This window comes from Ovis aries, chromosome 15 (genome assembly GCF_016772045.2).
Source record: "Ovis aries strain OAR_USU_Benz2616 breed Rambouillet chromosome 15, ARS-UI_Ramb_v3.0, whole genome shotgun sequence".
Classification (NCBI taxonomy): Eukaryota; Metazoa; Chordata; class Mammalia; order Artiodactyla; family Bovidae; genus Ovis; species Ovis aries.
The window spans coordinates 48,045,008-48,189,186 of record NC_056068.1 but is presented as its reverse complement, the minus strand read 5'-3'; the positions used below and the strand labels follow the sequence as shown (position 1 = coordinate 48,189,186).

General features: G+C 38.6%; 7 protein-coding genes and 4 pseudogenes across 7 annotated transcripts; all 11 read right to left on the bottom strand.

The window, feature by feature from the left end:
• Positions 1 to 15,156: 15,156 nt before the first annotated feature.
• On the bottom strand, positions 15,157 to 16,107 carry LOC101104933 (olfactory receptor 52A1-like). The gene has a single exon (XM_004016658.3). It carries the CDS (start codon positions 16,105 to 16,107, stop codon positions 15,157 to 15,159), a length of 951 nt encoding a protein of 316 aa, XP_004016707.1.
• Positions 16,108 to 27,471: 11,364 nt separating this feature from the next.
• On the bottom strand, positions 27,472 to 32,372 carry LOC101104685 (olfactory receptor 52A1-like; annotated as a pseudogene).
• A 2,151-nt stretch (positions 32,373 to 34,523) lies between these two features.
• Positions 34,524 to 80,313, bottom strand: LOC101104426 (olfactory receptor 52A5-like). The gene is made up of 2 exons (XM_042232791.2): positions 80,135 to 80,313; positions 34,524 to 38,146 (listed from the first exon to the last, which is right to left on the bottom strand). Exons 1-2 carry the CDS (start codon positions 80,162 to 80,164, stop codon positions 37,127 to 37,129), a joined length of 1,050 nt encoding a protein of 349 aa, XP_042088725.2. The 5' UTR covers positions 80,165 to 80,313; the 3' UTR covers positions 34,524 to 37,126.
• LOC101104177 (olfactory receptor 52A1-like) lies at positions 40,253 to 64,023 on the bottom strand (annotated as a pseudogene).
• Positions 64,596 to 80,248, bottom strand: LOC132657878 (olfactory receptor 52A1-like; annotated as a pseudogene).
• Positions 72,742 to 79,308, bottom strand: LOC101103670 (olfactory receptor 51I2-like; annotated as a pseudogene).
• Positions 80,314 to 81,054: 741 nt separating the features above from the next.
• On the bottom strand, positions 81,055 to 87,681 carry LOC101103422 (olfactory receptor 52Z1P). The gene has a single exon (XM_060399985.1). The coding sequence runs from the start codon at positions 84,217 to 84,219 to the stop codon at positions 83,260 to 83,262; it is 960 nt and encodes a 319-aa protein (XP_060255968.1). The 5' UTR covers positions 84,220 to 87,681; the 3' UTR covers positions 81,055 to 83,259.
• A 4,657-nt stretch (positions 87,682 to 92,338) lies between these two features.
• Positions 92,339 to 104,975, bottom strand: LOC121816646 (olfactory receptor 51V1). The gene is made up of 2 exons (XM_060399986.1): positions 102,426 to 104,975; positions 92,339 to 100,770 (listed from the first exon to the last, which is right to left on the bottom strand). Exon 2 carries the CDS (start codon positions 96,781 to 96,783, stop codon positions 95,839 to 95,841), a length of 945 nt encoding a protein of 314 aa, XP_060255969.1. The 5' UTR covers positions 96,784 to 100,770; positions 102,426 to 104,975; the 3' UTR covers positions 92,339 to 95,838.
• Positions 104,852 to 106,434, bottom strand: LOC101106199 (hemoglobin fetal subunit beta). Its single transcript, XM_004016241.4, has 3 exons — positions 106,297 to 106,434; positions 105,945 to 106,167; positions 104,852 to 105,105 (listed from the first exon to the last, which is right to left on the bottom strand). Exons 1-3 carry the CDS (start codon positions 106,380 to 106,382, stop codon positions 104,977 to 104,979), a joined length of 438 nt encoding a protein of 145 aa, XP_004016290.1. The 5' UTR covers positions 106,383 to 106,434; the 3' UTR covers positions 104,852 to 104,976.
• A 19,880-nt stretch (positions 106,435 to 126,314) lies between these two features.
• LOC101105945 (hemoglobin subunit epsilon-2) lies at positions 126,315 to 128,314 on the bottom strand. Its single transcript, XM_012095922.5, is given in 4 exon segments — positions 126,315 to 126,470; positions 127,871 to 127,997; positions 127,999 to 128,079; positions 128,205 to 128,314. Coding segments are annotated over 4 exon segments (429 nt in total). The 5' UTR covers positions 128,297 to 128,314; the 3' UTR covers positions 126,315 to 126,341.
• A 7,958-nt stretch (positions 128,315 to 136,272) lies between these two features.
• On the bottom strand, positions 136,273 to 137,898 carry LOC101102671 (hemoglobin subunit epsilon-1). The gene is given in 4 exon segments (XM_027979451.3): positions 136,273 to 136,308; positions 136,311 to 136,377; positions 137,391 to 137,636; positions 137,752 to 137,898. Coding segments are annotated over 4 exon segments (441 nt in total). The 5' UTR covers positions 137,844 to 137,898.
• Positions 137,899 to 144,179: the final 6,281 nt, after the last annotated feature.

Here is a 144,179-nt window from a genome sequence, read left to right as displayed (position 1 = left end):
GGTCGAACAGAGTCAGACACGACTGAAGTGACTAAGCAGCAGCAGACTTCATAAAAATCAAAAATATCTGTTAACTGAATATGCTATTCAGTTCAGTTCAGTTCAATTGCTCAGTCGTGTCTGACTCTCTGCGACCCCATGAATTGCAGCACGCCAGGCCTCCCTGTCCATCACCAACTCCCAGAGTTCACTAGAACTCACGTCCATCGAGTCGGTGATGCCATCCAGCCATCTCATCCTCGGTCGTCCCCTTCTCCTCCTGCCCCCAATCCCTCCCAGCATCAGAGTCTTTTCCAATGAGTCAACTCTTCGCATGAGGTGGCCAAAGTACTGGAGTTTCAGCTTAACCATCATTCCTTCCAAAGAAATCCCAGGGCTGATCTCCTTCAGAATGGACAGGTTGGATCTCCTTGCAGTCCAAGGGACTCTCAAGAGTCTTCTCCAACACCACAGTTCAAAAGCAAAAATTCTTCAGCGCTCAGCCTTCTTCACAGTCCAACTCTCGCATCCATACAAGACCACAGGAGAAACCATAGCCTTGACTAGATGGACCTTAGTCGGCAAAGTAATGTCTCTGCTTTTGAATATGCCATCTAGGTTGGTCATAACTTTTCTTCCAAGGAGTAAGTGTCTTTTAATTTCATGGCTGCAGTCACCATCTGCAGTGATTTTGGAGCCCCAAAAAATAAAGTCTGACACTGTTTCCACTCTTTCCCCATGAAGTGATGGGACCAGATGCCATGATCTTCGTTTTCTGAATGTTGAGCTTTAAGCAAAGTTTTTCACTCTCCTCTTTCACTTTCATCAAGAGGCTCCTTAGCTCCTCTTCACTTTCTGCCATAAGGGTGGTGTATCTGCACATTTGAGGTTATTGATATTAGATTAAGTTAAAACCAGCTACTGGGAGGAAATATTTGCAAAATACATAGCCAGAATTTTTTTTATTTAGGAAATGCACAAACATTCACAACAATAAAAAACTCATTAAAAATAATTCTTTTTAGTAACTCTTAAAGGTTTTGCCCTTCGTGAGATGATAGCAGCAGCACAGAAGACAGTGGAGTGTAAAGTTATAATCATTATCTGATAGAAAACTAACTAAAATACATATAGACTCAGAAATATTAGTACATTAAGAAATATTGGGGAATATTTCTAAAAATATGTTACAGAGATTTTTAAGTTACTTCACATAAACACACAAAAAGTTATATATAGCACATGCTGCTGCTGCTGCTGCTAAGTCACTTCAGTCATGTCCGACTCTGTGCAACCCCATAGATGGCAGCCCACCACGCTCCCCCATCCCTGGGATTCTTCAGGCAAGAACACTGGAGTGGGTTGCCATTTGCTTCTCCAATGCATGAAGGTGAAAAGTGAAAGTGAAGTCGCTCTGTTGTATCCGACCCTTCATGACCCCATGGACTGAAGCCTACCAGGCTCCTCCATCCATGGGATTTTCCAGGCAAGAGTATTGGAGTGGGGTGCCATTGCTTTCTCCGGACATATGCACTACCATGAGTAAATTAGATAGCTAGAGGGAAGCTGCTATATAACCCAGGGAGCTCAGATCCACCTTTCCTTAGTTTTCCTGTAGCTTATTTTTGTTTCATATAATTATGGTGAGAAAAGATGCTTGATATGGTTGGTTTAAATCTTCATGAAATTATGGAGCCTTATTTTGCATCTCAAATTATGTTCTATGCTTGAGAAAATTGCTCATGCACTTGAGGAGAGTGTGTTCTGTTACTTTTGGAGAGCATAATTTGCTCAAACCTAATAAATCCATCTGGTCTAAACTTTTATTTAAGGCCATTATTTCCTGTCTTTGTGATTCTCTGTCAGTGTGACATATCCATTGCTCTAAGTGATAAAGACCTCTACTATTATGTGGTGATATTGTTTTTTCTCTTTTGGTCTTTTAATAATTCCTTTATATATTTTGGTGCTCCCACATTAGGTATTATTAACCCATGTTATTATGGTGAATTTTACCCTGTATATAATATCTATCTTTTGCTCTTGTTATCTTTTTTGGTTTGAAGTCTATTTTGTCTGATGTCAGTGTAATAAAAGCTGTTTTCTTTAGACTGCCATTTCTTTGGAATATCATCTTCCAACCCTTCACTTTAGCCAACTTCTGTCTTTAGAGCTAAGTTTCCTGTCAAAAATATATAATTCTGTGCTATTTTTAGTCCATCCAACCAGGCTGCATCTCTTGATTGAATTCAATCCACTTTTATTTATGGTGAAAATTGACAAATGAGGACTTAGTACTGCCGTTTTATCATTTTTGTTTCCTGGTTGCTATAGATCTACATTTTTTTCCCTTGTTTTTCTCTCTGCCACTACAGATTCATGGTTTTCTTTAATGTTTCTCTGTTTCTTTTCTTTCTTTCTTTCTTTTCAATTTTGTGTCTCTTTTCTAGATTTGTAATTTGTTTAAACCATGAGATTTGTATAAAATGTCTCTTTGGTAAAATAGTATTATTTTCTGCAAAAGCATCTTATCTTCATTAGCCTGCATGATTTCCATCCTTTTCCTCTTCCAATTTTGTTTTTTTTTTTGTTTCTGATCATGTATTCTACTGTGAATTTTTTATTAAAATGTAGCAATTTTTAAATTTTTACTTTAACCTTTCTGGTTTCTCTTCTCACGATGTCACTAATTCTGTCATGCAGACCTCACCTTTATGACATCAACTAAACCTAATTAATTATCAAAGGTCCCGTCTCCAATGACCATCATATTGGGAGGTAAGGCTTCTATATATGACTTATGAGGAGACACAGTTTGGTCACAGAATGTGTCACTCGTAGTTTGAGAAGAGTTTTATTATGGTTGTATACTGTGGTGATTTTTTTTTTAATGTGTCAGTTGTGAAAAATTTGTGTATATTGCTTCATCCCTGTCAGTATGTCTGAGTCTCGTGTTACTGCCCTTTACTGTTACTAGAGTCATTGGCTTCAGTATGATTGCTCTGGGAATTGAAAAATAAAATGGGTTAAATCATATTTAGCAGAAAACAGCAAGGCCTGGAAAACTCCAGTGTTCATTTGGTGTTTGATCACAGACTATCACATGTTAGACTAGGAATGGACTTTCCAATTAGCAAGGCTAGTCTATGCTTAAAATTGAGATAACTGGGCCTTTTTGTTTGAATCTAGAAGAGGTTTATAAAGCAGGAAGAATATGGAAGGAGGGGGTCAGGCAACAAAGAGACATGACAGACTGTCGGCCATTATGAAAGGAGCAGCCGTAGTGTTGGAAGGATGGGGCCTCAGAAATTAGGAAGAAATTAGTCTCCTCCACCCCTTCATTCAAAGGATCAGGTGGACCTGTATGGAGAACATACAGATTCTTAATGGCCTTTTCATTATGCATGGCACATACCTAATTTTTTCACATTTATTCATAATTATTGTCCTCTTTACAAGTGATTAAATTCGAATTAAAGTCATTTGGGCTATTTGGGCCAAAAAAAAAGCTATTTGAAAAAAAGCTATTTGAAAGCTATTTGGGCTTCCCAGGTGGCTTAGTGGTAAAGAACCCATCTGCAATACAAGAGGCACAAAAGACAAGGGTTTAATTCCTGGGTTACGAAGATCCCCTGGAGAAGGAAATGGTGGCACCTCCAGTATTCTTGCCTGGAGAAATTTCATGGACAGAGGAACCTGGCAGGTTACCATCCATGGAGTCACAAGGAATTGGACATGGCTGAGCACAGCACAGCATGGATCCTAATGCTATTAATAGTAGAATGTAATGTAAATATCAATGGTAATCTTTTAAAAAAGGCAAGAAGTGCATTTGTACTGTAATATATTACCCTCATAATTATCAGGAGACACTGTTTAAGGAATGATTTCACAAAGGCTCTGAAAGTCCTGCTTCTTCCTTAAATTCACAGAGTTGATATGGGATTGAGATGGACTATTAACTCGGACTTTGACTCTGAACAAAATAAATTCTCTCAGTATATAAGATTTTATTTATTCAGATAAAATATTTATTATTCAGGGGCAGCACTCAGATAATCAGGTAGAATGTGATTTACTTTGATCTCTGTTCCTGTGTGTATTGACTACTCTCATTCTTCAGCATTGACTGATTCCATCTCATAGAGCCTGATCAAAAAAGTTTCTCTCAATATAAGCAGGCATAAATTGATTGCAGTGTTTCTTATGCAGATAAGTCAGACTTGCTCCCCTCTGCGATTGTTGACAAGTAGCAAATTCGAAACCATAAAACATCACATGCATGAGTATCTGTGCTTTGTGACCCTATAGACTATAATCTACCGGGCTCCTCTGTCCATTGGATTCTCCAGGCAAGAATAAGGGAGTGGGTTGCCATTTCTTTCCCCAAGGGATCTACCTTCCCAAGGGATCCCTGTGTCTCTTATGTTTCCTGAATTGGCAAGTGACTTCTTTGCCACTAGCACCACCTAGGAAGCCCCAAAATAATATATATATATAAAGGCAAAACCTTAACATATTTTTAGACATGTTATAAATTTTTATTATGTGCCAGACACAACGTATTTTTATGTTCAGTCCCTACAAATATCCAATGTGGTAGGGTGATATTGTCATCCATATGTTACAACCATTTTTGCTTACTCTCTACACAATATTCCAATATCCTTCTTCTTCTTAACAATATCATGGCACATTGTCCCAGGTTGTGAAAATCTCTAGGATGCTTAACAAAGGCACAATTCATGAACATGGGTCTCTTCTCTGATGGCAAGATTAGGAAAAAGATGGTAGAAAGTGTTGGGCTTTCAGCAAAGCTCTGCTCATAAACTAATATCCTGCTTGACTTATTTCTCTTTCCCTAACTTATAACCCTCATTTCTCTCTTCTTCTTGCATTCCTTATTTCTATCTAAGAATTAAAAGTGGACATAGAAAGAGAAAGAGAAAGATAAATATTGTATACTAATGCATATATACCTATAATGTAAACCACAATCACAGAAGACTAAACAATCTAATCACAGGGATCACAGCCTTGTCTAACTCAATGAAACTATGAGCTATGCTGTGTAGGGCCACCCAAGATGGATGGGTAATGGTGAAGAGTTCTGACAAAATGTGGCCTACTAGAGAAGGGAATGGCAAACAACTTCAGTATTCTTGCATTGAGAACCCCATGAACAGTATGAAAAGGCAAAAAGAGGAGACACTGAGAGAAGAATTCCACAGGTCAGTAGGTGCCCAATATGGTACTGGAGATCAGTGGAGAAATAACTCCAGAAAGAATGAGAGATGGAGCCAAAGCAAAAACAACACCCAGTTGTGGATGTGACTGGTGATGGAAGTGAAGCCCGATGCTGTAAAGAACAATATTTCATACGAACCTGGAATGTTAGGTCCATGAATCAAGGAAAATTGGAAGTGGTCAAACGAGAGATGGCAAGAGTGAACATCGACATTCTAGGAATGAGTGAACTAAAATGGACTGGAATGGGTGAATTTAAATCAGATGACCAATATATCTACTCCTGTGGGAAAGAATCCCTTAGAAGAAATAGAGTAGCCATCATAGTCAACAAAAGAGTCCAAGATGCAGTACTTGGATGCAGTCTCAGAAATGACAGAATGATCTCTGTTCATTTCCAAGGCAAAACATTCAATATCATGATAATCCAAGTCTATGCCCCAATAATTCTGAAGAAGTTGAAGTTGAACGGTTCTATGAAGACCTACAAGACCTTCTAGAACTAACACCCCCAAAAGATGTCCTTTTTATTATAGGGGGCTGGAATGCAAAAGTAGGAAGTCAGGAAATACCAAGAGTAACAGGCAAATTTGGCCTTGGAGTACAGAATGAAGCAGGGTATAGGCTAATAGAGTTTTGCCAGGAGAACACACTGGTCATAGCAAACACCCTCTTCCAACAACACAAGAGAAAACTCTACACGTGGACATCACCAGATGATCAACACCAAAATCAGATTGATTATATTCTTTGCAGCCAAAGATGGAGAAACTATACAGTCAGCAAAAACAAGACCAAGAGCTGACTGTGGCTCAGATCATGAACTCCTTGTTACCAAATTCAGAACTAAATTGAAGAAACTAGGGAGAATCACTAAACAATTCAGGTATGACTTAAATCAAATCCCTTGTGATTATGTAATAGAAGTGAGAAATAGATTTAAGTGACTAGATCTGATAGAGTGTCTGATGAACTATGGATGGATATTCATGACATTGTATAGGAGATAGGGATCAAGAGTATCCCCAAGAAAAAGAAATCCAAAAAAGCAAAATGGCTGCCCAGGGACGCCTTACAAGTAGCTGTGAAAAGAAGAGAAGCAAAATGCAAAGGGGAAAAGGAAAGATATACCAATTTGAATGCAGAGTTCCAAAGAACAGAAAAGAGAGATAAGAAAGCTTTCCTCAGTGATCAGTGCAAATAAATAGAGGAAAAAAGAGAATGGGAAAGACTGGAAATCTCCCCAAGAAAATAAGAGATACCAAGGGAATACTTCATGCAAAGATGGGCTCAATAAAGGACAGAAATGGTATGGACCTAACAGAAGCAGAAGATATTAAGAAGAGGTGGCATGAATAGACAGAAGAACTTTACAAAATAAGATCTTCACGATCCAGATAATCATGCTGGTGTAATCACTTACCTAGAGCCAGACATCCTGGAATACAAAGTCAAGTGGAATTTAGGAAGCATCACTATGAACAAAGCCAGTGGAGGTAATGGAATTCCAGTTGAGCTGTTTCAAATCCTGAAAGATGATGCTGTGAAAGTGCTGCACTTAATATGCCAGCAAATTTGGAAAACTCAACAGTGGCCATGGGATGGGAAAAGGTCAGTTTTCATTCCAATCCCAAAGAAAGGCAATGTCAAAGAAGGCTCAAACTACCATACAATTGCACTCATCTCACACACTAGTAAAGTAATGCTCAAAATTCTCCAAGCCAAGCTTCAGCAATACGTGAACCATGAAATTCCAGATGTTCAATCTGGTTTTAGAAAAGGCAGAGGAACCAGAGATCTAATTGCCAACATCCACTGAATCATCGAAAAAGCAAGAGAGTTTCAGAAAAATATCATTTATTTCTGCTTTATTGACTATGCCAAAGCCTTTGACTGTGTGGATCACAATAAACTGAGGAAAATTCTGAAAGAGATGGGAATACCAGACCACCTGACCTGCCTCCTGAGAAATCTGTGCGCAGGTCAGGAAGCAACAGTTAGAACTGGACATGGAATAACAGACTGGTTCCAAATAGGAAAAGGTGTATGTCAAGGCTGTATATTGTCACTCTGCTTATTTAACTTATATGCAGAATACATTATGAGAAACACTGGGCTGGAGGAACCACAAGCTGGAATCAAGATTGGCGGGAAATCTCAATAACCTCAGATATGCAGATGACACCACCCTTATGGCAGAAACTGAAGAACTAAAAAGCCTCTTAATGAAAGTGAAAGAGAAGAGTGAAAAAGTTGGCTTAAAGCTCAACATTCAGAAAACAAAGGTCATGGCATCTGGTCCCAACACTTCATGGGAAATAGATGGAGAAACAGTGGAAACAGTGTCAGACTATATTTCTGGGCTCCAAAACCACTGCAGATGGTGATTACAGCCATGAAATTAAAAGACACTTACTCCTTGGAAGGAAAGTTATGACCAACTCAGATAGCATATTCAAAAGCAGAGACATTACTTTGCCGTCTAAGGTCCGTCTAGTCAATGCTATGGTTTTTCCTGTGGTCACGTATGGATGTGAGAGTTGGACTGTGAAGAAAGCTGAGCGCTGAAGAATTGATGCTTTTGAGCTATGATGTTGGAGAAGACTATTGAGAGTCCCTTGGACTGCAAGGAGATCCAACCAGTCCATTCTAAAGGAGATCAACTCTGGGATTTCTTTGGGAGGACTGATGCTAAAGCTGAAACTCCAGTACTTTGGCCACCTCATGAGAAGAGTTGATTCATTGGAAAAGACCCTGATGCTGGGAGGGATTGGAGGCAGGAGGAAAAGGGGACAACAGAGGAAGAGATGGCTGGATGGCATCACCAACTCGATGGATGTGAGTTTTAGTGAACTCTGGGAGATGGTGATGGACAGGGAAGCCTGGCATGTTGCAATTCATGTGGTTTCAAAGAGTCAGACACGACTGAGTGACTGAACTGAACTGAACTGATGTAAAACAGATTCAATACAGTTCAGGTAAGTCACCTAGTCGTGTCTGACCCTTTTTGACTCCATGAACTGCAGCACAACGGACCTCCCTGTCCATCACCAACTCCTGGAGCTTGCTCAAACTCAATGTGCATCAAGTCAGTGATGCCATCCAACCATCTCATCCTTTTTGGCCCCTCTCCTCCTGCCCTCAATCTTTGCCAGCATAAGGGTCTTTTCAAATGAGTCAGTTCTTCACATCAGGTGGCCAAAGAATTGGAGCTTTAGCTTCAGGATCAGTCCTTCCAATGAATATTCAGACCTGATTACCTTTAGGATAGCCAATGGGAATTTGCTATATGTCTCAGGGAATTCAAACAGGGGCTCTTTACCAACCTGGAGTGGGATGGGGAGGGAGATGGGAGGGAGCTTCAAGAGGAAGAGGACATATGTTGATAGAAAACAGCAAAATTCTGTAAAGCAATTATCTTTCAAATAAAAAATAAAAAAAATTATAAAGTGGTCATAAATCTTGAGGGCATATCAACATGTTTGACTTAAAGAATAAATTCAGACTTTTTCTGACAATGTCAATCTGGTTTCTACAATGAGAACTAAATGCTGTAAAATGGGTATGCATTTAGCATTTTTCCACTGCAGATCCAAAGATTTAGCAGAAATATATTTAAATCACATATGCAATAAAATATTACAAAATAATATATTTTATATCCATTTAGATGTGCAATGAAAAATATAAATGACAACATAAAATATAAATAATACAAAGCTGATTTCAAAAATTTTAGGGAGTATTAGAGCCAAAATGATTGAAGACTACTGCTTTATAACTCCCACTTTTAATTACCCCCTATTATATTGCCCAGTCAGAAGAAGGCAGTGTCACCCCACTCCAGTACGCTTACCTGGAAAATCCCATGGATGAAGGAGCCTGGTAAGCTGCAGTCCATGCTGAGTCGGACATGACTGAGCGACTTCACTTTCACTTTTCACTTTTCACTTTCATGCATTGGAGAAGGAAATGGCAACCCACTCCAGTGTTCTTGCCTGGAGAATCCCAGGGATGGGGGAGCCTGGTGGGCTGCCGTCTATGGGGTCGCACAGAGTCGGACACGACTGAAGTGACTTAGCATCATATTGCCCAGTCAGTACATAGCAAATGTGTCCAACCTTGTTAATAAGGGAATAAAATTTTAATCAACAATGATATCTCAACTTTTCATCCCTCAGACTGTTAAAGATTTAAAGTCTGATAAAATCAAGCAGTTGTGACACCTTGAGGAAATGGTTTATAAGTATGTATATTTGGGGAGAATGTATATTCAAGAGATTCATAATTACTTGGTTTGGATGAAACCAAAGGCAATTATGAATTGCTGATGAAGTATATATTATCTGGCATCAAAGAATCATTTCTTAATTCTCAAAGTAGTACAATTTAGGGTTGAAAACAATATTATGTCTGTTGTTCTAATCTCTTATTGCTTAAAGTTGCTCTTACTATCCCAGAAAATGTCACCTCATTTTCAATTTGGACATCATGATACTCATCTTTAGTTCAGTTCAGTTCAGTCGCTCAGTCGTGTCTGACTCTTTGTGACCCCATGAATTGCAGCATGCCAGGCCTCCCTGTCCATCACCAACTCCCAGAGTTCACTCAGACTCATGTCCGTCGAGTCAGTGATGCCATCCAGCCATCTCATCCTCGGTTGTCCCCTTCTCCTTCTGCCCCCAATCCCTCCCAGCATCAGAGTCTTTTCCAATGAGTCAACTCTTCGCATGAGGTGGCCCAAGTGCTGGAGTTTCAGCTTTAGCATCATTCCTTCCAAAGAAATCCCAGGGTTGATCTCCTTCAGAATGGACTGGTTGGATCTCCTTGCAGTCCAAGGGACTCCAAGAGTCTTCTCCAACAAGGTCTATGCATTTTTTTTTCTTGTACCCTATATTAAAACTATAAGAATTACTGAGACACTAACATAAAAATGGTCAGTTTTTCCACACCTCAGTCTTTTAGTTGTAACAAGTCTTAGCAGTTTGATTTGTAGTCTTCCAAGTTTCCTAGCAAAGGCAAACCACTTTATACTCTTGCCTTGAGAACCCCATGAATATTATGAAAAGTCAAAAAGATAAGACACTGAAAGATGAACTCTCCAGGTTGGTAGATGCCTAATATGCTACTAGAGAAGAGTGGGGAAATAACTCCAGAAAGAATGAAGAGACGGAGCCAGACCAAAACAGCACCCAGCTGTGGATGTGACTGGTGATGGAAGTAAGTCCGATGCTATAAAGAACAATATTACATAGGAACCTGGAACCTTAGATGCATGAATCAAGGTGAATTGAAAGTGGTGAAACAGGAAATGGCAAGAATAAACATCGACATTTTAAGAATCAGTGAACTAAATTGGACCTGATGGGTGAATTTAATTCAGAGGACCATTATATATACTATGGTGGGCAATAATCCCATAAAAGAAATGGAGTAACCCTCACAATCAACAAAAGAGTCTGAATTCAGTTCGGTTAAGTCATGCAGTCGTGTCTGACTCTTTGCGACCCCATGAATCGCAGCATGCCAGGCCTCCCTGTTCATCACCAACTCTCGGAGTCCACCCAAACCCATGTCCATTGAGTCGGTGATGCCATCCAGCCCTCTCATCCTCTGTCGTCCCCTTCTCCTCCTGTCTCCAGTCCTTCCTAGCATCAGGGTCTTTTCAAAAGAGTCAGTTCTTCGCATCAGGTGGCCAAAGGGTTGGAGTTTCAGCTTCAACATCGGTCCTATCAATGAACACCCAGGACTGATTTCCTTTAAGATGGATTGGTTGGATCTCCTTGCAGTCCAAGGGACTCTCAAAAGTCTTCTCCAACACCACAGTTCAAAATCATCAATTCTTCTGCCTTGAGCTTTCTTTACAGTCCAACTCTCAAGTCCATACATGACCACTGGAAAAACCATAGCCTTGACTAGATAGACCTTTGTTGACAAAGTAATGTCTCTGCTTTCTAATATGCTGTCTAGGTTGGTCATAAATTTCCATCCAAGGAGTAAGTGTCTTTTAATGTCATGGCTGTAATCACCATCTGCAGTGATTTTGGAGCCCAAAAAAACAAAGTCTGACACTGTTTCCACTGTTTCCCCATCTATTTACCACGAAGTGATGGGACCGGATGCCATGATTTTCGTTTTCTGAATGTTGAGCTTTAAGCCAACTTTTTCACTCTCCTCTTTCACTTTCATCAGAGGCTGTTTAGTTCTTCTTCACTTTCTGCCATAAGGGTGGTGGCATCTACATATCTGAGGTTTTTGATAATTCTCCCAGCAATCTTGATTCCAGCTTGTGCTTCCTCCAGCCCAGCATTTCTCATGATGTACTCTGAATATAATTTAAACAAGCAGAGTGACAATATGCAACCTTGATGTACTCCTTTTCCTATTTGGAACCAGTCTGTTGTTCCATGTGCCATTCTAACTGTTGCTTCCTGACCTGCATACAGGTTTCTCAAGAGACAGGTCAGGTGGTCTAGTATTCCTATCTCTTTCAGAATTTTCCATAGTTTATTGTGATCCACACAGTCAAAGGCTTTGGCATAGTCAATAAAGAAGAAATAGATGTTTTTCTGGAACTCTCTTACTCTTTAGATGATCCAGTGGATGTTGGCAATTTGATCTCTTGTTCCACTGCCTTTTCTAAAACCAGCCTGAACATCTGGAAGTTCATGGTTCACACAATGCTGAAGCCTGGCTTGGAGAATTTTGAGCATTCCTTTACTAGCGTGGGAGATGAGTGCAATTGTGCAGTAGTTTTAACCTTCTTTGGCATTACCTTTCTCTGGGTTTGGAGTGAAAACTGACCTTTTCCAGTGCTGTGGCCACTAAATGTAATACTTGGGTGCAATCTCAACAATGGCAAAATGATCTCTGTTCATTTCCATTCAATATCACAGTAATCCAAGTCTATGCCCCAGCTAGAAATGTCAAAGAAGCTGAAGTTGAACAGTTATATGATGACCTACAAGACCTTCTAGAACTAACACCAAGAAAAGATATCCTTTTCATCATAGAGGACTGGCATGCAAAAGTAGGAGTCAAGATATACCTGGAATAACAGGCAAATTTGGCCTTGGAGTACAAAATGAAGTAGGGCAAAGGATAACATGGTTTTACCAAGAGAATGCACTGTTCATGGAAAACACTATCTTCCAGCAACACAACGGATGACTTGACGTGGACATCACCAGATGGTCAATACTAAAATCAGATTGATTATATACTTTGCAGCCAAAGATGGAGAAGCCCTATACTGTCAGCAAAAACAAGACCAGGAGTTGACGTGGCTCACATCATGATGTGCTCTGCATGCCAGGCTGGAGGAAGCACAATCTGGAATCAAGATTGCTGGGAGAAATATCATCAGAAGTGCAGATAATACATACCACCCATATGGCAAAAAGCAAAAGGGAACTAAAGAGCCTCTTGATGAAAGTAAAAAAGGAGAGTGAAAAAACTGACTTAAAAGAAATATCATCAGAAATGCAGATAATACCACCCATATGGCAAAAAGCAAAAGGGAACTAAAGAGCCTCTTGGTGAAAGTAAAAGAAGAGAGTGAAAAAGCTGGCTTAAACTTCAAAAAACAAAGATCATGATATACGGTCCCATCACTTCATGACATGTAGAAACAATGGAAACTATGACAAACTTTATTTTCTTGGCCTCCAAATCACTGCAGATAGTGACTGCAGCTCTGAAATTAAAAGACACTGGCTCCTTGGAAGAAAAGTTAAGACATACCTAGACAGCATATTAAAAAGCAGAGACATTACTTTGCTGACAAAGGTCTGTCTAGTCAAAGCTATGGTTTTTCCAATAGTCATGTATGAATGTGAGAGTTGGATCATAAAGAATGTTGAGTGCAGAAGAATTGATGCTTTTGGACTGTGGTGTTGGAGAAGACTCTTGAGAGTCCCTTGGACTGCAAGGAGATCCAACCAGTCCATCCTAAAGGAAAACAGTCCTGACTATTCATTGAAAGGACAAATGCTGAAGCTGAAACCAATACTTGTGGCCACCTGATGCAAAGAACTGACTCATTGGAAAAGACCCTGATTCTGGGAAAGACTGGGGACAGAAGAAGGGAATGACAGAGGATGTGATGGTTGGATGGCACCACCCATTCAATGGACATGAGTTGGAGCAAGCCCCGGGAGTTGATGATCAACAGGGAAGCCTGGCCTGATGACGTCCATGGGGTCACAAAGTCTGACATGACTGAGAGCTGAACTGAACTAAACTGAGGTTTCCTGGCACTGAAGATTGTACACATTTTAAATTTTAATTAGTGTTGTCAAATTGCTTGTCCTAATGTACACCTTTACTTATTGTTAACTGAAAACTGTTCTGGAATAGTTTCCCAAATTGCTAAAATCTCCTTTGCTATGATAGGATAAATACTTTAGGCTATAAATTAAAGGTTGAATTTTAGTATTCATTTCATAGAGAAGATAATATAGAATTAATTTTTTGTTTGTTTTGCTTTCTCAGAATTGTAGCTACAACCTAAAGTGAAGAAAAATTCACTAAGTTACTAATAGTTGCCAGGCTCACTTAAGTTGTACTTGTCTCTGCTGCTGCTGCTGCTAAGTCACTTCAGTCGTGTCCGACTCTGTGTGACCCCATAGACGGCAGCCCACCAGGCTCCCCCATCCCTGGGATTCTCCAGGCAAGAACACTGGAGTGGGTTGCCATTTCCTTCTGCAATGCAGGAGAGTGAAAAGTGAAAGGGAAGTCGCTCAGTCGTGTCCGACTTCACGACCCCATGGACTGCAGCCCACCAGGCTCCTCCGTCCATGGTATTTTCCAGGCAAGAGTACTGGAGTAGGGTGCCATTGCCTTCTCCATGTCTACTGCTACTACTGACTATCATCTCTCCTGCTCACGATTTTCCCATTTCCTGCTCCAGTCTTAGCATTTGAGAGAGTGAGGACATTCATGATTTGTCCTGTAGCTTCCTTATTCCCTGATGTTGGGAGAGTAGATAGTGTGACTTTCCACACCTGGACCCAAGGGAGTCAGAACAATAAAATTCCCATGAGGATTGGATGTTTCTCACAATGTGAGAGACTGACACTCTGGTCCTCTAAGTATTTAATTTCCTATAAAATCTAGAGATTTATTTGTGCATTCTACAACCATTTCTCTCTCATTATCATGTGTCTCTTTTCCTCTCATTTGCTTAGAAATATAAGGCTACAAAGTTTACAAATGCAATATAATTAATTGCTGTGTCAAATGTTCCATTATGCTGCTATTCTGTAGCATAGTATTTATAACAGCCTAAGATTTTAATAACATAGATGAATTAATAAAAATTAAATGATAAAAACAGCAGAAAAAGCACTGTTGTGGAAAATTAAGCACTTTACTGCTCATGATTTTTGTGCCTATAACTTCCTGAATGACCCTGAAAATATACTGAATTTTTTAGACTTTATTTTCTCATTACTAACATAAAGATAGAATTTCTCTTTTGCTTTATTTCTGATAAGAACAGTAACATACACTTCCTTCATTTTTTTTTTAAAGAAGATCCACATGACCAGGAAACAAAATCAAGAATTAGATTTACTGAGTATCTGAACACTGTAGAACATCACTGAGAGATCCATAATTTGTGAATCTTTCCAGAGTTGGACATTTACAAGAGAACACTCAAGCAGATGCTAAAAAAAACTGAAAGAGAAATTTAAAAGAGAAACATTCACTATTTCCCTCTTTTATGTTTCTAATTCTCAATAGGATCCACAATCCTATTGACTGTTTTCATGCCCCAACAGCTAATAGCTAATAGCTAACATTCTGGCAAGTTGAAAAAAATTAAATAGAAAATCTGAGCATTTCTAATAAGAAGGACTCTTTGTTGTTTTATCATGTTGTGAAATAGTGTTGCTATTCACAAAAAGGTAAACATAAAAGCTTTTCTCACAGCAAATTTTTTGAACAAAATAGTTTTACCATATGGACACGGATCTGCTTGGTCTTTGCACCATAGACAAGTGGATTGAGAAATGGAGGGACCAGCAGATAAGTGCTAGAAAAGAGGATGTGAATATAAGGAGGGATGTGGGAACCAAATCTATGTGCAAAGAAGGAGAAGAAACCAAGGGAGTAGAACTGGAGGAAGACACAGATGTGAGCGACACAAGTGTTGAATGCTTTCAACCTAGCCTCCTTCTGAGGCAAACGAAAAACTGTGATGAATATTTGTATGTAGGACAACGTGATTAACACAATGTCAAGCCCCGCAACAGTGAAGGCCACAAACAAACCGCAGATTTTGTTAACCCTGATATTTTCTGCAGCCAGTTTCACGACAGCCATATGTTCACAGTAGGAATGAGAGATGACTGTTGTATGGTAAAATTGTAATCGAATCTTTATCAGTATTAGGCATGGTGTTACAAGAATGGCAGCCCTGAGTGTTACCATAGCTGCTATTTGAGTGACTAACTTGTGAGAGAAGATGGCAGCATGTCTGAGTGGATAACAGATGGCTACATAGCGGTCCAGGGCCATGGCTAGGAGGATGCCTGATTCTGTGCACTGAAATGTGTGGATGAGCCACATTTGAAGCAAGCAAGAATCAAAATATATCTCTGTTACATGAAACCAGAAGATTCCAAGCATCTTGGGCACAATGCTTGTGCTGAGAGCAATATCTGTGACTCCTAACATGCCTAGGAAAATATACATGGGCTGATGGAGGCTGCGTTCTGACATGATGATAATCAAAAGCAAGAAATTTCCAATCATAGCGATTAGATACATGGCACAAAATGGAACCCCAATCCAGCACTGCACAGACTCTAGGCCTGGGACTCCTATAAGGGTCAGCACAGAAGGCATGAAGATTGTAACGTTGGAAATGGACATAATCCTTGAGTCTCCTGATGCAAACCCGAGTTTCTAATTCAATTCTACTTTCTTTCCATCTTTCTGTTTTTGCCCAAAGTCATCATATTGAGTCTTTCTGATTTATGCAGAAATCTTGGATAATATCATCAGTCTCATTTACATGTAAAGGTAAAACAAAGGTCAACAGAGAGACATCACTGTTTTAGGAAAGACATCCACAGACACAGTACCATAGTTCTTGTACCACAAAAAAAAAATTTATGTGCAGAGCTAGGCAATGCTTTAAAACATGAAAAATAACTGAACTGGGAAACAAACTGCTGTATTGACTATTATTTCATTCCAGACCTGTGGGCAAAGAAAATAGACTTGTTTATATTGTGTGAAAGTTACATTTGAATCAGAATTTAACGAATCTCTCCACATTACATAGTTCAGTTAACAGCTTTACTAGTCTCTTTTTCTCTATTGGCTGCTTGCTAAGTCACTTCAGCAGTGTCTGAATTTATGAGACCGCAAGGACTGTGCCTACCAGGATCCTCTATCCACGGGATTCTCCAGGCAAGTATGCTGGAGTGGTTTGCTATAACCTCCTCCAGGGGATCTTCCTGACTCAGGGATAGAACCTGTATCTCTTAAGTCCCCTGCATTGGCAGGCGGGTTAGCACCTCTTTTTCTTAGTTGTCTCTAAATCAGGCATGGTTGGCTTGGACCAGTAAATACACAATCTCTGCTCAGTGTATTAGAATGACAAATTCCCTATTAAAAATGATTGAGGTAGAAACTCTTGTCATTCAAAGCATATGTTTATCTACCAATCAATGCAATCTGTCTTTATGTAAGTTTGGTAGTCCTTTATGAGAATGTGAAGGAAGAGTTGAAGGAAAGGTCATTCAAATCCATGTGCACTTAGCAAATTTGAGCAAAAGTTGTTACATTTTACATTTCTAATAAAACTGTACTATTTTTGCCTATATTTCTAAAAGCTGAGTTACATAAAATTTATTGTGTGCTTAAAAATTAAAGATTTCAAATCAAAGATTAAAAAAAATTTATATGTAGTATAACATACCTAGAGGAGAGGGAATTTCTAGGACATAAGGGAAACAGCAGCAGCAATGTATAGCGGCAACAGGACTCATTCTTCATGGCTCAGGGGTGTAAGGACATGGGCAAAAGTGTAACTTGACTGAAATACAGGCTGTTTCATGGGTTTAAAATATCCATAATGGCCATTAATATGAGAATCACCTAACTGAGGCTCATGTATTCTTCATGAAATAGATAATCTGGAATACTTGGGCTTCCCTGGTAGCTCAGTTGGTAAAAAATCAGCCTGCAAAGTAGAAGACCTGGATTCAATCCCTGGGTTGGGAAGAGTCCCTGGAGAAGGGAAAGTCTACCCGCTCCAGAATTCTGGCCTGAGAATTTCATAGACTGTGTAGTTCATGGGTTCGTAAAGAGTCTGACATGACTGAGTGACTTTCACATAGCTTCCATTAGCATGAGAATTGCCTAATTGAGGGTCAGGAATTCTTCATGAAATAGATAGTCTGGAATACTTAATGGTTGTTGTGTAATGGTAGCATGAAAATGGGATTCATGGTCTTGTAAGGGGTCACAACAACCAACCAAATTGTACTTGCAGATGTGAATATTATAAACTATCAATAATACATCACTTAAAGTACATCTCTCTGTTTCAAAAATTTTATATAGCTATGCTTTGACTTCTAATAGGGGGTACAGTTCTCAGAGCTTTATGAGATGATGTTCCTGGTTTATAATCTTCAATTTGTTGTTCAGTCGCTAAGTTATCCCTGACTCTTTACAATGCCATAAACTGGAGCACATCAGGCTTTCCTGTCCTTCACTATCTCCCAGAGCTTGCTCAAACTCATGTCCATCAAGTCAGTGATACCATTCAACCATTTCACCCTCTGTAATCCTCTTCTCCTCCTGCCCTCTGTCTCCCATCATTGAGGTCTTTTCCCATGAGTCAGCTCTTCCCGTTAGGTGGCCAAAGTATTGAAACTTCAGCTTCAGCATCAGTTCTTTCGCTGAATATTCAGGGTTGATTTCCTTTAGGATGGACTGGTTTGATTTCCTTGCAGCCCAAGGGACTCTCAAGAGTCTTCTCCAACATCACAATTAAAAGGTATCAATTCTTTGGCCCTTAGCCTTCTTAATGGTCCAACTCTCACATCCATACATGACTACTGGGGAAAAACCATATCTTTGACTAAATGGACACTTGTTAGCAAAGTTATGTCTCTGCTTTTTAATAAGATGTCTAGGATTGTCATAACCTTTCTTCCAAGTAGGCAGTTGTCATTCAATTTCATGGGTGCAGTCACCATCAGCAGCGATCTTGGAGCCCAAGAAAATAAGACCTGTTACTGCTTCCATTGTTTCCCCATCTATTTGCCATGAAGTGATGGGACCAGATGTCATCATCTTCGTGTTTTGAATGTTGAGTTTTAGGCTAATTTTTTCACTCTCTTCTTTCACCTTCAAGAGGCTCTTTAGGCCCTCTTCACATTCTGCCATTATGGTGGTATCATCTGCATATCTGAGGTTATTGATATTTCTCCCAACAATCTTGATTCTAGCTTGTGTTTCATACAGCTCAATATTTTGCATAATGTGCAATACATATAAGTTAAAGAAACAAGGTGACAATACACAGAGTTGATGTACTCATTTTCCAATTTTGAGCCAGTCCATTGCTTCATATCTGGCTCTAAATGTTGCTTCTTGGCCAGGGTACAGATTTCTCAGGAGGCAGGTAAGGTGGTCTGGTATTCTCATCTCTTGAAGAATATTCCACAGGTTGTTGTGCTCCATACAGTCAAAGGCTTTAGCAGAATCAATGAAGCAGAGTGGATGCTTTTCTGGAATTATCTTGCTTTTTTCTATGATCCAACAGATATTGGCAATTTGATCTCTGGTTCCTCTGCCTTTTCTAAATCCAGCTGGTACATATGAAAGTTTTCACTTAACGTACTGTTCAAGCCTAGCTGAAGGATTTTGAGCGTCACCTCGCTATTATGTGAAATGAGCACAGCTGTTCAATAATTTGAACATTCTTTGGCATTTTCTTTCTTTGCGATTGAAATGAAAATTGACTTTTTCCAGTCTTGTGGCTCTTTTGGACAACTCAAGAAACAAAAATGTTCTCAAGTTTTCCAAAATTGGGAGCATATTGAGTGCAGCACTTTAATAACATCATCTTTTAGGATTTTAAATAGCTCAGCTGGAATTTCATCATCTCTACTAGCTTTGTTTGTAGTAATGCTTCCTAAGGCCCACTTGACTTCACACTGCAGGATTCTAGCTCTAGGTGAATAACCTCACCATTGTGGTTATTTGGGTCATTAAGAACTTTTTTTATATTGTTTTTCTGTGTATTCTTGCCATGTCTTCTTAATCTCTTCTGCTTCTGTTAGGTCATTGCCATTTCTATCCTTTATTGTCCCCATCTTTGCATAAAGTGTTCACTTAGTATCTCTAATTCTCTTGATGATATCTTTACTCTTTCCCATTCTATTGTTTTCCTCTTTCTTTCCATTGTTCACTTAAGAATGCTTTCTTTTCTCTCCTTGCTGTTCTGTGGAATGCTACATTCAGTTAGTTATATCTTTCTTTTTGCCCTCTGCTTTCCATTTCTCTTCTTTTCTCAGCTATTTGTAAGGCCCCCTCAGACAACCATTTTCGCTTCTTGCATTTATTTTTCTTGGGATGGTTTTGGTCAATGCCTCCTGTACAATGTTGTGAACCTCTGTCCATAGTTCTTCAGGCACTCTGTCTATGAGATCTAATCCCTTGAATCTATTTGTCACTTTCACTGTATAATTATAAGGGATTTGATTTGGGTCATACCTGAATGGCAACCCACTCCAGTATTCTTGCCTGGAGAATCCCATGGATGGAGGAGCTTGGTGGGTTACACTCCATGGGTCGCAAAGAGTCAGACATGACTGAGCAACTTCTCTTTCACTTGAATGGCCTAGTGGTTTTCCCTTACTTTCTCTGAACCTAGATCTCCTAGGGGATTTTTTTTTTTTTTTTTTTTTTTACCATCTGAGTCACCAGGGAAGACTTTAAGAGGTGGAGAGTGAAGAGAGGCAGGTTGTACAGTAGTGGTAAAGTATTAGTCGCTCTGTTATATGACTCTTTGTTAACCTATGGACTATAGCTTGTCAGGCATCTCTATCCAAGTAATTTTCCAGGCAAGAACAACTGAAGTGGGTAACCATTCCCTTCCCTACAGGATCTTCCCAACTCAGGGATCAAACCTGGGTCTTCTACATGGCAGGCAGAATTTTCTCCATCTGAGCCACCAGGGAAGCCCAATGTTCAACTGGGCACAAATAAAATTTTCCACTTCTTAGATTACTTTTTTCATTGACACAACTTTATGAGTCCTGATAATACTCTTCTAGGGCAGAGTTTCCTAAAGAGAAGAAAAAGGGTGAAATCACTCAGTCATGTCTGACTCTTTGTGACCACATAGACTGTAGCCTACCAGGTTCCTCTGTCATGGGATTTTCCAGGCAAGAGTAATGGGAGTGGGTTGCATTTCCTTTTCCAAGGGATCTTCCAAACCCAAGGATTGAACCTGAGTCTCCTGCATCACAGGCAGAGCCTTTACCCTCTGATCCACCAGGGAAGCCCCGGGTTTGCTAACCTTGGTGCAGCTGACATGTAGTTCAGATCAATTTTTTGGTTTGGAGTAATTTTCAGCATTGTAGAATATTTAGCAACATTCCTCTTTCCTAAACATTGGATGTCTGGAGAAGGAAATGGCAACCCACTCCAGTGTTCTTGCCTGGAGAATCCCAGGGATGGGGGAGCCTCATGGGCTGCCGTCTATGGGGTCTCACAGAGTCAGACACGACTGAAGCGACTTAGCAACAGCAGCAGCAACAAACATTGGATGTCAGTAGCTCTTTCTTGTTTTGGCAATGAAAAGTATATTCAGGTATCACCAAATATCTCCTGGATGTGAAAGGAATAGCACATCACCTCAGTTGCTAAACATTGTTGTATAGTTTTATACAGCAGGAATAAAAAACAATAACAGTTTTTAATGTATAAGAATTGATAGTTTTATGACAATCCAAATGTGCAGAATAAATTGCTTATAAAAGGGAATCATTTTTCAACAAAAATTAACCAGATAAAAGAGATGGAGAAGGGCACTCCAAGATAGTTTGTACAAAAATCACAGAAGCCTGTGAGATATGGTGAGGCTGTATATCAATAAACATTTATCACATATAAATCAGTTCATAAGCAGAAATGATGGTTAATATAAAGGATTGAATATTGCATGTGAAGTTAGTATTTTAAACCATTTGATTTTTCCTCTTGGGGTTGAAGAATAGGTTTCTGTGGAAGGTAAAAAAATATCATCTGCTGGGAAGTTAATTAATGGCTTGAAAAACGTGGCAGCTAAGCGTAAAGGGATCTAGTCACAAACATACTTGTGACAGTGCATAATTATATCATAAAGTAATGTGATACAGCAAAAGAATAATAAGAATGGAAAATATGCAAAACTCATTGTCTTATGTAGCAGAAATTAGAGGAAATGAGGTTAAAAGTGTGTGGTTTGAGATTTACAGCAATGAATGACAAAAGACAAGCTGAAAGACACTCTGTGTGTTTAGAAAGGGAGTAAAGATATCTTAAACTCTTGAAATTCAAAAGCCTGGGTAAATATACCTTGGTCATCTTATAGCATAAAACCTGAATTATTAGTATTCCTTACAACTCCAATTTTAAATCAACCCAAATCCCAGGATCTAAAAGATTTAAGGAATCCAGGACTCTAATCCCATACTCTCTACAATCTCAGGAATATTTTCTCTTGAAAGTCTCCACTGATCTCATTCATCCACTAATTTCTGTCTCAAGTACTCCAGTGAATACAGAGGACTCTTTTTTTGTTTTCTGAAATAGCATATCATGTTTTAGGAAAGCTCCAGATGACAAATAGCTATTCTTTAAAATGAACGTTAAATTGCCTTTTAATAAAAAAATTTTAGTCTCAAATATATACATACTCCAATGATACACATTAGCCATGGGTCGTGGCTGTCAATTGTCAAGGATCTGAAGCCACTCAACGGAATTTAAATCCTGGATGGTCCTACTTAGCTTTGCCTGCACTGTACTCAATTATGAAATTTTACATTGTCTCATTTTCTTTATTATAATGAAATATCATGGATAGAAACAAATTATGATGTGATTTATTACATGATATAATCCATCTAAATATTTGGAAGGAATCATAAGATGTATTGATCTGTCAATAAATGCCAGCTCTTAATCAATGCACATTTATCTTTTTTTCACTAATATTAAATGAGTGCTTTATGTGAAAGAGATATTAAATTGAGATATTAAATGAGTCCTTTATTTGAAAGAAGCATTTCTACAGAATTACTTGATGGGTATCTTTTTCCCTGCATCTTTTCCAGTCTGAGCATGTGTAATTTCCTAATCTTTTAACAAACAGGCTTTCCATTCATCTATCAACACAGATATTCTCCAAAAATCTTTCTTTTTTCAAACTTGCTTTACAACTTGTCACCAAGTGTAGCGTTAACTGATTCAAAAATGCTGTGAAAAGCATGAGACACATCTGCCTAGTGATTGAACACTCAACTACTATAAGACTGTATTGCTTTTTTTTTTTCATCCTGGAATTACATTGGATCACATGGCATACACATTCTTTTTGAAAACAACCCTCCAGTTTCCCATAATCAGTGCAGAATCTCTATCCCCATTGACTTACCAGGGGTCATCTGTGATAATACACAGAGAAGCCATAAAGGAGAAAATGTTCTGACGCTTCAGATAGTGAAGGGTGAATGTTTTATACTATAGGATGCACCTGGGGACAGGTTTTCACAAATCTCTAGTGTGTGTTAAATTTCACTGGGGACAAGGATGCAAAAGAAAGCACACTATCATTCAGAACATACAAGATTTTTTCTCTGATATTTGGTTTAGCATCTAAAAATAATTCTCAAACTTTGGTTTCATTTTAGGACTGGGAACCAAAATAAGCCTCTTTTAAAAAATTCCTAAGAGAAGACAGTGCTGAAGACCAGACAAAACAAATCAGTGATACTTATTTACAAAAATAATAGGACAATAATGGTAAATAAAAACAGCTTGAGATATTCAGACTAGTCAGCATAGACATACTGACAGAGAAATAAAATAATGTGTTTTTAATCTAATTCTATATTTCTTATTTAAGGTTACTGACTTATTTAGGGTCCTAACAGGTGCTGACTTTGGAACATTCACCTCAGAGCCTCAGTTACAATTTCTGAGCTTCTTCCATGCAAGAGCTGATTACACAAATCTTTCCAGTATCCAAATTATCTCTCTCCAAGTTGTTCCAGTCATATTTAGAATTATTATGAAAGGATTGTATATATTTTCACAAATTGATATCAACTTCCCAAACTGAAACTGTTATTTATGACAGGTATTTATTAGGTTGAAAGAAGACTTTGTGCCTTCCAATAGGATTTTAAGCTTTAATATTATGAAAGGAATTATCTTGGATTCATTGAAGAGTACAAGAGAGAGGCTAACAACCCTGGATCACCTGGCTAACAACCCTGGATTTCCTAATGACTTTGCTTGAAGTCACACTGGTTTTGTCCTGTGTCATTGGGTCAGGCCCCATTCAGTAGACTTGTTCTTTTTGAATTAAGACTCTCTGACCACATCCTCATATTAAACTGCCATAAACTTATCATCCTCCTAGAGAAAGAAATGGTATAGGATCGAGGGCAGTTATACGAAGGAACCCAGCTCAACCAGGGTCAGGGTGTGTGTACATCTTTGTGTCTGGACACTTAGTGATTCATATCAGCAGATTGAAATCAGCCGTAGCTGAGGATTTGTACCAGAAAAAAATAAAACACAAAACCAGTGCACATCATTAAATAAAAAGAAATAAATTTAAATGAAATCTGGGAAATATAAATGTAAAGGGTCTAGACATGCTTATACTTTTTGTGGAATTTTCTGAATAAAGATGGACATCCTTACCATGCAGAGAGAAGGGAACTATGGATAAGTTGGCCAGATATCTGCTTCCTGGTGCAAGAGTAGACTCAGGTACCTCATGCAATAGAATATCATTCAAGTATGAAAGTAAATGAAATTCTTATTTATGCTACAACTCAAATGAATCTTGAGAACATTATTCTAAGTCAAAGAAACCAGACTCAAAGGCCAAATATTGTTTCATTTCATTTACATAAGATGTCCAGAGATGACAAATCACAGACACAGAACGTCAATTAATGTGTGCCATGAAATGGGGTTGGAGAATGGGGAGTGGCTGCTAAGGGGGATGGAATATCTTTATTAAATGTACTGGAATTTGATAGTAGTGATGATTGCACAGGTTTTGGGATATGTCAAAAACCAGAGATTAATACTCTCTAAAGAGTGTGCTATATGGTATGAAAATTATATCTCAATAAATAAAAAAAACTTACTTACCATGGTATACACAGACCATACAAGAAATAAAATATTAGATATATGCTTTTATTTTTATTTTTTTTTATTTTAAAATCTTTAATTCTTACATGCGTTCCTAAACATGACCCCCCCCACCTCCCTCCCCACAACATCTCTCTGGGTCATCCCCATGCACCAGCCCCAAGCACGCTGCACCCTACGTCAGACATGGACTGGCGATTCAATTCTTACATGATAGTATACATGTTAGAATTCCCATTCTCCCAAATCATCCCACCCTCTCCCTCTCCCTCTCCCTCTGAGTCCAAAAGTCCGTTATACACATCTGTGTCTTTTTTCCTGTCTTGCATACAGGGTCATCATTGCCATCTTCCTAAATTCCATATATATGTGTTAGTATAAAATTTAGGATATATCAAATAAATGTGGTGACACGATTTTGTGACCGACAACTCAGCTTAACTCAGGTGTAATTGTTAAATATTCATTCTGCGGAGAAAGTTTATACGGGAATTCTGGCTTTTTATTCAATTTTCTATAAACCTTAAACTCTATAAAAAGTAAAGGAAATTAATTGAAACTAATTTAATAGTGGAAAAAAATTATCATTCCACAAATAGGAAAACATTAAATGATTAAGTTATTTCAGTTTGGAACAACTCTTCCTTCATATGTCTTCATTAGGAAACCATTTAAATTATTCTATTGTGAGAATAAATGTTCATTATGAAAAGTTTGGTAGAATTTTTGTGCGTTTATTTTTTAAATCCTTCATGCAATATACATTTATTCATATTTAAAATTTAATATGTATGTGTAAGTCAGGAGTATACAAATAGATTGCACATGTGACTTATACGGAAAAAGAAGTTACACACAGAAGAAATGAAGAGGTGCTGTGATGCATGCTATGAGCATTATTGGGAGATGTAGAGAAAAAAAATTAGGAAAATGGCTAAATTTCCTAGAGGAAACATTTAACTAAATTCTAAATGTAGGATAGAAGTCAGCTGGGCAAAAAATACATGTTTGCATACAAAATATCAGGAATAAGATACAGATGCATCAAGTACTTTATGTTGAAAATATAACAGTGTTTAAATGAAAACTGCCAGCAAATGAAAGATGAAAAACCTAGTATTTTATTTTTCACAAGATCATATGTAAGACTGAAAAAAAAGAATAGATAGTGACTAATGGGAGAGAAGATAAATTATTTGAGGATACCTTAGAGATAAATACTAAGATCAAATGATTGGTTAGGTGTACAATGTGGAATTGCAGCCAACATCAAAGGTAAATGATGTTTCTGGATTGGTTAACTGAGTGAATAATGGCAGCCATTTCTAAATTGAGATATTTAAAGAACAGTTCTTGATACAAACACATCTTACATTGATGTACAGAATTTGTCGAGTATTGTAAGAAGCTTCCTTATACAATTTACCCAGATTTATATATTTTTTTACATTTTGCTCAATTCTGCTTTACCACTGAACAATTCTATATATATATGGATAGATATATGATAGTTAGATAATTTTTATGAAGTGTTTATGAGGAAGGAAAGTTATGACCAACCTAGATAGCATATTCAAAAACAGAGACATTACTTTGCCAACAAAGGTCCATCTAGTCCAGGCTATGGTTTTTCCAGTAGTCATGTATGGATGTGAGAGTTGGACTGTGAAGAAAGCTGAGTGCTGAAGAATTGATGCATTTGAACTGTGGTATTGGAGAAGACACTTGAGAGTCCCTTGGACTGCAAGGAGATCCAACCAGTCCATTCTGAAGATCAGCCCTGGGTGTTCTTTGGAAGGACTGATGCTAAAGCTGAAACTCCAGTACTTTGGCCACCTCATGTGAGGAGGTGACTCATTGGAAAAGACTCTGATGCTGGGAGGGGTTGAGGGCAGGAGGAGAAGGGCACGACAGAGGATGAGATGGCTGGATGGCATCACCGACTCGATGGACATGAGTTCTAGTGAACTCTGGGAGTTGGTGATGGACAGGGAGGCCTACTGTGCTGCAATTCATGGGGTCGCAAAGAGTTGGACACAAGTGAGCAACTGAACTGAACTGAACTGATGAGTAAATTCGAGACATAGTGTTCCTTTGCTTCTAAATAATTAAGTATGCTTCCTTAGGGAAAGGATAGTCTACTGACTAACTGTAGTATTATAGACAGTATCAGGACACTTAGCACTGAAGTAATATTACAACCTAAGTATTAGCCCATATCCAAGGTTAAAAATAGTCCAAAGACCTATATGTACATTTTTCTTGCCCAAAATTCAATTCAGAATTATATAATGCATTTTATATTCATGTCTCCTTAGACTTCTTCAATCATAGCAATTCCTCAGACTTTTTGCCTTTGTCCTTTGTTTTGTTTCATTTTTGAGGATTCACTTACTTTGTATTTTAAACTTTATATTAAAGTCTAATATAAGTACAGAAATTATACTTTGTACAGCTTAAGTGATTTTTTGCAAAGGAGACATAAATGTGTAACAACCCAACTGAGGTTTAAAACATTATTTGCACCAAGAAGCTCCTTCCTGAATTGGTCATTACATCACCATTTCTGCAACGAAAGGAAAGGACCTATGTTCACTATTTACTCTTTTATGTTTCTTAATTTCTTTACCCAGATACAGTACATGAATCTATGTCACATAGCTGCCGTGTCAGATTATGAAAAGTGACTTATGACAGCAAATTAAAAACAATAAAAATTAAATAGAAAACTAAATAATTTCAATCACATAGATTTTTGTAGTTTTATTTTGTTTTGAAATTTTATTACCATGCACAAAGAAAAAAGCTCGGTTGCCTTATTCATAGTAAATTTTATGAACAGAATATTTTTACCATATGCATAAGAATGTGCTTAGTCTTTGCACCATAGACAAGTAGATTGAGAAATGGAGGGAACACCAAGTAAATGCTAGAAATGAGGATGTGAATGTAAGGTGAGATGTGAGAACCAAACCTATGTCAAAAAAGGAGAAGAAGACAGGGAGGTAGAGTTGGAGGAAGACACCAATATGAGTGATGCAAGTATTGAATACTTTCAACCTTGCCTCCTTCTGGGTCAAAAGAAAAAGCTGTGATAAATATACACAGGACAATGTAATGAATGTAAGGCCAAACCCTGCACAGTGAAGTTCAGTTCTTTCACTCAGGCATGTCCAACTCTTCACAACCCCATAAACTGCAGCATGCCAGGCTTCCCTGTCCATCACCAGCTCCTGGAGTTTACCCAAACTCACGTCCATTGAGTCGGAGATCTCATCCTCTGTCATCCCCTTCTCCTCCTGCCTTCAATCTTTCCCAACATCACGGTCTTTTCAAATGTGTCAGCTCTTCACATCAGGTGGCCACAGTATTGGAGTTTCAGCTTTAACATCGGTCCTTCAAATGAACACTCAGGACTGATTTCCTTTAGGATGGACTGGTTGGATCTCATAGCCATCAAAGGGACTCTCAAGAGTCTTCTCCAACACCACAGTTCAAAATCATCAATTCTTTGGTGCTGAGCTTTCTTTAGAGTCCAACTTTCACATCCATACATGATCACAGGAAAAACCATAGCCTTGACTAGATGGACCTTTATTGGTAAAGTAATGTCTCTGCTTTTGAATATGCTGTCTAGGTTGGTAATAACTTTCCCTCCAAGGAGTAAGTGTCTTTTACTTTCATGGCTGAAATCACCACCTGCAGTGATTTTGGAGGCCAAAAAAATAAAGTTTGACACTGTTTCCACTGTTTCCCCATCTATTTGCCATAAAGTGATGGGACCAGTTGCCATGATCTTCATTTTCTGAATGTTGAGCTTTAAGCCAACTTTTTTCATTCTCCTCTTTCACTTTCATCAAGAGGCTGTTTAGTTCTTCTTCACTTTCTGCCATAAGGGTGATGTCATCTGCATATCTGAGGTTTTTGATATTTCTCCCAGCAATCTTGATTCCAGCTTGTGCTTCCTCCAACCCAGCATTTCTCATGAGGTACTCTGCATATAAGTTAAATACACAGGGTGACAATATACTGCCTTGACGTAATCCTTTTCCTATTTGGAACCAGTCTGTTGTTCCATGTCCAGTTCTAACTGTTGCTTCTTGACCTGCATACAGGTTTCTCAAGAGGCAGGTCAAGTGGTCTGGTATTCCTGTCTCTTTCAGAATTTTCCACAGTTTATTGTGATCCACACAATCAAAGGCTTTGGCATGGTCAATGAAGCAGAAATAGATGTTTATCTGGAACTTTCTTGCAACAGTGAAAGCCACAAACAAACCATAGATTCTGTTGACCCAGACATCTCCTGCAATCAGTTTCACAATGGACATATGCTTACATTAGGTGTGGTAGATGACTCTTGTATAATAAAATTGTAACTAGAACTTTATCAGTATTAGGCACCAGAATCTTTTCAGGTGGCACTAGTGGCAAAGAACCTGCCTGCCAATATAGGAGATGTAAGAGAAGCAGGCTCAATCCCTTGGTTGGGAAGATCCCCTGGAGGAGGAAATGGCAACCCACTTCAGTACTCTTGCCTGCAGAATCCCATGGACAGAGGAGCCTAGCAGGCTACAGTCCATAGGGTCTCAGAGATGGACAGAATTGAAGCGACTTAGCATACATGCAGACACAAGAATGGTAGCCCTGAGTGGTACCACAGCCTTGATTTGGGGTAACTAAAGGATGGGTGAAGACGGCAATATGTCTCAGTGGATGGCGATTTAGTGGTCCAGGGCCATGGCAAGTAGGGTGTCCACCTCTATGCACTGTAATGTGTGAATAAGCCACTTTTGAGGCAATCAGGAATCAAAATAAATCTGTTACATGAAACCAGAAGATTCCAAGCACCTTGGGCACAATGCTGGTACGAAGGGCAATATCTGTGACTCCTAGCATGCCTAGGAAAATGTTTATGGCCTCATGGAATCTGTGTTCTGATTTGATAATGATAAACAGCAGGAAATTTCTAATCATAGGAATGAGATACATGACACAGAATGGACTCCCAATCAAACACTGCACAGACTCTAGGCCTGGGATCCCTATTAGGGTCAACACAGAAGACATGAAGACTGTAATGTTGGAAATGGACCTAGTGTCCTTGGGTCTTCTGATCCAAACAAATGTTTCTCAGTTAAAGCTACTACTTCCTTTTCTACCTTTTCTTTTCACCCAAAGTCAACATATTGAGTCCTTCTGATTTTATAGAAATCTGAGATCATATCATCCATCTCATTTACATATCTAAAGTATGAAAGAAAGATCCACAGATATATATCACTCTTTTTTAAAATATAAATTTATTTATTTTAATTGGAGGTTAATTACTTTACAATATTGTATTGGTTTTGCCATACATCAACATGAATGCACCACAGGTATACACATGTTCCCCATCCTGAACCCCACTCCCTCCTCCCTGTACCATCCCTCTGGGTCGTCTCAGACTCAGCAATCCCACTGCTGGGCATACACACTGAGGAAACCAGAATTAAAAGAGACACATGTACCCCAATGTTCATTGCAACACTCTTTATAATAGCCAGGATATGGAATCAACCTAGATGTCCATCAACAGATGAATGGATAAGAAAGCTGTGGTACATATACACAATGGAGTATTACTCAGCGATTAAAAAGAATACATTTGAATCAGTTCTAATGAGGTGGATGAAACTGGAGCCAATTATACAGAGTGAAGTAAGCCAGAAAGAAAAACATCACTCTTTTTATGAAAGATATCCCATAAGTAGAAATCCACAGTTCTTGTACCACAGTAAAATCTTTTATGCAATATTTTAAAACCAGCAAAATAGCTAAGGTAGAAAATAAACTTCTGACTTGACTGTTTTAATTTCATACCTTTGGACCAAAAATAGACATTATTTTTTCTTGAAAATTTTACTTTAATCAAAGTTTGATGAATGTATCCACATTCTACTTAATTGCTTTGCTACTGTTTTTTGTCAGTTGTCTCTAAATCAGAAAGAGTTGGTTTGGACCAGCAAATACTCAGATCCTGACGAATATATGAGAGGGAAAACTTTCCTATGAAAGAGAATAGGCCACGGGACTGGGACAGGTCTGTTTTCATTCTAATCCCAAAGAAAGACAATGCCAAAGAATGCTCAAACTACCACACAATTGCTCTCATCCCACATGCTAGTAAAGTAATGCTCAAAATTCTCCAAGCCAGGCTTCAGCAATACGTGAACCATGAACTCCCTGATGTTCAAGCTGGTTTTAGAAAAGGCAGAGGAACCAGAGATCAAATTGCCAACATCCACTGGATCATGGAAAAAGCAAGAGAGTTCCAGAAAAACATCTTTTTCTGCTTTATTGACTATGCCAAAGCCTTTGACTGTGTGGATCCCAATAAACTGTGGAAAATTCTGAAAGAGATGGGAATACCAGACCACCTCACCTGCCTCTTGAGAAATCTGTATGCAGGTCAGGGAAGCAACAGTTAGAACTGGACATGGAAAAACAGACGGTTCCAAATAGGAAAAGGAGTACATCAAGGCTGTATATTGTCACCCTGCTTATTTAACTTCTATGCAGAGTACATCATGAGAAATGCTGGACTGGAAGAAACAAAAGCTGGAATCAAGATTGCCGGGAGAAATATCAATCACCTCAGATATGCAGATGACACCACCCTTATGGCAGAAAGTGAAGAGGAACTAAAAAGTCTCTTGAAAGTGAAAGAGGAGAGTGAAAAAGTTGGCTTAAAGCTCAACATTCAGAAAACGAAGATCATGGCATCTGGTCCCATCACTCCATGGAAAATAGATGGGGAAACAGTGGAAACAGTGTTAGACTTTTATTTTGGGGGGCTCCAAAATCACTGCAGATGGTGACTGCAGCCATGAAATTAAAAGACACTTACTCCTTGGAAGGAAAGTTACGACCAACCTAGATAGCACATTAAAAAGCAGAGACATTACTTTGCTGACTAAGGTCTGTCTAGTCAAGGCTATGGTTTTTCCAGTAGTCATGTATGGATGTGAGAGTTGGACTGTGAAGAAAGCTGAGCACCGAAGAGTTGATGCTTTTGAACTGTGGTGTTGGAGAAGACTCTTGAGAGTCCCTTGGACTGCCAGGAGATCCAACCAGTCCCTTCTGAAGAAGATCAGTCCTGGGATTTCTTTGGAAGGAATGATGCTAAAGCTGAAACTCCAGTACTTTGGCCCCCTCATGAGAAGAGTTGACTCATTGGAAAAGACTCTGATGCTGGGAGGGATTGGGGGCAGGAGGAGAAGGGGAGGACAGAGGATGAGATGGCTGGATGGCATCACTGACTCAATGAACTTGAATCTGAGTGAACTCCGGGAGTTGGTGATGGACAGGGAGGCCTGGCATGCTGCGATTCATGGGGTCGCAAAGAGTCAGACACAACTGAGCGACTGAACTGAACTGATACATATATATATCCTTCTATCAAACTATACTATTTGTCCCTATGTAAGACAGAATATTCTTCAGGAGAATGTGAAGGAAGAGTTTAAGAAAAGGTCATTGAAATCCATAAAGATTTATTGAATTTGGGCTAAAGTTCATTGCTGCAGCTTACATTTCTAGTTAACCTATATTTTTGCCTATAATTCTAAAAGTTTAAATCTTAACGTTTTTCCCTTACATTAGATCTAAAAATTCTTTAATAACTTTAATGTATATTACAGATACCTAGAGGGCGCAATCTCCAAGGAAGCCAGAGAAGCATCAGGAGTCATGTATAGCAGTAAGAAGACTCATTCTTAAAGACTCAAGGATAGGAATATGCGTAAATATGTAACTTAACTGGAATAGAGTCTTGTTTTGTGGGTTTTAACAGTTCAAAGTTACCAATACTATAAGATCTGGATAATTTAGGCTTATCAGTTCTTAATGAAATAGATAATCTGGAATACTTGCATCATTCTTGTGAACCCACACATAAAGAATTAATAGAAAATGAAGAAATGCAAGGATATGTTCCTTAAAAGGAGTTAAACATAGAATAGAAATAGAAGACTGAGGATTGACATTGGGACATTAGAGATAATTGAGCAGACACTACTGAGAAATTGAGGAATTTTGGATCATTTCTCAATTCACTGAGAACTAATTTTTATGAAAACCTGGGTTATGAATTGTATTACTTTTTTCTGATCAAAAGCATTACTTGTTAAATGCCATATAATTTAAATCAAATAATCCTCAAAACTATACATTGGAGAATTGTTTATAATTCTGAGAAAATAAAGTTAGCTTATTTCTTTCTTTCATAGACTTTCCAATAAAGTTGCTTTATGTCAGTAATCTCATGAAAAGCTAACCCTACAATGAATAGTCAATAAATCGGGCAGTAGTGCAGGAAGCAGTTGTGGTTCATGCTGCTAAAATGCAAGTAAAAGAATAAAAGGGTAATTTTAATGTAGGATTTGAACATGATCTGACAAGTACAGAGAGAGGAATAGCAGTTGGGAAGTATGTAAGTGAATACAAGGATGATGGGATGGGGTGATTATTATTGAAAAAAATGGTAATGAAAAACTATGAAGATAAATTTGGGAGTAAAGAGACACTCACCAACTGTTGGGAGTTGGTTCTGCTCTAACTAGATACATGAAGACTACTGTCATTTTCATATCACTATCACCCATGGCTTGGAACTCCTCAGCTTGTCTTATTCCTTTGCATCATGTGTCCTGAAATAGCTCTTCCTTTTACCTGTACCTTTGTTAACTGCATATAGTCAACATCAGGAACTTTAATTATATGGTGCTGGACCATCTGCCATGGGTGCCCGTCTCTGAGATAACCTTTTATGCTTTTCTTTTTTATCTGCAATACAGAAGTCCCTCATCTTTTGCAGGTCTGTCTGAGATAATGTTTGTTTTTTTGTTTGTTTGTTTGTTTTCATTTATTCTCCAGTAAAACTCACAACAAGGTCTGTGTTATTCTGGGGTATAGCATCAGTTTATTCAGCTTGAATTGAAACAAAAAGCTGCTAGCTACGATTTAAAGGTTTTCTAATGGAATTGTGAAGAAGGAGGAGTTATAAACACAAAATGAGGCATTTATTACCCACTAGCTAATGACACGGGGTTTTAATCATGCCTCTTTGGGTTATCTGCACCTCTGTTCAGTTCAGTCACTCAGTCGTGTCTGACTCTTTGCAACCCCATGAATTTCAGCACAACAGGCCTCCCTGTCCATCACAAACTCCCAGAGTTCACTCAAACTCATGTCCATCGAGTCAGTGATGCCATCCAGCCATCTCATCCTCTGTCCTCCCCTTCTCCTCCTGCCCCTAATCTCTCCCAGCATCAGAGTCTTTTCCAATGAGTCAACTCTTCGCATGAGGTGGCCAAAATATTGGAGTTTCAGCTTCAGCATCAGCCCTTCCAAAGAACACCCAGGACTGCTCTCCTTTAGAATGGACTGGTTGGATCTCCCTGCAGTCCAAGGGACTCTCAAGAGTCTTCTCCAACACCACAGTTCAAAAGCATCAATTCTTTGGTGTTCAGCTTTCTTCACAGTCTAACTTTCACATCCATACATGACACTGGAGAAACCATAGCCTTGACTAGATGGACCTTTGTTGGCAAAGTAATGTCTCTGTTTTTGAATATGCTGTCTAGGTTGATCATAACGTTCCTTCCAAGGAGTAAATGTCTTTTAATTTCATGGCTGCAATCACCATCTGCAGTGATTTTGGAGCCCCCCAAAATAAAGTTTGACACTGTTTCCACTGTTTCCCCATCTATTTCCCATGAAGTGATGGGACCAGATGCAGTATCTCTGAAATCATTGCTACAACTTTCAGATAATTCTTTGCCATTCTGCACCCCCACACCACACACAGGCTAAGTACAGAGATTTATTTTTAATAGGCTGAGTTTTTTTTAATTAATTCATTTATTTTAATTGGAGGCTAATTACAATATGGTGGGTTTTGTCATACATTAACATGAATCAGCCATGGGTATATACATGTGTCCCACTGTCCTGAAGCCCCCTCCCACCTCCCTCCTCACCCCATCCCTCCCAGAGCACCATAGGCTGAATTTATTTTCTGTTGTTCTCATTGACAAATAAGTATAAAGTCTATTTAAATGTAAACATGTTCTATGCTAATGAATACTATTTAAATAGAATTCCTTCTATGTGACCTTTCCTTTTAATGAGGCAATTCTGATATGAATTTTATGTTCCATTCACTATTGAAAGTGGCATATTGAACTCTCCTACTATTTTTGCGTGGCTGTGTATATCTCCCTTTAGTTATATTAATGCTTGCTTCACATATTTGGGGTCTCTAGTATTTATAATGTATTTTCATAGTGAATTCTCCCTTTTAATATTACATGATGTCTTTGCTTTAAGTGACTTTTTTTTTTTTTCCCATGCTCTGCAGCTTACAAGATCTTAATTCTCTGTATGCATGCTTAGTTGCTCAGTCTTGTCTGACTCTTTGCTACCCCATGGAATATAGCCCATGGACTAGAGACTAACCCCATGGACTTTAGATTACAGGCTCTTCTGTCCTTGGAATTTTCCGAGCAAGAATCCTGGAGCTGGGTTGCCATTTCCTCCTCTGGGGATCTTCCCAACCCAGGGATCAAACCCACATCTCCTGCGTCTCCTGAATTGGCTGGGGATTCTTTACCACTGAGCCACCTGGGAAGTGCTTAGTTCCCTGACCAGGGACCAAATCCCTGACCCAAGGCAGTGAAAGTGCTAAGTCCTATCCACTGGACCTACAGGGAACTCATGCTGACAATTTTAGCTAAAAGCTTATTTTGTCTGATAAAAGCATCCCCATACCTGCCTCTTGTTTGTCATTGTCATGAAATTTCTTCTGTGCATTTACTTTCAGCCTCTATCTGTTCATAATTTTTAAATCTATTGACTCTCTTGTAGATAGTATATAGTTAGATTTAGTTTTTATTTAGTCATATATCTTTTACATATATCTGATTATCCATTAACAAGTTTTGTATTCCTTCTCTCACTGTTTTTTTTTTTTTTTCACATTTTGGTCATGATTTATATTTACAGAGCTTTTTAAAGCCAAATACTTTATGGGTCAAGTTTATTTTTTGCATTATTCAACAAGATGTCATTCCAAAATTTCTTCTACCTCCGTGCTTTATTGTAGTAAAGTGTTTCCTTGGTTAATTTCTTTCTTGAACTGTGCATCAGTCCAAAATTAGAAATGAGATGTCCCTCCCTGTGTATTTGGTTCTTCTTAAAAACTCTTATGAGTCCTCAGTGTTAAAGATTGATTGAAGACAATTTAAACATGATCTCTACCGGTGCAGCATCCTGGGGGAACATGAAGGTGCATGGGCAGAGGAATAGCAAAGAGTAAAGAAAGATCTGAAGTCTTTTTTTGGAAGTCAGTTTCTCCCATGACAGGTTTGATTTTAGCTCATATTTTAAGATGATATATTAATTCATTCAGCACATCATCATTGTTTACATTGATAATATTGGATTAAACTATAATGCTGATTTTCTGTAAGATAATATTATATGTTATCTTAAAGCCTTCAGGTTAACTGATCTTGAATACAATTGCTAAAAATAGGGAAATGTTAAATTGTTCATTATACAATGCCACTTTTATTGAAGTTTTAGGAAGTCTCAAGTATTATCCTTGTTCATACTAGTGTAAATAAGACAAAATTACTGTCCTCTACATACTTGCAGTAGATGATTTTTAAGCATTGGAATTTATTTGTCTCTATTTTTAATTCTACAACTTAAACCTTCAAATTTGGGTAAAACTCAAATTTGGGTTAAAGTATTAAAATGCCTCTTGAAGGATGTGTTCTATTTAAGTCCTATGATCATTTTGTTTCCTAAAAACATTTTATCTGTGAATAGATCTAATTTATTTTTATAAATCTTTTTTGTGCTATCTTTCTCATACCACTAATTCCATGTTTACAGAATTTAGTTTACATCCTATAGGTTTTGTGTTGTTGTCATTGGTATTATTGATTTTATATTATTTTTATATCAGTATTTCAGAAAAAAAAGTAGACAAAAATAGATGTCATTAAAATTTTCAGAATATAGATTCACAAGGAGATAGCAGAAAATGACTCATGGCTAGAATTACAGCTAAGAGTTGGATTAACAGTTTGAAGATACAAATGTTTGACATAATCCTTAGAAGTTATCTGGGATCAACTGCTGTTTTCTACAATTTACTTATCTGTGCAGGTCTAAGTGTTAGTCAAGAGAAAACTCTAGGTTGTAAAGGACAGGGCAAAAACAATAATGGAAACAATTGGAAATCACAATATAAGAGTTTCTTAGAGAAGTAAACCAAAGTTCTTAAGTATTGGATGATTCATTAAGTGTCTCCTTTCATTATGAGTATCAGAGATTTAAAATATTTTTTCAGATGTAGAAATGTGTAGAAGACCTAGCTTTTAGCATATTGATGTTGCTACTTTGAACTAACCTAAATTTTCTTTACAAAGATCCCCTAATGATTAAAACGTTTGGAGCATACAAATACTGTTAGCACATGGTCACGGATTTGTTTGGTCTTCACTCCATAGACAATTGGGTTGAGAAAAGGTGGGACTAACAGGTAAAGGTTAGATAAAAGGATATGAACGTATGGTGGAATACGAGAACCAACTCTGTGTGTGAAGAAAGAGAAGAAGCCAAGGAGGTAGAACTGCAGGAAGACACAAATATGAGCGATGCATGTATTAAAGGCTTTCAATCTTGCCTCCTTCTGGGGCAGTTGAAAGATGGTGACAAAGATCTGAATGTAGGACAAGGTGATAAAGATTATGTCAAATCCCAAGATAGTGAAGGCAACAAATAGACCATAGATCTTGTTGATCCGTGTATCTTCAATAGCCAGCTTCACAATGGCCATGTGCTCACAGTAAGAGTGGGAGACGACTGTGGTTCGGTAGAATTTGAGACGATATTTGATTAGTACCAGGCATGGTGCGCCAAGTATGGCAGCCCTGAGTGTCACCCCAACCCCAATGTGAGTCAAGAGTTTTTGGGAGAAGATGCTGGCATGTCTCAAGGGATTACAGATGGCCACATAGCGATCTAGGGCCATCGCCAATAGGACACCGGATTCAATTCCCTGGAATGAGTGAAGAAGCCACATTTGTAGAAGACAGGCTTCAAAAGAAATCTCTATCAAATGAAACCAGAAGATGCCTAACATTTTGGGGAGAATACAAGTGCTAAGTGCAATGTCTGTGGCCCCCAACATAGCAAGAAAAATGTACATAGGACTATGGAGGCTGTTTTCATATTTGATTATCACCAAAATTAGAGTATTCCCAATTACTGCCATAAGGTACATGACACAGAATGGAATCCCGATCCAGCATTGCACTGACTCCAGGCCAGGAATCCCGATGAGTGTTAATACAGAGGGCATGAAGACTGAGCCATTGGGTCCCAGCATGGCGATTGGGTCAGTAGAATCAAGTAGGGATATTGCTGTTTCATCTCCTATTCCCTGTTGAGTCTCAAAAAATAAAAATAAGGATAAATTATTTAAGTAAAACGTACTTTAGTTTGATTGGGAGGATACCATTTTATCGGTCCCAATGGCTCCTCTCTAATTTTCCATCTCTTTTCACAATGTCTTTCAATGATCAATTATGAGATTCTATGTTTCTGCATGGCTTTACCATTTTCAACGAGAAAAGTTAAGTGCACTGGATAACTTCTTTCTAGTCCTTAACTATTGGAACAAATAAATTCCCTTTAGCTTGTGTTTGCTAATCACCCTTGGTGCTTGCTGTCTTTATGACCCACCAATTTAAATTGAGGGAACAATTCATTTAATTCAGAGTAAATAATTTCAAGAACTAAACTGTACCTAGATTAGACCTGAAGGATCTATACCAGCGGTAAATCATTCTGCTTGATTATAATCAGAAAACAAGTTTAATGAGAATATTTTTCATTTTGAAACTCACTGTTTTTTCTAGGTTAGTCTCTTCATGATTGGATCCCTCTACAATAGACTCAGATTGCTTTAAATCTAGTTTTTCAAATTTTCAGTATTTTCCCAAAGACAAGCTCTACATCTTTACCTTCCGTTTCTTAAACTCTGATAAGAAAAATCCATTGTTTTTATTTTATTTTTGATTTTTAAAAAACTTTTTATTTTGTATTGGGATATAGCCAATTAACAAACAATGTTGTGACAGTCTCAGGTGAACAGTGAAGGGACTCAGCCATACATATACATGTATCCATTCTCCCCCAAACTCCCCTCCCATCCAGGCTGCCACATAACGTTGAACAGAATTCCATCCACAAAACATTGAACAGAGTTCCATGTGCTATACAGCCATGTGCTATACAGTAAGTCCTTGTTGGTTATCAATTATAAAATAATAGTCTGTACGCAATGTTCCCAAACTCCCTAACTCTCTCTTCCCTCTTCCTTTTCCCCAGCAACCCTAATCTCATTCTCAAAGTCTATGAGCCTGTTTCTGTTTTGTACATAAATTCATTTGTATAATTTCTTTTTAGATAATGGGTGTTACCCTTTATCCTTAGCTTGAAGGATAGCTTGAAGGAAAATCTCATGTTCTTGTCCTCTCCACCATCCTTCAATTTACCCTTTATCCTTAGCTTAAAGATCTCCCTTTTAGAACTTTTCTCACTATGCCCTGTTGTGTGCACATCACTTGAATTCAATTTCAAGTATTAACCTAATACCTCCTATGCTTCCCTTTCATTATCAGTAAACATTAAGCCTGAATATTTAGTTTTTCTTAACTATTTGCAGTAACATACAACTCTCTATGAAATTTAATATTTCCTTTACTTAAAGCCTCGGGCATCTTATAGCCAACTAAAACTACAATTTCTATACAGGTAAACTTTTTTCTTTCATATAGCTGTTTTTCATAGGGGCAGATTCCTCTCTTAGTCTCTGCCCTTTGGTGATTACTTCTCCCATAACACTGTATGCTTCCAGGGCCTCCTGTGAGTGGCTTTGCCTTATCATTTTCCAAAGTCTTCAGGGTTTTTTTTTTTTTTTTTTGCCTGCTAATGAAAGTTGCTCAGTTGTATCCGACTCTTTGTGATCCCATGGACCATACAGCCCATGGAATTTTCCAGGCCAGAATACTGGAGTAGATAGCCATTCCCTTCTCCTGGGGATCTTCCCAACCCAGGGATCAAACCCAGGTCTCCATCAATTGCAGGAGGATTATTTATCAGCTGAGCCACAAGGAAAGCCCAAGAATACTGGAGTGGGTAGTCTATCCCTTCTCCAACAGATCTTCCCGCCAATTCCCTAATATTTCTTCCTGAATGGCATATAATATATGTTCATATGTGTGTGTCTTTAACCCCAGTAAAAGTAAAATATGATTTTGCTAATTATAAATATTTCCTTTGATTAATTGTACAGCTTATTTTTGGAACCATTAAGACAACATATAAAGCATAAAGACAAGGAGAAATCCTAAAACAACAGATTTGGAACAAGAAAAATCTCGTGTTCTTGTCCTTTCTGTTATCCTTCAAGTTTTCTCCCTAATAGATTATCTCTGAGACAAAAAATGATATCTATGACCTATCTCAGGTCAATTGCAAGAGCACTTATTGCTTTCTTTTTTTTTTTCTTAAAATTTATTCATCTAATGTCAAGGTTTTCCTTTTGGAGACCTACACTCAGGATCTCTCCATTGGGCAAATACACAATATACCAGAATAGATGCTTTGCAAATTAGAACGTAACACTACTACAAACATTTGAGAAGTTTATTACCTAGTGATTTTATTCAATACATGTTAATTAAATGTCCACTATGATCCAAGTAGTATTTGCAGAAAATGGGAAACAAATATCAACTTATTTATTGTAGGCATATTATTGTGCAGAGTGCTTGGAATTCAAAAAGTGATGTCCAAAAAGTGATGACCATTTATTGAATATGTTTTGTATTGTTCTGTTTTTAAGGTTTTTAACTTTTAAATTGCTTTATTTTCCTTGGATTAAGATACTCACATCATTTTGTTGTTAAGTCGCCAAGTCACGTCCAAATATTGGAGTGGGTTGCCATTTCCTTCTCCAGGGGATCTTCTTGACCAAGGGATCAAACCCACATCTCCTGCATGAGCAGGTGGATTCTTTATCACTGAGCCACCAGAGAAGCCATTGATAGCATTACCTTATTTTTTAATGAAAACCGAGACTTTTTACTATTAAAAATAATACTTTGATCTAAATTCTATGGACTATTGACACAGAAAAAATTAAAAGGTAGTTTGTGTCCTCCAAGATTTTACAGATCTAATTTAGTAGATATTCTGATATAGACATCAGAGTGTAACTAAATCATGATGGGATGGGTTTTTAAAGAAAATACACTAAATATTTCAATCAGTTTGTTCTTCCTCAGAATCTGAAAGAAAATATATCCTATTTTAACTTCTTAACTCACCACAAAACACATACAATATAGTATATGTTTATCAGATGCTACATGTCTGACATAGAGCCCCACTTGCAATATCATTCCTCCACATACACTCCAACAATCTCTGTGATTTTTCTCAAAAAAAAATTTGTGCTATTCTCTTTATCTGGAATGTTAATTTGAGAGATTTAACTTGGTCATATAAGGAATATTTGTTCAATAGAATCTGAATACCACGGAAGTCAAAGCTCTACAGAAGTAAATATTGTGAATAATTAGAGAAAGTTGAGCAACAAGAGAAGACTGGAGTAAACAAGCAAGCAGATATATAAAACAGACAAGAGTGTCTTCTGTCTGAAAGAGTATATCTCTTATGAAGAAAGTACTAAAATAGTTCCCTTTACAGGCGATAGTTTTGCATTTCTAATGTGAAATGAAATTCATATTATATACATTAGACAAAAAATTTAAACATGAAAACATACCTTCTGTCCTTTTGCCTTCCTTCTTCCCTTCTATGCATTGTTTATATAAAGTATGCATTGACAAAACTGCCCCCATCTGCAGACATACCTTCTCCGCTATAAAGAGCAATACTCTCCTGGAACCAGTAAGACAACTCCTTAAAACTCTTTGATCTTCTAAGGGCTCAGAATAACCCACCACTTTGTACTTTGTAAATCTGGATCATGTAAACTGTCAAAAATACATCTTTTAAAGTACAGTTGTCTGTCTCAAAAATTTTATATAACTGTGCTTTCAGTTCTAATAGGGGGAACAGTTCTGAGAGCTTTTTAAGATGCTATTCCTGAGTTATAACCCTCAATTTGGCTCAAATAACATTTTCTATTTCTTGTTGTTATTCAGTCTCTCATCCATGTCTGACTCTTTGTATATTATTTCATATATAATATATTTCATGGACTTCAATACTCCAGGCTTCCCTGTCCTTCACTGTCTCCTGGAGTTTGCTCAAACTCATGTCCATTGAGTAAGTGAAGCCATCCAATCATCTCACCCTCTGTCATCCCATTCTCCTCCTGCCTTCAATCTTTCCCAGCATCAGGGTATTTTCCAATGGACCAGTTCTTCACATGAGGAGGCCAAAGTATTGGAACTTCAGCTTCAGCATCAGTCCTTCCAATGAATATTCAGGATTGATTTCCTTAGGATGGACTGGTTTGATCTCCTTGCAGTCCAAGGGACTCTCAAGAGTCTTCAACACCACAGTTTGAAAGCTTCACTTCTTCGGCTCTCAGTCTTCCTTATAGTCCAACTCTCACATACATATGTGACTACTGGAAAAACTATAGCTTTAACTATACAAATCTTTGTCAGCAAAGCAATGTCTTTGTTTTTTACTATGCTGTAGCCCTTTCTATTTTTTTCATTGACACTAACTTCATGAGTCCTAATATCCTTCTATAGCAAGAAGAATATTCTTCTATTCTTCCTTGATTATTAAATATTGTTTTTTTACTGCTGCTGCTGCTGCTAACTCGGTTCAGTCATGTCTGACTCTGTGCGACCCCATAGACAGCAGCCCACGAGGCTCCGCCATCCCTGGGATTCTCCAGGCAAGAACACTGGAATGGGTTGCCATTTCCTTCTCCAATGCATGAAAGTGAAAAGTGAAAGGGAAGTCGCTCAGTCATGTCTGACTTTGCGAACCCATGGACTGCAGCCTACCAGGCTCCTCCATCCATGGGACTTTCCAGGCAAGAGTACTGGAGTGGGTTGCCATTGCCTTCTCCTGTTTTCTTACAGGGCAGGAAAAAAAAAAAAAAAAACCTAACGACAGTCTTAAATGATTAAGAATTAACAGTTATGTGCCTTTAATCTAATTGGGAGAATAAATTGCCTAGGAAGTGGAATCATTTTTCAGTGGAATCATAATCAGATAAAAGAGATGTGAGGGGCACTCAAAGAGAAAATAGTTTGTACAAAAACCACAGAAAATTGTGAGCTATGGCAGGACTGTATATAAATAAACGTGTTTCATATGTGTTTCATAAGCAGAAATGATGGATAATAAAAAGCAAAGAATACAAAAGGTGAAGTTAATGTTTTAAGCCAAATGATTTAACATTTTAGGTTTTAACGTCATCTTTTTTGGAAGGTAAAAAAATTCATCTTCTAGCAGCTGGATGAATGGCTTACAAGACATGGCAGCTCAGTGTGATGAGACTTGGATGGGACACTAAGTCAGAAAGATATTTGTGATAGTCCATACATTATATTAAGAGGAGATGTGGTCTAACAAAAGAATAAAAAGAATTCAAAATCTGTTGGTCTCATTGTCTTTATGTAACAGAAATTGGAAGGGATGAGGCTAAGAGTGTTCTTGGGTTGAGAATTATAGCAATGAATGACAAAAGACAAACTGAAGGAACTTTGTGTGTATAGATGTGCTTGTTTAGAAAGAGAAGAAAGATATCTTAAATACTGAAATTCATTTTTATAGCATAAAACTTGAATTATTAGTGTTACATACATGTCCAATTTTGATTCAAGCTGAATTTCAGGATCTAAAAGCTTTAAGAAATTCAGGGCTCTAAATCCATACTCCCTACAATGTCAGGAATTTTTCCTCAATGAACTCTCTGCCATTCACCCACTGAGCTCTATCTCAAGTCCTCCAATGAGAGAAGACTCTCTTTGTTTTCTCAGATCGCTTGCCACATTTCAGGTCAGCTCTGAATGTCAAACAGATCTTCTATACGACATCCTTAAATGGGCTCCTTCTAAATTCCTTATTAAATTCCCAAGTCTGCAATCCAATGATGCACATTAGCTATGAGTCATGGCAGTGAATTGCACAGGATCTGAAGTCAGTCAACAGAGTTTAAATCCGACACAGACAGTTATGAAACTTTAGATGGTCTGGATTTCATTACTAAAGACATATGCGTGGATAGAAACATATTACAGTGTGATTGTATTATATGGCATAATCCATCTAAATATTTGGAAGGAAACATAAGATGTATTCATCTGTCAATAAATGTCAGTTTTTAATAGATGAACTTTTACCTTTTTCTCACAAATCACTTGAGATATTAAAAGAGCATTTTATCTGAAAGAGGATTTCTACTGAATTACTTGAAGGGTATCTTTTCTTCCTGCATTTTTTCTAGTCTAAACATGTATAATTTCCTGATCTCTTAACAAATAAGCTTTCCATTCATCTATCAGCACAGATATTATTCTCTAAAGGTCCTTCATTTTGTCAACCTCACTTTATAATTTGCCACCAAGCATGGCTTAATTGATTTTGAAATGCTGTGAAAAGCATAGGACACATCTTCTAGAGTTTGATCACTTAATTACTGTAAGATTATATATTTTTTATCCTGGAATTATATGATCAAGTTGTGTGTGTATGTATATATATATATAATGAAAGCAAGCCTCCAGTTTCCCACACTCAGTGCAGAATTTCAAACCCAAAGACTTACCAGGAATCCTCTGTGGTGATACAGGTCAAAACCATAAAGCAGAAAATGAACTGATGTTTCAGATAGTGAAGGATGAAGGCTTTGTACTATAGCATGCACCTGGGGGATTGGTTTTTACCAGTCCCTGGTGAGCTTTCAGGGTCACTGGAGACAGGAATGAAAAAGGCACACTGTTCAGAACATACAAGATTTATTCTCTAATGGTTTTACATCTAAAAAAAATTCTCAAACTTTGGTTTCACCTTGGGGCTGGGAAATAAAATGAGCCTCCTTTTAAAAATTCCGAAGAGAAGACAGTGCCCCAAGACCACACACACAGAAAATCAATGATGCTTATTAAAAAATAATGAAATAATAGAGGTAGACAATAACATCTTGAGATATTCAGATTGATCAGCGTGGACATGCTGGCAGAGAAGTGAAAATATGTGTTTTTGTAGTTTAATTCTAGTCGGGGTACCAGTATTTCTTATTTAGGCACATGGTTGGGGCTGACTGGGAATGTTCACCCCAAAGCCTCAGTTACCAGTCAGTTTCTAATCTTCTTCTGGGCAAAATTTGTTGACACAAATCTATTCTGATTCCAAACCATCTTTCTCCAAATTGTCCCAGTTATGTTCAGAGTGGTCATGAAAAAATAGTATACATTTTCAAAAATTTTAGTGTTCTTCTAAAATTGATATCAATTTCCCAACCTGAAACTTACTTACTTACTTACTTACTTGGTTTAATCAAGGTTTATGATTCACTATAGGGATTTTAAACTTTAGCATCAAGAGGAGGAAGGAAAATATTTCAATTTTCTGAAAAGTAGAAGAGACAAGTTATCAACCCTGGATTACCTAAAGGCCTTAATTTAAATCACACTGGTTTTGCCCTATGTCATTTGGTCAGGCCCTATTTAAAAGCTCTATTCCTTTTTTATTTTTTTTAATTGCCATTATCATTTATTATCAGCCCAGTATTATGTCCTTGGTTTTATGATGCAAACAAAAAATTCAGAGCAAATAAAAGATTAACATGATGTTTTGGTAATGCTTAGACCAAACAAGTGATTATTTTAAATTTAATTTTTTTCATATATTTTTTTAATTTTTATTTTTACTTTATTTTACTTTACAATACTGTATTGGTTTTGGCATACATTGACATGAATCTGCCACGGGTGTACATGAGCTCCCAAACATGAACCCCTCTCCCACCTCCCACCCCACATAATCCCTCCGGATTATCCCCCTGCACCAGCCCCAAGCATCCTTCATCCTGCATCAAACATAGACTGGCGATTCGTTTCTTACATGATAGTATACATGTTTTAATGCCATTCTCCCAAATCATCCCACCCTCTCCCTCTCACCAAAGAAGACATACGGATGGCTAACAAACACATGAAAAGATGCTCAACGTCACTCATTATTAGAGAAATGCAAATCAAGACCACAATGAGGTACCACTTCACACCAGTCAGAATGGCTGCAATCCAAAAGTCTGCAAGCAATAAATGCTGGAGAGGGTGTGGAGAAAAGGGAACCCTCTATTCCTTTTGAATTAAGAGACTCACTGACCACATCCTCTTATTAAACAGCCATAAAAAAAACCCATCATCTTAGAAAAAGCAATAGTATAGGATTGAAGGCAGATATACAGATAAGCCAGCTCAGCCTGGATCAGGGTATGTGCATGTCTTCACACCTGGGCACTCAGTGATTCACACCTGGGCACTCAGTGATTCACATCAGCAGATTGAAATCAACCATAGCTGAGTATCTGCACCGGAGAAATAAAACCCAAAACCAGTGCATATAATCAAGTAAAAAGAAATAAGTTTAAGTGAAATGTGAAAAATAAAAACAAGCCTGGACATCCCTTGTGGAATTTTCTGGGTGAAAATAGATGTCATTAGCAGGCAGAGAGAGAGGGATCATAGGGAAGCTTATCTGGAGAGAGATCTGTTTCCTCGGTGCCAGAGTAGACTCAGGTATCTCAAGCATTAGAATATCATTCAAACATGAAGATAAATGAAACTCTTATTTATGCTACAATCCAAATGAACCTTGAGAACATTATTCTAAGCGAAAGCAGCCAGAAATAAAATGTCAAATATTGTTTCATTTCACTTATATGAGATGTCCAGAGAAGTGAAATCACAGACACAGAGAGTCAATTAATGTGTGCCATGAAATGGGGGCAGGAGAATGGGGAGTGGCTGCTAGAGGGGGATGGAATATCTTTATTGGGATGATGAAAATGTTCAGGAATTTGATAATAGTGATGAATGTCCGATTTTTTGGACATATCAAAAACCAAAGTCGTATACTCTTAAAAGATTGTGCTACATGGTATGTAAATTATATCTTAATAAATTTAAAAAATGATTCATTATAATAAACAGAAACCATACTAAAACTATTACTAGATATATGCTTTTAAATTTAGAATACATAAAATAAATGTGGTGATGTGATTTAATGATCAAGATGGCAGCTAAGCTCAAATATAGTTGTTAAATATTTATCCTGGGGAGAAAGTTTATATTGGAATTTGACATTCTACTCAACTTTTTGGTAAACACCTTAAACTGTTCAAAAAATAAATTAAAAATAATTAAAAAGCAGGAACTATCATTTTATAGCTGTGAAAATAAGTTTTTTGAGTTTGGAACACCTCTTCCTCTACATTCCCTCATTAGGAAATCATGTAAATTATTGTCATTATTATTATTACTGTTCTGAGAATAAATTCTTATTATGAGAATTTGGTAGAATTTTTATGCATTTATTTTCTGAATACTCCATTCATTATATATTTATTCATAATTAAAATGTGTCATGTATGTGTAGGTCATGAATATACAAATAAATTAGAGTGATCTATAGTATACACAGCATGAGTGCTACTAGGAGGGATAGAGAAAAAAAGGAAAATGGCTAAACTCTTTAAAGGAAATGCCTAACTAGAATCTAAAAGCAGGAAATCAGTCAAGCAGGGGGGAAAAAAATACACATTTGCATACGTAATATTAGGAATAAGATATAGAATCAACAAATTTTGTACTTTTTGTTGAAAATACAATAGTGTTTATATGAAAATGCCAGGTGACTCAGCAGTAAAGAATCCTTTTACAATGCAGGAGACACACAGGAAACATATATTCAGCTCCCGGGTCAGGATTCCCATGGAGAAGGAAATGGCAACCCACTCCAGTATTCTTGCCTGGGATATCTCATGGACAGAGGAGCTTGATGGGCTAGAGTCCATGGTGTCTCAAAGAGTTGGACATGACTTAGTGACTAAGCAACAAAAACCTCAAGCAAATGGAAGATGAGAAAGAAACCATTTTATTTTTCATAAGATTGAGAGAGGGAAAGTGAAGTGTTTGTTGCTCAGTCCTTCTGTGACCCCATGGACGATAGCCCACCAAAGCTGCTTTGTACATGGAATTTTCCAGGCATGAATACTGGAGTAGGTTGCCCTTTCCTTCTGCAGACAAATAGTCTAACTGTCCAAAATCCTATTCAGGATCAACACAGTGCATTTAATATTCATATCTCTTTAGACTTCTTTAACCTACAGGAATTCCTCAGATTTTCTTTTATCTTTTGCTTTCATTTCTAAGGATTTATTTTCTTACTATATTAAAGCTTTATGTTGAAGTCTAACACATGTATACAAATCATTTGTTTGCAAGCTTAAATAATTTTCAACAATATAAGCATAAATATGTAACAATCCATTTGAGTAATATAACACTATTCACACCTACAAACCCCTTCCTGAATTTTTCATTACATCATAATTTCTGCAAGAAAAGGAAAAGACACACATTCACTATTGTATTGTTTTATGTTTCTTATTATCATTAACCAAGTAAAGCCCACAATTCTTCTGGCAGATAATTGTCATGGGCAAATAGAATCTGGAAACCAGCTTACATGCTGGCAAATTAAAAATAACAACAGTGAAAAATAACAATTAGAAAATTCTGGAATCACAAATAACATGGATTTTTGTTGTTTTGTTTTGAAATATTGTTCAGTTCAGTGCAGTCACTCAGTCGTGTCCGACTCTTTGTGACCCCATGATTCGCAGCACGCCAGGACTCCCTGTCCATCACCAACTCCCGGAGTTCACTCAGACTCACGTCCATCGAGTCCGTGATGCCATCCAGCCATCTCATCCTCGGTCGGCCCCTTCTCCTCCTGCCCCCAATCCCTCCCAGCATCAGTCTTTTCCAATGAATCAACTCTTCGCATGAGGTGGCCAAAGTACTGGAGTTTCAGCTTTAGCTTCATTCCTTCCAAAGAAATCCCAGGGCTGATCTCCTTCAGAATGGACTGGTTGGATTTCCTTGCAGTCCAAGGGACTCTCAAGAGTCTTCTCCAACACCACAGTTCAAAAGCATCAATTCTTCAGCGCTCAGCCTTCTTCACAGTCCAACTCTCACATCCATATATGACTAGTGGAAAAACCATAACCTTGACTAGACGGACCATAGTCGGCAAGGTAATGTCTCTGCTTTTGAATATGCTATCTAGGTTGGTCATAACTTTTCTTCCAAGGAGTAAGCGTCTTTTAATTTCATGGCTGCAATCACCATCTGCAGTGATTTTGGAGCCCCCAAAAATAAAGTCTGACACTGTTTCCACTGTTTCCCCATCTATTTTCCATGGAGTGATGGGACCGGATGCCATCATCTTCGTTTTCTGAATGTTGAGCTTTAAGCCAGCTTTTTCGCTCTCCTCTTTCACTTTCATCAAGAGGCTTTTTAGTTCCTCTTCACTTTCTGCCATAAGGGTGGTGTCATCTGCATATCTGAGGTTCTTGATATTTCTCCTGGCAATCTTGATTCCAGTTTTTGTTTCTTCCAGTCCAGCGTTTCTCATGATGTACTCTGCATATAAGTTAAGTAAGCAGGGTGACTATTGTTCCATGTCCAGTTCTAACTGTTGCTTCCTGACCTGCATACAGATTTCTCAAGAGGCAGGTCAGGTGGTCTGGTATTCCCATCTCTTTCAGAATTTTCCACAGTTTATTGGGATCCACACAGTCAAAGGCTTTGGCATAGTCAATAAAGCAGAAATAGATGTTTTTCTGGAACTCTCTTACTTTCTCCATGATCCAGTGGATGTTGGCAATTTGATCTCTGGTTCCTCTGCCTTTTCTAAAACCAGCTTGAACATCAGGAAGTTCACGGTTCACATATTGCTGAAGCCTGGCTTGGAGAATTTTGAGCATTACTTTACTAGCGTGTGAGATGAGGAAAAGCCTGAAAGTATTATTTATGGTGAATTTTATAAACAGAACATTTTTTACCCTATGGATACAGATCTGCTTGGTCTTTGCACCATAGACAAGTGGATCGAGAAATGAAGGTCCCAACAGATAAGTGCTAGGAAAGAGGATGTGAATATAAGGTGGGATGTGAGAACCAAATCTATGTGCAAAGAATGAGAAGAAACCAAGGGGGTAGAACTGGAGAAAGACACAGATGTGAGCGATGCAAGTATTGAATGCTTTCAACCTGACCTCCTTTTGGGGATATCAAAAAACTGTGATAAATATCTGCATATAGGACAATGTAATTAATGTAAGTTCAAACACTGCAATGTTGAAAGCTGCAAACATACCATAGATTTTGTTGACCATGATGTTTTCTGAAGCCAGTTTCACAATGGCCATATGCTCACAGTAGGAGTGGGAGATGACTGCTCTATAATAAAACTGAAACTGGAACTTTATCAGTACTAAGGATGGGGTTACAAGAATGGCAGTCCTGAGTGTTACTTCAGCTGCTATTTGGGTGACTAGAAGGGGGCTAAAATGGCAGCATGTCTGAGTGGATAGCAGATGACTACACAGTGGTCCAGGGCCATGGCCAGCAAGATGCCTGATGCTATACCCTGAAATGCGCGAAGAGCCACATTTGAAGCAGGCAAGAATTAAAATATATTTCTGGTACATGAAACCAGAAGATTCCAAACATCTTGGGCACAGTACTAGTAAGAAGCACAATATCTGTGACTCCTAGCATGCCTGGAAAAATGTACTTGGGCTCATGGAGCCTGGGATCTCATTTGATGATGATCAGAAGCAAGGCATTTCTGATCGTAGCGGTGAGATACAGGACACGGAATGGAATCCCAATCCGACACTGCACAGACTCTAGACCTGGGATCCCTATTGGTGTCAACACAGAAGGCATGAAGACTATGGTGCTGGAAATAGGCAGTGTCCCTGGGTCTCCTGACACAAAGAAACATTTCTCTGTCAGTGCTACTCCCTCTTCTACTTCCTATTTTCCTCCAAAGTCATTGTACTGAGTGTGTATGATTTTGGTAGAGCTCAGAACACATCATCCACCTCATTCATATATAGAAGGTAAAAGAAAGATCCATAAAGACACATCATTTTTTTTTTAAGGAAAGGCATCCACAGGACCTAAAAATATGATGTGCAACTGTGTTAAATAGAACCAGCTAAATTCCAAAGTAAGGGAATCAACTGCTGACTTTGTTATTTCATTTCAGAACTGTGGACCAAAAAAGTATACTTGTTTATTTTACTTGGCAATTCTGTTTTTGTCAGAGGTTGGTGATTCTCTCCATATTTCACATTCCAGTTACTGCTTCAGTATTCTGTTATTCTTAGTTGTCTCTGAGTCAAAAACAGTTGGTCTGGACTAGTAAGAGTTCGATCATTACATTAGTGCAGAATGCTCTCTAAGAAAGAGAGTAAACATACAAACATTTTGTTACTTAAAAGCAAACTACTTTTGTCTATGTATGGATCTATGTTGTCTGCCTGTGTGTCAGATGAGATGTCTTTTCAGGAGAATGTGAGGAAGAGTTTTAGGGAAGGTCATTCAAATACAAGTACATTCGCAGAATCTGGATCAAGATTTCTCGCTATGTTTTTACTTTGAAGCATGTATAATATCATAAAAGAAATGAATCTCCAGTCCAGGTTCGATGCAGGATACAGGATGCTTGGGGCTTGTGCACTGGGATGACCCAGAGGGATGGTACGGGGAAGGAGGTGGGAGGGGGGTTCAGGATTGGGAACACGTGTACACCCGTGGTGGGTTCATGTTGATGTATGGCAAAACCAATACACTATTGTAAAGTAAATAATAATAATAAATATAAATTCAATTTAAAAACTGTGGTAAGTTTTGACTATGTTTCTTAATAATGGAAATACTTAAATTTCTGTTGGTAAAATAAATAAAATAAATTCTATAATACACATAACAAGGTAATTAGAGTGGAGGGACCTTCAGGAAGCAAGAGAAGAGCGACAAATGTAGAGGTAAGGAGGGACTCATTCTTTATAACTAAAGGATATAGGAATATCTGTTGTATGTGTGCTAGTCATTCAGTCATGTCCGACTCTTTGGGACCTCATGGACTGTAGCCCACCAAGCTCCTCTGTCCATGGGATTCTCCAGGCAAGAATACTAGAGGGGTTTGCCATTCCCTTCTCCAGGGGATCTTCCTGATCCAGGGATTGAACCCAGGTCTCTCATATTAGAGGCAGATTCTTGATGTCTCAGTCACCAGGGAAGCCAAGGAACATCGGTAAATGGGTAAATTAATCAGAATATAGACTTTGTTCTCGCATTTAAACTTTCCAGAGCTATCATTACCATGAGACATGATTAATTTAGGCTCATTAATTCTTAATGAGAAATAGGTAATCTGGAACATGGGTCATTTTTGTGGACTCAGGCATAAGAAGTTGATAGAAAATGAAGCCTTGGAGGGACATGTTCCTTAAAAGAAATCAAATATAGAACTAAAAATGGAAGACAGAGAGCTGATCAGGGGATTATAGAAATGTTTAAGAAGATAAATGTAAAGTAAGCAAAGAAATTTAATCATACTCAATTCACTGATAATTGAATTTTTTCTGAAAGCTTTTGATCTTATGTGTTATATGAAAGTTATCTGATCAAAATCATTACCCATTAACCATTATATATTTTGAATCAAAAAAATTCTCAAACCGTATATTAGAGAAATATTAGTAAAGCTGTTAAAATAAGGTTAGGTTATTTCATTCTTTCATAGACTTTTGAGTGAAATTGTTTTATGTCAGTAAACTCATGAACAGCTAACACTATACTGAGTGTCAACAAATAGGACAGCAATGCAGGAAGCAGCTGTGTTTCATGGTGCTTAACCTCAAGTGAAAGAAACAAGTCACCCAGAATCACTTTAATGCAGGAAGTCTGCATCAGTTGCCGTGTATTTTAGGATAAATTGGTCACTAAACTAACTGTAGGTTAGCACCCCAATGACTCATTTTATGGTCAATTCATACATCATTGACTCTAACAGTAGTAAACTTTTTCTGTCTCAAAGATAATCAGGGATAGAATAAGAATCCTTTAAGAACTATCAGGGTGTCTGACTTTTTCAAGAGGAAGGAGCAATATTTGAGCATGGTCTGACAAGTACAGATAGTGGGATGGCAGGTGGGAAGTACATAAGTGAGTACAGGGTTGATAGGATAGAGTGATTATAGGTGGTAATGAAAAGTTACTGAGGTAAACTTGGGAATAGTGAGGCTTATTTGTCAAAAGTTGGAAACTGGTTCTGCTCTTACCAGATATCTGAAGAGTACTGTCAATTCTTCATATCAACCTCACTCAACTCTTATCAAACACCAACTCTTCTTAATATTTTGTATTATATATTCTGCAATGCTTTCTATCTGGACCATCTGTAACAGCACCTGGCCAGTGTCAAAATCCCACATCCATTTGGTGCTGGAACCATCTGCAATGGGTGGACATCTCAGGGATAGCCTTTCATGCTTTTCTCTTATCTCTGTAATACAGACTTTCTTCATCTTTTATATGTTTGTCTGAGATCATGTTTTTGTGTTCATTCTCCAATAAAACCAAGATCTGTATTATTTGGAGGCATAGCATCAATTTATTCAATTTAAATTGAAGAAGAAAGCTGCTAGCTATCAATTTTAATACCGTTAATGAATGTGTGGAGAAAGACAATTTATAGCCCTTAAGTGAGGGATTTGTTAGCCAGCAGTCAAACCACAGAAGACCAGCAGGTTTTAGTTATGTCATCTTGGGTTCATCCACACCTATTATCCCTGAAATCATTACCACAACTTGCAGACACCTCCTTACTCTTCTCTTTCCTAAAAGGCTAAATAAGAGACATTTATATACACCAGTTTCCTTTGTATAAGTTGAGTTCCTTTTCTACTGTTTTCATCAACAAAAAAATGTCTAAAGTCTAATTAAATATAGACATGATCCTTTGCCAAAGAATTCAGTTTTTAAATGTTTTTAATTAAATGTAATCAAATAAATGTTTTTAATTTCTCTTAAATAAATATTTTAAATATTTGACTCTTCCCTTTCAATGAAGGAATTCTGGAAAGAAAAAATCTGAACCTATAATGTTCTTTTATTACATGCATGCATGCATGCTAATAGTCGTATACTACTTTTTGAGATATTATGGACTATAGCCCACCAGTCTTCTCTGTACATGAAGTTCTACAGGCAAGAATACGGGAGTGGGTTGCCATGCCCTCCTCCAGGAGATCTTACCGACGCAAGGAATAAGCCCCCATCTCCTGCATTGCAGACGGATACTTTACTGCTGAACCAACAGGGAAGCCCAATCAATCTCTCTCTGTCTCTAAATCCATCAATAAATCTATCTATCTATCTACATCCTATTGGTTCTGCTACTCTGGAGAATCTTCACTAATCCAGTGGTTTAAAAAAACTCAATTGGAAATTAAAAGTTATGGTAAGGTTCTGATAAATGGCTGTAACTCTTATTTTATGAATTGATGTGCTCAGTTGCTAAGTCATGTCCGACCATTTGCGACCCCAAGAACCATAGCCCACTAGTCTTAGACTCTGTCCATGGGATTTATCTGGCAAGAATACTGGAATGGGTTCCTAACTCCCAGAATAATAGAATATTGGATCAGAGAATGGTAATATTTTCATTTGTGTGCAAGGATGACACACATAATGCCAAATATATACTTTATTTGTAATGGGCACAATTTTTAATTTGAAAAGTCTTAAAGAGTATATTAATAAAGGTAACAGCCTTTGTCATAAGTCATATTAACAAAGTTATAAGATATAAGGTTCATATGAAAAGTGTTTTGTATCATATAATTGTTATATAATAATTCTTGTTACTGGAAAAAATAACAGGAAAGTAAAAAACAGTAATTAGTAATAGAGAATAAAAACATATTACATTAAGATACATTCCTGTGTACGATAAAATAAAACACAAAATTCTGTACTGAAAATTACAAACGTTGAGAGACAGTAGACAAGAACTGAAGCAACAGAGTGCTATGTCACCTATATATATTAGAATATTGTTAAGATGTCAGTTCCTTTAAATTTAACCTGTAAGAATCCTAACACATATTTTGCCAATAATTCAGAAACTGATTCTATATTTTATAAGGAAACTCAAGGTGACAGATCCAAAGTAATCTTTTAAAAAGTATAAATTTTGAGTATTACAATATCTTCAATTAGTACTCAATATAAAACCATAATAAGACATTTGAAAAAAAAAAGACATTTGGGGATCATCATGGATATAAGGTTAGATTACTGGTTCAGAATGGAACTCTTGGAAGAAAACCCACTCTTATACGATCAGTTGATAGTCTACAAAGTTGATAAGAAAAGGCAAACATAAACTAAGCAGTAGAAAATGAATGTCTTCTTCTGCAGTGGTGGGAATAGTATTGTTATGGATTTATCTAAACCTTTATCATTTGTCATTATATGACCATTTATCATTTATCTAAACCTTTATCACTTATCATTTTTAATGACTAAAGGATATAGGAGCATGGGTAAATGTGTTGCTTGATTGGAACAGAGCCTTTTTCTTCTTTATTCACAGCTAACATTACCATAAAATCTGGCTAATTTAGCCTCATCAATTCTTAATGAAATAGATAATCTGGAATACTTGAATCATTTTTTGTGAACCCAGACATAAGAAATTAACAGTGAACGGGTAAGAGAGTGAAGGGGTGAATATGTTCCTTAAAAGGAGTTAAACATAGAATTAGAAATGGAAGGCAGAGGGCTGACATTGGGACACCAGAGGTAACTCAACTGAGGCTACAGAGAAACTAAGGAAATTTTCATTATTTCTCAATTCACTGAGAACTAACTTCGAGAACCTGGGTTCATGCCTTATGTTAATGTTCTTTTCTAATTGAAAGCATTAGTTGTTAAATATTATGTAATTAGAATCAGGAAATTCTCAAAACAATACATTAGAGACGTGTTCGTAATTCTGTAAATATAAATTTAGGTAATCTCTCAGAGATTCTCCTCTAAAGTTTCTGTAAATCAGTAATCTCATGATACAATAACATGTATAAAATCATGTAAGAAACGATCACCAGTCTAGGTTCGATGCAGGATACAGGAGGCTTGGGGCTGGTGCACTGGGATGACCCAGAGAGATGGTATGGGGAGGGAGAGGGGAGGGGGGTTCAGGATTGGGAACTCATGTACACCTGTGATGGATTCATGTTGATGTATGGCTAAACCAATACAGTATTGTAAAGTAAAATAAAAAAATAATAATAATCCTATATTGAATGTCAACAGATAGGGCGGTAATGGAGGAAGGAGTTGTGATTCATGATGCTAAATCTCAAGTAAAAGAATGAAGAGATAATTTTAATGTAGAATCCCTGTATCTGTTTTCATATTTAGAATAGACTAGTCATTAAAGCAAGCTATTGAATACCCATAGGTTTTCTCCCCAGTGACTAATTTTATGATCAAGCTTTACATCACTGACTCTAATAGTGGTCAAGTTTTCTTTCTTAGATAATCACACAAAAAGGATAATAAGAATTAGAATAGGAGTCCTTTGAGAACAAACACTGTGTCTGACTTTTTTGAGAGGGAAGGAGCAACACTTGAGCATGATCAGACAAGTAGAGAGAAGGTATGAGGTGGGAAGTACAAGACTGAGTAAAGGTTGAGGAGACGGGGTGATTATTATTTTAGAAGCTGGTAATGAAAAGTTATGGAGATAAACCTGAGAATAGTGAGACTCACTTGACAATTGTTGAGAGCTGGTTCTGCTCTTACCAGATGCCTGAAGCGTGCAGTCAGCTTCATATCACCATCACCTATGGTTTAGAATTCTTAATTCTTCTTATTCTTTTCCATTATGAGTCCTGAAATTCCCCTTGTTTCTATCTGCACCTTCTGTAACAGCACTCAGTCAGTGTCAGGAACTCTAAATCATATGGTGCTGGGCCATCTGCTGCGGATGGATATCAGTGAGATAAATCTTTCATGCCTTTCTGTTGTCTGTACATTACAGACATTCTTCATCTTTTATAAGTCTATGTGAGATCATGCTTTTGTGTTCATTCTCTAAAAAACCTCAAAATAAGATCTGTATTATTCTGGAGCATACCCTCAATGTATTCAGCTTAAATAGAAGAAAATTGCCAGCCACCGATTTGAAGTTTCCTAATGGATTTGTGGAGGAGTTATGAACACAAAATGGGGGATTTATTAGATACTAGCTAAACCACAAAAATAATACCATGAGCTGACTGTGGCTCAGATCATGAACTCCTTATTACCAAATTCAGACTTAAATTGAAGGAAGTAGGGAAAACCGCTAGACCATTCAGGTATGACCTAAATCAAATCCCTTATGATTATACAGTGGAGGTGAGAAATAGATTTAAGGGCCTAGATCTGATAGATAGAGTGCCTGATGAACTATGGAATGACGTTCATGACATTGTACAGGAGACAGGGATCAAGACCATCCCCATGGAAAAGAAATGCAAAAAAGCAAAATGGCTGTCTGGGGAGGCCTTAGAAATAGCTGTGAAAAGAAGAGAGGTGAAAAGCAAAGGAGAAAAGGAAAGATATAAGCATCTGAATGCAGAGTTCCAAAGACAGCAAGAAGTGATAAAAAAAAAAAAGCCTTCCTCAGTGATCAATGCAAAGAAATAGAGGAAAAGAACAGAATGGGAAAGACTAGAGATCTCTTCAAGAAAATTAGAGATACCAAGGGAATATTTCATGCAAGATGGGTTTGATAAAGGACAGAAATGGTATGGACCTAACAGAAGCAGAAGATATTAAGAAGAGGTGGCAAGAATACACAGAAGAACTGAACAAAAAAGATCTTCACGACCTGGATAATCACGATGGTGTGATCACTTATCTAGAGCCAGACATCCTGGAATGTGAAGTCAAGTGGGCCTTAGAAAGAATCACTATGAACAAAGCTAGCAGAGGTGATGGAATTCCAGTGGAGCTATTTCAAATCCTGAAAGATGATGCTGTGAAAGTGCTGCACTCAATATGCCAGCAAATTTGGAAAACTCAGCAGTGGCCACAGAACTGGAAAAGGTCTCTTTGTGGAAGACAGGCTTCAAAATTTCTGTCAACTGAAACCAGAAGATGCCTAACATTGGGGAAAATACAAGTGCTAAGTGCATGTCTGTGGCTCCCAACATGGCTAAATATATATATATAGATAGATAGATAGATAGATATAGATATAGATATAGATGTATGGAGTCTGTTTTTATACTTATCACTGTAATTAGGAAATTCCCAATCACAGCCACAAGGTACATAACACAGAATGAATCCCGATCTAACACTGCACTGACTCCAGGCCAGGAATCCCGATGAGTGTTAGTACAGAGGGCATTCAGACTGAGCCACTGGATATGAAATATGACCATAATGATTTGATTAGTAGATTTAAGAAGTGGTATGGTACTTAGCAGCAGCAGCAGCAGCATGGTGTGTCATCTTCTAATTCTTATCAAAAAGTGGTGAATTAAAGAGAAGAAATTTATTTATTTTAGCTGAACATACTTTAGATTGGGGTTATACTTCCCTTGTAGCTCAGTCTTTAAAGAGTCTGCCTACAATGTGGGAGACCTGGGTTCGATCCCTGGTTCAGGAAGATCCCCTGGAGAAGGAAATGGCAACTCACTCCAGTTTTCTTGCCTGGAGAATCACGTGGACAGAGGATCCTGGCAAGCTATAATCCATGGGGTCTCAAGAGTCCGACACGACTTAGTGACTAAACCACAACCACCACAATTTTTCTTTATTATTGAAATATGCATAAAAGATAATATTTAGTAACTTTAATGTGCACACTACGTTGATTTAATAGATTCACAGATTGCAATATGATTTCCACTGTAGTTTTAGGTAGCATCTCTACCGTACTAAGCATTTTATTTTCATGGTGGTAATAATCAACATCTAAATACTTAGCATGTTTGATGTTTATAGTACAGTCATGTTGTCTACAAAACTATAGAATGCCTTAGGTCTCCAGGTCTTATTTATCTGCTAGTTGCACATTTGCATCCTTAAACAGTGTCTCCTCTGTTTTCTCACCACTCAGTCTCAGGTAACTGCCATTTTATTCTGAGTTCATCTTTTTAAAGGCTTCACACATAAACCTTTTAATGAAGTATTTATCTTCCTTTGTCAGATTTATCTCACTTAGCATAATATCTTTAAGTCCATTACTATGGACAAGATTTTCCTCTTTATTATGGTTGAATAAACTAATTATTCAGGAAATGCAAATCAAAATCATGAGATATCACTTCACACCTTCTAAAAGAGCTTCCATCAATAAAAGAGCTTCCAACAACAGATAACATGTGTCAGTAAAGATGGAGAGAATAGGGAAGGTTTGCACAGTTTTGGTGAGTATGCAAATTTGTTCAGCCTATGGAAAATAATTTGGAAGTTCCTAAAAAATTCAGAAAAAGATCTACTGTATGATCCAATAATTCCACATTTGTGTGTGTGTCTAAAGGAAGTAAAAACATGATATTGAAGAGACACATGCACACCAAGCACATCCATGTTTACTGAAGCAATATTTACAATAGTCAAGATATGGAAATAATCTTAGTACCTGTCAATAAATAAATGATAAAGAAGATATATATATATCTGATGAAATCTATATCTTATTGTTTCTATTTTGACTACTCTTTTCTAATTTTCTATCTCTTTTGAATGCTTACAATTCAAAAGTAGTATATAATATTTAGCTAAACACAACATGAATATATAATATATATATATATTTATATATATGTGTAATATGTTGCTCAGTGGTAAATGTGTCTGCCAATGCAGGAGATGTATGTCCAATCCCTGGATTGGGAAGATCCCTTAGAGGAAATAGCAGTCCACTCCAGTATTCTTGCCTGAAAAATCCCATGGTCAGAGGAGACTAGTGGGCTACAGTCGATAGAGTTAAAAAAGAACTGGACACTATTTAGTGACTAAACAACAAATATATATAAACATAATTAAGAAGATATTAAATGTTTTAAATTATTTTATGTTTTTTACCTTACCTAATTGATATTTTTCTAGGTCTGAGTCTCATTCACAGCAAAATTGGTAATTCAGATCAGATAAAATTTTGTGTTGTAGGCCAAATTTCTATGTTGTAGAAATTTTAGCAGCATTCTTAAATCCTACCCATTAAATGACAGTTGCCTTGTCTTGTCATGATGAACAAAAATGTCTTCAGATATTGCCTTGTATCCCCTAGATATGGTAGATGAGGTACATCACTCCTGATAGCTAACTGTTATTCTAGAGTCTAAACATTGGGAAGGATATTTCAAAAAGAAAGAATTAGTACGAAATTACATAAATGAAACATGGTTGGAACTGTGAATCAATTAATAGCCTTCACAGAAAACTTGAGTAATAAGCAGAAATGATGATTGTAGACGGTATTGAAACAGAGAGAATATCAAACGTAAAGTCACTATTGTAAGCATACTTTCAAAATTTCGTATGGCAAGTGAGCTCTTTTGCCTTTTAAAAGTTCAGTTTGATAGCATCTTGATGAATTGCTTAAAGGGATGAAAGCTAAGCACATGGAGATAAGATAAGAAGATAGCTTGGTAGTAGGTGAGTGGTGTCACAATACCAGAGGGGTAACAGAGAAGCAGACTACGTGAGGCCTAATTACCTGACATGGGGAAATGGAGAGAAATGGGCATAAAAGTGTTTTGGATTTAAGAATTACAGCGTTAATGTTCAAAAGACAAGGTAAACTGCATATGTCTATATGTTTAGAAGAGGGAAGAAAGATACTTTCCTTTCTTAAAATCATAGGCCATGGAAACAACATTATCTCATATGCAGAATAAACCTTGAAACATTAGTGTTACAGCTCTAATTCTACTCAGCTAGATTACAATAAAAGTTTTCAGGAATTTAGGGGATTTAAACCCAAACTACAAACACCTCACAAATATTCTCCCTCTATGAATTCTCTGACATTCCCCCACTGGGCTCAAGTCCTCCACTGATAGAGAACTGTGTTTCCTAAGATAGCTTGCCACATGGCAGGAACTCCAAATATCACATAGATTGTCTTCACATTGAGTACCAAAATGTCTCCTTCTTAATTTTTCATAAAAATCCAGAATCTATCTTCCAAAAATACCATCAACCATGGATCATGATGAGTTATTGAACAGGATCTGAAATTAGTCAAGAGAGTTTAAATCCTGGATGCCACTACTTACTTTGCATGCTCTACAGCCAGTTATAAAACTTAACTTCAAATTGTCTCCATTTTTTTATTGCTAAAACAACGCTCACAGATAGAAATACATTCTAATGTGATTACAAGGAATTAATGGCTCAGTTCATGTAAATAATTTTTAAAATATATAAAATGTATTTTTCTGTCACTAAATGCCAGATGTTAATCCATAGAAGTTCATCCTCTCCTTCCCATAACTTTAGATACCTAATGAGCATGTCACATGAATGACTTCAAGAGCCTCATTCCCCGTGAATCTTTCCTGGCCTAAATGGGTATTATTTGCTAACCTGTTAACAAATAAGCTTTTCATCCATTTATCTGCCCAGAATACTCTCTAGAGGTCCTCCCAGTTGTCAACCTTATTAAAATGCAACACCCATTATGTTATTAACTGATTTAGAAATATTCTGGAAATCAGGAGATTAAGTCATCCTAGTGTTTGAATGCTCAACTAACTATAAGATTCTACAGATATTTTAAAATCATCTTACCATTTTATTGGCTCACATGGTATTTGTGTTCTCCATTTCCCCACACTCAGTGCAGAGATTCAAGTCCAAAGACTTAGCAGATGTCACCTGTGGTCAAACTACCGCACAGTTGCACTCATCTCACATACTAGTAAAGTAATGCTCAAATTCTCCAAGCCAGGCTTCAGCAATACGTAAACCGTGAACTTCCTGATGTTCAAGCTGGTTTTAGAAAAGGCAGAGGAACCAGAGATCAAATTGCCAACAGCCGCTGGATCATCAAAAAGCAAGAGAGTTCCAGAAAAACATTTATTTCTGCTTTATTGACTATGTCAAAGCCTTTGACTGTGTGGATCCCAAGAAACTGTGGAAAATTCTGAAAGAGATGGGAATACAGACCACCTGACCTGCCTCTTGAGAAACTTATATGCAGGTCAGGAAGCAACAGTTAGAACTGGACATGGAACAACAGACTGGTTCCAAATAGGAAAAGGAGTATGTCAAGGCTGTATATTGCCACCCTGTTTATTTAACTTCTATGCAGAGTACATCATGAGAAACACTGGGTTGGAAGAAGCACAAGCTGGAATCAAGATTGCCGGGAGAAATCTCAATAACCTCAGATATGCAGATGACACCACCCTTATGGCAGAAAGTGAAGAGGAACTAAAAAGTCTCTTGATGAAAGTAAAAGAGGAGAGTGAAAAAGTTGGCTTAAAGCTCAACATTCAGAAAACTAAGATCATGGCATCTGGTACCATCACTTCATGGGAAATAGATGGGAAACAGTGGAAACAGTGTCAGACTTTATTTTTCTGGGCTCCAAAATCACTGCAGATGGTGATTGCAGCCATGAAATTAAAAGACACTTACTCCTTGGAAGGAAAGTTATGACCAACCTAGATAACATATTCAAAAGCAGAGACATTACTTTGCCAATTACAGTCCGTCTAGTCAAGGCTATGGTTTTTCCAGTGGTCATGTATGGATGTGAGAGTTGGACTGTGAAGAAGGCTGAACACCGAAGAATTGATGCTTTTGAAGTGTGGTGTTAGAGAAGACTCTTGAGAGTCCCTTGGACTGCAAGGCGATCCAACCAGTCCATTCTGAAGGAGATCAGCCCTGGTATTTCTTTGGAGAGAATGATGCTAAAGCTGAAACTCCAGTACTTTGGCCACCTCATGCGAAGAGTTGACTCATTGGAAAAGACTCTGATTCTGGGAGGGATTGGGGACAGGAAAAGGGGCCGACAGAGGATGAGATGGCTGGATGGCATCACTGACTCGATGGATGTGAGTCTGAGTGAACTCCGGGAGCTGGTGATGGACAGGAAGGCCTGGCGTGATGCAATTCATGGGGTCACAAAGAGTTGGACATGACTGAGCGACTGAACTGAACTGAACTGAACTGAATATGCATAGAAATAATGGAGTAGGAAACTTTTTGCTGTTTCAGCTAGTGAAAATGAATATTTCATAGTATATGGTGTACCTGGACAATTCGTTTTCACAAATTCCTGGTGAGCTTTTAGGTTCACCTGTGAAAAGGGTGAAAAAAAGAAAAGCATCTTATGGTTCAGAATATATAAGATTCATTATCAGTGTTTGTGTCTCTAAAAAAAGAAATTCTTAAACTTTGCTTTCACTTTGGAACTGGGAACCAAAACGATCTTCCTTTTAAAAATTTCTAAAAGAAGACAGTGCCTCAAGAGAGGACAAGACAAGTCAATGGTACTTATTTATAAAAATAATAAACCAATATAGGAACATAGAAACATCTTGAGATGTACAGAATACTCAGTATAGACCTGCTGACTGAGAAAAAAGGAATATTTCTGCAATTTAATTCCAATCTGAGAAGCACTCATTTTTAAATTTTAGGCCCATGAAAAGGGCTAACTTGGGAAATTTCACCTCTGAACCCTCAATCATCTGTTACTTTCTGAGAATCTTCCATGTGAATTTGTTGAAACGAGTCGTTCCTGTATCCAAACCAGCCCTCATCCAATTGCCTCAGTTATGTTCAGAATTATCATGAAATGCTGATACACATTTTCAAGGATTTTAATACCATTCACAATATCAATAGTAACTTCCCGTTGGGATCTATATTCATGGCAGGTATTTATTTAGTTGAGTTAAGGCACAAAAGAGTATACCTTATATAAAGGATTTTAAGATTTAGTAGCTAGAAAATAAAGAGGAAAATGTCCTCTTCTCCATTTCATACAAGGAAAAGTCTGACAAGACTGTATTATTTGCGTTTACCTGAGGGCCAGTGTGATTTTTCTTGAAGTCACCCTTGTTTTGTTCTGTGTAATTGAGTCTGGCCCTGTTTCATAGTCCTGTTCTGTTTCCACTGACAGACGCCTTGTTCCCATCTTATCCATAGTCCGTCCTTGAAATAGTGTAGCGTTGAGGACATTTACATGTGAGGCTAGCTCAACCTGCATTAGGAGAGCTGGTTGTGTGCCTCTTTTCCCAGCTGGGCCCGTGGTGATTCAGGTCAGCTGATTGATATCAGAGAACAGAAAAAAACAAACAAACAAAAAAAAACAAAAAAACAAAACAAAACAACAATGTGTATCACAGTGTCAAACACCCACCAAAGTTAACAGAATTGCCCTTAGAAATAACTAAATTCAAAGGCTTTAACACTTTAACAAGAATTTAAAATTTTAATTTTTACTTAAATATTTTAAACTAAGATTTTGCTTCTCATTACTTATTTTGGTGGAAATATTTCCCTTTGTCCTTGGTATTTTTACAAAAGTGTTAGAGGTGTAAAGATTTAGACATGAGGCCTTTTAAGTATTAAATTTGTTTTTATGTGAAAATAAGTGATCTGAATCTTTGTGGTTTTCCCTCTTACCGCAGCACTACATAGGGATATGCATTGAAAAAGCAGTTGGTCTCAGGGGTTGAAGAAATAGACAAAGCAGTTAATAAATGACAAATGTTACACAGGAATCTGACTTTAATAGAAAAGGATTATTGCACCAAAATCAATGTGAAGGTAGGAAAAATAGCAGTGGGAAGCACAGTGCATCAATGAGAAAGGAGGCGTGCACAGGATGGGTAATGTGTGCAGTAAATGGTCACGTTAATGTTAACAAGTCAGTCTGTCAAGTCTTTCCTTAAAAGTTTCCTCCTCCTACAGGTAAAGGCCCTAAAATAATCCAGGAATTCTAATACTATCAGGAGATAAAGTAAAAGTTAACAGCAACTGTTCAAGAACAATGCAAGCCCTGACTTAAACATTATTGTATATTACCCTCTAACACCTCAGGAGACACTATCTCAGGAATGATTCCACAGAATATCATAGTTTTATGACTTACTTAAGTGTTCAGAGTTAATGGAGTTAAGATGGACTATCAGATCAGGCGTTTAGATCTGAATCTCATAGTTTTTATGACTCTGTCAGAGTTAATTCATCCACATACAAATTTTTACTATCCTGGGCAGTCATCATATATTCAGGTAGAACTTGATCTGTACTGTGACCTCCTGTCACGCGAACGGGCTACTCTCCTTCTTAACAACTGGCTGAGTTCATCTCAAATAGTCTTGTCAAAGTCCTTCTAGGCTCTTATTGTGAGAAATTGTTTGATTAATGTTTCTGTATACAGATGAATGATAATTGTTCGCCTCTGGATTTAGCTGAAAACAGCAAATTTGAAACCACAAAGTATCAAGCATCAAAAGTCAAATGATCTCACTTACTCTGATGTAGAAACTGTTCTGGAACAGTTGTATTATGGTTCTTTGCCGGGAGCCAGCGTGAGGAATTCCACCCGTGACAAGGTCATGTGGCAGAGCTCTGATGGCAAGGCTAATCAGCCCTCAGGTTTTCCCCCTGAAATTTCCTGAGCATCCACCCCCCCCCAAAAAAAAAAAAAAGAATCTGCCTGCTTTTCCACTCTTCTAATATTCTCTGAAAAAAGTCAAATCAGGGCTTTAGTCTTCTGCATTTGAAAGGGATGTTTCAGTTAAAACCCCTCTGATAGCTCTCTAGCTTGCCTAACAGGTTTCCCAGGACCTCTTACAGCTTGTGAATTGCTTACAGCCCCCCAACCACGAGAGGCACAGAGCTTAAAGCATCTTAAGATACAGAGCCTTTTCTAAGAGCTAAAAATCATATTGGTGATGGGTTTTCACTGTTGACTCAATGATTGCCACCAGGTCTCCATATTCTTTATCTTTTGGGCACCTGGGAGGATGTTAATCAATGTAAATGGGATATGGAAAAAGATATATAGTAGTTTTGATGTTAGCAACACTAGACTTTTGAGTTAATTACTTCTCTTTGTTATATATCACTGCACTCCTCTTGTGTCCTTGCTATGTAAGAATGTAACTTTATTTAGTGTTTTCTGACAGTGGCACCAGACTTTGGGAAGGTCAACACAAATAAGTCTTCTGGTTGACAAACCCTTATTAGAAAATAGGCTGTAAAATGTTGATTGGCCCTTTTGGCCAGAAGATGATGTAAATTACCTAAGACTTGTGTATACAACTAGGTACGCAGAGAGAAAAGCCTGGTTTTGATAAGAGTCTGGGCTGCCCATTGATCTCTATGTATAATCAAAAAGTATAAAAGGCCCTCTGAACAATAGAGGATGGGACAGTCGCTGGACTGGTTTCCCCTGTGTATCCTCTCTAATTTCTGGCTAAATTCCCATCTAGGGTGGGGAGGCTTACCATGCCTATTTACTTGTCCCAGCTTTTAAGATCCACACGAGGGGGAGCCCAAGGCAGGGCACCCCCGATATTCAAGAGGACGTTGGCAGCCTAAAATAGATGGTGCAAGCTCCTTGTCTGGAACTTTATTGGCTTCCCACGTAAACCAAGTTATTCAGCCTTCTTTCTCCACTTAATTTTCCTACCACACTATTTCTTCCTAATCTAATCTTATATTAATAAATAAATAAGTTTTCCTCGCCAACACCAACCCCGCTTTGAATTCCCTGGATCCACTGGGGCTGGACCCCAGCAGTTCTTTACCGTGATAGGATGGAAATTTTAAGCCTGATATTAATGTCTATTGCATATGCAAGAGAGTGTAGAATTCGTGCCTTCTTGATGTCTCCCCATATTTTGCTTTTTGGAGAATTTAAGGTCCGGCTAGTCAAGGCTATGGTTTCTCCTGTGGTCATGTATGGATGTGAGAGTTGGACTGTGAAGAAGGCTGAACGCTGAAGAATTGATGCTTTTGAACTGTGGTGTTGGAGAAGACTCTTGAGAGTCCCTTGGACTGCAAGGAGATCCAACCAGTCCATCCTAAAGGAGATCAGCCCTGGGATTTCTTTGGAAGGAATGATGCTAAAGCTGAAACTCCAGTACTTTGGCCACCTCATGAGAAGAGTTGACTCATTGGAAAAGACTCTGATGCTGGGAGGGATTGGGGGCAGGAGGAGAAGGGGAGGACAGAGGATGAGATGGCTGGATGGCATCACTGACTCGATGGACATGAGTCTGAGTGAACTCCAGGAGATGGTGATGGACAGGGAGTCCTGGCTTGCTGCGATTCATGGGGTCGCAAAGAGTCGGACACGACTGAGCGACTGAACTGAACTGAACTGAACTGAATATACTCTTTGGGAAATTTTAGAAATTATACGTAGAAATGGAGATGGAAAACCAAATGTTATCTGAATTTTTATTGATGTATAACTCACCTATAACACTATGGTGTACTATTTAGTGATTTGATATTTAAATGCATTATGAGATGACCTCCATGATAAATCTAGTAATCATCTGTCCCCATATAAAATTATTAAAGTGCTATTGATTATATTTCTTACACTGTCTATTACATCCCATGAATTTATTCATTTATAATTGGATGTTTCTATTTCATAATTCCCTTTATTTATTTCATCCAGCCCCTTAATCCACCTCCTCTGGCAACCACCAGTTTCTTCTCTGTATCTATGAGTGAATCTGTTATTGTTTTGTTCTGTTTGTACATTTCTGATGCTTTTTCGATTCCACATATGAATGAAATTATACAGCAGATATCTTTCTATCTTACTGTATTTCATCTATCATAATATTCTCTGGGACCAGCCATGTTGTCACACTTAGCAAGACTGCTTTTGTTTTTTGTCTATATCTTTATACTATATAAGTGTAATGATATAGCTTAGTATGAAAGCAAAATGGACCTGCTCACTAAATCCCAAATGAGGCTGATTTTCCCATCAAACCAGGATGATATGAATGTCAAGACAACTTTCCCACGTTGGAGTACATACTACACCAACAGGGTCAACACAAAATATCTGAAGCCTATAGATGGTTTCTCTATCAAGAAGAAGAGGGAGGAGACATGCCAAATATTATTATTCCCAAAGTGAACATTTAGCTGCTGCTGCTGCTGCTGCTAAGTTGCTTCAGTCGTGTCCAACTCTGTGTGACCCCATAGACGGCAGCCCACCAGGCTCCCCTGTCCCTGGGATTCTCCAGGCAAGAACACTGCAGTCGGTTGCCATTTCCTTCTCCAATGCATGAAAGTAAAAAGTGAAAGTGAAGTCACTCAGTTGTGTCCGACTCTTAGCAACCCCATGGACTGCAGCCTACCAGACTCCTCCGCCCATGGGATTTTCCAGGTAAAAGTACTAGAGTGGGTTGCCATTGCCTTCTCCAGAACATTTAGCTAAGGAACAGCAAATAGCCAGAAGGATCAATGTATTTTGCTACCTTACCTGAAAGCCACCACCAAGTGACAGAAGAGTCAATTCTTGCCACTGATGGCTGAAAAATCACCATCATCAGATCTCTTCCTCTATCTGAAGTCAATCCTACTAGAAAATATCCAGGGCCTACTAGAAATTTTGTTTCTTGTGGAGGCTTGAGTGACAAAGCCCATAAAAATATTAATATCAATTACAAATTCATGAAACTGAAGCACAGTGTAAATTTACCATTATGCCACTCTTCTCTAGCATAAAACATATGGTAGGTGTTGGATAATCCAGTGAATTAAAACATAACCTTACAGGGCTAAAAAAAATGATTGATATGTAAAGTAGAACCCCTGAGTTTTCATGTTTTTCATCACTCCTTAGTAACTCTGAAAATTCATTGAAATTTTAAACATCATTATCTCATCATATCCATAAAATTTGTTGTTGCTGTTGTTGTTTTGGTAAAGAACACGTTAAGATACACTTTCTCTGATTTTTTTATGACTGACATCTTCAAGAAACAAGAGTAGACAACTTGTTTTCACTGAGTACCTAGACACTACAGAACACTAATACTTGGGTGCATTTAAATTCTGTGAGAAATGCATAATTTTTGAATTATCTGGAGAAGAATTCTTAGAGGAGGAACCAGAGTCTAAAAGGCAAAAAAAAAAAAAAAAAAAAAGAAAGAAAGAAAGAAAGACAAAGAAAAGGAAGTGAAATGTTGTTCATTATTTTGCACTTTCTATACTTTTCATTCTCACTACCCTGATAGGATCCATAATCTTATTCATTGATAGTTTTCATGGGCTATGAGGATGTGAGAACTAGCTGTCACCCTGGCAGATTTCACAAGACAACTTTTGAGAAAAGCATCTCAAATTACATGCTTTTGCTTCATTTTATTTGAAGTAACAGATGGGGAAACAGTGGAAACAGTGTCAGACTTTATTTTTGGGGGCTCCAAAATCACTGCAGATGGTGATTGAAGCCATCAAATTAAAAGACGCTTACTTCTTGGAAGGAAAGTTATGACCAACCTAGATAGCACATTAAAAAGCAGAGGCATTACTTTGCCAACAAAGGTCCATCTAGGCAAGGTTATGATTTTTTCAGTAGTCATGTATGGATGTGAGAGTTGGACTGTGAAGAAGGCTGAGCACCAAAGAATTGATGCTTTTGAACTGTGGTGTTGGAGAAGACTTTTGAGAGTCCCTTGGACTGCAAGGAGATCCAGCCAGTCCATTTGGAAGGACTGATGCTAAAGCTGAAACTCCAATACTTTGGCCACCTCATGCTAAGAGCTGACTCATTGGAAAAGACTGACGCTGGGAGCGATTAGGGGCAGGAGGAGAAGGGTGCTGGGGTCCAGCCCTGGTGGATCCAGGGTAATTCGAAGTGTGAATGGTGTAGGCGAGGAAAAACTTATTTATTTAGAAATATAAGATTAGATTAGGAAGAAATAGTGTAGTAGGAAAATTAAGTGGAGAAAGAAGGCTGAATAACTTGGTTTACGTGGAAAACCGATAAAACTTCGAGACAAGAAGTTTGCACCATCTACGTCAGGCCACCAGCGTCCGTTTGAATATCGGAGGGTGCCCCGCCTTGGGCTCCCTCTCTTACGGATCTTAGAAGCCAGGGCAAGTAAGTAGACACGATGAGCCTCCACGCCCCAGATGGGAATTCAGCCAGAAATTAGAGTAAAGAGAAGACATGGGGGAAACCAGTCCAGTGACTTGCCTGGCCTCTATTGTCTAGAAAGGCCTTTTATACCTTTTTTGATTGTACATAGAGATCAATGGGTAATATAAAGTTATGCAGCATCAGCAGCCCTGTCTCTTATCAAAACCAGGCTTTTTCTCTGCATACCTAATTGTATACACAAGTCTTAGGTGATTTATATCATCTTCTAGCCAGAGGGCCAATTAACATTTTACAGCCTTTTTTCTGATAAGGATTTGTCAACCAGAAGACTTATTTGTGTTCACTTATTTATCTTCCCAAAGTCTGGTGCCACTCTCAGAAAGCACTAAATAAAGTTACATTCTTACATAGCAAAGATACAACAATTTATAACAATGAAAAGGAGTACAGTGATTTATAACAAAGAAAAGTAATTAACTCAAAAGTCTAGTGTTGCTAACATTAAAACTACTATATTCCTATTTCTATATCCCAATTACATTGATTAATATCCTTCAGGTTCCTAAAAGATAAAGATATGGAGGCCTGGCAGCAGTCACTGTGTCAACAGTGAAAACCTGTCACCAATATAATGTTTAGCTTTTTAGAAAAGGCTCTGTGTCTCTAAGATGCCCTAAGCTTCATGCCTCTCATGGTTGGGCTGTAAACAATTCACAAGTTGTAAAAAGTCTCCAACTGTTAGGCAAGTTAGAGAGCCATCAGAGGAGTTTTAAGCCGAGACATTCTTTTGCAGGAGACTGAAGCCCTAAGTTAACTTTTTTCCAGAGAATGTCAGAAGAGTGGAAAAGCACAGTACAATAAGGCAGGCAGAGTCTGGTTTTTTGGGGGTAGATGTTCAGGAAAACCAAGCGGGAACCTCCGAAGCTGGATCATGCCTTTGCGTTTTGTCGGGCTTCCTTCCTCATGACCTTTGTCACAGGTGAGATTCCTCACACAGGCTCCCAGCAGAAGGGGATGACAGAGGATGAGATGGCTGAATGGGGTCACCGACTCGATGGACATGAGTCTGAGTGAACTCCGGGAGTTGGTGATGGAAAGGGAGGCCTAGTGTGCTGCAATTCATGGGGTTGCAGAGTCAGACATGACTGAGTGACTGAACTGAACTGAACTGAACTGATGGTACAAAGAAGAAACAATGAAACTATAAATATGGTACATTTTAAGAAGAGAACATTTTTACCACATGAATGCGAATCTGCTTGGTTTTTGCACCATAGACAAGAGGATTGAGAAACGGAGGGACCAGCAAGTAAATGCTAGAAAAGAGGATATGGATGTAAGGGGGGATGTGAGAACCAAACCTATGTGCAAAGAAAGAGAAGAAGGCAAGGAGGTAGAACTGGAGGAAGACACAGATGTGAGCGATGCAAGTATTGAATGCTTTCAACCTAGCCTCCTTCTGGGGCAAACGAAAAACTGTGATAAATATCTGTACATAGGACAATGTGATGCATATGAGGTCAAACCCTGCAACAGTGAAAACCACAAACAAACCATAGATTTTGTTGACCCTGACATCTTCTGCAGCCAGAATTTTACAATGGCCATATGCTCACAGTAGCAGTGGGAGATAACTTTTGTATGATAAAAGTGCAACCAGCATTTTATCAGTACTAGGCCAGGGGTCATAAAAACGGTAGCTCTGAGTGTTACCATAGCTGCTATTTGGGTAACTACCTGGGGGGTGAAGATGGCAGCATGTCTCAGTGGATAACAGATGGCCACATAGCGGTCCAGGGCCATGGCCAGGAGGAAGCCTGACTCAAAGCCTTCAAATGTGTGAATGAGCCACATTTGAAGCAGGCAAGAGTCAAAATATATCTCTGGTATATGAAACCAGAAGATTCCAAGCATTTTGGGCACAATGCTGGTGCTAAGAGCAATATCTGTGACTCCTAGCATGCCTAGGAAAATGTACATGGGTTCATGGAGGCTGGGCTCTGATTTGATGATGATCAGAAGCAAGGCATTTCCGATCACAGCAGTGAGGTAGATGGCACAGAATGGAATCCCAATCCAGCACTGCACAGACTCTAGGCCTGGGATCCCTATTAGCATGAACACAGAAGGCATGAAGACTGTGATGTTGGAAATGGACATAGTGTCTTTGATTTCCAGATGCAAACAAATTAGTCTGTGCTATTGTACTATCTCGGAGAAGGTGATGGCACCCCACTCCAGTACTCTTGCCTGGCAAATCCCATGGAGGGAGGAGCCTGGTAGGCTGCAGTCCATGGGATCGCAAAGAGTTGGACACAACTGAGCGACTTCCCTTTCACATTTCAATTTCATGCATTGGAGAAGGAAATGGCAACCCACTCCAGTGTTCTTGCTTGGAGAATCCCAGACACAGGGGAGCCTGATGGGCTGCCATCTATGGGGTCGCACAGAGTCAGATACGACTGAAGTGACTTAGCAGCAGCAGCATTGTACTATCTATTTTTATGCCAAATCTTCATATTTTCTGATTTTAGCTGAACTCTGAGATCATATCATCCATCTCCTTCATAATATTGACGGGAAAATACAGATTCACAAGCCACATCACTGTTTAGGAAGTCCATCCACAAACACTGTGCCACAATAAGATGTTATGTTCATAGCCAGCCAACCTCAGTAACACCAACTAAACCACACAGGTAATAGAATAAATTGCTGACTTATTTTTCTCTTTCCAGACCTACAGACAAAGAAAAAATAATAGACTTGTTTATTTTGCTTGTAGATTGCATTTTAATCAGTTTGATGAATAGTGTACACTCTAGATACTGCTCAATCACTCTATTATTCTCAATTGTCTTTAAGTCAGGAACAGTTTGCATGAGCAGATTCTCAGACTCTGATTAGTATTTTATTTTAAATGGCTCCTTATGAAAGAAAAATAGAGATAAAAACAGTTGACATCAATGAGCATAATGTCCTTAGTTATTTAAGTTATCTCTTCTGTATAAGACTGGATGATTTTTCAAAAGAATGTAAAGAGTTAGAAAAGATCATTCAAATTCACATATTTGTGGCAATCCTGGTCAAAGTTCTTTGCCACTTTCTACATTTCTCATAAAGCTGTGTTATATTTTGCTTATATTTCTTCAGCTGAAATCATTAAAATTAGTTGTGTGCTCAAAATAGTTGAAGTTCTATAATACACATTAGTGCAGAAGGAGGAATCTCTGGGACTCAAGAAAATCAGCAGCAGAAATGATAGGGACAGGAGGACTCATTCTTAACTACAAGATATGGGGAAATGAGTAAATGTGTAACGTAGCCAAACTGAGGCTAATTTCTTGGGTTTACACTGGTCAGAGCTCCCATAAGCATGAGATTTGTCCACTTTAGGTTCATTAACTCTTAATACAGTATAGGTAACTTGGAAGAGGAGTCATTTTTTTGAGTTCAAGCAAAGCATATTCATTAGAAAATAAAGGATGAAAGAACAGGTTTTTTTAAAAGAGTCAAATGTAAAGCTAGTTACTTTATGTCAGCAAGCTCATAAGGTATCATCTAACCTTATACTTAGCATCAATAAACATACCAGCAAATGCTAGGACAGCTGTGATTTATGTTGCTAAACATCAAGTGAAAGAATGAAGTCAGTCGGGCCATTTTATGGCAGAAACCGTGTATTTGCTGACAAATAGCTGGAATAGACTTAATGAATTAACTACTTTGATTTTGGCATGTTTGATCCCCAGTGCTTAGTTCAGTGACTGTCCAACCCATAGATGGCTGACTCTTTTCTAATAAGGGTAAAGTTTTTCCCCAGAAGTGATCAGAATGAGAATAGGATTCCTTTAAGTATAAACATAGTATCTGACTTCTTCAAAGGTAAGGAATTGTCATGTGAGCATCACATGATAGTATAAACAGTGGGATGACAGGCAGGTATCCGTAAGTGAGTACAGGACTGATGGGATGGAGTGATTATTGTGGAAAAGCTGATAATGGAATATTACAGAAGTTAATTTAGGAATAGGAGGACTTACTTGTCAATAGCTATTGGGAGCCATTGCTGCTCTTGACTGATACCTGCATCCACAATTTCTCATTGCTCGACTCTTTCTTCCACCTGAGATTGCAGTCTCATGCCCTCGTGTTCTGTTCTGCAGTGCCTGTTTGGATCTGTCCCCTCTATATCAGCACACAGACAATGTTATGCATTCTAATCCTTTTGGTGCTGGGGCCATATGCAACATGTGAAAAACTCTGGAATATTTCTTCATATTTTATTTTCATTCTGGATACAGACACTCTTCTTCTCCATTTCTGCCTGAGATGATGTTTGTGTGCTCATTGCCCAACAAAACTCTGAGCAAAGTCTGAGTTATTCTTGGGTACAGCATAAATTTATTGGTTCAAATTGGGGAGGAAAATTGCTAGTCACCAATTTTAATACCCCCTAATGAATGTTTGGAGAAAACAGAGTTGGGAATTTAGAATCAGGGATTTATTAGCCACTAGAGTAACCACAAGGGACCTAACAGATTTTGATTAATTCCTCTTGGGTTCATTCACATGTAATATTCCCTGAAACCATTTCTATAACTTGCAGATAACATACCTTCTCGCTCTCCTCTTTTCTCTCACAGGCTAAATACAAAAAAATTTATATATACAAGTTTTCTTTCAATTAGTTAACTTTCTTTGTGATGTTCTCATTTGCAAATTAACCTCAAGTCCACTTAAATGTAGACATGTTGATACTCTTATAGATTATACACCAAAGGTTTTATAAAATATTAATGATATTTCCTGTGCTGTAATGTATTTCCTTGTGCTTTTTCATTTTATATCTGGTACTTGGTGCCTCTTCATCTCCTTCACTTATTCTGCCCCCATCCATTTTATACTCCCTACAGTTCTATCCTGGATCCTTTTCAGCCTCAAACTGTGCAAACATGCTTGCAATCCTATCTACTTGAGATAATTTATTTATCACCTTCATTATGCCAACTCATATAACAATTTCTCCAGATGAGATGTTCTCACTCAGTCTAGGTACATAGGGCCAAAATTGCACATTGAAATTTTAGTTCATGCTATGATAAACTGTTCCTGGGCATGTCATTTAACTCCAAGATAGGTTTAAAAAAATGTTATTTCCAACTTCACTGTAACATTTGCAAGTATCTTCATGCCTAGGTCTATACCTATCTAGATTTTGGGGATAGTTAAGGAGTGGTTAGGCTACTGGATATTTTTTAAAGGATCATAAATCCTAATTTGTTTACCAAAAGTACAGATATGCATCCACTATGAAGCATACACCAATCTAGCAGTCTTGGTCTTCAGCAGAGTAAAACCTATAGACTTGTTTTCTGGTCAGATAGACTGGTGTTAAGCAGAGACTCATTTTATAATGATCCTCTTAAAGAATCATTTAGATATGATCATTATATAACCATAATTAGAGGAAACAGAGGTCAATAAATGGTGTTCTTATGAATATCAAAGGAGAAAAATGGTCTATATAATTTCCTGATATTCTCCATATTCCATTATTTAAATTGGACTTGAATTTAATGATATTTAATTATTTTATGATATTCCTCATTATATGATTGGTTAAAGAATGTGTTTTTGAGTTGTCTAGTTTTTAATCTGGATTCTGCCACTTAATATTTCTATGATATGAGGCATGATATTTGTTGTCTACATTTCCATTTTTGTAGCTGCACCATGTAAGAAAAACTAGCAATGGCTTCATATTTTTTTCTATAGATTAAATTATCTTAATCTATGTAAATCACATAGTATAGTACACTGTATAGAGATTTTTTCAAATTTATGACTTCTAGAAGGAAATGGCAACCCACTCCAGTGTTCTTGCCTGGCAAATCCCAGGGACGGGGGTGCCTGGTGGGCTGCCGTCTATGGAGTTGCACAGAGTCAGATACGACTGAAGCAACTTAGCAGCAGCAGCAACAGCATTGTGATATTACTGAACCTAAAAATCAGAATATATAGGCATTGTGAATTTTGGCTGTGTGATTCACAGACTTTTATCAGATTTGGTGGGAAAGTAATGACTACAATAAAGTTTAAGTACTTTTTGAGCAAATTCTACCAGAAACTATGCTTACTGCTTTATATGAATCATTTAATCTTTAAGCCAAAGCTAAACTGTTTTATATTGTGTTTACAAATGAAAAAAACTAAATTCAAACAGGTCAAGTCACTAGCAACATTCCATAGATATTAATAGTGAAAAAAATTAGATTTTGAACTTAAGTCTGATTCAACTGTTTAACACGAAATTGCAGACGGTTTTGGCAAGAACAATTTTTCATTGTGTGGCTTTGAAAAATTTACGTAAATTCTCTTAGATTCTTAATTTGTATAACAAGATTAGTAATAGTATCTAATTTATGGGATTATCATGGGGATTACCAGTATTTACTACTGTGGAATGTCATTTCAACTACATTGAAAATTTAAGAAAAATTTATTAAAATTTAAGAAAAATTTATTAAAAATATCCTATTCCATTTTTATGATTTCACTGAATTGAGTACTTCTAAAGACAGATATTTGAAAAATGGGAAAAAAATACATTGAGTATACAAAAGCAGAAAATATGCATATATAAATGATGCCACATGTCACCTTTTACACTTAACTTTTGTTATAAGACAGTAGCCTCTCTTAACTGACTGGTTATCATTCAAGACTGAATGATTTATGTGGGTATTCACTGTAGTTTGTGGAAAGTCAAAAGCATCTAGGGGGAAAAATGTAAAAGCTGAGTCATACAGGCCCTGCCTGAGGGGGCTGCATCAGCTTGTTTCTTCTCTATGTACCTTCCTGTTGATAAGGAGCAGGTCTACTGCTAAATTGGAGAAGGAAATGGCAACCCGCTCCAGTATTCTGGCCTGGAAAACTCCATGGACTGGGGAGCCTGGCGGGCTGCAGCCCATGGGATGGCGAAGAGTCAGAGGTGGCTGAGGACACACACCCTACTATTAAATAATTCAGGTGAACAAATCCGCTATCTCTGCCATGCTTCAGGAGTAAGCAAGCATGTGTGCCCTTGCTCCTCAAGAGCAGAGTCCAGGCTTCCCACAGCCATCCTATTAGTCCCACCAGCCCTCCAGCCAGCCAAAGGGACTTGTCTTTCTCCTGGTGTCAGACTTCAGGGCTGCAGTTGGCAGTGCCCAATATATGACTCAAACCACTCACACCCCAGGGAGGGCTTCTACCCATGTAATCCCCCTCCTCCATGTCCCCTTACAGTGGCACAGGTCATGACCTGATCTCATGTGTCCTCTCTAATTACCCACTTCCACGCTTCCATGCAATTTTTCTTAAAGCCTCAGTAGCTACAAGAGTCTTTCTACCAGTCTGCAGTTAATTTTCAGCAAGAATTGCTCCACATGTAGATATATTTTTGATTTCTTTGTGGGAGAGAGATGAATTTTGTTTTCTCCCACTCCACCATCTTGATAGGAATTCTCCACTAGTATATTTTTAAAAATTATTACAAAAATTGCAAACATACAGAGTAAACAGACTATTATAATAAACTTTCATCTACCCATCAACCAGCTTCAACAAGTTTTCATTGTTATATTAACAATATACCATTCTCATATTTTCCATAATTTCACCCACTGTGCAACCCAATTATTATTGTTATTATCTTTTTATCATTATTGTCAAGAGGTTTGCAGGTAATTTTGACATATACTGAAATGCACAAGGCTTAGTTTAGCTATACTATTTTGACAAATGGGTACATATGTGTAACTTATATAGAACATAACATAGAACATGTATATCTTTCCAGAGATTTCATCATATGTTTCCGCAGTCATTTTCTCACCTCTGCATCCATCAGAAGTAACCACTGTTCTGATTTTCTTTACATTAAGTTAGTTATACTTATTCTAAAGTTTTATATAAATGAAATGATACAATTAATTCTCTTGTGTCTTGATTCTTTTCACTCACAAAACATGTCACTAAATTACATGTACCAGGAAACAAACAAACAAAATTTATAGTATTTATCTACCCATTTCCAGGGAGAAACACAAATGAATAAAATATTCAAGGATTCAACAGTAAAATGATGTCCTCACAGGGAAAAAAAAAAGACATGCCCGCGTCCCATACTTCCTTCTGTAAGTATACTTCAGAGTAATGGTATTCTCTATTATCAGGAGAAATGGGTTGAGCTATTTCTCTTCATCTACTAAAGTTTATAGTTCACTCACAAGAAATCATAAACTATATAATTTTCCCATTTGAAAGTCTAATATCCAGGCAATAGCTCTGATCCAAGTTCCTGTGTTTTCAGAGTATCCTCTGAGATACCACACCCCTCTTTTTAGACAGTGTCGAACAACGCTCCTGAGAATTTCCTTGGTTTTGATGCTATAAACAATGCGGTTGGCCACAGGTGGGAAGAAAAGGTAGGCATTGGCCATGACGGTCTGGAGGAATAGAGGTAAATGGTGCCCAAAGCGATGTATCAGGGAAAGAAGGTTATGGGCACATAGTCCACAAGCACAGCTGAGGTGTGTGACACACAGGCGTTCAGAGCCCTCCACCGTCCTGCCCCAGGAGCAATACCCAGTGCTGTGTGAAGAATCAGTGTGTAAGAAATCACTATCAGCAATGAGTCTAGCCCAAACGTGAAGGAAATGACAAAGAGACCCAAGATGCTCTTGGGGTGGGTGTCTCCACAGGGCAACTCGATCAGATCTGAGTGGAGGCAGTAACAGTGTGTGAGGGTATTGTGGCTGCAGAAGAGCAGACGTTTCAGGAGAAGAAGCAGTGGGAACATGATCACCACACTGTGACAGGCAATGGTGATACCCATCTTGCTGATGCGGAGAATTGTCAGAATGATGGTATATCGCAGCGGGCTGTATATGGCCACAAAGTGGTCTACAGACATGGCCAGTAGGGCAACTGATTCCATGAGGGTAAAAGAATGCATGGAAAACATCTATAGCAGACAACTTATATTGTTAATGCCAAAGAGGAAAATGCCCAATACAGTGGGCAGGGTGGAAACAGAGACACCAAGTTCCACAAAGGCCAACATGGCCAGAAAGAAGTACATGGGTTGGTGCAAAGCAGGATCAAACAGGACGATGTGAAGAATGATGCTATTTCCTAGGAAAATGATAGTGTACATCAGGCAGAATGGTATAGATATCCAGATGTGCTCTGCTTCAAGCCCTGGGATCCAACAAGAGTGAATGTTGCAGGTGTGAACTCAATAGAGCTATTGTAAATGTCTTGATGGGACTTCATCCGAGGAGGAAGCACATGAACACTGGAAAATAAGTTGTTAGTTATTATACATTAAATCCTGAGCTCCTGACAGTCATACTGAGGGTATTTTCTTACAAAAGAAATGGAAAGCTTATTTCTAAAACAAGAGAATATGCAAACCACAGTATATGGAAGATAAATCTGAGTAGATGTGTGGAAGAGTGGTCCTACATGAACTACAAGCTAAACACTTCTTTGTATAATAGAAATCTGTACATTAATAGAAATATCAAGCAAGATTATTTATGGCAGTGAAAGGCAATGATAATAAGCATAGAGATGACAGCTTCATGTGGAAATTGATAACTGAAGGATCTGTTAGGTTTCTGTAGCTTGAGCAAGATTGAATTAGTAGCAAAATTAATGCAAGAAAATAATAAAGATAATTCATAGTTCTTTTAATAGACTTATGGCCTTGGGAAAGTCACTTAAGTTATCTTAGATTCAACATTGTGATATAAACACAGTAATAATAATAATACAACATAATATATGCTGTTTACTATTATATTTGGATTATATTTGGAACATAGTAAATGGTTCAGATGATAAAGAATCTGCCTGTGATGCAGGAGACCTGCGTTTGATACAGGGGTCGACAAGATCCCGTGGAGAAGGGAACGGTTATCCAACCCAATATTCTTGCCTGGAGAATTCCATGGACAATCCATGGGATCGCAAAGAGTTGTACACAACTGAGTGACTAACACTTTCACTTTTCAAATATTCACACATGAAATAAAAACAATTTAATATATTAGAAAAGAGGGAAGGTTTCTTCCAGTTCTTAATATTTTCCAATGTCTTTTTTTAAACTTACCAGTTCATTCTTTCTCCACTTGCTATCCATGGACAATGGGGAGCGCTTCTCTTTTTTTTTGCAGAAGGGTCAGTGTCTCTTGTTGAAATCTGGAATCCAAGTTGAGAATATCACCAAAGCCATCAGCCATCAAGCTGAGTGTGATGTTGGTACTAGGGCTCAGGACCAGGGTTCTTTATCTAGGAACAAGTTTATACACACTAAAATTCTACTCACTTGTAACAAAGCCTTGTGTATTAAGATAGGGGTCAAAGATAGATTTCAGGATTGGCTCAACGATGGGTGTGGTGAGTGAGGAAGTCTTCCTCTCCTGTTGAGCTAGCACTTTTTGTAAAGTATAACCACTCGAGTGACGGTAAATGTTTACCAATCAGTTCTCTGAATAAAAATGCCTTGACCTGTACCCATTGCCAACTTCTTTGAATACTCCCATGCTGAGCAGTTTCAAGCAACCAACATGATACCACTGAATGCAGAGACGATATGTGATGTGTCTGTAACCAGCTTCCTCAAACTGGTACAAACCAGAACCAGCACAACATTGGGCTTAACTACAGCTGGTCCTACATATCAGGTACTTACTCAGGTGGAACTGAGAGCAGGCACATCAATCCATGCATCCCTCTCCTGCTGTTTCCTTCCCACTGGGCTGTGGATATAGTTGCTGCTGCTGCTGCTAAGTCACTTCAGACGTGTCTGACTCTGTGTGACCCCATGGACTGCAGCCCATGAGGCTCCTCCGTCCATGGGATTTTTCCAGGCAAGAGTACTGGAGTGGGCTGCCATTGCCTTCTCCATGGGTATACTTGCTACCTCTCCTTATATGTGCTTAATTGATTGGCAGGGGAAGCAAGATGAGTCAGGACTCTTCCAGGAGCAATTAGCCAAGCATGACTATTCTCAGAAACATCAGACATGTATTTCAATATGTATTTAATTGGGCTTACATTACATTGAATTTATAGGTCATTTCAAAGAGAATTATTAACCTAATAATGAACAATATACAATGAACACAGGCCCCTTCAAAAATTCCAAGACAACAGTTCAGAGATGAATTTCGGAGAGAAGCACAGCCAACAATATCCTAATTCCTTTCTAGCATCTACAAACACCTAAACCCTCAAGCTGAAAGTTTCTTTAACAGTGAAATATTGATTCAAGTGTTTTTTTTTAAATTCTTGTTATATTTTATACATTCTAGATGTGAAATTGGCATTTTTCTTATTTCTCTACTGCTGTAATCAAGTATAAAGAAACTTTGTGTTTTAAGATTTATGCCACTTAAACAAATATTTTGTCATCATGCTGGAATCTGTTTATTCTCGTCCTGCCCTTCATTCCTTGAAGAGCTTTCCACTGAACCAGAAGTGTCTTTGTTGCAACTCTTGTCAAGATTTTATTTAATGTCATTTTCTGTGAAGTCATTTTTCTATAGATTATTGGCAGTTGGGCTAGATTCAGTTTGGTGAATTGGGTTTTTAGTGTCTATATTCATAACAGTTATTATCATGCTCCAAATTAAAAAAAATTAAATGCTAAATTCCTTATATGATGTATTTATTTAATTATCAAACCAGTAAGACAGATACTAAAATATCATCCCTAAAATATACTCCCTTGCTGAAATTAAAATGAATATAATATATGTCAAATCATAATTCAGGACTTCAAAGGTCAAGGAAACATCTTTTCACTTCTTATGTTGACTACTATATATAGGTATGTTATAGAAAAAGAGGAAAATAACTGGAAAATTTGCAAATATTCAAAAGAATGCCTCAAAGCTTTTATTTATTTATTTAAGTGTAAAATTGAAAAAAGTGTGAAAGTGTTAGTTGGTTAGTCATATCTGACTCTTTTGATCCCATGGACTGTAGCCCACCAGTCTCCTCTGTCCATGGGCTTTTCCAGGCAAGAATACTGGAGTGAGTAGCCATTCCCTTCTCCAGGGGATCTTCCCTATCCAGGGAAGGAATCCAGGTCTCCTGCATTGCAGGCAGATTCTTTACTGTCTGAGCCACAAGGGAAGCCCCAAGTAATGTCAAATTTCACATTCTCATGACAGGATATTAGGTCTTGAAAAAGCAGAGACTATAAAAATGCTTAATAAAAAAGAAGGAATTAGGTGAAATCTAGACACAAGCGTCTGCCTCCAATGCGGGAAACCTGAGTTCGATCCCTGGGTCGGAAAGATCCCCTGGGGAAGGAAATGGTAACCCAATCCAGTATTCTTGCCTGGAGAATCCCTTGGACAGAGAAGCCTGGTAGGCTACAGTCCACAGGGTCGCAAAGAGTCAGACACAATTGAGCGACTTCACTCACTTACTCAGACACAATTTATAGATAATTATATTTGGTGTGTTTAAAGCCTCTTTTATACAAGATTCTGGGTAAATATTCTGATCTTTAATTGCCTTTTTTTTTTTTATCCTGGGTATAAGCCTTTCCAATCTTCTAGTTCCTCCATGAAATCTTCCTTGATGATTTGGGCCTGAAATCCCCAATATGTAGAAAAATTAACTCAAAATATACCATGTACTTATTTTTTATACTAGACTTTATAAGATATTAGTGAATTAGAAAATATCTGATTTCAGAACTCATGTTTTAACTTAAGAAACAGGTACAGACAAAAATAACTATAATATGGTGGCTTCATGCTACTCATCCAAGTATTTGCTGACTTCAGCAGGAATGTTTTGTATTTCAGCTGAATTTACTTTATCAGAATTTCAGCAGAATGTTTATAAAAAACGTACAGCCTTTCACCACTACTACTCCCCCGATCTATACACGAAAAACCTGTCTGGGTTGAGTCCTAAAATATATTTCTCTGGTTCACTGTTCTTTATGTGTCCTTAAGAATAAGTTAAAAGACATGATAATAGAATGTTTAGCTAGGAGAATTGAAAATGACATTAATTTAAAATATTCTTTTCTAAACTCTTGAAGAACTTAAGGAAAAATGCACTGGCATTGGCATTTTGGGGCAGATCCTAACAGTTTTTGGTGTGTTTTAATGTTTTTTGTGAATTTCGTTTATTCCCATTCCTCACTGAAACAGACTTTTAGGCAGTGAGTGTTTTATTCAGAAATACCCAATATTTAGCCTTTTTTTTTTTTTAACAACATATGCTGATGGGGGAGAAAAATAAAATTACTCGGTCCTGAATCTGTTTGGTCTTTATCCCATAGATAATGGGGTTGAACATTGGGGGCACCACCATGTAGAGGTTTGCTACTAAGATATGGATGTGATGAGGAATGGTTTTACCCCCAAACCGATGGGCAAAAAATGAAAAGAATGCTGGAGCATAGAACATAAGTATGACACAGATGTGGGAACCACATGTGCTAAGGGCCTTAAATCTCGCAGTCCAGGAAGGGATCTGAAACACTGTGCGAAGGATCGTTGTGTAGGACATAATGATGAGCATTATATCCAGTCCTGTAGACAGCAGGGCCACAGTCAAGCCATAAATGATGTTGATATTGATATTGTCACAGGCCAATCTGGCAATGCCCATGTGCTCACAGTAGGAATGGGGAATGATGTTTCTCCCACAGTATCTAAGTCGATGTACCAGAAAGATGAATGGAAAACATACAATAAAGCTCCTGACCACAGCTGCTATGCCAATCTTCCCAATGGCTGAGGAGGTTAAGATCGCAGTGTATCTCAGTGGATAACAGATGGCCACATAGCGGTCAAATGCCATGGCCAGGAGAATAGCAGATTCTGCCACAAAGATGAAATGTATGAAGAACATCTGGGATACACAGCTACCAAAGGATATGTTCATGGAGTGGAACCAGAAGATGGCCAGCATCTTGGGAGCTGTGGATGTGGCGAGCAGGACATCTGCTAAAGCCAGCATGGAAAGGAAGAGATACATGGGCTCATGGAGACGCTGCTCGGTCACAATCAGGAAGATCAAGAAGAGGTTACCTACAATAGCAACAATGTACATAAAACAGATGGGGATGGAGATCCAGGTGTGCACATCTTCTAGTCCTGGGATTCCAATCAGGATGTACCACATATCCTGAGGACTGGTGTAATTGTAAGAGGAAGGAGCCATCTGTGACTGCTTATTCCAGACCCAGGACCTTCAGGGAAAGACCATAGGGCTGAGCTCAGGTTCAGGTGCACCACCTTAATCCCTGTGATGTCTGATCAGATTTCTTTTCTGATTTGTTACTATGAAAGGACAGTAAGATAGATTAACTAGCCTAAAATTGCACTCTTGATTCCCTCCATGGAATAATTGAATCTTGTATCTTGAAAAGGCTATCAGTTAATATTTAGTAAAAGTGTAATATGCATCATAATACTTTACATATATTAACTTATTAAGTTTTCACCTTAACCTGTTGAAAATACTTTTATGATAATCCATAACATGGCTACTGTTATCCCTATAAGATGGAAAAAAAAAATTTTCCAAAGCTTTTAGACTCTTGCTGTAGGTCCCACTGGACTTAAACTCAGCCAAAGTGAATTTGGAAGCTTTGAACTAAACCACCATCTAACGCAATCTATCAAAATAAAACTAGTTACAAAAACATGTTATCAAAATGTTCGCTGATCATGTCCCTGAGAAAAATAGACAGATGGTAAACTGAAGTATACAGTTTATGGAAGAGGGAAGGAACTAGAGTTTGACAAAATAGGTTTCAAGGTATATGCCCTCTTCAACATTAATGAACCACCAGCTTGATGCTAAGCCCTATGTCAGGCATTGAGGATACACAAGTGAATCAGATTGATCCTGATCCTTCAATACACTTCTTGAAATTGTAGGATGCACATTGAAAACTTAAACTATGTACAATGCCAGACTGACTTGGCTTCTTAGATGAATTTTCCTAGCATTTGGTAAAGGAAAAAATATATATTCTGTCTCACTTCTATCACTGATTGAAAATTAGACTATATATTTTGTATTTCTAAATATCACAACAGCAAATCACAATGATTTCACATTATAAAGCAAGGGTCCACAGTCCTTTAGAAAAAGTGAAGGGTGTTATTTGTTGATCAAAATTTTCCTTAGTCCCAAAGGAAAGTGGATAGAAGCAAGGAAGATGCAGAGTCAAAAGGCAGCCTGGGAGATACAGTGTGTGTGTGTGTGTGTGTGTGTGTGTGTGTGTGTGTGTGTATACACATAAACCTATAGCTTCAAGTGTAGTTATAGACACATGTATAAAACAAGTGGATTACATTCTTCCCTAGTCCCTATTCTCAAATCAAAGTTAGTTAAATTTCTTATTTTCTGAGAAGGCATGTGAGCTTTAGAAACAAATACCTCTTCACCCCTTGATTCTACTGCAGTTCAGTATATTAATCATTGAACAGTATACTTTACTATGTTTATTTTTATTAGGTGTTCCATATCCTGACCTATTGCTTTATACTATTGGAATGTTCCAATTTAAACTACTGGACTTCCCTGGAGGCTCAGATGGTAAAGAATCCACCTGCAATGTTGGAGACCTTGGTTCAATCCCTGGGTTGGAAAGATCCCCTGGAGCAGGGAATGGCTACTCACTCCAGTATTCTTGCCTGGAGAGTCCCATGGACAGAGGAGCCTAGCTGGCTACAATCCGTGGGGTCGCAAAGAGTTGGATATGACTGAGCAACTTTGTGACTGACTGATTAGAATGCTCAGACCCCTGTTTCTTGAGTTACAGTTTAGAATATAAAATACTCGAATAGTCATCCCATTAGGCCTTTTCTTAACTGATACGTGATTTTTTAAAAATTCTGGAATAAATTTGAGATTCTTATGTCTATGGATCTACTTTTTAATTACATAAACCAATTATTCAATTATTCAACCATTTAACATATAGCCAAAATTAACTGCTCAAAATTTCTTTTAAGATAGATTTTTATATTTCAGAGAGTGAGAGTAAAGGTTAATTTTGCAGTGTGTCTGGCACATATCTATGCCAGAGCCCTGTACATGAGTAAAGTATAGTTATACGGTGGGGGTTTAGAGTTGGGCTTCATCAGAACGTTAGAGATGAGGGAGAGAAGAGACATGTGATTGAAGGAAACACAGAAATGAAGATGGGAAGGAAGGAAAACAAATTTTCCTATCTTTCTTCTAACTGCCCTGGTTATCTTTGGGGTCATCCATGATCTGCTTTAATTGTAGTCTTACAACCTACAGTTATTAATTTGTAGGTCTGGGGATCAGGGTATTACTTTGCAATATTACTGATAGCATAATCTGACTGGGCCTGAACATGTGCACACAGGCAGCATGTGGTCAATAGAAACAGTATAGTTCTAGGGCCACATAGAATGGTGAAGTCATATTCAAACTACATGACTAGTAAACAAGTTACTTAATTTGAAGTTTAGTAAGATATCTACAAATAAACATCAATTAAAATATGAGTGAATCACAGACACAGAAAATTTATGATTACCTAAGGGGAATGAAGGGCAGGGGTTGGGAGAGGGGGAATGGGGAGAGATAAATTAGTAGTTTGGGAATAACATATACAGAATACTATATATAAAATAGATAAACCAAAAAGACCTACTATGTAGGACAGGGAACTATACTCAACATCTTGCAATAACCTCTGATGGAAAAGAATATGAAATATATATGTATATGTATATAAAACTGAATCACTTCACAGTCCTCTTGAAAATAATACAGCATTGTAAATCAACTATACTTCGATTTTAAAAATATGAATAAATTCCATAGTTAGTATTTTATGGTGGTTGATATATAACTCAGATATATTTTTATCCTCAAAACATGAAACTAGGGCACATGCAAAATTATCATCATTAAGACCAAGACAAGTGTTACTTTGAAGAAGCTTAATTTTCTAGACTTCAGTCTTATGATCCACTAAACAGCTACTGAACTGGTTTAAGGTACCCAGAAAGACCAAGACTTATTTTCTTATACTAGACATATGGTCTCAATTGGTAATTTCCACTCCAAATCTGGCATTTTACTTTTGTAAGGTGAAGGTGATTCAGCATAGTCATGAACACTTGAGCTTAGAAATGGAGTCTTATTCTTGTTCCATCGCTGATGCAACATCTTTGTTACATACAGAAGGCAGTTATACTCTCTCTTTCAGTTTATTAATCTGCCTAGGCCAGAACCTGACATATATTTCATATTCACTAAATTCTGTGGAAAAATCCATGCATATATTTACATGCATGTGCATATACATGTTATACTTAATTACTAAGCTTGTTTAACTAGTGAACCTTGTTTTTAACTTTTGGAACATAAGCTTAATCTTCTAAACACAACATTCAAATCTTCATATCAAAGAAAAACGACATCAACAGATTTTAAAAGAAAAAAAATATATTTCTGCTCTTCGCAGAGTGCCCATTAAAAAAATAAAACAAACACAAAGAAACTTCAATTGCAGATCACATACAATTAATGTCTAATATTTCATAGGTCAGAGTTGAAAGAAATGCAAGATATTTAAGTTCTGGAAAGAAGGAGCTGTTTCTGCGGTTTGCTGGCTTTTTTTTCCTGCTATCTTTTTCTACATGTTTTCACTAAACATTACTCAGTTTACTTACCTATACTTTCTAAGCTCCTGAAGATATTTAACTAGTTGAGTTGCCCCAAACCTAAATAGGAAATCTGGAACAGTCTATTTATATCTCCTTCTAAGCATCTCTCAAACCCAAGATCATCACCCCCAGGGAACTGAATTTAACTCCTCTCACAGAGATAATTTGGAGCTGGCTCTAGTACATAACCCTCAGGGAGAAGCACTCTTATTTTCTCTTGCTTTACAATGCGTGTGGCTTTTGTTCTGGTGAGAACTCTTGGATAACCTAGTTAAAACATACTGCTAAATATCCAAGTTTCCTTTATGTCAGAGACTCAGACCACAGCAATGATTTCTTGTCTCCATGGAGGCATCTGAAAATTTGAGTTGTCAATGCCACATATTGAAGAACTATACACTGTCGAGAAGGCATTTAAAATTGGATTTTGTCATCTTATTTACCTTGAAAATTGAAGGCTCTTTGGCTTCCCCCCTCTTTCATTGGTCACATGGTAGGATTTGTCAGCATCACAGAGAATCTGCCAGCATCACAGTTCCAGAAATACTATTCAGCTACTGCAGAGATCCCTTTCATCCTTTGAGGGATCCAGATGGAGGAAAGCAGAGGTGAAAACAAATTCCTTGATAGATGGAACTCAAAACTGACTCCATGCAGATGAAAGATATTTGTGGAGGAAGATGTTTTCTCATTACCTTCTTCAAGTGGATCTTTCCAAATGCCATTATATGCTGATATTTAGCAAGGAGTTCCGGGAAAAATTTTTTACCTATATAAGTGTAAATTTCCTATAGATATGATGCCTGACCATTAGCTGACTTTGATTGGACAATCAGTGCTAAGCTAGTACCTGAATCATCCAATAAGTTACCTAGACATTTTGTACTCACTGGCTAAGAAAGGCTATATCTTATTCAGTCATTCAGCTCAGTCACTCAGTCGTGTCCAACTCTTTGAGACCCAATGGACTGCAGCAAGACAGGCTTCCCTGTCCATCACCAACTCCCAGAGCTTACTCAAACCCGTCCTTTGAGTCGGAGATGCCATCCAACAATCTCATCCTTTGTCATCCCTTTCTGCTCCCGCCTCCAATCTTTCCCAGCATCAGGGTCTTTTCCAATGAGTCAGTTCTTTGCATTAGGCAGCAAAATATTGGAGTTTTAGCTTCAGGATTTGTCCTTCCAATGAAAATTCAGGACTGATTTCCTTTAGGATTGACTAGTTTGCACACCTTGCAGTCCAAGGGTCTCTTAAGAGTCTTCTCCAACACCACAGTTCAAAAGCATCAGTTCTTCGGTGCTCAGCTTTCTTTATAGTCCAACTCTCACACCCATACATGACTATTGGAAAAACCATAGCTTTGACTAGATGGACCTTTGTAGGCAAAGTAATGTCTCTGCTTTTTAGTATGCTGCCTGGGTTGGTAATAAATTTTCTTCCAAGGTGCAAGCGTCTTTTAATTTCATGATTGCAGTCACCATCTGCAGTGATTTTGGAGCCCCCAAAAATAAAATCTTTCACTGTTTGCATTGTTTCCCCATCTATTTGCCATGGAATGGTGGGACCAGATGCCATGATCTTAGTTTTCTGAATGTTTAGCTTTAAGCCAGCTTTTTCACTGTCTTTTTTCACTTTCATCAAGAGGCTCTTTAGTTCTTCACTTTCTGCCATAAGGGTGGTGTCATCTGCATATGTGAGATTATTAATATTTTTTCCGGCAATCTTGATTCCAGTTTGTGCTTCAAAATAATATTTTATTACACAAGTGTAAATGCTGTTTGAAAGGACAGACACTCAATGTTCCCAGTATTTCAAATAATTTCCATAAAAAGATTTTGAAACCATAAATGATGGTTAATGGAATAGTTTCTCCTTGAGGGTCTGGACGAATAAAAAGAACAGTACTTATCTGCCCACTTGCCCTTGGAAAACCAATTAAGGGAACCAAAGCATGTTAAAGGAAAAGAGATTGAGGAAGAACAATGAGGAATTAGGTGACCATAAGAACTGGCCTCTGCATCTGAGTATCTGGTAGTGATCAGAAGAACAAAGAATATAATCCAGAGGAGGAGGCTATAGGCTCTATTGATGATTTATTTTAATATTTCCAAATTTTGGAAATATATAGCTCTAGTTGTCCCATTTACTTGAAAAGTTATGCATTTTTTGACCAAAAGCTTTTGTTAAATAATGATTTCAGAGATATATAATCTCAAAATAGCAGTGAGCCTTTACTAGTTTAAAATCCAGCTCTACTAATATCCTACAGAGATGAATTAATCATTATTCATGACCTTCAGTGTGTTCAATCTCTCATAGATATCTACGGGGCTTCCCTGGCGGTTCAGAGGTAAAGAATTAGCCTGCAATGCAGGAGAGGTGAAGAAGCAGATTTGATCCCTGGGTCAGGAAGATCCTCTGAAGAAGGAAATGGCAATGCAGTCCAGTATTCTTGCCTAGGAAATCCCATGGACAGAGGAGCCTGGTGGGCTCATGTCCATGGAGTCACAAAGAGCCGGACACGATGAGCAACTGAGCACTCACACACAGATACCTATAGTCTGTTACCTGAACTCTTGGGCCGTGTGTTTTAGGAAAATAATTTTCCAGAGTTTAGAAAGGTTACAAGATCATATTCTTGATGTTATATAATCATATAACTGGGATCTTGATGATTTCATCCTAATTCAATAGATTGACATTACTTCAAAGGGCCTATGAATATTTAGCTATGCAGGATAAATAAAGATGATAAATATCCTTACATTAGTTCATGTCAGATTTTGCCATCACTTTAGATCAAGTCATGCAGCCAGAAGCTTCAGGTATCAAAATTCTGTGGATTTCAAGAGACAGATAAGGAATCATGGTTTTGTAACTAAGGTAGTGATAGAAATTCGTTGGGCTTAAGCTTTCTATATGTTGATATTGAACTGATGGGAATTTTAGCTCTAAATCTGTTTTAGCATTTAAGATGATCAAAACTGACTCTGGGGAACTGTTTGATAGGCAAATAGAGTCCTGAATGCTAGTTCTTCAGTTAGAAAGTGAGAGAATTCTCATTAAACTTTCAATTTCCTATAGGACCTAAAAAGGGAACGGTTAGAAAGGAACCCCAGATAGTCCTTACTTGGGATAGCTAATTTGGACATAACTGGATACCTTCCTTCATTTCATTCTTAAGACAATGCTGCTGGGAGTTTGTATTAGACAAAAAAGCATAACTATTTCCTTTTCATTAGTAAAATGTATCGTTTTTCAGTGATTGGGAGCAGTAATTCAGAAGTCTTGAATTTTTCTCGAAGTCATTTGTTCTGACACAGTGAAGAATACGTTTAGTGATAGCAACTATTCTGTCCACTTGTTCTTTGTAAATCACTTTCCTGAGGATCTTTATCTGGGAAGAATCACTAATGTAGTATCTCTTAGATTTGCTACTATAAGGAACTTAAGGTTATTAGGTAACCTGTTCTGAGGAAAAATATACAAGGACTATCTGTAAGGCTTAAGGAGGTTTGTGCTTTTTCGAATATATTGTAAAATTTAGGCTTTACATAGACAAACGAGCATAGGGGCCAGTGCAACTGCTTATATTAAAAAGGACAAATTTCAATCCTTTATTTTGTCTTTTTTTAATTTAATATGTTTTATTAGATTTGTTTAATTAAAAGAGTGATGCATGCTCATTATAACAAATCAAAAAGCAAATGTTAGTCATCTTTTTTTCCTCCTTCTGATGATTTCCAATGTGATCAGGATGGAGACATTTTACCCCTTTGTCTGTGCTTAGAGACATGAAAACTTTATCTGAGCACGTTATCCCAGTTGGGAGATACTACATGTCTTATTTAGCATCTTATTTTTTCACAGAAAAAATCATAGGTTTCAATTAAGAAATCATTTAGGGATTTAAGAATCCGTAAATCAAGAATATTGATCTATATCCTTGTTTGTAACAGCTACATAAAAATAAGCAGATGGATGTATGGATAATTTATTGTCAAACATAAATTATTCACTATTTATCTTTCCTTGAACGCAGGTTTTCCTGACACTGCTCCTAGATGTTAACTAACTGTGTCCTGTCCCAAGCAACATAGGGCTCTGAGACACTCAGGCTTGCATTTCCAAGTGGCCTCACATCCAGAATGGTGAGGTTCACTCTGGCGACATCCACCTCTGTATGAGAGTTTTCCTTTCCCTTTTTTCCCTTTTGCTTAAGCAAAGGAAGCTATTAGAGGAGAGTCTGAGCCTTTGATCCTCCATAACTGCTCACTTATAGGCAAAATGAGGGCTTCCCTGGTGGCTCAGCTGGTAAAGAATCTGCCTGCAATGCAGAACTGGGTTCAACCCCTGGGCTGGGAGATCCTCTGGAAAGGGAATAGCTACCCACTCCAGTATTCTAGCCTGGAGACTTCCATGGACTACATACTCCATGGGGTCACAAGGAGTCAGACACGACTGAGTGAGTTTCACTTCACTTGTCTTTCCTTGAGTACTCAGATCTGAATGAGGGAAAGTTATCAGGGGAGAAAGATGCAATGAAATACATTGGTGGCTGTTTTTCAGTAACAAGATAAGATAGACGGACATGGTAATAGATGGAGAATGAAGATCACAGCTAAAGAAAAATGCATTTATTAAGTAATGCACATATAAAACATATTTGATTAATAGTTTTTCAAAGTTATAGTAGTGTGTTCATATAGTATGGGGAATAACTGGTATGCTATTTGGTAGAAATAAATACATAAAACTTAAAGACTGAACAAAACATGACTTGATATGACATATGAAGATGTAAAAAACACCAGAAACAAACTAATCTGACATAATGAGGTTTATTGACCTACTTCAAAGAGGAAGACAGCATACCAGAAGAACCAAAGGACATTTCCCAAAGAAATTAATAAAGTCATTCTAGGATTCTGGGCAAAGTTGAGACATAGCTAAAATTTAAATAAATCCATTTTTTCACAGTTTTATTGAGGTATAATTGCTATACAAAAACTGCACATATTTAGTGTTTGAAGTTTTACAACATGGTGTTTTATGCCTGAGAAGGTAAGTCTCATATTGTGTTCTTATAACAAAATGAACAAATAAACACACAAAAGATACAAAGAAACTTTTGGAGGTGACAGACATGTCTATTACCTTGACTGTGGTGATAGTATCATTGGTGTCTGATATATATCCAAACTCATCAAATAAAGCCATAGGCAAAAGCAAGCACTCATACAGATTCTGATTCGGTAGGAAGACTAGAGCCCAAGATTCCACATTTTTTACGAGCTCCCAGATGGTGCTGAGGCTACAGGATTAGAAACCACACTTTTGGTAGAAAAGTTTTAAGATATAAATTCCCACTGCAAAAGAGCTCTTGGCTGAGTTGATATTATTTTTAAAGTTTTAATCAGAAACATTCTAGAAAATGATGCATTTTAATTTTCCTCCTCTGGAAGTCTCTATTTATCACTCTATCAGATTTTTCCTTTTTCAAGTAATGGTCACAAAGATCCCAAGGAACAGAAACATAGCCTCCTGTAGAAAATCCTTTGTATATTTAACAATAAGATCACTTTAGAAAAATCAGGAGGTATAGTGTACAGTGAGTATCTGATTATGAATTTATTATAGCAGATTACTTTTTACTAAAATCACATTTTGAATCCATGGCCATGTTCTGTCATTTGTAAGAATCACTAATCTCTCCCATTCTGGACCTTAACTTTTTGATATGAGAGCTAAATGAATACCTGCTGAGCCGAGACTTTCTAATTTCCTATACCCTACTTCTGTCTCCACACCCCAGCTCTTTTAGCTTTCTCATGATTTGTTATGATTTCATTTTAGGGAGCAGTGCAATGACATGGCAGTCTACCTATAGCAAAAGGAAAAAAGAAGAGAACCTATTTTGTTTAAACTCACTGTTTTAGAAGTATTTCTTACCCAAGCTGGATTATATCTTTTAGGCTTTATGATAAAGTCATGTCAACTCCTAAAAGGTCATTGTTTCTCATTGGCTCTTCAGGCTACCAGACTGATAGCAGCCCCAGGGAGGGACTGCTGAATTCATAGATAAAAGGTTTTTTAGTCCTTGGAAGCTAGGTTTCTAGATTCTATGGAATAATAGCTCTGATCCCTCCTATGAGATTATAGAATTACTGAACTAATTGTCCTATTTGTCCCTGCACAGATATCTAAGTGACTCTTGTGTTCCTTCTTTTGAAAACATAACTAAATTATTTAGAAGAGAACCTGTGTTAATTTACATTTGAACTCAAAATCAGTGGTAAGCAGTTTCACATTCACCTCTTTAGATCTTTAAAGATTCAAAACAAAATTGGCTTCCAGCCCAATGACAATGGCAGTGAAGTCTGCATATAAAATGTAACAAGTACGTCTGCATATAAAAATAACAAGTGTTATATAAAATATAACAATTTAAATTAGATATGGTACAAGTAAAATCCAAAGTCATATTTTGTTATATGCCCTCTTTACATTCTAGATCTACACTGTTTAATGCAGTAGCCACTGCATTGTCCAATGTAATGGCCTTTTAACATTTAAATATATATAAAACACAATCAAATGGGGCTTCCCCAATGGCTCAGCAGGTAAAGAACCACCTGCAGTCCAGGAGACACAAGAAACATGAGTTCAAGCCCTGGGTCAAGAAGATCTCCTGGAGAAGGGACTAGCAACCCATTCCAGTATTCTTGCCTGGAGAATTCCATGGACTGAGGAGCCTGGTGGGCTACAGTCCTAAGGGCTGAACAATCAGACACAACTAAGTGGTTAAGCACATTAACCACAATAAAACAGAGTTGAATATGTAGTTGCCCAGTTTTACTACTTACATTTCAAGTGTTCAGTAGCCATATGCAGCTAGTAGTCTGTGTTTGTATTTATTACTCTATTTTAGAGAACATCTTTATCATTGTAGAAAAATTATTGTTGCTGTTCAGTCACTAAGTCATGTCTGACTCTTCACTGCCCCATAAACTGTAGCATGCCAGACTTCCCTGTCCTTCACCATCTCCCAGAGTTGGCCCAAGTTCATGCCCATTGCGTCAGTGATGTTATCCAACCATTTCATCCTCTGTTGCCCTCTTCTCCTGCCTTCAATCTTTCCCAGCATCAGGGTCTTTTCCAATGAGTCAACAGTTCGAAGCAGGTGGTCAAATTATTGGAACTTCAGCTTCAGCATCTGTCCTTCCAAAGAGTATTCAGAGTTGATTTCCTTTTAGATTGACTGGTTTCATACCCTTGCATTCCAAGAGTCTATCAAGAGTCTTCTCCAGCACCACAGTTTGGAAGCATCAATTCTTTGGTACTCTGCCTTCTTTATGGTCCAGCTCTCACATCCATGCATGGCTACCAGAAAGACCATAGCCTTGACTATGCAGACCTTTGTTGGCAAAGTGATATCCTTGCTTTTTAACGCACCGTCTACATTTTCTTACAGCTTTCCTACCAAGAAGCAACTGTCTTCTAGTTTCATGGTTGCCATCACCATCTGCAGTAATTTTAGGGCCCAAGAAGAGAAAATCTGTCACTACTTCCATCTCCTCCCCCTCTATTCACTATGAAAAATGCTAGTGGACAATTCTGGCCCAGACAATCATCACAAAATTTCTGTCAGTTGGGTACTTTCCCCATTTTAAAGATTAAGTAACTGAATCTCAGATAATCAAAAATGCTTCAAGTTACCCACTTTTGAAACTAAAAGACCAAGTATTTGAATCTTACTTTGTTTCCATGCAAAAAAGTGCTCAAAAAGCCATTCTGGGTACGTTAAATAGGTTTATACATTTTTTAATATGGTCACAATTATGGCATTACCTATGTCTGTCTTGTTTACACAAATTTAGAAGGAATCCATGGAATGCGTCAGATAGAATCTCCCACCTCCATCCCTAAAAACAGCTGACTTCCAAGACATAGGCTAGGATGGAACTTGTTTGAGGTGATTCTCTACATTTAAAGTGTGTTTTAAAATCAAGGATCATGGGTTCAGGGCTAAAGTCTTAATTAAAACAAAGTGTACTTTTGTATTGATGTTTGCTTGTTTATTTTTACTGGTGTTATTTTGTTTTTTGAACACTGTAATATCTCAACATATTTTTAGAGAAAAGAGTCTGAGCATTCTTCTACGAATCTGTTGGATCTTGACACTGTAGATGATAGGGTTCATCAAAGGTGGAAAAAGGATGTAGATGTTGCCCGTAAGGACATGGACCATTGGGGAGAGATGCTTGCCAAATCGGTGCACCATTGTAAGGCTAATGATAGGAATGTAGAACACGAGGACAGCGCAAATGTGGGAGATGCACGTCTGAAATGACTTATGCCGTTCCTCCCGAGAGGCAATTGCCAGAACTGACTTAAGAATCAGGACATAGGAGAAGAGGATAAGTACAGCATCCAACAATAGTGTGCAAATAACCAGCATCAGGGCATAGTAGCTATTGAATCGAATGTCTGAGCAGGCTAGGCGGAGAAGGTCTTGGTGCAGGCAGAATGAGTGAGAGAGGATGTGGGGATGGCAGTAGTGGAAGTATTTCAAACAGATGATAGGGGGTGTAATAAAGAAGAAACTCCTACCTAAGATGGTGAGTCCGATTTTGATAATTCTGGAATTAGTCAGGATGGAGGAATAACGCAGTGGATTGCAAATTGCAATGTACCGGTCAAAGGCCATAGTTAGGAGAACAGAGGATTCCATGAAGGACAGACCGTGGATGAAATAGGCCTGGGTAATGCAGGAATCCAGGCTGATCTCTCGAATCAGCCCCAACAGGATCCCTAGCACTGTGTTCACTGTGGACAGTCCCATGCACAAATCAGTGATAGCCAGCATGGCCAGGAAGTAGAACATGGGTTGATGCAGGCTAGGTTCAGTCCAGATTACATACAGCACCAGGCAGTTACCCAAAAGAACAACAGCATAAATGGTGGAGAAGGGAACAGAGATCCAGGGATACAGCTGCTCCAGACCTGAAAATCCCGTGAGAAGGAAGGAGGAGGAATTAGTGTTGGGGCTCACTAAAGCTATCATTCTGGATCTGAGATAATTTTTCGAGGCAGCAAGAAAGAACTTTTCAAAGAGAATGCTCTGATTTCAGATGAGGTAGAATTTCTAAGTAAACAAAATTATGCTAAAAGTTAACTAACTTTATATAATGTAGTCAGGCAACTCTGTCCTTTAGAGGCATATTATCTGTTGGCTGGAAGAGAAGGGTGTTCTCCTGATGTCATTTAAGTGTCATTATTCATCCCCTGGCAGAGATACCTTAGAAGACACCTGTGAACAGACTGGAGCAGGAAATTAATTTTTGGAAAGGATATGTTTTCTGGGACATTTTCCCAGGGGTGCTGGTGAGATGGTATCCCTATAAAATTGAGAAAGATTCTCGAAAGAATTCTTAGTTTTCTCCTTCCAACTCATAAAGCATTTAGAATGAAGAGTGCTATAAAGTCGTCACTCTGCACCCATATTTCTCCATTTGTGCTGTTTCCAAGCGTATTTTCCTCCAAATAGTACTGAGTGGAAATGTTTCTGTTTTCTCCCACTCTAAATGACGTAGCCAGAAATTAGTTTTTCAACCTTAGTGATAAGCCAAGAGGAATATTTATGCGTGAAATCTGTGGCAAGTGATTTCCCATGGGAGATTTTACCCTCTGGGGTGTTCAGCCCATGTGTGCTCCTGTGACTTGGAGACTCAGGTTGAAGACACTTTGCCTCTGACATCAACCCAGAGTTCTCCACCCACTGTTCATTCATGTCATCAGTTGGCTAAGTATTCATTTAATAGGCACTTATTGAAAGGATGAGCAATTATTTTCTCTTCCTTAGAAACTGTCGTTCTAAAGATCAGAAGGCCAATGTCGAATAACTAAATCTAAAGGCCTCTTTGCAGCAGAATTGATTGCCTTGTTTTTCACATTATTATCCTGATTTGAATTCTGGCCCTGGAAGTCATTGCAAAGATTTAATGGCTCGTATCATGTAGGCAGGTGCTTAAAACTTTATATTGACTTTCATATTTGATTAGGAAACATGTTCATTATTCCAACATGTTAAAGTAGCTTCAGATTCTGGCTTCCATTTATAGCCTATCCTTTATCTTTATCATACCAGTCTCATCAGGCAACTTCTTTTAGGAGCCTATCCATTTTTATTTCTTGCCCTGAGCTTCCCCCACAGCTCAATGGGTAAAGAATCCACCTGCAGTTCAGGAAACACAGGAGATGTGGGTTCAGTCCTTGGACTGGGAAGATCCACTGGAAAAGGAAATGGCAACCCACTCCAGTATTCTTGCCCAAAAAATCCCATAGACATGGGAGCCTGGTGGGCTACAGTCCAAAAGGTTGTAAAGAGTTGTGCAAGACTGAGCGACTAGGCATAAGCACAAGCAAGCCCCTCTCAACATTAGATAACTTAGTTCACTATTTTTAGTATATTTTCTTTATTGAGTGCCTGGACTTTCTTTGAACATATTTATTTTTCACAACCACCACTGCTTTTTTTTTCACAAGATGTTTCTCTTGATGTTCTCTCTGCCAAAATGTGTCTCTCCAGCTTCTCCCCAACCTCTTTATTCTCTTTTTCAAACAATCTTCCATTTTTTCATCTGAAACATCACTTTTCAGGAAGCCCCTTAACTTGGACAGATATTCTCCAATTACTTATTATTTTGGTAACATACATTCATCTTTGTATAACTCACTCAATTTATAATTTAATATTCATTAGATGACTTATTTCACTAAGGTTTCCATTACACAGTAAACTGTAAGTTTCCTGAAAGTGAAGAGAGTGTCAATTTTTACTCACTATAGTAGCTTGAAATTTACAAGGCTAAGTTTTTACTCCTTCTGTGATTTTAGACTCATCGATATAATTGTCTCCTTGATATCTCCACTTCGGTATTTAATCTAAAAGTTATAATTATGGCAATTAAGTACTTCATCCTCCCCCTAAATAATTATCTCCCTATTTCCTCCGAATATCACAGAATGACTCCACCAACTACACAATTGCTTACAAAAATTCTAGAACCATTCTTGCTATTCCTCCCCTCTCCATCAAATCCTTTATCAGTCTCTATCATTTCTACCCTAAAACATACCCTGAACCTGCTCGCTTTCCACCAGTAGACCTGTATATTCCCAGTATCTTGGTTCATAACATCTTTTCTGTGGTTATTGTAATAATTTGCTAGCCAGCTTAATTGTTTTTGCTCTTGTCTCTAAAAAAGCAGAGGAGCCAGACTGCTTTTCTACAAAACTCTACTAGATAGCATAAGCCTTTGTTTAAAAAAACATTCTGGTGGATTCTTATGCTCTTAAAATAAAATGCAAGTTATTTATCATGGATCTACTTCTACATCAAGGACCATTGTTGGCTTCACTCCCTAATCTCTAGGCATCTTTCTCTTCCTCAAAGCAAATTAAGAGTATTCCTGTCTCAGTATCTTTGACCTTGATCTTTTATCTGCTTAGAATTATTTAATTCAAGTTTTTTGTGCAAAATCTCCTTTAATCATTCAGGCTTCAGTTCAATGTTGCTTCTCTAGGGTGATTTTTATGACCCTGCCATTATTGGTTCCATTTTCTCAAAGAAGTCACTCTCATCGCAATATCCTGCTTGATATTTATAATATTTGCTATATGCTGATTGTCCCTTAGATCTACTGGAAGTTCTAGAAGACCAGGAGTTATGTTTGTCTGTTTGTTTGTTTGTTTTCTCCTGATCACTGATATATAAAATGAGATTTAGAATAGAGTGAACATTTATCAAAGAAATATTTTATTAATGAATTTTATCTGTGAAATAAGAGCTTCACACCTTACAAAAGGATTAAAAACAAGACAAGTTTGTAAATAGTTGCCATGAGACCTAAGCACTCATATCTTAAGGTACTCATATCTGATCCCTGTTGGCCACACATTTTCAATCTTGGGTCATCATATATAAGATTTATATGATATATAAAACAGATTCCATCCTAGAAATTCTTGCTGATCTTGGTCATAAAATACAAATTTTGAGTATGATTCCTATTGTGCCTAGCGTGATCCAGACATATAGGGTTTACCCTGGGATTGATGCCAAAAGATGCAACTATTCTGTGAATGTAGGCCTGCACTGAAAGAAAATACTCTCTGTCAAGCTTCTTCAGACAAGCCATGAATGTTAATGGTACTGCCAAAGAGAATATTAACATGACAGCAACAGAAGAGTAATAAATGTTGGAAATTTTTTAAAATTCTGTTTGAGATGTAGGATGGGAGCCAGGAAAGTACAGTGTTAATGAGAATGATAAATGAAGATTCCGTGGGGAAAGTATTCAGAGATGTTAGATGCCTCATCTGTACCAAGAGGAATAGAAGAGACCCATTATTTCCCCAAACATCATGCTGTGTTATGTGACCACCACAAAGTCAGGGTGAAGAATACTTCTTTCTGAATTTTGGGCAACCAGAATAATGTCTGACATAAAATACACTGGAGAGGACAAGCATAGGTGAGTTTCCATCCAATGTAACGATAGGATCATGGACTTCCTCTGTGCTCTTTGTCTGGAATGCTGATTTGGAAGCATATCTGGGACTGGTTAAACAGAAAACTATTTTTAGGGCAGTCTTTTCTTATATTCTACAGTTTAAACAGACTTATGTGTTCAGACACCTATGGTACTTTTTTTCTGTCCTTTGGAAATAATTCCCTATGTGATTACTTCATGACTTTTTTTGGAATAGGTAATGACCAACAATCCTTGCTTAACCTAAAGGCATAAGAAGTGTTAGTCGCTCAGTTGTATCTGACTTTTTGCAACCCTGTGGACTGTAGTTGTATCTGACTTTTTGCAACCCTGTGGACTGTAGCCTGCCAGGCTTCTCTGTTGATGAGATTTTTCCCGGCGGAATATTTGAGTGGATTGCCATTTTTCACCCCAGGGGATCTTCCCAACCCAGAGATGGAGCCTAGGTCTCTTGCACCTCCTGCATCGGCAGATGGATTCTTTACCACTTGCGCCACCTGGAAAGCCAAAGGCACAGAGGGAGAGTGTTAAGTCTAAAAGTCAGTATCTTTATAATTACATTGAATGAACAACTCTGTATTCCAGGACAATCCAGACTTTTGCTTGTACTTCAGCGTAATTGTTTAATGACACCCACACTGGACCTGCCTCGAAAAATTCATGATAATGTCACTCTTAAATAGATGATTCTCATGATCCCAGCAGGGGGCAGAAGCAGGCTGTGAAAGTTTCCCTTTCTTCAAAGATGCATAATTTGCTTGGTAGGTCAGTCCTGTCAAACTCTTTGCGACCCCCATGGACTGTAGCCCCCCAGGCTCCTCTGTCTATGGGGATTCTCCAGGCAAGAATATTGTACTGGATGGCCATGCTCCACTCCAGGGGATCTTCCCACCTCTTTTCCAGGGATCGAATCCAGGTCTCTCACTTTGCAGGTGGATTCTTTGCCATCTGAGCCACCAGGGAAGCCCCAAAAATGAATAAAATGAATAAGGCAGATTTGTTCCAAATTGAGTAAATATAGGTCAGAACAAGTATTTAAGAGTTTTAGAATGACTGAAAAGATAAGAACCCTTTATAAGCTTAGTCTAGAGAACTAGATGTTCAGGGGTTGTAAATATATTTGCATAAGAGACAGCTTATTTGCCACAAATCTAGAATAGTCTTAAAATCACAGTTTACGTGAATGACTATAACTATTCATTTCTTGAATGTTCTCCTTTATTATATACTATCTTTATGTATGTTTACATATCTGTACCTATGTATGTTTACATACCTATATGTATATTTACACGTATTTATGGTAGCTCAGCTGGTAAAGAATCCACCTGTAATTCAGGAGACTCAGTTCCATTCTTGGGTCAGGAAGATCTCCTGAAGAAGGACATGGCAACCCACTCCAGTATTCCTGCCTGGAGAATTGCCATGGACAGAGGTGCCTGGTGGGCCACAGTCCACGGGGACAAAGAGTCGGACATGACTGAGTGACTAAGCACAGCATATTATTTTACTTACTACGTATTGTATAAGATCTATAAATAATATTCTTAAAATGAATGAGTATTGAAAAATGACTATCCATTACTTAGAAAGCATGATAAAAAATTATGTTGCAGGGTGCATCTAACTGTGGTCATCTGGGTGTTTAAGAAGTTCTCATCAGGATTTGTATGATCTGATTGGACTTAGCATAAATGAGCATCCATGCTCTTGTTAGCTGTCCTTGAAACTACTCAGCAACAGCAAAATATAAGAGGGCATTTGATGATCTATGCATCAGCCAACTGATAGACATTTTTATATTATTGGATATCTTTGTCTCTTTTTTGTGCCCTGTGTTATTTCAACTGGACAGTTCTCAGACTGCTTCCTACCATTACATTTTCATCTCTGATTTGACCCCCTGAAATCTTTGACTTAAAAATAAGAGACTTTTCTTTAACTTGTTGTTTCTTTCAACTTTAAAAGTTGAAAGTAATTCAACTTCCTTCTAGACATAGATGCTGCTAGCATGGTTGCCTTGTTGTTAATATCCATTAAAAAAAAAAAAAACCCAAATTCTCTACTCTTCAATATTGCCACCCCAGCCTGAGATGTTTTGCATTTAAGAAGAGATGTTAAATGAGTCAACTTACTCTTTGTAAATTCTCACCTGACATTAACTTGTGTTAAAAGTCAAAGTATGGAATTGTGTTGAGACTTTTTTCTTCATTTTCCTGCAAAACTTAAAAATGACATCTTTATGTACCAAACTGACAGTACATTTTTCACAAGGTGAGAGCTAATAAGTAGTAATGTTTTTTTCAACCCTGGCTGTATGATTTCAAAATAATGTACTAAGCTGTTAAACTATCTTGCTATACTTGTCAGTTGGCAGTGCAAACATCTTGTGAGTAATGGCTGAATTGTATCCTCTTGCCTGTGAATTTTTAACTTTAAGAATATGCTCCACTGTGTTCACCAAAATTTATAATCTATTCTATTCTATCCCAGGCAGTTTTGCTTCAGTTGTCTTTCCTGTTTACCTGAAATTCTCAGAATACACAAAGACATTATTCATCAGTGATTTGGCCTATGCTATCTTCCTTTTCTTTTCTGACTTTTGTCTTGTCTTCTGGACAATTGTCTATACTGCTTATCTTTACCACCCCTTTCATAGCAAGGGCTTCATCCTCAGATCTCGTAAAAGCCTTGTATACTCATTTACAGTCACTTGTTAGATGCATTACTTTCAGAACCTCCCCAGCTAGATTCAGAATAGGGAAAGGAGTATATCAAGACTGTGTATTGTCACCTTGCTTATTTAACTTCTATGCCAAATACATTATGCAAAATGTCAGGCTGGATAAAGCACAAGCTGGAATCAAGATTGCTGGGAGAAATATCAATAAACTCAGATAAGAGGAGCTAAAGAGCCTCTTGATGAAAGTGAAAGGGGAGAGTGAAAGAGCTGGCTTAAAAATGAACATTCAAATAACTAAGACCATCTGGTCTTATCTGGTCCCATCACTTGATGGCAAATATACAGGGAAACAATGGAAACAGGGCTCCAAAGTTACTGAAGATGGTGACTGTAGCTATGAAATTCAAAGATGCTTCCTCCTTGAAAGAAAAGCTATGACAAATCTAGACAGCATATTGAAAAACAGAGACATTACTTTACCAACAAATGTCCATCTAGTCAAAGCTATGGTTTTTCCAGTAGTCATGTATGGATGTGAGAGTTGGACAATGAAGAAAGGCGACTGCTGAAGAACTGATGCTTTTGAACTGTGATGTTGGAGAAGACTCTTGAGAGTCCCTTGGACTGCAAGGAGATCAAACCAGTCAAACCTGAAGGATATCAGTCCTGAATATTCATTGGAAGGACTGATGCTGAAGCTGAAGCTTCAATACTTTGGCCACCTAATGTGAAGAATTGACTCATTGGAAAAGCCCCTGATGCTGGGAAACACTGAAGGCAAGAGAAGGGGATGACAGAGGATGAGATGATTGAATGGCATCGCCAACTCAATGGACATGAATTTGAGCAAGCTCCAGGAGTTTGTGATGGACAGGGAAGGCTGGCATGCTGCAGTCCGTGGGGTCACAAAGAATCGTACACAACTGAGCCACTGGACTGAACTGAGCAGAGATTCCGAATTAAAATGCCAGGGGAAACAAAGATTACAAAAAATTCATAAATCATCTCCAGAATCAAGTATCCGGATAACTGGCATATGTTGCTTCTGGTAACCCTATGTTAATGACTACAAAGGCGGAGAAACCATCAGAGACTGGGTAAAGAGGGCAGACCTCTAGTCACTTCCGTGATATAGATGCTAAAGCATCCTGGGGAGAATGGAATTCTGTTTAGTGGAATCCCATGAAAGGATTGCAAGACAGCAGTGACTATCAAGTCACAAGTCCCTTTTTACATTCTCATCAATCCAATATTTATCACATTATAATACAAGCAAAGTGAGAGCATAACTACCTCCCCTTGCAGTCCATGGGATCGCAAAGAATCATGCACAGCTGAGCCACTGAACTGAACTGAGCTGAGATTCAGAATTAGGATGCAAGAAGGAACAAGGATTACTCAAAATTCATATGTCATTTCTAGAATCCAGGACAGAAGGATCCTTCAGGTAGATCTTTATAAGATGACAGAGAAAACTAGGATACAAAGAGGTCAGGGGAGGGGAGCAATGGGGACAGTAAAATGCCTAAAGAAAATTTTAAACAGTGGCGTCTTTAGGCAGAAGAACCTAATGGATTTCAGTGAGGTTCTGGACAATTAGAGAGAGAGAAGACATTTACAAGAAAGGATAAATAACATAATTTGTTTAAATAAAATATACCAATGATCTAACTCCCAAATCAAGCTGCAACTTGAATTGCACGAAGAGTAAGACTAAAGGAGCAGAGCCTGTTTTCCAATAACATTAGCTGTTTACAACCACTCTTTTCATGGGGTCCAATATACTGATACATTTTCTCAAAGTCTCAACTGAGCCCTTCATTTATGTCTTCAGTGCTTTGCTCTCCCATGTGCCCATCTGAGTAAGAGACAGTGAAATAATTAAAATACACCAGTGCAATGAAAATAAGTGTCTTTATTAGGCAAAGGCCAGATGCTCAAAACGCTTCATAATTTTTCCATATTCAGTTTTTGGGCTCTGAGGATGACATAACATTTCCTGGAAATCAGGAAGGGGAGCTTAGTGATATCTGTGGGCCAGGGCATTGGCAACACCAGTCACCACCTTCTGAAAGTTAGCCTGCAGCTCCGGAGTGAATTCACCTCCAAAGCGGCGAGCCAGCACAACCACAAGCACATTGCCCAGGAGCTGTGTGGAAAAGACATTAAGCAAGGGCAGGGTTAGTGCAGTTACCCAGGTTAGATTCAGAGTATTTCAGATTCATCCCAAGCTGTGCCCCTAGGATATTAGCACAAAGATGACTGAAGTATAGATGCTACTGCTGATGTGAAGCTACCCATATCAGGTTGAATTTATATTTAGAAATGTTTCTCTCTTTCTATCTTAATCCAGAACTTGTTATCATTTTTATTATTTTGAATCATTTCAAAAAGCAATACAACATTTTATCCCTTGAAAGGAACAGATAAGGGGAAAATATTAAATATCATTTTTAAAGTAGATGAAGTCTTTTTTGAAATTGAACACTCAAAGAGTATAATTAAAAAGAGAAGACATTGCAGACAACAGAGAACAAGAATGAATCTGAAGAAATGATTATTGTGAGCAAAGAGGTTGCTGCTAAGTCGCTTCAGTCATGTCCGACTCTGTGCGACCCCATAGACGGCAGCCCACCAGGCTCCCCCATCCCGGGATTCTCCAGGCAAGAACACTGAAGTGGGTTGCCATTTCCTTCTCCAATGCATGAAAGTGAAAAGTGAAAGTGACGTCGCTCAGTCATGTCTGACTCTTAGCAATCCCATGGACTGCAGCCTACCAGGCTCCTCCACCCATGGGATTTCCAGGCAAGAGCAAAGAGGTTAAAAGAATCTAAATGGTTCTTAACACTCTAACCAGAAGTCCTTAACACTCTAACCAGAATACATCTTCTCCATTTTAAACCACGTCCTGCCATTCAGCCCTCTCCCCATGACATGAGCTTGACCATAAAAAGAAGAAGGAGAATATTGAGGACTCCACAAACTCACCCTGAAGTTCTCAGGATCCACGTGCAGCTTATCACAGTGCAGCTCACTCAGTGACGCAAAGGCACCCTTGAGGTCATCAAGTTGCTTCAGGCCCTCACTAAAGGAGTTTAGCACCTTCTTGCCATGGCCCTTCACCTTAGGGTTGCCCAAAATGGCATCAGCAGAGGACAAGTCCCCAAAGTGCTCGAAGAACCTCTGAGTCCAGGGGTAGACAACCAGCAGCCTAAGAGGAGAAAACAGCACAAGGTCAGAGGAAGTCAGCAGCTTTCAGAATCTCAGGGAACGGCTCAGTCCTCACATGCCCAGGTGCATTTCACTCTCCTTAAACCTGTCTAGTAAGCAGGATACCTACCTGCCCAGGGCCTCACCACCGACTTCTTCCACGTTCACCTTGGCAAATAGGGAGATGACAGAAGCCTTCTCCTCAGCAGTCAGCATGGTGTCTGTTTGTGTAGCTGCTAGTGAACACAGTTGTGTCAGAAGCAAGTGTAAGCAGCAGCTGGCCCGGCTCTTCCTTTTATGCTTAGCCCTGCCTCCTGCCCTCCCTGCTTCTGTGAGCAGATTGGCTCAGGCCAAGGTGTGGTTCCACAGGGTGAGGCTTGAATGATGACAGTCATACGTCTCCTTGGTCTTCCTGGCACTGACTTGAGACCATCAGCCCTCTTTCTGGGCATTTCTAGGTCTCAGTCATTCCAGCAATACACATTGCTACTAAAATCATCTTCCTTAGCAAGTTTGCTTGTAGAGATTTTAGAGTCACAACGAGGTAACCTCTTGGAACCCACCTCCTCAATTTTCTTATTACACAAATGAAGAATCCAGGCTCCAGAAAGTGGAAAGAATTTGTCCACTATGATTCAACTTAAGACTATGTGGATGGATCATCTCCTGGGACTTCAGAATATGCAAAAAAATTACATGGACAGCCTAGATAAACCCTCTGCCCCTGTTCTAAATATGCATCTCTTTTGTTTGCATGTTTGGGATTAAATTGTTCTGGTATGAAAACAAATATTCATTTGCTTATCTACTCATTCAATTTTTTCTTAATTTAATTTATGACCAAATAAATAATGATAGAAAAATAGAATAAGTATGGATCAAGAGCTCCTATGAAACGGCTACTCCATTAAGCCATAGATGAAAACATAGAGACCTCTCCATGTAGTAAGAAATACAAAGAAATAAAAAATCAATCAAGCCACCAAAGTTTCAATAATCCTGAGAGAGGTAATGTGTTCAAAAACTAAATAGAGGCATATAAATTGTTTCCTCATGGACTGACCTGGGAAAGTATCTTGAAGAACAGAGAAGCTTCTCTGTGATTTCAAAGGAGGGATAAAATTGTGGAAAGACATTCCAGCTTGAATCAGATTATTTGGTCTTCTCTAAACCTCTAAGAGTACTGTATGCATAAAAATTTCTTCTATTTCAATTCATCTTTAATTCTGTTTTCTCTATATACTTTGTTTATATCTTCTTTTACTAAAATTTATCCTTCTTTATCTACAACTTTTCAAATATTTCTTCTCTCTTTGCATCTCCTCCAACCCATGTAATAAATCCTCTTACCTTCTTAGGGAAGAACTTCTGAAGTATAGAGGTCTGTTTCTTACTACTAGAAGATTCAATGAAAAAGCAAAATCATCAAGCATTTCTGAGCTCAGCATTAGATCTCAGAGTTCCCTGAGTGTCCCCTACTTTCTATCATCTCTACTTTCTGCATCTTCCCTTCTTCTTGAATTTCCACTTCCTTTCAGTAAGGATAGGAGCACATATATTTACTTCCCTTCTCTCACCTTAGAACCTTCTCCTGATTCAGACAACTTGATGCCTGGAATCACCTTTCTGTCAACTTTGCCATCACTGGCAAAACGTGTTTTAAAAAAATCTCAAAGAGACACAGATGTATAGAACAGACTTTTGGACTCTGTGGGAGAGGGAGAGGGTGGGATGATTTGGGAGAATGGCATTGAAACATGATACTATCATGTAAGAAACGAATCGCCAGTCTAGTTTCGATACAAGATACAGGATGCTTGGGGCTGGTGCATTGGGATGACCCAGAGAGATGAAATGGGGAGGGTGGTAGAAGGGGGGTTCAGGATTGGGAACTCATGTACACCCGTAGCGGATTCATGTAAATGTATGGCAAAACCAATACAGTATTGTAAAGTAAAAAAATAAAATAAAAATAAAGAGCACAAAAAAATAAATAAATAATTTAAAAATCTCTCATTCTCTCAGCTCTATGTCTCTGTAACTCCAACTAATATATTTTTAGGGGAACTAGAAGGAAAGGACTTCTGCATTTCTAGTTGTTACAAAGAAATTCATGAATGTCCAGTTTTTGTTACTCCATCTTCCAAAATATTTTTTCCATCATTGCTAGGTAAATAAAGATTCCTCACCCCTTTGATCTGGCCTATTCCCAATCAAGTACTTGTGAAAAAAATCATTCTGATATTTTCAGACATGTAGAAAAGTCTTGGATCTGGCCTGGCTCTCTGGAAGTTAGGGTAGGATTATATCCCCACAAGATTATAGGGGGAAAAATTATAGAGTTTAAACATCTTCAATTTATATTCACTCTTTTCTGCAACCTTCAAAAGAAAAAGGCTCTAACTATTGGTCTATACTTAGAAAAAAATTTCCACATGTTGACTTTTGGGAAAAGATATCTTTCAAATGTTTTAAATGTTAAAAACAAAAAACTACATTTGATTTGACCTTTAGTTTTGCGTTTCAATTGATTAAACTGAAATCTCTATTAGCTTTATCATTGTTTTATTTTTTTATTTTTTAATTTATATTTATTTATTTTAATTGGAGCTAATTACTTTACAATATTGTATTGGTTTTGCTATACATCAACATGAATCTGCCACGGGTGTACATGTGTTCTCAATCCTGAACCCCTCTCCCACCTTCCTCCCCGTACCATCCCTCTGGGTCATCCCAGTGCACCAGCCCCAAGCATCCTGTATCCTGCATCGAACCTGGACTGGCAATTCATTTCGTATGTGATATTATACATGTTTCAATGCCATTCTCCCAAATCATCCCCTCCTCTCCCTCTCCCACAGAGTCCAAAACACTGCTCTATTTGTACTCTTTAAAAGACCTATTTCACATCTCTGATATCAGAGGTCAGGCATACGTGAGTGAAAGAACTTCTTCTGGAAAACTTTGGACATATCTTTTCAGGAAGTCTGTGTTATGGAAAACTCACAGAACTTACTAAATAATAGTATAGATTATTCCTATATTTTCTTGTAAAGAAGCCAAATTGTCAGGGCTACACTTTTTCTGTCTTGACTGACAGAAATTAACAGGTACTTCGACTTCCCCTATCATTTTCTGTTTTCAGAGATTATTTCCCTAATTCATTTACTTTGAATTAATTATTTTTTAAATATTTGATCTATAATATTATATTTTAGTTTCAGGTATTCAGTATTTTTAAAGACTATGCACCATTTAAAGTTCCAATAAATTATTGACTATGTTTTCTGTTCTGCACAATATATCCTTGTTGCTAATCTATTTTGTACATGGTAATTCTTATCTTTTAATCCCCTACCCCTATCCTGACCTTCCCTCTCCTCTCTCCCCATGGGTAACCACTAGTTTGTTCTCTATATCTGTGAGTTTGTTTCTGCTTTGTTATATTAATTTGTGTTGCTTTTTATGTTCCACATATAAGTCACAATAAAGAGGATTTTGTTTTTCTTTGTCTGACATTTTCCCAAGCATAATATCCTACAGGTTCATCCAAGTTGTTACAACTGGCAAAATTTCATTCTTTTTCATACCTGAGTAGTATTCCAGTATATATATATATGTGTGTGTGTGTGTGTGTGTGTATACACAAAAATTCTACTGTGTCTTCTTTTTTAAGTCTTCCTTTGCCACGAATGGTCTATGAGCCCCTCTTTTGTACTGACTGCTGCAGCCACCATCATGCAAGTCTCAGGGCAAGAGTTGTTGTCTTTCACCATTGCTGCTGCTGCTGCTGCTAAGTCGCTTCAGTCTACTTGGTATGATTTAAGAGTGAAACGGGTTTTTCTTTCTATTACCATAACTCTGCAAGGACAAGGCTGCAAGTTGTTATAAGACAATCAAAAGTTCAAGCAAAAATAAGGAAGAGTGAATAGTTATAGAAGTAGGGTTATATTCAGAGCCTAAAGTGCAAATCCAGGCCACCACTAAAAAGGTTCTGGAATGCTTCTTAGGCCCACTACTATCTTCACCATCATGAGCTTTCTTGGACGCTGTGAAGGGATCCACAGTATGTCTGCTGTACTTTGATTCCAGCCCCTCTGAGCATTGAAGATACACACACAAGCACACACTCATACAAGTCCACAGAGAGAGAAATAGACAGGTTTTTGTTGTGTTTTTTTTCCCCTTTATTCCAGTCTGGCAAGGTCACCTAATTCCTAATATTCTATACCAGGATGGGCCTACTCTGAGTATAATTAAATGGGTAAATATTGACTTTCTTCAAGAGAATCATGACATTCATCCAGAGATGTGTGGTTACATCATTTAGTTCAAAAATTTCACTCAACTAGAATTCTTTTGTACATGCTTTGATGTTCAGTTTTAATTACCCAAGTAGAATATTTCACCAAACTCATCTGTATTCTTCTGGGTAAGGTAGCTGTTTATTCGATTATTTTCCATTAGTTTATGACAAGATAAAGCAGTTATTATTTACTCTTCTTTCCCAGATGTACAATATCTTATTTACCTCAGTTTTACCATTGTTTCAAAAATAAAGTAAAATAAAATAAAACAAAAAAAATAAAATGAAGTAAATTCTTCTTGAAGAGTAGAACTCATAGAAACAGAGGTCATAAACAGAATAGTTTAGAAATGGTGCAATTTAACTCATGTTTTAAAAGGTCATTTTTTTCTGAAAACAGTAATATAGCAATAACTTTGATAAAATATATCCTGATTATTACAGGACAGTTAATGTCTCAGTTTATCAATTGCATATTAATATTTCCTCCACTGGGCTCAGGTTTTAATTCATTCAGAATTAGCTTTTATTTACCTCAAAAGTGGGGAATGGTATTGATTTATCAAGAACAAATGGGCAGTCTTTCTCAAGTGAAATTTGAAGCCGTATGTCTGGAAAGGCAGAATCATGGCTTCAGACTGGGCACCCTTAACAAATATATAAGGCATTAATTCCCAAAGCCAACTTTTAGGGCACTTAAGCATCTGCCTGGAATGCGGGAGACCCGGGTTCGATCCCTGGGTTGGGAAGATTCCCTGGAGAAGGAAATGGCAACCCACTCCAGTACACTTGCCTGGAGAATCCCACGGAGGGAGGAGCCTGGTAGGCTACAGTCCATGGGGTCACAAAGAGTCGGACACGACTGAGCAACTTTACTTTACTTTACTCTCTGAGGCTTAAGAGATGGAAAATCTAGAATAGCATCCTAAATTCCCATGACATTTAATTGGCTGATTTTAAAATGATTATGGAAATCAATGCACGACATTACTTACTTCTTGCTCTCTCTCCTCTCCTTTCTCCCCTCTCCTCTTCTTCCCTCCCTTTCTCTCACTCTGACTCATGTGTCTCCCTCTCTCTCACTGTCCTTCTCTCCTTGCCTCTGGTCTCTTTCCATCTTTCTTTCTCCTACGTATACACTACCTGCATTAACACATACTGAACATGATCTATGAAGCAACATGATAGGCCGGAACTAGAAGTGACTTGGGTACATTATCAAGTAAAATCAAATATTAAGGAATTAATTTTACTCTTAGACTTTTACAGAAGCTCCACTTTAACAAGGAATGAAAACATATAACAAGCTGCCAAGTCTCTTTCCATCCTTTGACCTCCTCACTCCCAACATAGAGACACAAACACCAGCAATACAGCAACAGTTTGAACTTGATCCAAATCCCACCCCAGTGATGTTCTCTTGAATTCTCCAGTATTGGGATTTTCAGTCCCAACTTCTTGTCTAGGTTCATTGGCCAGTTCCAAAGGTAAAGGAACAAAAGAGAGTACAGTAAGTTCTTCAGATATTCTGTAGTTTTTTATGAACATTTAGAAGGAAGAAGGGTACTTTGCTTTCTCATTCCAAATTGTGAAACACACAGTCTCTCTTACCCTCTTTAAAATCTTTTGAAAATGTCTAATTCTTATGATGACTTTTCTGTGCTCAGGAGTGTGAAAGGAAACTTCCTAAGATTTTCCTGAGATACCTCTGATTCTGGAATGTGACCCTGTGGTTATTAAAAATAGTGTTGGGGTGTAAAGGATTCTTGTTGCCTACTGTGTATAAAAACATGAGAAGAAACATAAATATTTAAAAGCTCATTTGCCTTCAGACAGTTAAAAATACAGTGGTGAAACAGTAAACTTTAATGCATTGTCTATAACCTGGTAGTAAGATAGAATTATCCTGAATATACATTTTATAGAAGGAAACAACATATTCTGTTTCAGGTAGTCAAGTCTAAATTTAATCAACAGGAGCATGATATAGATTTAAAGAAATGCATGCAAGTTAGAAGGTTCTAGAAGTCCTTCCAATTTTACATATTAAAAAAAATAATTTCACAAGGGATAGTCAGTTAGGGAGTTTGGGATGGACAAGTACACACTGCTATCTTTAAAATAGATAAATGACAAGGTCTTACTGAATAGCACTGGAAAGTCGATCAATGATATGTGTGAGCTGGATGGGAGGGATTTGGGGGAAGAATGGAAACATGAATATATATGGTTTAGTCACTTTGCTATGTACTTGAAACTATCACAACAGTTTTAATTGAAATACTCCATATTAAATAAAGAGTTGAAAAGTTTTTAAAAGTATTACCTATAATCAGAAAGCAAGTATCTAACCAGTGATTTACCTTCCTGTGTGCTTCCTCACTGTATATTGTAGCACTAACACCAAAGAAACACTATGCAATAGCATATTTTTCAGATTTTCCTCTACCCCCAGGAGTTTTGGGACAAGAAATAATTGTTCATTCATTGATTACTTCACTTAATAAACATATACTTACTGTCTATGGAGGATCTCCTATATAAGACATGGTAATCATGTAGGATAGTACAAAAGGCAGAAACCCTTATACAGCACACAGCTGTATAGCTAAACAGGAAGAAATGTGAAAAGTTTGAAGTGGGAGGGTTTGGAAGAACTTTCTTAGGCAATACTGGAAATTTCACTGATGCCAAGGTCAAAAGATTCAAGCAACTATTATCTGAGCACTGAACTTTAACTGAAATGGAAGGTTGAGGTTAACTTTGGAGGTGTTTTGGGGCAAGGGGAACAGGGAGATTATACATTAGAATGGGAACACCTGATGTAACAACATTGTTGCCTAAAACGTGCAGGCAAGGGAAGTATGAAAAAAGGAAACGTTAGTAACAGTTTCTTGAGCAATCATTATGTCTCTGATTGAGCATATTATTTCTTTAGTAATTAGTGGGTACAGATCAGAGTGTTATCTTGAAGTTTCTGTCTAGATTTGAAGTTTCCCGTGAGACCCTGTAATGCTAGTATCCTCACTATATTTTAAACCTTCTTATAGTTCTTACGCTTTGAGACAGGAATGTCATCCAATATTGACTGTGTGTGGTCCCCTTACTTTTCTAATTTACCTTGTTCTCTCTGTATAAGACACAAAGGCTCTCTATCTGTAGACCCTCAGGGACTTTCCCATATCCTTCAGTTCAGTTCAGTCGCTCAGTCATGTCCGACTCTTTGTGACCCCATGAATCACAGCACTACAGGCCGCCCTGATCATCATCATCTCCCGGAGTTCACTCAGACTCATGTCCATCGAGTCCATGATGCCATCCAGCCATCTCATCCTCGGTTGTCCCCTTCTCCTCCTGCCCCCAATCCCTCCCAGCATCAGAGTGTTTTCCAATGAGTCAACTCATATCCTTAGCAGAAAGAAAAAAAAAAATGAGTAAAATGAATCAGGAAATTGAGCTGAAAGTTCTTTATTAGGAAGAAGTTATATCATTGAGGGTGGACATTATTTCCCCAAGTTCAAAAGATAAAATCTGGAAAAATACTGGGACTTTCATGACAATCTAGTGTTTAAGACTTGGTCTAATGCAGGAGGTGAGAGTTCTATTTCTGTTCAGGGAGCTAAGATCCGACATGCCTTGTGGACTGAAAACCTGAACATAAAAACAACAGAAACAATATTTTAACTCAAAAATTACTTTAAAATTTTTGAATTATTAAAAAATAGAAAAATGTAGGGAAATAGGATCTTCCAGATGAAAGTTTTAATTTTTAGGTAGATTGATAAGGAGTCCAGGGCAATCAAGGGGTCTGGAGATCTGGAGGAGGAGAAAAGGACAAACTATTTTTTTCTACATTACATTGTCTTAGTCACATAAGAAATTTTTTCTTAAACTTTGAGTTGTTTTGACAATAGTCTTGAAGATTAGCTTTCTTTAAGCCCAGAGTTAATATGGAATGAAGCAGGGCAAAGGCTAATAGAATTTTGCCAAGAGAACGCACTGGTCATAGCAAACATCCTCTTCCAACAACACAAAAGAAGACTCTAAACATGGACATCACCAGATGGTAAACACTGAAAATAGACTGATTATATTCTTTGCAGCCAAAGATGGAGAAGCTCTATACAGTCAGCAAAAAGAAGGTGGGGAGCTGACTATGGCTCAGTATGACCTAAATCAAATCCCTTATGATTATACAGTGAAAGTGGGAAATAGATTTAAGGAACTATATCTGATAGATAGAGTGCATGATGAGCTATGGACTGAGGTTCGTGACATTGTACAGGATACAGGGATCAAGACCATCTCCATGGAAAAGAAATGCAAAAAAGCAAAATGGCTGTCTAGGGAGGCCTTACAAGTAGCTGTGAAAAGAAGAGAAGCAAAAAGTAAGGAGAAAAGGAAAGATAAGCAGCTGAATGCAGAATTCCAAAGAATAGCAAGGAGAGATAAGAAAGCCTTCCTCAGGGATCAATGCAAAAAAATAGAGGAAAACAACAGAATGGGAAAGACGAGATCTCTTCAAGAAAATTAGAGATACCAAGGGAATATTTCATGCAAAAATGGGCTTGATAAAAGATAGAAATGGTATAGACCTAGCAAAAGCAGAAGATATTAAGAAGAGGTGGCAAGAATACACAGAATAACTGAACAAAAAAGATCTTCATGACCAAGATAATCACAATGGTGTGATCACTCACCTAGAGCCAGACATCCTGGAATGTGAAGTCAAGTGGGCCTTAGAAAGCATCACCATGAACAAAGCTAGTGGAGGTGATGGAATTCCAGTGGAGCTATTTCAAATCCTGGAAGGTGATGCTGTGAAAGTGCTGCACTCAATATGCCAGCAAATTTGGAAAACTCAGCAGTGGCCACAGGACAGGAAAAGGTCAGTTTTCATTCCAATCCCAAAGAAACGCAATGCCAAAGAATGCTCAAACTACCGCACAATTGCACTAATCTCACATGCTAGTAAAGTAATGCTCAAAATTCTCCAAGCCAGGTTTCAGCAATGCGTGAACCATGAATTTCCAGATGTTCAATCTGATTTTAGAAAAGGCAGAGGAACCAGAGATCAAATTGCCAACATCTGCTGGATCATCAAAAAAGCAAGAGAGTTCCAGAAAAACATCTATTTCTGCTTTATTGACTACACCAAAGCCTTTGACTGTGTGGGTCACAATAAACTGTGGAAAATTCTGAAAGAGATGGGAATACCAGACCACCTGAACTGCCTCTTGAGAAATCTGTATGCAGGTCAGGAAGCAACAGTTAGAACTGAACATGGAACAACAGTCAGGTTCCAAATAGGAAAAGGAGTACATCAAGGCTGTATATTGTCACCCTGCTTATTTAACTTCTATGCAGAGTACATCATGAGAAACACTGGGTTGGAAGAAGCACAAGTTGGAATCAAGATTGCTGGGAGAAATATCAATAACTTCAGATATGCAGATGACACGACCCTTATGGCAGAAAGTGAAGAACTGAAAGCCTCTTGATGAAAGTGAAAGAAGAGAGCAAAAAAGTTGCCTTAAAGCTCAACATTCAGAAAATGAAGATCATGGCATCTGGTCCCATCACTTCATGGGAAATAGATGGAGAGACAGTGGAAACAGTGTCAGACTTTATTTTGGGGGGTTTTAAAATCACTGCAGATGGTGACTGCAGCCATGAAATTAAAAGACGCTTACTCCTTGGAAGGAAAGTTATGACCAACCTAGATAGCATCAAAAACAGAGCCATTACTTTGCCAACAAAGGTCCGTTTAGTCAAGGCTATGGTTTTTCCAGTAGTCATGTATGGATGTGAGAGTTGGACTGTGAAAAAAGCTGAGCGCTGAAGAATTGATGCTTTTGAACTGTGGTGTTGGAGAAGACTCTTGAGAGTCCCATGGACTGCAAGGAGATCCAACCAGTCCATCCTAAAGGAGATCAGCTCTGGGTCTTCTTTGGAAGGAATGATGCTGAAGCTGAAACTCCAGTACTTTGGCCACCTCATGCAAAGAGTTGACTCATTGGAAAAGACTCTGATGCTGAGAGGGATTGGGGGCAGGAGAAGGGGACGCCCGAGGATGAGATGGCTGGATGGCATCACTGACTCGATGGACTTGAGTCTGAGTGAAGTCTGGGAGTTGGTGATGGACAGGGCGGCCTGGCGTGCTGTGATTCATGGGGTCACAAAGAGTTGGACAGGACTGAGCGACAAAACTGAGCTGAACTGAAGTGAATTGAATGATTAAACAAAAAAACAATTCGTCTTGCTCCTGGGTATGTTTTTCTTTAAGCTTTGTACTAATGAGTATATAAAAACAATGGATGTTGCTTGAAGACATGGTTCTCCTTCTTAAGAACCTTCTGACTAATCCTGTTAGCTCAAGATTTAGGGAGAAGGTTTGATAAGACCTTTCTATTATTAGTAACCAATTGAAAAATTATATAAGGTCTTTATAAGACTAGCTAGTGGTGCATTCTCTTGTTCCCCTTCTGATATCTATGTCAGAGGCTTTCTCTGTCTTTTTTTCACTGTATTAAAACTGGGAGAACGGCACTGAAACATGTATAATATCATATAAGAAACAAATCGCCAGTCTAGATTCAATCCAGGATACAGGATGCTTGGGGCTGGTGCACTGGGATGACCCAGAGAGATGGTATGGGGAGGGAGGTGGGAAGGGAGTTCAGATTGGGAACACATGTACACCCGTGGTGGATTCATGTTGATGTATGGCAAAACCAATACAGTATTGTAAAGTAAAATAAAGTAAAATAAAATTTAAAAAAAAAAAAACTGCCACGCAAAAGCTCTGAGTGACCAAGTTTTGTCTCTGGGCCCAGATTGAAACTGTCTGCTCTGGAAGCCAAAAATCTGACACCATTCAACATAAGCTATCACAATGGTCATCAACTCAAAGAATTCAAATGTGAGCTCTGTAATAACCTAGAGGGGTGGGAATGGGCCAGAGGTGAGAGGGAGATTCAGGTGGGAGGGGAAATATATACACCTATGGTTAATTCATTGGAGAAGGAAATGGCAACCCACTCCAGTATTCTTGCCTGGAGAATCCCATGGATGGAGAAGCTAGGTGGGCTACAGTCCTTGGGATTGCAAAGAGTCGGACACGACTGAGCGACTTCACTCACTCACTCATGGTTAATTCATATCAATGTATGACAGTAATCAAACCAATATTGTAAATCAATCAACAATCAGTTAAAAATAAATATTCCTTTGGGGGCAACAAAATAGGACAGTATCTCAGTGGTATTTGTAGGTGAGGGCATCAGCCACATCAGCCACCACCTTCTGATAGGCAGCCTGCAACTCTGGGGAATTCCTTGCCTAAGTTTCAAGCTAGTGTACTCACCAGTATGTTGCCCAGGAGCTGTGTTGTAGAGATAAAAAACAAGGACACTGTTAGCAGAGGCACCCAATTTGGACTTAGTATTTCAGTCTCATCCCAAGCTGTGCCCCTAGAATATAAGCAGAAAGATGGCTGAAGTGTAGATGTTACTACTGATGTGAAGCCACCCATATCAGCCTGAATTTATACTTAGAGATGTTTCTCTCTTTCTGTCTTAATTCAGAACTTGCTATCATTTTTTTTTTATTTTTTGAACTATTTAAAGAAGCAACACATCATTTTGTCTTCCTTACTTAGAAAGAGATAAGGGAAAATCATGAGACAAAATTTTTAAGTGACTTAGAAGAAAGTCTTAATACTCAAACACTTAAACACTCAAAATATTTAAATATAAAGAAGATACTGCAGAGAACAAACATAGAAAAACAAGAATAAATGAGAGGAAATGATGCCTGGAAACAAAGAAGGTAAAATATTGCCCAGAAATCATCAAAGGGCAAGTCCCCAAAATAGTCAAAGAATCTCTGAGTTGAAGGGTAGACAACCAGCAGCCTAGAGGGTGAAAACAGCACAAGGTCAGAGGGAGTCAGAATCTCTGGCAGATGCCTGCCAGAATCTCAGGCGATGGCTCTGTCCCCATTCGCCCAGCTGACATTCACTCTCCTTCAGCCTGCCTTGTAAGCTGAATACCTGCCTGCCTAGGGTATCTGGACCAACTTCAGCCACCCTCATCTTGCTCTACAAGGCAATGACAGTAGCCTTCTCCTCAAGAGTCAGAAGTACCATGATGTGTCAAAAGCAGGTGTAAGCAGCAGGGGCCCTGGTCTTCCTTGCGAGCCCCACGAGCCTCCTGCCCTCTCTGCTTCTGAGAGTAGATTAGCCCAGGGCATAACACAAGTTCATTGGTTTGGGGGAATGTAAGATGCACTCCTCTTCCTCAGTGCCCTTCATCTGTGATTGGCTGATTCAGTGTGTCTAGACTCAGAAACTCTGCTCTCCCTGTTCTTATCTCTTAGCTTCATTTCCTTCATCCATCCATTGCCTCTACAAATATATTCCCAGTCTCATTTACGCATAAATATTTTAGTCTGATATTGTGTAATGTATCTTACAGCTTAAACCTATGAATTACATTTTATCTATGAATTTAAAAAGTTAAATTCATAGATAAGAAAACTAAGACTTAGAAAGCAAAAATTTTATCAAGTTGGCTTTATATGGAGCTTCACTCTGTTTCTGGAAATATTTGTAAGAGGTTGAAATGGATAAATATTTTGTCATAGAGGTAACTTGCTTTCTTTCTCCTTGTTTAAATACTTTGGACCACAAAATTCGATTTTCATCCATCCTGTCATTGAAATAAAGCTCTATCAAGTTAATCAAAAATAATAAATATTGTCTTTCTAGAAGCTATTGAACTAGGTTTATGGAGCATGGATGATAATGGGAACAATTTAATGAGAAATAAAAAAATATATACCTGATACTTATGATATGACTGTAGAGAAAATGCAGAGGAATTACAATCAAGATACATCTTATTCAGCTTGATAAAGTCTGACAGGATTTCTGGGAAAATACCAAGTGCAGAAATTTCCGCATCTGCGTCCTCAAGAAAAAAGTGAAAATGGACCCAGGAATGAATATTCAAATCAAATTTCATTCTTCTCAATTCAAATAATACTACAATGATATACAAATATATACCCACCAGCACCCTGGAAAGAAGGAAGGAAGGAAGAAAAGAAGAAGAAAGGGAGAAAGGAAGAAGGATGGACGGAAGAAGGGCCTAGGAGAAGGGAAAATAATGTAACAAAAGGGAAGGAAGAGGGAAAAGAGTATAAAGAACAAGAGAGCTTGACAATTCCAACATTTTGCAAACCTGTAGATAAAGAAAACTATTCATACTTTGCTAGTGATAACGTAAAACAGTATAATTGATTTTGAAAATATTTGATGGTGTTTACTGAAGCAGAGTTATGACCTAAATCAAATCCCTTATGATTATACAGTGGAAGTGAGAAATAGATTTAAGGGACTAGATGTGATAGACAGAGCGCCTGATGAACTATGGACTGAGGTTTGTGACATTGTACAGGAGACAGGGATCAAGAAAATCCCCATGGAAAAGAAATGCAAAAAAGCAAAATGGCTGTCTAGGGAGGCCTTACAAATAGCTGTGAAAAGAAGAGAAGTGAAAAGCAAAAGAGAAAAGGAGCGATATAAGCATCTGAATGCAGAATTCCAAAGAATAGCAAGGAGAGATAAGACAGCCTTCCTCAGCAATCAATGCAAAGAAAAAGAGGAAAACAACAGAATGGGAAAGACAAGATCTCTTCAAGAAAATTAGAGATACCAAGGGAATATTTCATGCAAAGATGGGCTCGATAAAGGACAGAAATGGTATGGACCTAACAGAAGCAGAAGATATTAAGAAGAGGTGGCAAGAATACACAGAATAACTGAACAAAAAAGATCTTCATGACCAAGATAATCACAATGGTGTGATCACTCACCTAGAGCCAGACATCCTGGAATGTGAAGTCAAGTGGGCCTTAGAAAGCATCACTAGAAACAAAGTTAGTGGAGGTGATGGAATCCCTGTGGAGCTATTTCAAATCCTGGAAGATGATGTGGTGAAAGTGCTGCGCTCAATATGCCAGCAAATTTGGAAAACTCAGCAGTGGCCACAGGACAGGAAAAGGTCAGTTTTCATTCCAATCCCAAAGAAAGGCAATGCCAAAGAATGCTCAAACTACCGCACAATTGCACTCATTTCACATGCTAGTAAAGTAATGCTCAAAATTCTCCAAGGCAGGCTTCAGCAGTACGTGAACCATGAACTTCCAGATGTTCAAGCTGGCTTTAGAAAAGGCAGAGGAACCAGAGGTCAAGTTGCCAACATCCACTGGATCATCAAAAAAGCAAGAGAGTTCCAGAAAAGCATCTATTTCTGTTTTATTGACTATGTCAAAGCCTTTGACTATGTGCATCACAATAAACTGTGGAAAATTCTGAAAGAGTTGGGAATACCAGACCACCTGACCTGCGTCCTGAAAAACCTATATACAAGTCAAGAAGCATCAGTTAGAACTGGACATGGAACAACAGACTGATTCCAAAGAGGAAAAGGAGTACATCAAGGCTGTATATTGTCACTCTGCTTATTTAACTTCTATGCAGAATATATCATGAGAAACATTGGGCTGGAAGAAGCACAAGCTGGAATCAAGATTGCTGGGAGAAATATCAATAACCTCAGATATGCAGATGACACGACCCTTATGGCAGAAAGTGAAGAGGAACTTAAAAACCTGTTGACGAAAGTGAAAAAAGAGAGTGAAAAAGTTGGCTTAAAGCTCAACATTCAGAAAACGAAGATCATGGCATCTTGTCCCATCAATTCATGGGAAATAGATGGGGAAACAGGAGAAACAGTGTCAGACTTTATTTTTGGGGGCTCCAAAATCACTGGAGACGGTGACTGCAGCCATGAAATTAAAAGACACTTACTCCTTGCAAGAAAACTTATGACCAACCTAGATAGTATATTCAAAAGCAGAGAGATCACTTTGCCAACAAAGGTCTGTCTAGTCAAGGCTATGGTTTTTCCAGTGGTCATGTATGGATATGAGAGTTGCACCATGATGAAAGCTGAGTGCTGAAGAATTGATGCTTTTGAAGTGTGGTGTTGGAGAAGACTCTTGAGAGTCCCTTGGACTGCAAGGACATCCAACCAGTCCATTCTAAAGGAGATCAGTCCTGGGTGTTCATCGGAAGGAATGATACTGAAGCTGAAACTCCAGTACTTTGGCCATCTCATGCGAAGGGTTGACTCATTGGAAAAGACTCTGATGCTGGGAAGGATTGGCGGCAGAAGAAGAAGGGGACAACAGAGGATGAGATGGCTGGATGGCAACACTGACTCGATGGATGTTAGTTTGAGTGAACTCCGCGAGTTGATGATGGGCAGGGAGGCCTGGCGTGCTGCGATTCATGGGGTCGCAAAGAGTCGGTCACAACAGAGTGACTGAACTAAAGTGAACTGAACTGAAGTAGAAGGCATGATCCAAGATGGATGGATCATGCTGGAGAGTTCTGACAAAAAGTGGTCCACTGGAGAAGGGAATGTCAAACCACTTCAGTATTCTTGCCTTGAGAGCCATATGAATAGTATGAAAAGGCAAAAAGGTATAGCACTGAAAGATGAACTTTCCAGGTCGGTAGGTGCCCAATATGCTACTGGAGATCAGTGGAGAAATAACTCCAGAAAGAATGAAGAGAGGGAGACAAAGCAAAAACAACGCCCACTTGTGGATGTGACTGGTGATGGAAGTTAAGTTTGATGCTGTAAAGAGCAATATTGCATAGGAACCTGGAATATTAGGTCCATGAGTCAGGGGCAAATTGGAAGTGGTCAAACAGGAGATGACAAGAGTAAACACAGATATTTTAGGAATCAGTGAACTAAAATGGACTGGAAAGGGTGAATTTAACTTAAATTACCATTATATCTACCACTGTGGACAAGAATCCCTTAGAAGAAATGGAGTAGCCATCATAGTTAACAAAAGAGTCTAAAATGCAGTAATTGGGTGCAATCTCAAAAACGACAGAATGATCTCTGTTCATTTCTAAGGCAAACCATTCAATATCCAAGTCTATGCCCCACCAGTAATGCTGAAGAAGCTGAAGTAGAACGATTCTCTGAAGACCTACAAGACCTTCTGGAATTAACATCCAAAAAAGATGTCCTTTTCATTATAGGGGACTGGAATGTGAAAGTAGGAAGTCAAGAAACACCTGGAGTAACAGGCAAATTAGGCCTTGGAGTACAGAATGAAGCAGGGCAAAGGCTAATAGAGTTCTTCCAAGAGAATGCACTGGTCATAACAAACACCCTCTTCCAACAACATAAGAGAAGACTCTACACATGAATATTACTAGATGGTCAATACCAAAATCAGATTGATTATACTTTTTGAAGTCAAACATGGGAAGCCCTAGACAGTCAGTAAAAACAAGACGGGCAGTTGACTGTGGCACAGATCATGAACTCCTTATTGGCAAATTCAGACTTAAATTGAAGGAAGTAGGAAAAACCACTAGACCATTCAGGTATGACCTACATTAAATCCCTTATGATTATACAGTGGAAGGGAGAAATAGATTCAAGGGATTAGATGCAAGAGACATAGTGCCTGAAGAACTATGGACAAAGGTTTGTGACATTGTATAGAAGGCAGTGATCAAGACCATTCCCATGAAAAAGAAATGTAAAAAGACAAAATGATTGTCTGAGTAGGCCTTACAAATAGCTGTGAAAAGAAGAGAAGTGAAAAGAAAGGAGAAAAGGAAAGATATACCCATTTGAATGCAGAGTTCCAAAGAACAGCAAGGAGAGATAAGAAAGCCTTCCTCAGTGATCAATGCAAAGAAATAGAGGAAAACAATAGAATGGGAAAAGCTAGAGATTTCTTCAAGAAAATAAGAGATACAAAGGGAACATTTCTTTTTTTTTTTTTTTTTAGTTTTTTTATTTTTTAGTTTTTTATTTTTTAAATTTTAAAATCTTTAATTCTTACATGCGTTCCCAAACATGAACCCCCCTCCCACCTCCCTCCCCACAACATCTCTATGGGTCATCCCCATGCACCAGCCCCAAGCATGCTGCACCCTGCTTCAGACATAGACTGGCGATTCAATTCTTACATGATAGTATACATGTTAGAATGCCATTCTCCCAAATCATCCCACCCTCTCCCTCTCCCTCTGAGTCCAAAGGTCCGTTATATACATCTGTGTCTTTTTTCCTGTCTTGCATACAGGGTCGTCATTGCCATCTTCCTAAATTCCATATATATGTGTTAGTATACTCTATTGGTGTTTTTCTTTCTGGCTTACTTCACTCTGTATAATTGGCTCCAGTTTCATCCATCTCATCAGAACTGATTCAAATGAATTCTTTTTAACGGCTGAGTAATACTCCATTGTGTATATGTACCACAGCTTTCTTATCCATTCATCTGCTGATGGACATCTAGGTTGTTTCCATGTCCTGGCTATTATAAACAGTGCTGCGATGAACATTGCGGTACATGTGTCTCTTTCAATTCTGGTTTCCTCGGTGTGTATGCCCAGCAGTGGGATTGCTGGGTCATAAGGTAGTTCTATTTGCAATTTTTTAAGGAATCTCCACACTGTTCTCCATAGTGGCTGTACTAGTTTGCATTCACAAAGGGAACATTTCATGCAAATATGGGCACAATAAAGGACAGCAATGGTATGGATCTAACAGAAGCAGAAAATATTAAGAAGTGGCAAGAATACACAGAAGAACTGTACAAAAAAGGTCTTCATAATCCAGATAACCACCATGGTGTGACCCCTCACCTAGAGTCAGACATCCTGGAATGGGCCTTAGGAAGCATCACTACAAACAAAACTAGTGGAGATGATGGAATTCCAACTGAGCTATTTCAAATCCTAAAAGATGATGCTGTAAAAATGCTGCACTCAACATGTCAGCAAATTTGGAAAACTCAGCAGTGGCCACAGGACTGGAAAAGGTCAGTTTTCATTCCAATCCCTAAGAAAGACAATGCCAAAGAGTGTTAAAATGACTGCACAATTGCATTCATCTCACGCACTAGTAAAGTAATGCTCAAAATTCTCGAAGCCAGTCTTCAACAACACATGAATCATGAACTTCCAGATGTTCAAGCTTGGTTTATAAAAGTCAGGGGAACCAGAGATCAAACTGCCAACATCCGTTGGATCTTCAAAAAAGCAAAAGAGTTCAAGAAAAGCATCTATTTCTGCTTTATTGACTATGTCATAGCCTTTGACTGTGTGGATCACAACAAACTGGATAATTCTTAAGAAGATGAGAATACCAGAGCACCTGACCTCCCTCTTGAGAAACCTGTATACAGGTCAAGAAGCAACAGCTAGAACTGGACATGGAACAACAGATTGGTTCCAAATAAGGAAAGGAGTACGTCAAGGCTGTATATTGTCAGCCTGCTTATTTAACTTCTTTGCAGAGTGCACCATGAGAAACGCTGGACTGGATGAAGCACAAGCTAGAATCGAGATTGCCAGGAGAAATATCGATAACTTCAGATATGCAGATGACACCATCCTTAGAGCAGAAATCTAAGAGGAACTAAAGATCCTCCTGATGAAGGGAAAGAGGAGAGTGAAAAAGTTGGCTTAAAACTCAATATTCAGAAAACTAAGATCATGGTATCTGGTCCCATCACTTCACGGCAAATAGATGGGAAAACAGTGAAAACAGTGTCAGACTTTATTTTGTGGGGCTCCAAAATCACTGGAGATGGTGACTGCAGCCATGAAAGTGAAAGACGCTTACTCCTTGGAAGAAAAGCTATGACCAACATAGACAGCATATTAAAAAGCAGTGACATTACTTTGCCAACAAAGGTCCCTTTAGTCAAAGCTGTGGTTTTTCTGACTCTTTGCCACCCCATAGACTGCAGTCTGTCAGGCTGTTTTGTCCATGGGATTCTCCAGGCAAGAACACTGGAGTGGGTTGCCATTTCCTTCTCCTCTGGACACTCTATCAGATTCTATAATTTTATACTACCCCACTGTTCTTAATTTATCTTCTTTGAATTGGATCTGACATGATGGATCTTGAATTCGTCATTTTTTCTCGTAAATGGCCTTTGTCTCTACCAAAAGCTTGATAGAATTAAAAATGTTTCCCAGGTCACAGAGCTCCCAAATAATATATCATTAGTACCATGGCATGGCATACCCTTCAGTGTCTTTGCCTGGAGAATCCCATGGACAGGTTATATATATAATCTGGCAGGTTACAGTCCATGGGTGGGAAAGAGTCAGACATGACTGAAGCAACTAAGCACGCCCCACTGAAGATGCAAGGAAAAAGTTGAGAGCAGAGCTGGGTGTCTAAAATACCATCTTCATTGCACCTATAGCTACTAAAAATATGACTCATATTAAATAAAAGTAGTCCAGAAAGAGCTCTATCCAGCATTTATACAAATAACAGAGTATACAGGTCCCTTACTTTGTGTCCTAACAGCTCACTATTAACAATCATTTTGCATCTCTCAGGAGTAACTCCATTTCTTTCCTTTTACTAAAGATCTTCTCTGTTTCCGGAGCCTAATTTCCCCTCCTAGGATTAACTACCCACTGAAGTCACTTTTACAGAATCTTATTAGGGTTCCTTCTATAACCTCCCCAAACTCTCAATTTCCAATATTCCCAGTTCCAATTAGAATGCTTTTTTCTTTTTTTTCTTTTTTTTTTTTTTTTTTTGCTGAATCAACTTATAAAAGATAAAAACAAAGAGAAAATACAAAGATATTTGTTAGAGACCCTGACTTTTATTTCATTTGTATTATATTGGAGTTATGTCTGGAATCAGAGCTCTCTCCCTCTGTCTTCAGGAGATGAACTGCTGGGACACTGGGCCCTCGGATAGGCACCAACATGGTAGGCCAGGCAGCTAGTGGTACTTGTGGGCCAGAGCATTAGCCACAGCATTTGTCAGGTTTTGCCAGGCAGCCTGCACCTGTGGGGTAAATTCCTTGCTGAAGTGTGTTGCTAAGACAATCAATATCATGTTGCCTAGGAGCTGGGAATAAAAAGAAGACAGTACATAATGAAGAGGAGGTCTCAGGCTGCCCTTCCAAGCAAATAGATGCCACATCTGGTTCCTTCTTCGTAAGAGGGTGAGCAGCTGTCATGGCCATGTTCCCACAAAAGTGCACCATTAGAGACCTGGCATTGGCTTCAGCGACTCCCAGCCTGAACCCCCACTCTGTTACATCCTTCTCCCATTTTCTCTGTCAACGTCCAAGCCCGAGCATTGCTATGGACTGCTTCTCTCCATTACTTTAAAAGTAAAATTATAGTGCTGAAAGGGGACTTGATATACATATTGTGTCTTCAGATATTACATACATTCAGATTGTTTGGACATCCATTTGACAAGGAATCCAACACCTTGTATACAAAAACATTTCATCATTGCTAGAGACAAAGAAGGAGGCCTAAATCATGAAAAGTTGCTCTTAGTTTGCCCTGTTTAGTTCTGGTTCAAAACTCAAAAATCATAAAGAAATGTACTTATCAATTTTCATAGAAAATTTCAGCTATCAAAGGAAAGATATTCTTTTGCTTGGCTCAATTTGTGTTCTCCAGGCCAAAACACATAACTCAAGTTTGGTTAGTGTTCTTCACAACATTTTTTCTTTTCTCAGAATTATCAGATGATGAGTGACCTCCACTAGTCATAGAATAATTACCTGGTTGCAGCCATGAAATTAAAGATGCTTACTCCTTGGAAGAAAAGTTATGACCAACCTAAATAGTATATTCAAAAGCAGAGACATTACTTTGCTGACTAAGGTCTGTCTAGTCAAGGCTATGGTTTTTCCTGTGGTCATGTATGGATGTGAGAGTTGGACTGTGAAGAAGGCTGAGCGCTGAAGAATTGATGCTTTTGAACTGTGGTGTTGGAGAAGACTCTTGAGAGTCCCTTGGACTGCAAGGAGATCCAACCAGTCCATTCTGAAGGAGACCAACCCTGGGATTTCTTGGGAAGGAATGATGCTAAAGCTGAAGCTCCAGTACTTTGGCCACCTCATGCGAAGAGTTGACTCATTGGAAAAGACTCTGATGCTGGGAGGGATTGGGGGCAGGAGGAGAAGGGGACGACCCAGGATGAAATGGCTGGATGGCATCACGGACTCGATGCACGTGAGTCTGAGTGAGCTCCGGGAGATGGTGATGGACAGGGAGGCCTGGCGTGCTGCAATTCATGGGGTCACAAAGAGTCGGACACGACTGAGCGACTGAACTGAACTGAACTGAACTGAACCTTTGACCTCTGGAACAACCTACCAAGATCAAGCCTTTCTCTGAAATATTACCTCCAAAAAATACTTCGATGGCTTAAGTCAGTGTTCTCATAATAACCACAGCACAGAAACCTGGATGAAATAACAAAGCACAGGCATACCCAGAACTCACCCTGAAGTTCTCGGGATCCACGTGCAACTTGTCACAGTGCAGCTCACTTAGATCTGCAAAGGTGCCCTTGAGGTCATCCATGTGCTTAATGGCATTTCCAAAGGAGTTCAGCACCTTCCTGCCGTGGGTTGCCCATTATGGCAGACTCAGAGCATAAGTAACCAAAACTGTCACAGAACCTCTGGGTCCATGGGTAGATGATCAAGAGCCTATGGGATGATCATAGTCACAGAACAGATGAGAAGTCAGAGCATGTAAGAAACCTAACCAGTCCCCCTTTTCTGGCACACTTTCTGTGTTTCTACACCCTGTCTTACCTGTGTTCAGCGCTTACCTTGCCAGGCTCTCACCTCTGACCACCTCCACATTCACTTTGGCCCACAGACTAGCAACAGCAGCCTTCTCCTCGGTAGTAAAATGCACCATGGTGTCTGGGAGCTTCCTGGTGATCCTAATGGGCCAGAAGCAAGTCTGTGCCGCTGCTTCACTGCATGGCCTTTTATTCCTCATCTGCTGTCCCAAGGCCCTTCCTTCCCCCAATAAAACTAGACTATTGGTCAAAGGTAGGTGGTCACTGCCAGGGGTGGGACTTGGGCAAGGGAGGGTCAGCAAGATGGACATTTGTGTCTCTGATAGTGTTGGTGGCTCTATCAGGGCTATTCTGCTGTGTTCTCCCCTTACCCTCCACTGTGCAATTCATATCTCAAGGTCCCCGCCTCCCTTCCTGAAGTGCCCCATAGGCTGACCATGAAGCATAGCTGGACTTAGGAAGAGCAACATCTGGGACTCTGTTGGGCATTGTGTCAGGTGTTCACAAGACACTGTCCTGCTGTTTGGCCAGCGTATATTAATAGGAGAAGCCGCAGCTCTTCCTGGGCCACCAGTGCTTCTAAAGCTTATATGGGGCTCATGCTTTTATAGTTCTCATAACCAAGTAAAAATGATCTAAATCCAGTATCAACTTAGAAACAAGATAGGCAAGAACTCTGTAAAATGTAGAGAAGAATTGAACATCACCCTTTGTTACTGAGTTCTATCAGTAATATGTGTACTTGTCTGAATAAGTTTTTTCACTCTGATTATATGGAAAGTGTCTCTGGCTAGTAGATGTATCTATGCATTCATATCAGAGAATACAGTATTGAATGTTGGGGAATAAGTGCTTCTCTGTTTAATGAAGAGGAGTTGTCTCATGTGCTGGGTCCACACTTCTGACTGAGTGTGATTTTTCTTCACATCTAATCGTTCAAAGGCAACCTTCACTGACAGTACTCCACACACCACTGCCACTGTGATCTAAGGTACTTTGTTCTCATACATCCAAATAAGCATTTACAAGATTGGAAAAAGCACATTTCTAGTGGGACAAGCAATGATTCATTTTATTTCAGAATTTGTTGCTTCCACATTTTGACGTCCAGAAAGCTGGTTTGTTTCTCCCTGAGATCACTCTTACAAATATATGCACATATAACGAAAAAATAATTTTCATGTGTATTTACAGAGGGACCCTAAAATTTAGAGTTAGGGTTAGGGGGCTACTAATGTATTACATTAGTGGCCCAGATTTCTACTATTAGAAAATAAATCCTTTCTGTCTATGTGATATAATGAGACACTTTTATCGATTCAACCTGAAAAGACTTAAATGTAAAATGTGGATAAAAATTTCTGTTTCTGGAAGCTGGTTTTCCATGACAGAGTGGATAATCTGTGAGCACTGATTTATGTGAGCACTTTGGTACAGAGATATAAAGAAAATAGTTTGGATTGATGTCAAAAGAATTTGCTTCAAGAAAAGAGGTCAGAGAAATAAAAGAAAGAAGAGGAAACTATGACTACAGCCAGGAATCTCTCTCACACTCAGCTGGGGTCTGTCTGACCTGCAGGGTTGGCTCTGGGTACTTTCTATCTCTAGCCCTGATGCCTATCTTCAGCGGAGTATGTGCCCCCGGCAAGGCCCCAGACTCAGGGGCTTCTGCAGCTCTGAATGTTGGGGAATAACTGCTCATCTTTTTAGCAAAGCAGGCAATAATTCTGGAAGTTACTTCTAATTCCTGATTTTCTCTCACACTTTTTAGACAGTCCCTCTCTCTGAGCAGTTTACAAAGGTCTCTCTTCCTTGAAATGCTGTAGCCAGCCTGCTCATGTGTGTCTCCATACATGCAATGTAACAATCAATTTAACATCCCCTCCCTGGTGGTCTAGTGGCTAAGATTCACGACAACCAATGCAGGGGCCCCAGGTTCCATTCCTGGTCAGGGAACTAGATCCTATATGCCACATTTAAAGTTCCTGAATGCTGCAAAGTCGAAGATCCTGCCTGTCACAGCTAAGACCTGGCACAGCCAAATAAATAAATACAAATAAATATTAAAAAAAAAAAAAAAGCCCTGGGGGGCGGGGGGGAAGCCTTCCTAGGCAGCTCTCTTCACTTAAACCAGACAGTTCTTTAGTAAAGGCCATGTTGAAGTTAACTTTGAAAAGAGGGTATCCCCTGCTCTGACCTCCAACCCCACCCATCCTAATCTCTCTTCACAAGAGCTGGGACAAGCCAGCTGCTTTTAGAAAATGTGTTCTTAGAATGGAATGACATCCTTACTTGGACATTGCCATCTTAAGACCTGGGCTAATTTTCCTGTAAAGAATCTCCACTTTGGTACTCTACCTCCATTCAGAACCTTTGTCTTCACTTAAGTCTTTTTTGAGACCCACTTAATCATCTGATCCTGAGGCGTTCTTGTTCCCTGATACCCTTCCCCTCCCACCTGAATGCTCCTATATCTTTAACTGGAAAAACTCATGAGTATGTATTTATCCCAAGTGTATGTCTCAACCACATCCCTTTGATGCTCTGTTTTAAATTTTCCTGCAGAAATTTCTACTTCATCCAAAAACTGAATGGTGAGCCTCCCCAGTCCCCCCATCCCCCAAATACAGTTCAACATAGAATCCCTAAGGTTTTCACGTATTTAAAAGCACATGAGAAAAGCAGACCTGAGGACAATTACCCTGAGAAGAACTCTTAGCGGAGCAATACTGCTACCTCTACTCTTGTTGTTGCTGTTATTATTATTATTAATTCAAAAAAGTTTTCCCTTGGTGACCCTGCACTACTGGGCAGGGCCCTCAGTGATACTTGTGGGCCAGGGTGCTCACCAGTCCAGTCACTGTCGTCTTCCAGGCAGCCTGCACTGGGGGGTTAATTCTGTATCAAAGTGATTTGCTAGACAATCGCTAGCACAATTTCCAGGAGCTGTGGAGGTGGAAAGAGATATGCACAATGAGCAGAGTCCCAGGCTGGCCTCTCTGCTCCCATTTTGAACCGAATGATTTTAACTTCCTGCAAAGCCTGGGGCCTTGCCTTGTCTCTAAGCACAGCTAATTTGTTCCCCTTACTAGACTAGGACTTGACCATGATTCCCATCCCATATTCCTAGCACCAGCAACTTCACGTTTTGCGGGCATAAAAATAAACACTCAAAGCTTTATTATTGTACTCACTCCAGCCCACGTGTTCCAGCTGTTTTCCTCCCTCAAAGACACTTCATCCCACTTCTGGATTTATAGGATGCAAACTTGAAATGGCTGTCTAGAAACAATTCTGTACAAATGCTCAGCCAATGTATGAATGTGCTGTATACTTAGTCAGTCATGTCCGATCGCATGGACTGCAGTCTGCCAGGCTCCTCCCTCCATGGGGATTCTCCAGGCAAGAATGCTGAAGTGGGTTGCCAGGCCATCCTTCAGGGGAGCTTCCCAACCCAGGGATGGAACCCAGGTCTCCCGCATTGAGGGCGGATTTTTTACCATCTGAGCTACCAGGGAAGCCCTAATGTATGAATAGCCTTAGCAATGTATTTGTGAACTCTAAGTTCTTTCCTTATACAGAGCCAGCATATGCTGTATAGACATTTCTCCTTGGCATTTTTTTTCTGCCTCTAGGAGAGGAAAAGTGAAAAATAACAAAGGCACAGTTCCTTTCATACAATTATACTTTCCAGTAGACACTTTCCCCATCCCTATATAGGTTTCTTCTAAAAGTAAACAAAGTCCGAACAAACCCCTCTAGCCTTCTGAGGGCAGTCTTTAGTCCCTATTGCATTCCTCTTGGCCTTAGTTCAGCCTTCTGGAGTTTCTTTCCTTTCAACATCATTACTGCCAAAAGTTTCGCCTCCCACAGCTATTCTTGTTTCTTTACCATCCCTCTGTTTTTGGACTCATCTCTTCTCTTTCCTCTAGACCTGTCTTGCTGATTTCTCAAATTCAGGCTTTGAATTTTCCATTTCCTCACAAAATGATCTTTTATTTCCACCAAAGCTCAATCAGTTTCAATAATGATAACTATCCTTATAGCTAAATATTTTTTAAAAAGCATTATTATTAGAGACAAAAGATCACATATATTTATGAATACATATACACATATAATACAGATAGATAGAGCTTATAGATAACATAAATACTACTGCCAAAAGATAGAAATTATAGATACAGTCAATTATTTTTAGAGAAAGAGATAAAGAGAGCTTATGTTCCAATTAGTGAACTAAAGATGTGAGATATATTAATGTATTTAATTCTGCAAAAAAATGAACTTAGATAAACATGATTGCTGAATGAGAGCTTAAGATATTAAGTGATGCATCTCAAATTGCAGAGCTAGCAGGATGCTCAAATTCAAACCAAAGCAGCAGATTCTAAGATCTTAGAGCTGGCTCCCCATTAGTACAAATGACAACACCGGGGAAAGGCCAAGAAAGGGTCCTTGACTGTACTCTGAGAAACACATTCCATCTCAGGACAGCTGATCAAACATTATGTTTCTTACATTAAATAAAATTAGCTATAATGTTTTTTCAAACTTTCATTCCCATGGATACTTAAATGTGCATTCGATAACTATTTGTTGCATGACTTTGTGTTATAATTGATCTATGTACTGGAGATTTAAGATAGACAAAGAACCTAATTTGGGGGTGGAAGATAGAGAAAATGTTTGTTACGAAGGAAATTAATATCTGGACATAATGAGCAGCTGCTGCTGCTGCTAAGTCACATCAGTCATGTCCAACTCTGTGCGACCCCAGAGATGGCAGCCCACCAGCCTCCCCATCCCTGGGATTCTCCAGGCAGGAACACTGGAGTGGGTTGCCATTTCCTTCTCCAATGCAGGAAAGTGGAAAGTGAAAGTGAAGTCACTCAGTCACGTCTGACTCTTCGCGACCCCATGGACTGCAGCCTACCAGGCTCCTCCGTTCATGGGATTTTCCAGAGAAGAGTACTGGAGTGGGTCGCCAGTGCCTTCTCCAGGACATAATGAAAGAGGGATACAATCATATCAGAAATAAGTCTCTCTAAGAAGGTCATAGTTGAGGCAGCCCAGAATGAAAAGAAGGAATCTGTCAGTTGAGAGTATTAGGATAGAGGTCTTGAAGGTTGCGATAGTGGCTCCAAATCTCTAAGGAAGGTAAAACAAATGTCTGGTATGCTAGAGATATGAGTGATGGGGTGGTTGATATGTAAATAGTAAAAGTAAGAATGGCAGAAAATACTATTGTAGAGAAAGCATTAACCTAATAACTTAGAACTTCTCCTCAGTGATAGGGAATAAGAAGTCATTATAGGATTTTAAACCTGGTAATGACAATCTCTAAACCCTCTGGCTCTTAGTTAGATTAATATTCCCAGATAAATGTATTATCACATTATTTTTCTCAGCTGACTCTTAAGGTCTATCAACAATAATTAGACACCTTTTCATCTATTAAAAATTTGAGCCATCTAGACCTGAATATATGCATATATGTTTGTGTGTGTGTAAATTGTGTTTTTGTTTTCAGTTCAATTGTCCTGAGCTGGCAAAATCCAGATCTAAACTTAGAACATTAAGGGAGGAAGAATGTATCTTCTGTTTGCTCCTTCACTATCACCATCCCTGACCCCTTGATATTCAGAGTAAGAATAATAGTTGAGAGGCAAGAAGGATGAAAAAGACATCAATTGATTTAAAAAGTACTTGATTTAAAGAGTGCTGGAGTGGGTTGCCATTTCCTTCTCCAGGGGAACTTCCCAACCCAGGGATTGAACCCGGGTCTCCCACATTGTAGGCAGATGCTTTACCCACTGAGCCATCAGGGAAGCCCTTCTTTACTCTATTTAGGGGCATATTAAGAGGCAATGGGGAACTTTCTTGGTGGTCCTATGGATAGGAATCCTCCTTACAATGCAGGGGACATGGAAACAATCAATCTCTAGCTGGGCAACTAGGATCCCACAGGCTGTGGGGCAACTAAACCCAGAGATGCAACTACTGAGCTCAAATGATGCAACAAAGATCTCCCAACCATGACTAAGATCCAATGCACTCAAATAAATAAGTAGGCAAGGGAGCACAGACAGACCAGTGTGTTGACAGTCTGCAAAAATGTAATCACTGGTCTTTTAGCCGCACTGTGAAGACAAAAGGCCAAATTCAAAAGTAATTCACAGGACATATTGACTCATTTGAAAATACCCTGATGCCCAGAAAGATTGAAGGCAGGAAGAGAAGGGGACCACAGAGGATGAGATGGTCAGATGGCATCACTGACTCAATGCGCATGAGTTTGAGTAAACTCCAGGAGTTGGTGATGAACAGGGAGTCCTGGTGTGCTGCAGTCCATGGGGTCACAAAGAGTCAGACACAACTGAATGACTGAACTGAACTAAACTGATTATAATTAATGTATGGAAGTAATGAAATGAATGCCTCATAGAGTTAAATTTGCCAGTCCTCAAGAGGACAATTGGACTCAAAGCCTGGAGCTCATGATTCCCTGAGCAATCTGGCAGTGATGCCCTCAAGAATAATTCAGTTAATGCTTCTCTGACATGAAGCCTCCAGGTCATTGCAGATTTCTTCTTGTTAGAGCCAGGCTGTGAGTTTTCTCAACTGCTGCCACCCTCTTTCTTCTCATCCACCCCAGTCAATCAGAAAATATGTCCTCTTCACTCTCCCCTTCCTCATCCTTCACTTTTTGCAGACCTCCCTGATCTTCTTCCAGGGCTTCCCTGGAGGTCAGCGCTAAAGAATCTGCCTGCCAAGCAGGAGATGAAAGTTCCATCACTGGGTCAGGAAGATCCCCTGAAGAGGAAATGGCAATGAGCTCTAGCATTCTTGCCAGGAAAATCCCACAGATAGAAGAGCCTGGTGGGCTATAGTCCAAACAGTCACAAGAAGTCAGACACAAATAAACACACTGCTCTTCTTGGATTGAGGCCATTATATCTTTCCTCCTCAATTAGCATCCATGTCTAGTCTCTGAAATTTTCAATTCATTTTGTGTGAGTTAAGCATATTATTTGCCCCCTCCAAATCCTACTCCTTGAGTCATTTAAAGTTCTAAGAATATTCATTGCTTACTCTTACTACTATCAAGGTAATAACTTTTATTTTTATCTTCAAAACCTCATATTATCTAGTCTTTCCTAATCCTCCACCTATGTCTTACTCTCTCTTCCACTTCCAGAGAGCCATTTTCATGCACATTGCCAAGCTCTGGCTGGCTAATTTTAAACTATGAGACCTAGTTAGTATCTTATCTCCTACATGAAGTCTTAGTCATGCTCCTGTTCATCTGAATTCATACACTATCCTAAATCTAATTTTACTTTAGTACACATTACATTCAATCAGAATATGATGTAGGATGATTTCAAGTGTCTTAGCCTTGGCTTTGTAAGGAGACAGTGGAATCCTTTAGAAAAGGGTAAGCTATTGTTGGTTCACGGAGATTTTTTGAAAATTCTCAGCCACCCATCAACTGATCTTCTTATCTCCAATTCAGTCTCATAAGATATATGATATCTTAGTTGACTCAAAATGTACATTACAGCAAACTAAAAAAGTAACCCTAGTCTAGAAGATGAATCCCTACAAAGCTTTTATTTTTTTCTGCAAACTCTCTGGCACGTACTATAAATCTATCTTGTTTTCTCTCAGACACCACTTACTACATCTGCCTTCCTGCTACAGTAAGTTTTTGTCACACTGCCTTGTGGCAGTCAGTCTCCAACCACAGAATAAACATTTCCAACCACAGAAAACTTCTTTCTCCACCTTAACTTTCTCCCAGTAATCCTAAATCCTACTAGAATGTCTGTCTTGAACTGATGAGTTTCCCAATGCTTCTCAAAGGACTGTTACTTCTTCCTATGTCTCTCCCCATCCTTCAGCTAATGACCATTTCTCCTTTAGCACAAGATGAAATGATAGAGAAGATACAATGTTAATTTTTGATCCCTGAATAGAATGTACTTTATTAAACAGAAGCTGGGCTGTCAAGGCCAAACCCCAGTCCCCGTGGGCAGAAAGAAGGCACCGGGGACACAAAATGGTGAATTGAAAAGAGGATTCAGTGCTATTTGTGGGCCAGAGCAGTGGCAACGCCAAAAGCAACACCAGCTTCTGCCAGGCAGCCTGCATGTCAGGGTTGAATTCTCTGCCAGAGTCAGTAGCCAGAAGGCTATTGGATGAGAGACAGAATGACAATTAAGTATGCCAAGTAGAAGTTTCCTAAAAGAATTGAAGAAAATAATGGCTTAGTACCTACACTCACTCCCAAGCCCACATCTTAAACTGCTCCATGGGTTGTACCTATACAATAAACTCAGATGAGCTTGTCCTTCCATTTAATTTAAATTCTATGAGCCCTCCATTCAACATTTTTCTACCTGTATCCCCTGCCTCTCTCCTATTTCACTATTTTTATTTGCCTGTCTCCCTCCCTCTAATTTTTATATTCATAGGATTTCAGGATTGCATGGGTTCCTAGAATGAGTTTAGTAAAGCCTCCAACTAAGCCTCTACTTAGTCACGATACTGATGGGTAATTTAATAGAGAATTGATCTATTTTTCTTTAAGATGAATGGCCTAAAAATTATTCTCCCAAATATTTTCCTAACTTCAATCATCAGGAATCACATACGATATTTCTCCTTCCTTGAGGTTGGACTTCATCTATCAAAAGTCAGATTTTATTTCTCCTTGAACAAATATGCTATTCTTTGGTATTTTCTGGGGGTAAATACATCCAGTTCTGACAGAAGTTTCCGAAAATTTTTAAGCAAACTTAAGGCTGTTCACTGTGACACCAATGGTAAAGAGCCTGCCTACCAATGCAGGAGATGTAAGAGATACAGATTTGATCCCTGAGTCGGGTAGATCCCCTAGAAAAAGAAATGGCAACACATTTCTGTATTCTTGCCTGGAGAATCCCATGGACAGAGAACCCTGGTGGGTTACAGCCATGGGGTCACAAAGAATCTGACACCTGAAGTGACTTAGCATGCATGCACAGTAAGGCTGCCCATAGCTCTTTATGTCACTAGTCCTGAATCAAGGTGGGCTCGGTATGCCCACTGGAAGTCTGTCCTCCTAACACCTAGTTTGATCTATGAATTCTGAGATCTTTGCTAGTCATTCCAATAAAACACTCAACTTCCATTACTATTGCAAAGTAAAAATCCAAAGGGAACACACGAACACTTCCTGAACTCACTCTGAAGTTCTCAGGACCCACGTGCAACTTGTCACAGTGTAACTCCCTCAGCTCAGCAAAGGCACTTTTGAGGATGTCCAAGTTCTTAATAGCTTCTCCGAAAGAGGTCAGCACCTTCTTGCCATGGGCCTTGACCTTGGGGTTTCCCATTATGGCAGAGGCAGAGGACAGGTTGCCAAAGCTGTCAAAGAATCTCTGGGTCCAGGGGTGGAAGACCAGGAGCCTATGAGATGGAACCAGCAGATAGAAAATCAGTGACTTGAAAATTTTTTCAGAATTTCCTGATCAATTTGCCAGGCTCATATTCACCATCCTCCCCCATGAAGTCCACTTCCTACCTGCCCAGAGCCTCGCCTTCAGCCTCTTCTACATTTACTTTGCCTCACAGGCCAGTGATAGCAGCCTTCTCCTCGGCAGTAAAATGCACCATGATGTCAAGTCGTGGAGCTTACAGGTGATCACAGAAGCATCAGAAGCAAGTCTGTGCTACTGTTGTATGCTGCGGCCTTTATTCTTTATTGATGAACTTTTTCCCCTTTGCTCCTGCTTGTCCTTTGAAGTCATTGGTCAAGGTTAGGCTGTGTCCCTCGGGCATGGAATAAGAACAGCTGATGGTCACAAAGAAGATGTATATTGAGTGTATGATAACATGTTGGTTCCTGAGACACCCTTCCTTTGTTATGTCCTCCTCCATCCTCAACACTATTTTCCACTCATTCCCCGTTTTTGCTCTCAGCTCTTCCCATGTCATCCTCCACGATGGCATCCATCTCTCCCATTCTCCTTCTCCCAGAATGATCCATGGAGTGTAGCTAAGCATCAGACTAGGAAGGAGTTCTATTCAAACCATTTTAGTATTGGTTAAGGATGGTGAGATGGTGACAAGGACAAAAACATGCTCAGGATAAAAAAATATTATTGTAGACAAGAAACTCAATCAGTTCTAGCTCTCTTGGGGAGTGAATTATAGCCAAGTTCTGGGTTTTATTTTTCCAAGGGAGAAAAAAAAAAACAACAACACATATTTATGGTTACTTCATGAAGCTGAATGGAAATGCAAGGGATCTACAATAGATCTAAGTGCTCAATCCCAAATTTAAATATCCAAAGGTTATTTCATAGAGAGAACAGGCAGAATAAGCTTGCATCCTGTGCTTCCAGGGAACTCTGTTCATTTCTCTGTGACAACAAGAGAAATTGTCCACTCTGGAGACATTGCCCTGAGTTTTCTTCTTGATTTTCTCTTCTTATTGATACCAATGAGGCAGATAAGAAGTCTGAAATTACTTAATACTAGGACTTGTGATCACACTAAGGAATAAATGAATTGATATGAGAGGATAGGTGTTGGAGTATGTTTAATGTTTGTTGAATCCATCAGTGATGGAGACTTCAAATTTCTCTAGTGTCCTTGTTTTGTTTTGTATTTTGATGTCCCTGTTGTCTGTAGGCTCCCCTAAGAACACATCATCATCATGAAATAGAGTCTGTACCTTACAACTTTTTCATCTACAGCCCACTGTTATTTTACTGGAGTCCTGTTGATATGATGGTAAGGAATGGGGAGAGGGGGAGAAGCAGCCCATAATTGTATAATTAAAAATCAGCCTTTAGTGGATCAGTTTTCCTGGGCTGTGACCTTTATAAGTATTTCTAAGCTTCCCCTCCCTTAAGAAAAATAAAAAAGACACCCTAGGTTAGACTACCTAACCTCAGTCATTTAGCTCAGTTGCTCAGGCGTGCCCAACTCTTTGCAATCCCATGGACTGCAGGATGCCAGACTTCCTTGACCATCACCAACTCCCAGAGCATACTCAAACTCATGTCCATCCTGTCAGTGATGCCATCCAACCATCTCATCCTCTGTTGTCCCCTTCTCCTCCTGCCTTTGATCTTTCCCAGCATCAGGGTCTTTCCCAATGAGTTGACTCTTCACATCAAGTGGTCAAATTATTGGAGTTTAAGCTTCAGCATCTGTCCTTCCAATGAATATTCAGTACTGATTTTCTTTGTGATTGACAAAGAAATCTCCTTGCAGCCCAAGGGATTTTCAAGAGTCTTCTCCAACACCACAGTTCAAAACATCAGTTCTCCATACTCAGCTTTCTTTATAGTCCAACTTTCACATCCATACATTCCTACTATAAAAAAACCATAGCTTTGACTAGATGGATCCTTGTTGGTAAAGTAATGTCTCTACTTTTTAATATGCTGTCTAGGTTCCTCATAGCTTTTCTTCCAAGGAGCAAGGGTCTTTTAGTTTCATGGCTGCTGTCACCATTGGCAGTGATTTTGGAATCCAAGAAAATAAAGTCTCACACTGTTTCCATTTTTTCCCCATCTATTTGCCATGAAATGATGGGACTGGATGCCATGATCTTAGTTTTCTGAATATTGAGTTTTAAGCCAACTTTTTCACTCTCTTCTTTCACTTTCAGCAAGAGGCTCTTTAGTTCTTTGCTTTCTGTCATAAGGGTGTTATCATCTTCATATCTGAGGTTACTGATATTTCTTCCAGCAGCCTTGATTCCAGCTTGTGCTTCATCCAGCCTGGCATTTCACATGATGTACTCTGCATAAGTTAAATAAGCAGGGAGAGCATACAGCCTTGATGTACTCCTTTCCTTATTTGGAACCAGTCAGCTGTTCCATGTCCAGTTCTAACTGTTGCTTCTTGAGCTGCATACAGATTTCTCAGGAGGCAGGTCAGGTGGCCTTTTATTCCCATCTCTTGAATAATATTCCACAGTTTGTTGTGACCCACACAGTCAAAGGCTTTGGTGTAGTCAATAAAGCAAAAGTAGATGCTCTTCTGGGACTTTCTTGCTTTTTCAATGATCCAGCAGATGTTGGAAATTTAATCTCTGGTTCCTCTGCCTTTTCTAAATCCAACTTAAATATCTGGAAGCTCACAATTCATGTACTGTTGAAGCCTGGCTTGGAGAATTTTGGTTTGCTAACATGGGTGATGACTGCAATTGTGCGGTAGTTTGAATATTCTTTGGCATTGCCTCTCTTTGGGATTGGAATGAAAACTGACCTTTTCCAGTCCTGTGGCAACTGCTGAGTTTTCCACATTTCCTGGCATATTGAGCGCAGCACTGTCACAACATCGTCTTTTAGGATTTGAAATAGCTCAAACCTAGCATGACACAATTCTAGGTCAAGAGAGCAGATATTTTATCACCGAAATAGAAGACCAATGAAAGGACAAAAAATGTCTGTCTACACTGTGAAGAACAGCCCTTGTGTGAATAAGAGTATTTTTTTTCCTGGATTTGGTTTGCAATGTTATGCTAGTTTCAGGTGTTCAGCAAAGCAACTCAGTTACACAGTAAGCCCCTGTATATGAACCTTCAAGTTGCAAACTTTCAAAGATGCGAACATGTGTTCCATCTACTTCAGGTGTGAGTCAAATTGCAGCTTGTTCTCCATCTCCTATTGCTGATGATTCTCCAGCTCTACCATCTCCCACTTCTTCTCCCTCCTCCAGGCAGTAACTCCTCTTGCCTGTTCACTCGATGCCAGCCCCTGTATGCCAGCTGCTGTGCGGTACTACTGTAGTTTTCAAGATAGTATGCTTTAAGATCAAAAACGTTGTCTTTATTTTTTGTATTTGTTTTTCATGGTATTTGTGTAAAAAGTATTGTAAACACATTACATACTGTACTATATGTCTGTTTATATTAGCTGATTATGTCAATTGACTGAGTGCATGCTCAGTCATGCCCAGCTCATTGTGACCCTATGGACTGTAACCTGCCAGGTTCCTCTGTCCATGAGATTTTCCAGGCAAGAATACTGGAGTGGGTTGTCGTTTCCTTTTCCAGTGGATCTTTCTAACCCAGGGACTGAACCCATGTCTCTTACATCTCCTGGATTGCATGTGGATTCTTTATAGCCTGAGCCACCAGGAAAGCCTTGTTAGTTTGGTACCTACGCTAACTTTGTTGTACCTAGGATTGGACCCTCAGAATTGAACTCATTCATACAGAGGGGACTTAATGTTTATATATATATATATATATATATATATATAATTTTTTTCAGGTTATTTTCCCTTATAATCTACTATACAAAATATTGTATATAGTTCCCTGTGCTATGCAGTAAGTTCATCTATTTAATATATAGTAGTGTGTTTATGTTAATCCCAAGCTTCTAATTTATCCCTTGCTCACCTTTCCCTTTTGGTAACCAAAAGTTTATTGTGTGCAGGTCTATTGCTCTTTTGTATATAAGTTCATTTTTATTATCTTTTGTTGGGGGGCTTCCCTGGTGGCTCAGTGGTAAAGAATCTACCTGCCAGTGCAGGAGATGTAAGTTTGATCCCTCGGGCAGGAAGAGCTCCTGGAGAAGGAAATGACAACCCATGCTTGCCTGGGGAATCCCAAGGACAGGAGAGTCTGGTGGGCTACAGTCCATAGTAGTAATGAAGTCTCTCAGTCATGTCCTGACTCTTTGCGACCCCATGGACTGTAGCCTACAAGGCTCCTCCATCCATAGGATTTTCCAGGCCAGAGTACTGGAGTGGGTTGAAGAGTCAGACACAACTTAGTGAGTAAAGAACAACAATAGTACACATACACACACATCTTTTTTATCCATTCATCTGTTGAGAGACATTTAGGTTTCTTACTTGTCTATTATTGTAAATAATGCTACTTCAAACACAGCAGTGCATTTACTTTTTGAATTACATTTGATATATTAATTAGTAGACTTAAGGCTCTAGGATTCCAAGGCAAATTTCTATAGATCCACAGTATGAGGACAGTGATTCTTTCCTTAGACCTTGGATATGAGGATCAGACATTGTCAAAGCCCAGGGAATAAGAATCAGATTCTATAAGACCAAGAGTTGGGGAAATAAACCCCACCTGAAGCAAACAGTTTGAATATATCCCATTCTCTTTCCAGAGTGTGGACACCAGCCTTCTTTTAAATTCAGGGTGTGAGGCTGGTCCCTCTCCTTCTCTCTCATACCCACTTCAGGGCTCTATATCCTTCTCTGGAAACTGTCTTTGGCAACAGAACTGGCATGTCTCCAGGGATCTAATCCATCTCTTGCTTTCTTATTACTAAAGGTTGTGGAAAAGGGCTTTAGAAAGGTTATAAGGTTGAAAGGCAGCATGTCTATAGCTTGGTAAAGCCTTATGAATTCCGATTCTGAAGTCACATAGCCTGAATAGAATTTCATTTTTACTTAGGTGCTTGTTGATTCAAGCTATTATCTCAGCTTCCCATTTTGAAACATTTTACTAATGCCTCCTGTGAAATACCATGATTATTGCCTCTTTTTCCCAGATGAAAAACCCAAAGTTTAGAGAGATAAGTGATATGATTATCCATGATACATCAGAAAGATTAAATGGTCAGAAAAAACTAAGATTATTCATTTAAGCCTATAAGTTAAAATTAAAATAAAAATATTATATCTAAAGGTATTTGAATAAAAAGGACTTTTTTTTCCTTCCCAAACATGAACCCCCCTCCCTCCCACCTCCCTCCCCACAACATCCTTTAAAAAGAACTTTTAAGATGAAATATCAATAACCTCAGATATGTAGATGACACCACCCTTATGGCAGAAATAGAAGAAGAACTAAAGAGCTTCTGGATGAAAATGAAAGAGGAGAGTGAAAAACTTGGCTTAAAGCTCAACATTCAGAAAATGAAGATCATGGCATCTGGTCCTATCACTTCATGGCAAATAGATGGGGAAACAGTGGAAACAGTGGCTGACTTTATTTTTCTGGGCTCCAAAATGACTGCAGACGGTGACTGCAACCATGAAATTAAAAGATGCTTGCTCCTTGGAAGGAAAGTTATGACCAACCTAGACAGCACAGTAAAAAGCAGAGACATTACTTTGCCAACAAAGGTCTGTCTAGTCAAGGCTATGGTTTTTCCAGTGGTCATGTATGGATGTGAGAGTTGGACTATAAAGAAAGCTGAGCACAGAATTGATGCTTCTGAACTGTGGTGTTGGAGAAGTCTCTTGAGAGTCCCTTGGACTGCAAGGAGATCCAATCAGTCCATTCTAAGGGAGGACTGACGCTAAAGCTGAAACTCCAATACTTTGGCCACCTGATGCAAAGAGCTGACTCATTTGAGAAGACCCTGATGCTGGGGAAGATTGAGGGCAGGAGGAGAAGGAAATGACAGAGGATGAGATGGTTAGATGGCATCAACAACACAATGGACATGGGTTTGGGTGGACTCCAGGAGTTGGTGATGGACAGGGAGGCCTGGCGTGCTGTGGTTCATGGGATTGCAAAGAGTCGGACACGACTGAGCGACTGAACTGAACTGAACTGCTTATAAGTTAAAATTGATAAAATAAAAATATTACATTTGCTGCTGCAGCTAAGTCACTTCAGTCGTGTCTGACTCTGTGCGACCCCATAGATGGCAGCCCACCAGGCACCCCCGTCCCTGGGATTCTCCAGGCAAGAACACTGGAGTGCATTGCCATTTCCTTCTCCAATGCATGAAAGTGAAAAGTGAAAGTGAAGTTGCTCATTTGTGTCCCACTGTTTGCGTCCCCATGGATTCTTTGCATCCATGGATTTCTCCAGGCCAGAATACCAGAGTGGGTAGCCTTTCCCTTCTTCAGGGAATCTTCCCAACCCAGGGATTAAACCCAGGTCTCCTGCACTGTAGGCAGTCTTTACCAACTGAGCTATGAAGGAAACCTGTTGCTTTCATTTATTTTTATGATTAAATTTTTGAGAAATTCCAGGGGTTTTATGTCCAGTTTAAA

Bases quoted from the DNA above. Each gene is read 5' to 3' on its own strand.
- LOC101104426 (XM_042232791.2), bottom strand. From the start codon at position 80,164: ATGGATAGCAAGTGGAGAAAGAATGAACTG. The intron at 38,147-80,134 runs GTAAGTTTAAAA...TTATTTTTTGAG, and splicing joins AGTGGAGAAAGAATGAACTG to ACTCAACAGGGAATAGGAGA.
- LOC101106199 (XM_004016241.4), bottom strand. From the start codon at position 106,382: ATGCTGACTGCTGAGGAGAAGGCTTCTGTCATCTCCCTATTTGCCAAG. The intron at 106,168-106,296 runs GTAGGTATCCTG...TTCTCCTCTTAG, and splicing joins GGTGGTGAGGCCCTGGGCAG to GCTGCTGGTTGTCTACCCCT. The intron at 105,106-105,944 runs GTGAGTTTGTGG...TTTTCCACACAG, and splicing joins TGGATCCTGAGAACTTCAGG to CTCCTGGGCAATGTGCTTGT.
- LOC101103422 (XM_060399985.1), bottom strand. From the start codon at position 84,219: ATGGCTCCTTCCTCTTACAATTACACCAGTCCTCAGGATATGTGGTAC.
- LOC121816646 (XM_060399986.1), bottom strand. From the start codon at position 96,783: ATGATAGCTTTAGTGAGCCCCAACACTAATTCCTCCTCCTTCCTTCTC.
- LOC101104933 (XM_004016658.3), bottom strand. From the start codon at position 16,107: ATGTCCATTTCCAACGTTACAATCTTCATGCCTTCTGTGCTGACCCTT.